This window comes from Mastacembelus armatus, chromosome 11 (assembly GCF_900324485.2).
Source record: "Mastacembelus armatus chromosome 11, fMasArm1.2, whole genome shotgun sequence".
Lineage (NCBI taxonomy): Eukaryota > Metazoa > Chordata > Actinopteri > Synbranchiformes > Mastacembelidae > Mastacembelus > Mastacembelus armatus.
Window position 1 is genome coordinate 9,575,395 of NC_046643.1, and position 130,479 is coordinate 9,705,873.

At 40.4% G+C, this 130,479-nt stretch overlaps 10 protein-coding genes and 1 long non-coding RNA gene across 17 annotated transcripts; 6 read left to right on the forward strand and 5 right to left on the reverse strand.

Annotated features, from left to right (window-relative positions):
• The first annotated feature begins 2,779 nt into the window (after window positions 1-2,779).
• Window positions 2,780-8,719, forward strand: gpnmb (glycoprotein (transmembrane) nmb). The gene is made up of 12 exons (XM_026300301.1): window positions 2,780-3,065; window positions 3,896-4,051; window positions 4,133-4,273; window positions 4,788-4,961; window positions 5,058-5,219; window positions 5,312-5,635; window positions 6,086-6,145; window positions 6,332-6,544; window positions 7,190-7,295; window positions 7,476-7,696; window positions 7,829-7,919; window positions 8,069-8,719. Exons 1-12 carry the CDS (start codon window positions 2,996-2,998, stop codon window positions 8,217-8,219), a joined length of 1,869 nt encoding a protein of 622 aa, XP_026156086.1. The 5' UTR covers window positions 2,780-2,995; the 3' UTR covers window positions 8,220-8,719.
• Window positions 8,720-12,108: 3,389 nt separating this feature from the next.
• igf2bp3 (insulin-like growth factor 2 mRNA binding protein 3) lies at window positions 12,109-29,082 on the reverse strand. Its single transcript, XM_026300239.1, has 15 exons — window positions 28,553-29,082; window positions 27,524-27,584; window positions 22,053-22,101; window positions 18,605-18,656; window positions 18,304-18,367; window positions 17,246-17,524; window positions 17,003-17,137; window positions 16,713-16,835; window positions 16,447-16,582; window positions 15,052-15,183; window positions 13,732-13,851; window positions 13,518-13,592; window positions 13,147-13,278; window positions 12,895-13,008; window positions 12,109-12,580 (listed from the first exon to the last, which is right to left on the reverse strand). Exons 1-15 carry the CDS (start codon window positions 28,725-28,727, stop codon window positions 12,473-12,475), a joined length of 1,755 nt encoding a protein of 584 aa, XP_026156024.1. The 5' UTR covers window positions 28,728-29,082; the 3' UTR covers window positions 12,109-12,472.
• Window positions 29,083-36,270: 7,188 nt separating this feature from the next.
• On the reverse strand, window positions 36,271-42,099 carry tra2a (transformer 2 alpha homolog). The gene is made up of 10 exons (XM_026299660.1): window positions 41,941-42,099; window positions 40,325-40,458; window positions 40,009-40,174; window positions 39,470-39,523; window positions 38,300-38,488; window positions 37,667-37,782; window positions 37,611-37,615; window positions 37,295-37,415; window positions 37,143-37,213; window positions 36,271-36,939 (listed from the first exon to the last, which is right to left on the reverse strand). Exons 1-10 carry the CDS (start codon window positions 41,974-41,976, stop codon window positions 36,929-36,931), a joined length of 903 nt encoding a protein of 300 aa, XP_026155445.1. The 5' UTR covers window positions 41,977-42,099; the 3' UTR covers window positions 36,271-36,928.
• A 1,096-nt stretch (window positions 42,100-43,195) lies between these two features.
• Window positions 43,196-47,775, reverse strand: ccdc126 (coiled-coil domain containing 126). Its single transcript, XM_026299657.1, has 3 exons — window positions 47,235-47,775; window positions 44,618-45,302; window positions 43,196-44,439 (listed from the first exon to the last, which is right to left on the reverse strand). The coding sequence occupies exons 2-3, from the start codon at window positions 44,853-44,855 to the stop codon at window positions 44,189-44,191; spliced, it is 489 nt and encodes a 162-aa protein (XP_026155442.1). The 5' UTR covers window positions 44,856-45,302; window positions 47,235-47,775; the 3' UTR covers window positions 43,196-44,188.
• Window positions 47,776-48,239: 464 nt separating this feature from the next.
• Window positions 48,240-52,220, forward strand: fam221a (family with sequence similarity 221 member A). 2 transcript variants are annotated; one of them, XM_026299656.1, is made up of 7 exons: window positions 48,240-48,556; window positions 48,810-48,983; window positions 49,061-49,251; window positions 49,409-49,479; window positions 49,653-49,785; window positions 50,673-50,759; window positions 51,934-52,220. In XM_026299656.1, the coding sequence occupies exons 1-7, from the start codon at window positions 48,492-48,494 to the stop codon at window positions 51,939-51,941; spliced, it is 729 nt and encodes a 242-aa protein (XP_026155441.1). In that variant the 5' UTR covers window positions 48,240-48,491; the 3' UTR covers window positions 51,942-52,220. The 2 variants fall into 2 exon arrangements, with proteins under 2 accessions (XP_026155441.1, XP_026155440.1); XM_026299655.1 differs by lacking the exon at window positions 51,934-52,220 and having other exon boundaries at window positions 50,673-51,499.
• Window positions 52,221-57,590: 5,370 nt separating this feature from the next.
• npy (neuropeptide Y) lies at window positions 57,591-59,642 on the forward strand. The gene is made up of 4 exons (XM_026299658.1): window positions 57,591-57,995; window positions 58,297-58,484; window positions 59,321-59,410; window positions 59,486-59,642. The coding sequence occupies exons 2-4, from the start codon at window positions 58,297-58,299 to the stop codon at window positions 59,505-59,507; spliced, it is 300 nt and encodes a 99-aa protein (XP_026155443.1). The 5' UTR covers window positions 57,591-57,995; the 3' UTR covers window positions 59,508-59,642.
• Window positions 59,643-61,121: 1,479 nt separating this feature from the next.
• On the forward strand, window positions 61,122-80,144 carry pals2b (protein associated with LIN7 2, MAGUK p55 family member b). 5 transcript variants are annotated; one of them, XR_003295270.1, is made up of 15 exons: window positions 61,122-61,223; window positions 67,464-67,526; window positions 70,278-70,535; window positions 73,185-73,303; window positions 73,723-73,875; window positions 75,157-75,309; window positions 75,511-75,738; window positions 76,604-76,735; window positions 76,839-76,935; window positions 77,159-77,227; window positions 77,321-77,482; window positions 77,594-77,796; window positions 77,940-78,068; window positions 78,586-78,825; window positions 79,187-80,144. XR_003295270.1 is itself a non-coding variant. In XM_026299926.1 (14 exons), the coding sequence occupies exons 3-14, from the start codon at window positions 70,415-70,417 to the stop codon at window positions 78,760-78,762; spliced, it is 1,743 nt and encodes a 580-aa protein (XP_026155711.1). In that variant the 5' UTR covers window positions 61,122-61,223; window positions 67,464-67,526; window positions 70,278-70,414; the 3' UTR covers window positions 78,763-80,144. The 5 variants fall into 5 exon arrangements, 4 of the variants coding, with proteins under 4 accessions (XP_026155711.1, XP_026155713.1, XP_026155714.1 ...); XM_026299926.1 differs by having other exon boundaries at window positions 78,586-80,144; XM_026299928.1 differs by having other exon boundaries at window positions 73,185-73,285; window positions 78,586-80,144.
• An 8,595-nt stretch (window positions 80,145-88,739) lies between these two features.
• On the reverse strand, window positions 88,740-99,769 carry ago2 (argonaute RISC catalytic component 2). 2 transcript variants are annotated; one of them, XM_026299925.2, is made up of 21 exons: window positions 99,527-99,769; window positions 98,329-98,376; window positions 96,736-96,916; window positions 96,513-96,633; window positions 96,220-96,401; window positions 95,915-96,051; window positions 95,697-95,831; window positions 95,308-95,395; window positions 94,961-95,108; window positions 94,738-94,857; window positions 93,966-94,088; window positions 93,688-93,821; window positions 93,034-93,218; window positions 92,317-92,476; window positions 92,101-92,191; window positions 91,403-91,597; window positions 91,144-91,278; window positions 90,942-91,043; window positions 90,629-90,828; window positions 90,409-90,533; window positions 88,740-90,001 (listed from the first exon to the last, which is right to left on the reverse strand). In XM_026299925.2, exons 1-20 carry the CDS (start codon window positions 99,543-99,545, stop codon window positions 90,425-90,427), a joined length of 2,613 nt encoding a protein of 870 aa, XP_026155710.1. In that variant the 5' UTR covers window positions 99,546-99,769; the 3' UTR covers window positions 88,740-90,001; window positions 90,409-90,424. The 2 variants fall into 2 exon arrangements, with proteins under 2 accessions (XP_026155710.1, XP_026155709.1); XM_026299924.2 differs by having other exon boundaries at window positions 96,736-96,931.
• Window positions 99,770-99,830: 61 nt separating this feature from the next.
• Window positions 99,831-119,555, forward strand: LOC113126105 (uncharacterized). Its single transcript, XR_003295271.2, has 3 exons — window positions 99,831-100,174; window positions 117,906-118,046; window positions 118,213-119,555. It is a non-coding gene; the product is annotated as an uncharacterized LOC113126105 (long non-coding RNA).
• On the forward strand, window positions 100,193-103,345 carry dlx5a (distal-less homeobox 5a). Its single transcript, XM_026299931.2, has 3 exons — window positions 100,193-102,125; window positions 102,487-102,671; window positions 102,854-103,345. Exons 1-3 carry the CDS (start codon window positions 101,768-101,770, stop codon window positions 103,166-103,168), a joined length of 858 nt encoding a protein of 285 aa, XP_026155716.1. The 5' UTR covers window positions 100,193-101,767; the 3' UTR covers window positions 103,169-103,345.
• On the reverse strand, window positions 107,308-109,592 carry dlx6a (distal-less homeobox 6a). Its single transcript, XM_026299932.1, has 3 exons — window positions 108,983-109,592; window positions 108,105-108,298; window positions 107,308-107,846 (listed from the first exon to the last, which is right to left on the reverse strand). The coding sequence occupies exons 1-3, from the start codon at window positions 109,287-109,289 to the stop codon at window positions 107,607-107,609; spliced, it is 741 nt and encodes a 246-aa protein (XP_026155717.1). The 5' UTR covers window positions 109,290-109,592; the 3' UTR covers window positions 107,308-107,606.
• Window positions 119,556-130,479: the final 10,924 nt, after the last annotated feature.

Below are 130,479 nucleotides of genomic sequence, written 5' to 3' on the forward strand. Positions count from 1 at the left end.
GAATATGTTTATGAGCTCCGAAGATCGAAAAGGAAGAAGGTCTCCATGTATTTCCATTGCTGCACTGTGAACACTACCATATGTTCCATCGTGCAGCCAAAACACACAGACTGGACTGAAGTTTTCCATTGCCAGCATATTTTCAGACACACACACATAGACACCGAAAGAACATGGACACACACACAGACACTCGCACACATTCTTGGGACAGTACCTACATTCCACCTTCAGACACAAAACCAGAGCTGTAAATGAGAAGGCACGACAAGTACTCACATGCGTACTCCACACACACACACAGAGACAGAACTGATTAGTAATTGGCTGCGGAATGCATTTTTTGGGTTGTTGTTCATTCATATTTCAGTTTTAGAATAGTCTGGAGCTGTCTATCTCTGGAAAAAAGAAAGAAAGCAAGAAGACACACACTTACACACACACACAAAGTCATGTTCCCATCACGTGATTACACGTGCATTAGCATTTTTATTAAAATTATAATTCTTAGATGCTCATATTTGGACGGTTCTATTTGTTCTTTGGGTTCTGTGCTTCAACACATTCAATTAGGAATCAGATCATGGATGCTGTATTAACCTGCCAGCTCTGATTTGATCTGACACATCCACATAGGAAGATGTGTGTGTGTGTGTGTGTGTGTGTGTGTGTGTGTGTGTGTGTGTGTGTGTGTGTGTGTGTGTGTGTGTGTGTGTGTGTGGCACGTGCCCAGAGCTCAGGAAGCTCAAAAGTATTTGGACAGATGCACATTAAGTGCAGCAAAATCTTTGTTCTTTGTTTACCCTGACTGTGTGTTTAGGATCATTGATTTCCTAAATGCTAAACTGTCACCCGGTGAGTTTGTTATGCACCTGACTGGATCTGAGCCCACAGAAAACTCCTGTGTTCCTCTGCATTCATTGTTTGTGTCCGCAGTAAAAAAAAACAACAACTCTGACCCATGTCTGAACTACCAAAGAAACATTTAGCAGGCAGTGTGTCCAATTACTTTTGTGCCTTTGCATTACACACATTATGTGTTAATAGAACTTTATCTTGCACACGGCCCTTACTGTTCTGTAGTTCTCAAATCAAAGGAGAGACTTGGCACTTTCAAGTCGTATCCATTACTTCAAACTGAATTTCCTAAAGCACCCAGCCTAAAGCACCCAAAAGAAAATATTTTTATTTCGTTTTCTTGCTAAAATGTATTATTAAGTAATATGTAACTGGTCTTTAGTAATAAACATCATTATCCATTATCCATGCCAGTAAAGCTCATTTGATTTGATCTGATTTGAGAACTAGTGAGAGAGAGAGAGAGAGCAGCTTTACAGACCATGTGACAAGCTGCGAAGTGGTGCTGCCCTCTACTGGACAACGAGCAGCACTGGCATTCTGTGACGTTTCTTCTCCATTTCATTTTGCTTTAACAATAAAGAAAGAAAGAAATCCCAACTTTTGGTCGAGCTCCCAGATTTTCTCTGTGTTTGAGTCACACTAAATAAAACACAACTGTCACTGACATGGAAACAACAAAGTCTATTAGACCTAAAAAATGGCGATTTGATACCTGCTGCAAATTATGACTTACATCTATTTTGTAACAGCCTGTCTTTGATTTCCAGATATCTGGGTGGATCCGACTGATTATTATTTTTTGTATTATTATCTGTAATCGTGTGGCCTACCGTAGCATGTGGTGCGTACAAATGATTACAAATAATCGTGTAGTTATTTATAATAAGGATATGTTGCAGGTGTTTTGGGGTTGTCAGGGGAATTGAGTTCCTACACTTTGAAGATGAAGTTGCTGTCTGATGTTTCAAATTCTTCTTTCACATTTTTACTGATTTTTTTCCTACACAGTTTCTTCCCGATGAAGACATTTTGACAATTGGCCAGAAGAGTACATTTGAGCAACGTGCCAGTTTACGGGTTGGTTGCCCTTTGCTGCAGTTTCCAAACTCTGCTCATGACAGAAGGATTCACGCTAAAATAACGATGTTAATCACATGTCGGATTGTGTTGAAAAATAAAAAAAGTTGCGCTGGTTATCATACGGTTTCCTTCTGCTTTTACCAAGCCAACTGTGGCGCAACCTGCCCTGATTTTAACGCAGACAGTTGGTGCGTCTCATCGTGACACAGCTCAACATCAAAGAATTCAGTCATGTGGTCAGCTGGCACAAGTGCTACTCCAATTTAACGAAACCATAGCTCTCCGTTAAAACATACATAGGCCTACGTACATCTATAAAACAACTCTGTAATTACATTATGATTTAGACACGTGACCAACCCTTATATTTACAGTTTCCTCTGATCAGGCTGATACTTGAGTCAAATTGTTTTGAGATTAACACAAAAATCGGCCAACACTTTTGTATATTTAATTTGAAAACACAATTTATAAAGTTGACAAGTTTATGATTTTAAAGCCTCTGATGGGCGATAAGAAGAAAATCGCAAAAATAAAAGTATGGAATTTTTTTTTCAAACTGTAGGCATCACGTGATAACCTAAAAAAATTGATGTGAACATTATTATAGCATTTTTTAAAATTGGCAAATGAAGTAAATAAACATACAAACATGTAAAAACGCGTGTATCGTGTGTTAATAACCTAACTTTAAATTACTGAATGAAAAAAGGTCTTTCGAAATAAAAGCTTTATTGCTTCCCTCTGAAAAAGGAGATATAGGGCGAAGGGAAAAGACATGCACATATAGCATGTTTTGTCATCTCTCATGAGTTTCCTGCGTACAGGAGACTAATAAGTGATGAGATGCGTCTTATTAGGAAACATCACATGTTTTTGCGCTCAGCTCGGCGGCCTCAGATTAAATTGCTGAACGTCGGGACGCGCAGGGAGAAGCACTGGGACAGCTGGACGAGCAGCGGGAGGGACAGGCTGCATTATTTTGCGAGTTGTCTTGTTTGAGACACATTGACCGCAGTTGGTTTTATTCGTTTTTTCGTGTTGCTTGGTGGAAATGGAAGCTTTGCAGTACACCTTTCTTCTGGCTTGTGCATGTTTTGTTTTTCAAGCGGAGGGGCGAAAAAGTAAGTGATGCTTCTTTAAGGCTGAATTTGATTACACTCAGTTATCATATTGAACAGTAGGCTTAAACAGGTATGGTATACAGACTTTTGTGTATTTACTAAATGTCCTTGTTTACATTTGAAATTTTCCATTTAAAATATGGTGCAAGTTCTTAGATTTAAAATAGACTTTTGATACTTTTCGATATTTGTCCCATAGTTTCTGCAATTCCTGCCCCATCATCAGCTCTACAGTCACAGTCCCATGAGCTTCATTAAGGTGTCTGCTCTGCCTGATGGGCTCACACTGTCGCTGATTAGCAGACGTTCACTCAGAAAATAGACCTTTTTTTTTTTTACACAACCACAAAAATAAAAGACACCTTGAGCCTCAAACGGCACATTTATAATTCAATAAGTTTGGGTCGCACAGGATTCAAAAGAGAAAAGTACATAAACAAAAACATGTTATCACAGTTTTCAGTACGACAATAACAATAACAGCATTCCTTCAAGATAATAATACTTGAATAAAGGGTCAAAGTATGTTGCCTGTTCCGCATTAATAATTAATTATATCTCTCTCTCCAAATATCCTTTTTTTTCTTCTATAAATGTGGCTTATAGGTTTAAGTAAAATGTGTTTTGTGTTTGTGAGCTGGCATTTTATGTAAATATGTAATGTAAAACTACATCTAAAGAGAAGTTTGAACTCATCACTATTAGTAGTCTCTCCATCCAAGACACCAAAGTCAGATTAATTTATTTTTCAAAGCAGGGACTTTTACTATGATCTAAACATGTAGACTTGGAATAAACAATCAGTTTTTTTTTACTTTGACTCTCTCCAGCATTTGGTGACATGTTTCCCCACAAACATGCAGTAGATAGAAAGTTTCCCTTTCCAATTCCATCAATCCCTGGCTGGGACCCTGACACCAACCCGTGGGATGATTACCTCTACCCACCATTAAACCCAAAGCCAAAGGAGATCATGCACCACAGAGGTAAGTACGGCCATTCTTTCCCTCTCAAAAATGCATCGTCCTGTTTTAAGGTGTTAACCTGGATCCTCCACCGCCCTGTAGGCAAACCCAAGGTTCATCTGACCAGTGACAGTCCAGCTCTAAATGGCTCTTGCATCTCCTTCACTGCCAAGCTGCAGTTTCCTCCATGTCAGAAAGAGGATGCTAATGGGGACGTTATCTGGGATGAGCACTGTGAGGATGGTATGGAGCTGGAGGCTTTAGGCACCAAGGCCCAAACACATTATATTATACTATACCACAAAATATCATCAGACCATATAAGACATAAGACTTCCTAAATAATCACAAAAGCATAATATAAAACGTGATCTTAAACACACAAAGTATCATTAGTAAAACTCCAAATTACCACTGAAAAATTACATGGTCAACATATTAGCAATCTGTTGCTTATTTAGCAACATCTGTATTCATTGGCTGTGACCAGGTTGCTGCTGCTGAAATGAAATTGATGAGGGCAGTAAAGCTGAAGAAAAGTACCTAAGTCCTGGGCTCTAAAACCAAAACACTGAGCTAAAAGAGGATACATTGATCCATATAGAGCTGAGGGGAACTGCAAAATTGGCAAATTCTATTTTTACATTTCTCCCTTTAACATTACATATTGTTATATAAAAGAGTTCATATAAAACAGACTAATAACTGCAGCTTTAATTTTAGCTTTTAAGTTGCTATTCCCATTTCCTCCGAGCAGGAAACGGACAGGTGCACTCTGGATACGTGTACAACTGGACTTCTTGGTTGGATGACTATGGCTTTGGAAAGTGTCCAGACACAACAAAATGCAATGTGTTCCCTGATGGGAAGCCCTTCCCTCAGAGGAGCGACTGGCGACGCAAGGGCTATGTCTATGTCTGGCACACAATGGGTGAGACAAGCGTGTTCACAAATGTGCACAGTCACACACGCAAATCAAAATAAGTAGCACTTCAGTGTCTCTGTTTGTGTCCTCTGTTTGTCCTAGGCCAATACTATGAGACATGTGATGGCTCATCCTCCAGTGTGACCATCAACACCACAAACATCCCACTGGGGGCAGAGGTCATGGAGGTCATGGTTTATAGGAAACGTGAACGGAGGAAGTACAGTCCACTCACCACTGACAGCACCGTCTTCTATGTCACAGGTGGGCACAAACCTCACATATTGACGAGGAGAAACCTAAAGAATTATTATCTAATTATTTAATTATTTACTCCCCTACACAAACTCCCTTAGATAAGATCCCACTGGCGGTCAACATTTCCCAGAAAGCTGCAGTCAACCAGTCCCAGAATATTTTCTTCAGAGGCAAAGACGTGGTCTTCAGAGTCCAGCTCCATGACCCCAGCGGCTACCTCAAAACGGCCGCTACCCTTGACTACATCTGGGACTTCAGCGATGGCAACCAGCTGGTAACCCACCACAATGTGGCCACGCACACCTACAGCACACTGGGGAACATGACTGTCAAACTGGTAGTGGAGGCTGCGTTCCCTGTAGAGTGTCCACCAGCTCCTTTAACCTCTACTCCAAGAAGTTCCACGTCACCGTCTCCTACAGGTAACACACGGAAACATTTACTGGTTTGAAAAATCTGATTTTACTTTTGAGCCATTGCATATTAAATACAATTGTACATAGTTTTTATTAGATTTATTCTGATGGCTTAAAAGTTCATTTTCCCAAAATGAACAGTACCTGACTGTATTTTATATGTAGTAGCATTAATTGAGATGGAGTCAGACAGGAACACACAGATATACAATACACAACTACGCAAAACAGTCAGTGTAAGGATGACCAATAAGTGGTCCATTACTCAAAGAGGTCACACACAACTTTAGGAGAGGAAATTGTTGTTTTTAAAGGGTCAGTTCACCCATTTTTCCTGACTTATTATTACTTAAAAGTTCAGATAAATTTTGTTTTGTTTGACCAGTTTTGCAAGTACCTGTCTCAGTTTTTTTAGGACAAATTTAGAAATTATTTCTTCTATGTTCCTTCCTCCAGACACCCCTACACCCGCATCCTCTACTCATGCTGTTACTGTCACGATGGAGACCACACAGGGTGAGGTTTAAAAGCTAACAGTGTGTCTGTTTGTTTATATGTGCCTGAGACAGGAAGGGATCATGAGAGCTGATGGAAATGCATGTGTGTGAACAGAAGCTAATTTGTTTTTAATGATTAACAACAATCAGTATCTTGATTGTAAAATATCTGAATGCATCTACATACATTTGTTTCCTGTTTCAGCACCACCCAGTACCAGCCAGTCCTTCCCCTCCACCTCCTCTGTTACCATGATCACAGAGTTGCCCGCCACAGAGACCCTTCCTCCTACTGTCGTCAGCACGACTCCAGAGTCCAACACCACCACCGCGGCCTGGGTCCGCACCAGGCGCCTCAACAGCAATGAGTGTTTCCGCTACGTCTATGGGACGTTTATGGGGAACATTACTATTATTGGTAGGTGGGAGGCTGCAGTTTTCTTTTCACTTTAACTTGATGCGTTACTGTTTTTTGTCACTCTGTGTGTCTTTTGTGATACTACCATCAGATGGCACCAAAATCAGCCATGTTTAAGTTTACACATAAAATATAATCTCCAAAAGTGGTGTGTTTTAAATAGGATGGTGCTTAATGAAAAATGATATATCAAGTTACACTTTAACCTTGCTTTTTTCTAATTACACCCTTTTCGTATTGGTACGGGGATAGCAATGTATGTCTTTCACTTGCTCCACCACTCTATGAGCAATTACATTTTTGGTGGGAAGAGGATGAATCCTGATCATTTTGGTGATCCCTGACTTTTCTTCTAGCACAATCATCAGGTTGATATTTGTGGTGGACTTTAAGTGAAATGTCATGATAAATATTAAACAGATTTCCATGAAATTTTGAACAGACATTCATGCTGTAATGACTTCCCATCTAGCACCATTACCGGGTTGAAATATTGACGTGTCCATTTGGTTTTATGAATAAATGGCAAAATAAAACAAATGACCTGTCCATCAGCTGTACTTTTTTATATATTACAATATATTTTAATGTTTTGACAAGATGATTACACATCTAAAAGCAACTGCATTAATATGTCCCTCACAGACCCCAAGCACTCACTGGACAACCAACCAACTAGTCGCATTGTGGATGTGTCAGCTGCCAGGGTGACTAACACTGACATCAGCTTCATGGTGAAATGTCTGGGCAGGTGAGTTTGCAGTTATTTTATTATTTATTTGGTATCAATGTGAAACAGACCGAGTTTGTATTACTGATTTACTGATTGCTGTTGTGTGAATTCACATCTCCAAACCATAACTTAAAGGGTTATAGTCGTGAAAGTTACAGTTCAGCTTACCACTAATAACCTTTCATTTTTCATGCTCAGCGTCCCCACTTCAGCCTGCACCATCGTGTCAGACCCCAGCTGTGCCCAAGTGCAAAACATTATGTGTGATGATGTGTCGCCATCTTCAGAGTGTGAAGTGCATCTAAGTCGAACATTTCTGGAACCTGGCACCTACTGCGTCAACATCACCCTGATGGACTCCAGCAGCATAGCTCTGGCCAGCACCACTGTCACCATCAACAAGTCCCAGGATACACCTGGTGAGTTACATATATGTAGCAGTAGGCTTTTCTACTATGTATGGTCACATATGTCTTCAATTTCTTCATATGTTGTCTTAATATAAACGCACTCTTTTTGTGTTCTGTCTGTTCTCCTCACTGTATTTGTAGAGTCCAAGACTCCTCATGTTGCAGGGGTGGTTCTGTCCACAAGTGCTGTGCTGGTAGCTGTCTTTGCCTTCATTGCTTATCTTGTCTACAAGTGAGTTTTCACCACAAGACTGGGTGTATACGCAACTTCCTATAGTACTGGTTCTCATTTTGGCCACACGCTGGCTCATTTTCTGCACTAACTATTCCCTTCATTCTAAAACAATTAGTAAATTAATTTAATTTCTCTCTCCCTCTCAGGCGTTACAAGGTGTACCGACCCATTCGTAGGTCACTTGTGGAAGACAGGTCGGGCCATAAGGTTGCAGGTCAGATGGTCCGCCTGAGGGAGGCCCTCTTCCCCTCCAGTGAGGAAAGGTGTCATCTGCTGACTGAGAGACACCCCCTGTAGGCTTTTATAGCACTACAGTGAAGCATTTCTGCCCTTTGTGACAAAAACACTAAGGAAAATCTAGGTTTTCCTTAAAAATGTATGCAAAAAAAAAATCACAAAAATCGAGTGCAAGAACTGATTTGTGACTGGATTAGTAAATGACAAGGTCTGTTTAAATCTAAATTTATTTACTTATTTGAAAGAATGGTGGCTAGGGCAAATAGCTAATGCAAGAGCAGTACGTGACTGGTAAGATTTAAAAAAAAAAAAAAAAAAAAAATACCTGACACACTGCTCCTTTTGAATGAAGTACTAACTAGAACATGGCTTCAGATCAGATCAAATCATGGCTGTTTTTTGATCAAAACATTTGCTTTTAAATAGTACATTTTATGTCATGTGCTGCTTCTCTGGAGCAATTTATGCTGTAATAAGCAGCAGCTTTATGTATACTGCAATAAGCAGTATGAAATCCTTGAGATGGTCTTTGAATATAAAGTAATCCCAATGACACACCTGCTGTTAAAAAAAAAAAAAAAAAAAAAAAAAATTAAATGCAATACTCAAGAATTCAAATGATTCACTAGAAATTTGATGCAACTAATAAAAGATAGTGATTGAACAACTGATGTGAAATCCTTCAACCATCTTCAATACAAATACAGAAACATTGAATTCTACCATGTACGTCAATTTAGAACCAAGGTTGAGCTTGGTAACATGTACACCAATTTAACTTCACTAGATCTTAACTGCAACTAGTGTTTTACAGCAGATGTAGATTTATTAAAATATTCTAACAAATCCATTGTTGACACTACAATGCACAAACGAACTGCTTCTCCAAGACTCCTTTGTGTTGGTTACACAACCTAATTTCCTGATAGTATAAAATGATTTCTTGTATATATGCAGTAGAGTGTGCTGCAAAGTAGTATGGATCTATATACAACGTACTTGCACAGCGAGTTGTCCGAGTACATTTGGCAAGACCACTGCTTGTCTCCTCAAAATATCCCATTAACTGCACCCACTCAGGGATGCGTCTACTTGGGAAAGGTGATTTTATACACAAAGAATGACATCTATCTCTGGAGTTCAAGTTTGTGTCAAAAATGATTTTTAGATGCACAATATAAATCAAGGACGGTCTAACTTAAGAATTGGCAATAAAATGCTATATACCCACACTCTACAATTAGCTGTGCATATTCTATTGCCTGTATAGACCAGCAATGAGAACAGCCTGCTAACACTGACACACCCAAATATGGTAAACATGTTAACTAAAAAGTAAAACCGACAGCAATTTTTTTTTTTTTTTTTTTTTTAATTCAGAGGCATTTGACAAGTGAAGCTGTGTGTGAGGGGGAGGTGAAGGGGCACAAACATGGTTGCAGAGAGGGGGGATGAGGGAATATCATGCTGAAGTTAGATCACTTTTCCAAATTTTCAGAGACCCAGTCCCTCAAGTCTGTCCCATATCAAGAGGATGTTTCATGTTACACAGCCAGGAAATACTAACAGGAAAAAAAAGGAGCTACCAAATCAGCGAATGAATGTAGCATCTGCGAAAGAAATGTGGGCGAAAAAAAAAAGAAAAAAAAAAAAAGAAGGAGGACTTATCTATATTGAAGTCTTAATTGGAAACAAAAAGGGCAGGTCCTTTTTTTTTAAAAAAAAAAAAAAAAATCTATTTTCTTTCTTGCTTTAACTATTGAATTCAAAATGAAACATGATTTGACCTTTTTCCACAAAAAAAAAAAAAAAAAAAAAAGCAGAAGTGCAAATACAAGTCACACCACCAAAAATAGTATGCAGAAAAAAAAAAAAAAAAAATATCATTTGAGGATTTCAATTAAGCCAAAAACAGTATATATTATATAAACACTGCCAAAATAAAATGTTTTTGATCACTTTCAATTATTCTCAATTTTATAATTATGTGATTTTAAGTTGTCATTCATATCTGGGCAAGCACTGGGGAGGCGTAAAGAGGGGTACTAAATTCTAACAAATAGGAGAATGCCTCTACTTCAAATATGTGTCTAAAGAGGTAGATCAAAACAAACTGCAGAGGAGAAGATATAGGGTGGGTGGTTTTGGCAGGAAGGAGTGGGGCATTAGGAGGTGTTGGGGATAATTTTAAGTATCACTTGTGCCCCTCAGTTAAGCGTGGTGTTAGGATGGCGCACCCATGTAGAAAGAAGTGTTCAGGGGACTGAGGTATCGGTGCGTGCTGGCGCTCAGTGGGGGCAGGGTGGGATGCTTAGTGCCACAACTCCCCACCCCCTCAGCTGAGGTAGACGGTGTTCTAACGTGGAAGCATGGATACACTTTTACCACAATCAATATATTTACATTCGGCATGAAGAGAAATGAAATAAACTATTTTTAAATTTTGGATTTGTGTCCTCTATTCTTACCCCCTGTCTAAATTCATTCAGTATTTGTTTGCCTTTTCAGGCTTGCTTTCCCTGTAAATTGAAACTAGTTACATTTGTGAGTTACAGAGAAATCATTTTTGCTTAAATCATTTTTATATAGCACAACAAAAAAAAAAAAAAGGGAAAAAAAACAAAAGTGTCTCAGTGTGACTCCCCCTACCCTCACAATGCAGTGAATGACGTTAACATTGATTTGATGGCCTGGTTACAAAGGGCCACTCCGAACTGACAAAGTTTGCTCTATGAAAATAAACCTAGTTGGGCTTGGACCTTGCTAAAACACTACTGTCAAGGTAGCAGATGGTCAGGGAACAGAGCAGACAAAAAACAGCCACTCTGCTGATTCTAAGACAGCTACAGTGAGGACTATTTCAGTCCCCCCTGTGGAGCCCTGACCACAGCCCTCATAGGAAGGCAAAAAGGAAATTAAAGTACCATTACCAATAACTGTCAATCCCAAAACTTAATGGCATTGCTGCAATTATGTACGGTTGGCATTATTTGCATGTCTAGGTTGGTTTTTTCTTTTGCTTTTTTTTTTTTTTTTTTTTTTTTAAACTTTTTTCAGAAGATGGTGGACCCTCAGGGGAAAAACTGAGGTGATTTTCCTGTCAGCCGCCAGCTGAGGGGGCCACTACAACTCTTGCTCTGGGGCTACTATGTACAAATAGACTGTATGTACAGAGTCAACTTAAATCACATAAACATGTACAATGCCACCTAAAGCACCAGAGTTGTAGGCAAGGTCAGTTGGCAGCTGACCAAATTTTAAATTTTCTTAAAAAAATAAAAATGTTCAAAGACTATCAGCTTTATAAAGTATACAAAATACCACAAAAGCAAAATAAAAAAAAGGAACATTTTTCATGTATATATATATATATATCTATATATATATATAACAATTTTCTTCTCTCTTCTGAGGTACTAGATCCTGAGGTAGTTACGTAAAATGCATATTAAATTGGTTTTCCTGGGCAGCAGCAGTTCGGCACCATTTCCCCAAGTGTCAGTGGTGGTGCTGCCCTCACCTCTACATATATATACATACATACATATATAAATATATATACACACACACATACATATATATTTATACATCTATGTATATATAAGTCTATCTATAAAATGCATCCGAATTTATAAAATGCCACTATAGTTACAAGGGCAGGAAACCCAATATAATCCACTCTTTCTTAGGTCCTGTCCTGAAACAAGAATCTTTCCCCTTAACATGGCCCACCCAATCTGAGCCAACCCTCCCCCAAAAATAAACCAGAATATAGCAATGCCTTTTTTCTTTCCACAGAAATCTCAAAAAAAAAAAAAAAAAAAAAAAAAAAAAAAACCTTCAACCAATTAAATGCTACCAAAAAAAAAAAAAAAAAAAAACTAAATCTGAGGTTAACCAAAACATCTTGTCAGGTTTGAAGTACCACACCAAGGAGGTGACAGGAGGGGGACCCTTATTTCTTTGTATTTTTTAGTGTAAAAAGAGGGGGGCGGGGGATTACAGATCCATGGCGGGGGGAGGAGAGAGGTTAAGGGGTGCGTACATGTGAGGGCCGGTGACATTGGGAGCCCTCATTAGTACATTCTCAGATGAGGTGGATGGAGGTCCAGGGGCATAGGGTCAGCCACACTTTAAAGTTCATCAAGTAAGACAAGAAGGGGTAGATGTTTGGTTGGGTTCTGATAACCTTTGACCCCTGAGATGAACATTTCAACCTCTTATGTTGTTCTTCCCCTGGATTCTACTCCATTTGGCCACGTTTAAAGTCTTTGGGCGGATGGAGTCGTCATTCCTCTAGTTCCATTGGAACTTCACTTCCTGCGGGGCAGTGGAGGTTGTGCTCCAGAGGCAGGTTTGGCTTGCTGCTGCTGCTGCCTCCTCACCTGGGCCAGGATCTCCTGAATCTTCCTCTGGGCCAGCTATAAGGAGGAATGTTGCTATGAGATGCCAGCAGACTATTCTAACCAGATTTTGTGAAGGATCCCATGACATCCTCAATGTGCTTCTCAGCATATAGTTGAGAACTGATGCTACATACAATTTGATCTTGTTAAAAATGCCTAATTAGATATTTAGCATGGCTCCTAAAAGAACCAAACACTTCCAGTGCAGACTGATGATATTTCTGAAATCATGTTTCTCTGAGACATACGATCCAGAACTCGTCTTCCTGGCCTACATGGATGTTTTCTTTATACAAAAAAAAAAGGGGGGGGGGGGAATAAAAACCCACCTGGCATGCAAAGAAATGTCCACTGATCTTGACAATAACCTGGTCATTCTCGTCAGGTGTCTGGTCTCTAGGCACCACCACTTCTGCACAAGTCAAGTTCTGCAGTTCATTCACCTGCAGTCACAAATGAGACACCAAACTAATTGAATAAGACCGCCAATACTTCCTTTTCATTTGGCTGGAACAAACTGTGTTGGAACATGTAACTCAGGGTTATTCACTAGTAACTAATGAATCTGTGTCCTCGTTTACCGTTTTCCCACCCTTCCCAATGACTCGTCCAGCAGCAAAGGAGGGAACCTTAATGTGAGCCTCCAGTTTCACCTCTTCCTTAGGTCCAAAGAAATTTTCTTCCTTCAGCTTGCCAAAGATGCGACACTGTGCCTAGAGTCAAACAGGTTAGACTATAGATTATGCAACCTACACTGGGATATTTTCTCCGTAATTAAAAGCTAATTTTATTTTGTGTCAGCTGTAAAAAGCCACCAACATTAATGAAACCATAAATAAAACACTTCCTGCTAAATAAATCCCAGACTGAACCAACAGCTGCCACCATCAAACTTAACTGTCTATTCTTTTATTTCTCCCAGCAGTGTTTCATGTTTATAAAGCTACAACACCTTAAACTGAGCCTCTGGTGGTCCAATGATGATGACCATCCTCTGCTTGGCATCCATCCCTTCTGCAGGGGCGATCTGAATGAGGAGACAGACAGCATTAAACCAGCAACCTTCACTTACACTCCCATTTTCTATCAGTCAAGTGACAACAGGACAGACAGCATCGGCACGTTATCACCGAGATTCACAACTTCACTGTCTATCCGTCACTCACTTTGATTGAGGCGCCGGCAAAGTGTGACAACTGTTTGATGTGTTGACCCTGTTTTCCGATGATGGCTCCCACTGCAAGCGCAGGGATGAACAGGTGAACCGTCTCCGACTCTGGGTGCCCCTGGTGGTTATAGACACTTAAGTAATACTGTGAGCACGAGAAGATCAGAGACCATTAACTGCAGACCACTTGCTCCAGTCCAGCAACCAGTGCGCAGACAGTGGATCTAGCAAAAGCTGCAGACTTTATTTAAAAACAAAAAAAAAAAAAAACACATGCTACACTGGATTTCATGCCACCCTCTTGAAATTACCAGTTGGGTCTAAAGTGGCCTTTCTATCCTTCAGTAATAGAGACACAGGTGCTGAATTAATGTTCCCTACTTCTTACTCTTCTGAGCACACAGTACGTTCCCATTGCTCATGTCAAAACAGTGTGAAGGCAACATTACCATTTTGAGCTACTGGACATTTTCATTCCAGGCCATTTAAAATACAATCTGAACTTGCCATGTGAATCGGATCAGTGACTCCATCTGAAAAATAAACCTGGTTGTAGCCTCTTGATATGAAGCTAATGTTTTTACTCTTTCACTCAGTAACTGAGGACTATCCTACTGCAGATGATTTACAGATGCCTTGGTGCAAGCCACTACATAACATTGCATCCCTTAGGTTATCAGGTTGTTTGACTTGAACTCTAAAAGTAGAGAGATCAGAGGAACAATTTTTTTTTTTTTTTTCAGCCTCAAATATGGAGAAGGACTTGCAGCATTGATGTTTAAGCAAGTAAAGCAAGAGTAAGGTAAGAAAAGCAACTGCAAATACTACAAATTTGGCAGAAATAAAACTGTAAAACCATGAGGGAAACTGATCTAAACCGGTCCACTAAACAAATCCCTGCTGCACTCCAGGACTTCTGTCTCCCTATACACAAGGTTAACTACCCACAGACCAGGGTTGCCCAAAGGTCAAAGAATAATGGGTGGCTGGAGAAGAACTTCAGAGGAATCAAACCCTGCCTTCGAATCCCACAGCGAGCAGCCACAAGCCGTGCAAAGCACTTTGGGACAGGTGACTTACAGCAAAGGGCTGGCTGCTCGCCAACAGCAAAGAAGCCCAAAATGGCCCCTCACCCCCATAAGGACTGCACTAAAGGAAACAAGAAACTAGGTCGCTAAAGACTAAGTGTTAACTGTAGTTTTCACTAGCCTGACTCAACATTGACACATACCGAGTTTAAAAATAAAAAAAAGTCAGTGTTTGTATTGTATGTGGGGCAAACCACTGCACAGCATGAGACATGGAGACTGTCACTTACTCCAAATGATGAGCATCCCCCATGGGCACCTGGAGGTGGGACGTTGGACATGGAGGGGCCCATGCCTGGTGCTCCACTGGGGAACAATCCTAGAGCATTTAGATTCAAGCCTGGAATCAGGTTGGACTGAAGCTGGAGAGAATGAAAATTTTCTTTTAACACATCAAGCTGTGTTGTTGAACATCGGCACCAATAATCTATTACAGTTACTAAAAGTCACACTGCAGCTCATCAGAAAGTGAGAAGAACAAATGCAAATTCAGTATCACAATGGAGCTGCTTTTTAAATAGTGCATCCAGGTGACTGTCATTGCATCCAGTATCAACACAGCAGATAAACTAGCTCACCACATGGAAACCCAATTATTCTTTAACATTAACAGGCCTTCCAATAAACACACCACAGCTGAACTACTAAGTGCATCTACATGTTAACATTTAAAAAGGGGGAAGAAATGTGTTGACATACCTCAAATTAGTGATATGTGATAATCAAAGTCTTACATCTTTCCCTCAACCTCAGCATGATGTTTTAAGGAACTGCATGAAATGCCACTTGAAGTTAACAGAAGTGGTTAGAATAGAAATCGACACATTTTCGTGGAAACCAACATTATTCACAGTTGGTATTTTGAACAACCAGGGGTGAGGAAACTCCCTAGGAGATTAAACTTTTTTTTTCCAGGACTACAGACAGAGTTAAAAGGACATAATCTAAGAACAACAGCTTCACTGTAGCTGAAGTCCCAGACAGGCAAACTATATCAAACTGAGTTTATGCTTCCAAATTTTAGACATTTATTCCACTACATATTCTGCTGAAAATTAAATTTTATTATGTGCACCTTGTAAACAGCATGCACAGTAATAAACTTCATTTTACAGGTACGGCTCTCATCTCCCTTGCGTTCAAAGAGGCCACTGTAAACCCAATCACAACAGTAAAGAAAAACCTGCAGTGCGTAACAATTGGAGTGACATTTTTACTATGAATATTTCTGTTCTTTTATTCATTCCCAGTATCTGAACGTACTACAAAAATAACACAATTTGTTTAGATTAAGGCATTTGGGGAAATCTTGCCAACACATGATAGTACTGTTGGAGAAGTTTGAATGTGTGTATTTAAAATCCTGATTTTTTCCTATAAAGTGCTGCTTTCCCAGAGCAGTGAAGTGCATATAAACAGTATTATCTAATTTCATTCCTGACAAAAAAAAAAAAAAAAAAAAAACCCCAAAAAACTATTTGTCTCATGTTTGTCTAAACTTAAATTGCAGTAATTATCTACTGATGTGGATGTCACTTTTGAAGCATTTATGTCAATGGAAACACTTTATAAGAATAGACCACTGGAGAATTCATTCATACTTCCCATCTGGAGTGAACACTTACATTCATAGCAGCCATGTCACTCTCATATGATTCCCTGATCTTCTTCATCACCTCCTCCTCAGCTCTTGAACATGCCTCGATGGAGCCCTTAACCGTGATGGTCCGCTCTGGGTTGTACAGAGTCAGGTCCTGGAGACTGGAAGAAAACAATTGTGTCAGTATCAACTATAAACTGGGACACCAAGGCAAATGCTATTACATTAAAGTGCAAGTGCCACTTCATGTATGAAGTGCAAAACAGTAATCGAACTGTGTCAAAGTCTTACGGTGAGATTGTGATCTTGGTCTCTGTGTCCTGCTCAATTTTCTTCAGGTTGCGTCCTTCCTTCCCAATTAATCTTCCTACAAAGTTGTTGTGTGCAAGGATCTTCAGTGGGATCTCTTCAGTGCTGCATGAGATAGGAAGTGAGGATAAATGTTCCTCACAGTAAATGTGACAACTTTTCATACCAATATGCCTATTTATCAGCATTATGGGTCTTCTGCATCCTAAGTCCTCGAAGTACATTTAACTAAGGCACATATTGTTTCTTGATTCATTTGGACATGAACTCACAACTTTGTATCGAGAGCCTCCTTCTGCATGATCTCCATGATGGTTCTGCAAGCATTCGAACAACCTTCAGGGGTGGAGTGAATTGTGATGGGCTTCTCTGCTGCACCTGCATTTTCTTTCCTATGGATGTCAATCCTGCAGTAAAGGAATAAAAGAATTTAGAAATGCTCCATGGGCAAGTAAAGGAAAGGACACAGATCACTTGTTATGGCCCAGTATAATTCCTGACCTCCGTGTACGTACTTTGAGTGGGTCTGTTTGGTGATGTTGCGGATAGTTGCGCCTTCCTTGCCGATAATCGCACCTACGAACTGCGTTGGAACCAGCATACGCAGTGGGATGTCTGACTGCACTTTGGGTCGGGCGCCCAGACCTGGCGAGCTGGAACGAGGGGGTCCACGGGCATTAAAGCCTCTCCTGCCCCCTGCTGAAGGACCCTCTGGTGCAGCAGTCTCATCAGGGATATAGGACACTTTCAAGGCATAGTTTTCCATCATAAATCCATTTAGCTTCTCCATTGCTCTGGAGGACATTAAGAGATGTTAGTCTTTGGGTAAAACTCAATTGCTAGTCAGTGGGGTTTAATGTAACACTGGAAGGCTTTTAAACAGCAGTCATGAGTGAATAGCTATGAGTGGCTTATCTGTCAAATTTCTGTAGAGACAATGAGTAAAGGTTTAGGTTTAATCTGCCCTACATAAATCTCCTTAAAAATGGCAAAATCCAAGGAATTAGGGCAATAAAAAATTACTGCAAAGCCTAAGGCCAAATTGAAACAGCTTCTCTCAGGTGGGCAGATGGAAATGCATGGAGACAAGAGCACCTTACAAGTGCCACAAACCACATGGCAGTGACCAAACATGGTGGCTCTCCAGCTTATTTAAAAAAAAAAAAAAAAAACAAATTCCAATCTCAAGACATTCACTTAATACTCCCATGTCAGCATGAAGGATTTAGATTTTCTGAAAAAATTATGCCTGGAGACTCATAACCACTCGTGCAGAGAATAACATTGTAGTACGATTCATGTACACCAGGGGGCACCAGATGGTTAAATTAACCCCCGCCCATTCCAATAAACACACATTCCCCTTCCTCCATCATCCTTGTATGTCAAATTAAACTGGTTTGTGGAAAGGAAATCAGGTGCCCTGTGTGCACCGGACATAGGAAGTAGAGTTTTCAAAACAGCAAATGCTGCTTAAAGTGAAAGAGTTTAACAAACCCATGTCAAAGTATAAACAGATTTGAGGTTAATGTGAAATATATATATATATGTGTGTGTGTGTGTATACACTCACAGCCTGGCCTGGTCCTTGGCTGCATATCTAACGTTGACTACTGCAGTTTCTGTCTCAGTGTTTACTGGTGAGAGAACACAAAGCAGAGGCAATTCTCGCACACACACATATTCAGTAACCATCACAATTTACCACCTTACCCTGAAATTTCTGCTGTAACATTTGTAAAATAAACACAGCAAAACCATACAGTTGTAATAAAAAAAAAAATAGCAAAGCGATCTCTGTATGCTGTGTGTTCAGACAAGGTAGTGGAATTATGTTTAAGCAGTCTTGCAACGCAGCCGGAGTCTGTATTTACCTTGTTCACAGCTCTCTACTGCACCATACTGAGCAAGCATACTATCCAAAACCTGGGAGAAAGGAGAAGAAAAAAAAAAAAAAAAAGAAAAAAGCATGATTACTCCAAGACTGAAGGCTTCGACCACATGTTAGTGAGTAGAAACTCATCTATGGGAACCAGCCCAGCTTACTGCCAGGATACACTCCATTAATTCTGGACCCCAGAGTTCAATGCTGAGTTACATGGATAAATTTGCTGCCTTCATATAAAAGTCTACCTCAAATTATGACTCTTCCATTGGGGCGCTTGTATAGATCAAATTTAACTTGTTTTAATCTTTTTAGGTTCATTTCAAAAATGCCAATGTAAACCATCTATTAAGAAAAATGCATGATTTAAAGAGACTGACTTTGTCAATCTAAGCCATAAAGCTATTATTTGTTTTTAAATATTAGCAAAGGTCATACACAAATTCAGCATGTTTAAATCATACATATAACACAGGCAACTGGTGAAAAATGGAGACCGCATCCTAAACAATCCACACCAGTCTGGCCACCTGCCCAAACGTAAAGGATTTCAATTCATAAGAGTCAGTGGGGAGTGTGGGTTCTAAGCTAAGCTAAGACCTCTGACCATGCTCAGTTGAACCCAGGGCCACACCCCCAAGAGCTCAACCCCACTTTCTAGCCAACGAGACAATATCCCTGCCACCCCCACACTCTACAACCCACCAACCAGGCAACCTCCCGCCTCCCTACCATCTCCACTCCCCATCATTGGCTGCTCCAGGACTGACAGAGTTCCCTGAAGCCAGGAGATACTGGCTGGTTGCTCTGCCTGTCCATCTGCTGAGCCTGACCAATGGGAATCCAGGCCATTCAGGAAAGGGTGGGGTACATTCCAGCAGGAAGCAGTGGCTGGGGGAGGGGTGCAAATTCATGGTACACATTCTGTGAATCAGCGCACATGGAAGGGAAGGGGAAACAGTCCAGGTCCACCCACCCACCCACTACAGCTTTCGAACACGCCACTACTCTCACCAGTATTCTCTCTTGCTGCAAGACTATAGACACCATTATCCATTGTCTTATCTACCTGTTATGATACATACAAGGCCTTTGCATTAAAAGATCTGATTGTGCTCTTCCTTCTAACCCCTCCCCCCCTCGGAGGGGTTAGAAACCTCCATGTCACCTTTTGAAAAAGCGGCTTGTTCGCTACATGCTAGGAACATGGGTGGATCTGGAGCTGCAGTTGAGGGACATGCGTAGGCAAAGCGAGCCCACCATTACAAAAACACAGCGTTTCCGTAGCCATTTGATCACAGCTCCATGAGGCTGAAATCTAAAGCCATATATTAACCTTACAACTTAGGATACTGAACAATGCTGCAACTTCATTTAAACGTTTTTCATTTGGCTCCCACATTCTTTATGGAGCAGGAAAGAAAAAAAAAAAAAAAAAAAAAAAAAGCATGTGCTATCACAGCTAAACCTCTACAGAAAGACAGGGAAAAAAATAAAAATCACCTAAAGCTGTTAGTGGCACATCAGATTCCACATAGACGCTAACAGTGGGATCTTAAGTTAAAAACAAATTACTACAAAACAAAAAAATAATCTTGAGTCTAAACTTCAAATTGTCTAATAAAAACATACATGTGCTCAGCACATTATGTAAATAAAATAAACCCCATAGCTCACACTAAATGGCCAACAGTTTTACATTAAATGCTTATCACATGCAAAGAAAAAAAAAATTTAAAAAAAGCCATCCATGCGCACACACACACACACACGACTGTTGCTCAACACGTTTTTCACTAATCAGGCAGTGGCCTTGAAATCTGACCATGTTACAGGCTCACCATTTCTATTGATATTATTCATTTTTACATGTCCTCTTCGTGCTCGTTAACCCTTTAAGGAAAGCAAAAGTACACTACATTTGAGATTTAATGCTGACCTTGACATTCAGCTCAATTTAAATCCACTGGAAAAACATGCTATAAGACCATCCAATGAACTACTGCTTACACAACAGGACAGCTTTGTATGATCAGTTCAGACGAGGTTTTCTGAAGAATGGGTCAAAATTTAGGGGTGTATTTTTGCCTAAAATACCATAGTACACTTTCTGGGCTAATCCAAGACCAGGTCAAATAATTCATGCACTTTAAAAAGTTACCTGTGTTGGAAGTGAGAGTGTAAAACTCATTTTGGCAAGTATTAGAAGCAAGTCAGGAATTTTTTAATTTTATTTTTTGGATTAGCCCAGAAAGTGTACTATGGTATTTGTCACTGCTTTTTAAGATGTTTGTGTATGAATGACAGAACATAATGGACATTAAAAAAAAAAAAAAAAAAAAAAGTATAATTTAGTGATTCAGCACTGTAAACCTCAAACTATTTTTTGTTGAGTTTACAAACATTCATTTAACTTTAGTGATTTAAGCGAACGTTTGTGGTGGCATTTATGGCTTGAGTCATATAGTAACAAATTAATAGAAATGCCTTATAATGCATTCTCCAATACCACAAACTATGTCCTGAAATTTGAGTACAGTTAAATAAACATCATGCTCAGTCTTAAAATCCTGACATCACAGGCTTCAGAAGTATAACATGTATTGCAGGGCTAATGTAATGGACTGCATTAAATTTTATTGTGGTAACCATCATGTCAATGAAACACTAATATGTGAATTAAATTTAAATTTTAGTTCCCTGGTATAAAAAAAATAAATACAGCACAAATCTGCAAAATAAGTAAGCTGACTTTTTTTTTTTAATAAGGACTTGTACACTTGAACTAGCAAGGTCACCTAACCACCTCTCCACACCAGACATATGAAAGTTTTACAACTCATAAGACAACACCTTTGGTTTTCGTATTTACTTTCATTTTCAATTGGAGTTTTCCCCTTTCAAGAAAACATGGTGTGAAAAAGGCTTTCAAACATGTCATTGTTGATGGGACATTTAAGTCACATTTGTCATTTAAGCACAAGCTTCCTGCTTTTTTTTTTTCCAAATTGCTTTAAGAACACACCCAGCAGGTACCCAATACATGCAGGACTATAATGCTACAAACATCAAGCGACTGCGTGCATGAGCTCGCCAAATCGTCGAGACACCAGCACCATATTTTAACATTTTTACTAATATCTTTTAGAAAACCTCACCACTTATCCCTGGTGATCCCAAGTGCCTGTGGAGATGCAGTGCAAAACCTGAACCAAACAATCTTTGCCATCAAATTCAGACCCTCATTAGCAACAATTTCTCTTCAACCAATTGCCATCATTTTGAACTGCAGCCTTGTCCCAACAAATAATCAAGCGCATGCTCAATTGAAACCCACTGGGAGGCAAGGTGACTCCAGAGGCCACTAAATAAGAGCCCAGTTGGGCTGTCCCATGGTGCCCCACCCTGGAAGCAGTTAGCAGCCTGTTAGCACTCACCTCCCACTGCATGTGAGGCGGGATGTTCCTGATCTGCAGCTTACAGCTCCTGGAGAGAGAACAAGGGAGGAAGAGGGTGGGGGAGGAAGAGAAGAAAATGAATTTAAGAAAGAGGGTGAGAGAAGAGGGGAAAAAAAGAATTAAAAAGGAACAATACCAAGGCACAGTGATCCAAATTGTAGTTAGTTACTTAAAAAAAAAAAAAAAAAAAAAAAAAAAAAGAAGAAGCTGGTCCTCATTCTCCTCACCATACAGAAACCAGGGTGGACAAGCTGCACATATGACTGCTTTAATTCAATTCCCAACTCAGTGGGTGTGCACAGACATCCTGGGTAAAATGTGGGAAATGAAGGACAAAAAGCAGGCATAAGGGTGATTTTGAGTCATGCCTGGGTTGCCTAAATTGAGTCGAGAGTACTCAAAATTAAAATTAAGCTAAATAATGTACCACACCCATTCTCTCAAGTCAAATGTGTCACGAGTGACAATGAGATAAGAGCAACAAGAAGGTGAAGTGGCAGAAAGGATTTCAAAGGCAAAGACACTTTCCAAATGTCTTGTCTTATACTCAGTCAAGCAAATGCCCTGTAGCATTGCATCATGAAGTTTTAGCCACCACAAGGCTGAAGCCCACTCTTTCCAACCAAAATAGACACTTATCCAGAAGCATCCAGCTGTTATCAAAAAGGGGAAAGGGGGGTTTGATGGTGGTGCTGGTGCCGAACACAAGCCAGAGGGAATCTCCACTAGCCGCGTCATACTAAACAGTAAAAATCTAAATTGCATGCTTGTTCATTGAGTGTACATAAAGCAGAAACTAGTAGAGACTAGCAGTTACAATGGTGCTGCTATGTGTTCTGTCACTAGAAAAAGAAATACCCAATTCTTCCTTTTAGAACAAAAGATTCCCAATTTAGCTACATTATGTGTACAGCAGCATCAGGGTAGTCGCTGTGTGTTGGAAGTCATGCAGACAGAACTTATGGATCAATGAATGCAAAGTTTCACAAGTATCCTCCTGCATGTGGATGTTGAATTAAACATGTGAAAAAAGTCCTAGCCACTTTAAGAGCTATCTGACACACAAACCTAAAAGGAACAAAATGTACATATGGCTGTGAGGCAGCGCATGGAGACACACACACACACACACACTGCATTCACAAACCCTGACCCCCCCAAACAAACCATTTCCACACCAGCATTACACCCACTCTGCATGATACATATGCTGCATGTGCAACTAACTCAAGTTACCTTGTGTGTAAAAACATTAGGGCAAAGAGTTACATTACACACATCTCTCGTTCTTTCCACCAGCTTCACTGAGCTGTTAAATGACGTCTAAATGCAACTCATCTACTTGTACAGACTGCTGCACTCCTAAACCTTGTATTGTAATCTGCTGTGTTGAGGATTACACCATACAACATGTAGCATTTATAAGCTTAAATAAATTTTTTTTTAAAAAGTTACAAAATAAAGAAATTTAAAATAACACTCGAGCACATAAACAGATAAATAACACACATGCAACAAGGGCCACGGTAGATGAAAACAAGGTGAAAGCAGTTCAACATATTTAATTTGACACAGACTAAATAGACATACTGTAAAGAAAATTCCCAAATAACTTCCAAGAGTAATTCCAACCCTTTCAGGCCCACACTGCCATTCCTGGTTGATCCAGCCTTCTCTTCCCACACATTCTGTATGCTCTGCATTGCGGTGGGAACGCCATGCGAAACGTGCAACGCACCAACCACTTCCAGGCGGATTAACCTATAGCTCCACAGAGTAGTAGTCAGCCAGTGGGTGGGGTGGGGGGGTGGTATACATTCACTAGTCCCAGGCTTTGATTCTGGGGTGGGGGGTGTGTGTTGTGGGGCCTAGCCCTGTTTCAGGCAAGGGTAGCAAGGGCCCTCTCTGCCTTGTGGGGGTGGGGCCCTGTTGCCATGGACACTGACAAGTCCACTGACAGGAACATGTAGAGCGGGTTAAAAGTGGGAGGGGAAGGAAAAGAGGGGAGGGAAAGGAGTGACTGGGGTCTGCTGGTCATGTGATGGCCAGGAGGAGGCCTGGCTCCTTATTTACTTTTGAAATGGCCCAGCACTCTACAGAGTCACTGCTCAGCTCAAACCTATAGATTTTGCATCATGGAGACACTACACAGGTACAACCATGCACATGCATCCATAAAAAGCACAAGGATTCATACGTCAAGCACCATGACACCACACCACACCTGTATTCATTTTCATTTCTTAGTCGCCCAACCACAATGAAGCACTCCACGTCAACATTACTGGGGACACACAAGATCTGTGCTCAACACCCATTGACTATTCAATATGCAGAGGTTCTGAATGACTGAACTCTACAGTCTGGTTTCCGCTGCCCTCTCACAGGCCTTATACGCACACTGTGCACCCAATAAGCTCCATTCAACTCTTGCGTTGGGACAGACGGGTTTGGAAATCTCTCAGAGAATTCCAGTGAGATGAATATCAACAGTTAGAAATGACTCAACTTCTGCAAAGACTGTTACACATTTGTCTTTACCTCCCCACCACACTAACAAACTCATATGGGCTGTGTATTTGAAAAAGAAAGGGGGGAAAGAAAAAAAAAAAAAAAAAAAGATACAATGTCATTATTTGACCCTATGAGGACAAGACTTGAAGGAAGCTTTTTCCTGCAGTCTGGGTAAAACAAGAGGCCATATTCATAATTCTCTGGCATCCTAAGTCTCCATCGCAAATCCCCCTTTTTGCAGGTGGGGCCCCACAGTGACCCGATGACCCAGAATTCTTGTAAAAAGAACAAGGCGCCATTTCTACAAACAACCCTGATACAATCTACGCTATTGTCTCAATTTATAGATGTTCTTTAAATTCCTGTTTGTTTTTTTAAGGCCACAATAACAAAATGAACAAGGCAGAACACATGAAACTTTACACCACTCACTGATATCAACTGATACAACACACGTCATTAAAAAAAGAAAAAAGACCAAAAAGTCAAAGTAGTACACCTTTGAGCTAGGTCTAATGTCTGCTTCCCTCTCACTCACATGCAATAGTTGGGGCCACCCCTACTATAGCCATGCCATTTCTTTTCTTCCTGTACATGTGACTAAGAGGATATGTGCATGTGGGGATGGGCAAACAACATTTATATTGAAGTTATCCAACCAGGGAAGCATAATCTGACCCAGGAAGTGCGCAGTAAAGCTACTGCTGCACCTTAGAATTAAGGGTTAAATATTGAGTACATTTTTTTTTTTTTAAATTACTCATTTAGTAACTGCTGGCAAAAATAAATGTGACCCAGTAAGACTAACAGGGAATTCAATTTTGCACACTTTTATAAAAAGCTATTTAAGAACATATTATTGCCAATTTAAAGTGTGTCAATTGTGGAAAATATAGCTACAGTTGAAATGTAAATACACACAATAGCCTGTTGAACAATTTACATGTTTTCTCAGGATAAAATAAAATAAAAGCACAAGATCAAGAATGAGTGGGTGTCATATTTATTTTAAAAAAAAATTTAAAATGCCAAGTACAAAACATTTCCATCAGCCTGGCAAACCTAAATATAAATGTCTATAAGATGAGTAAAAGGCTTAATTACTATGAAAATAAAACAACAGTGAGGAGACGTTTTCAGAGAAGTGAATTGGGTTGCGTTTTGTTGGTAATGTGCACAGTACATTTGCAGGACAGCACAGCAGACGTTTTTCCTAATGCAGTGGAGATAATTTCAGTGGGCTCATGGCCACAGCTCTGATTCACAGAAACGTACGTCAAAAATCTTCACATAATGCATTTTGGCCAATGTAAAAATGCCACACCCAACAGCACGTTACCCTATGCAGTCCGGACTTAAACCTCAAAGTGGAGCCACCTTGATCCCTGTCTGCTGTAGCACTTCCCCCCCTTCCCTGAGGGGTTCAAAGGTTAAGCCATGCTGACTGGCCCAGTCTCCAGCTGATATTTGCAAACTGGCCCCAGTATCCAAATGTGTATAGGCCACCTCAGAATACTGTTCCCATTGACTACTGCTGGGATCTACGTTGTGAAAGGAGGGCACAAGTTACTTTCTTTAAAGTGTGGTTGAAACTCGACTCTGTTGCTGCAGTAGCCCACGCAGCAGATTGCACTAAAAGACAGAGCAACGTCACCAGTTTTCCGTAACCGGGAAAATTTGGAGGAAGGTCTCAAGATTTGACGCAAAATACTTAACGCACCTCACCTGGTGTATTTATCCAAGCTGCAGTTCAGAGCCACAACCTACCAGCTGTCAGGGAACGCCTGCATGACCTTCAGGTGGAAAATACGTTTCACGTTAAGATGAGGGGGGGAAAAAAAAAAAAAACCTCCCTACTTGCTCTGTTTTCTCACCTGGGCACGAAGATTAATTTAAATTACGTATAATAGTTTTAAACCGTGTACGTTTCACCTTGACTTTCTGATTTTAACGAGGAATGTTATTTTGCGTAAAATTGCAGGCAGTTCAAGTCAATTTAAAGAAACCAAAGCCAAGCGTATTACGTGGAACCCTTAGTATCATCTTAAATCATTACGCAAATTAGCCAGCAGGCGCCATTTTATTTTAACTCAAGAAACCACTGTTATGAAGAGATTGCGTCACCGCCAGTACTGCTAATAGTGCGCATACATGCCAAAAAGCACTAATATTCCACATCCTCAACATATATATTACGCAAAACCTCTAAAATATATTCAGATTGCACTTTATTTGGAGCAGGCAGTTCAGTGTGACTACGGGGGTCCAAACTATGAAACTAAGGGTTTTTTTTTTTTCGTGACTTGGGCCCCAAACCTCCCATTCCACTCGCGTTTGGGAGTCCATCTCATGCAACAGCAGCACAATGTGCAAGAGGAGGGCGGAAGCACAGGGCAGGCAGGGAGAATGACGGGCAGATCCTTCTCAAATGGACGACTCCACAAGGCCTGTACGCCTCAAACACAGCCTGCACTCACTTTGCACATATTTCAGCCTGCACATTCAGGCTTCACTAACCTCCACGAGGTTGGAACTGAAAAAGCAAGTGCTGAACGTCTACAGAAATGCTATTATATGGGCGAGCGACAAAATACGCTCATGCTGTTGGTGAAACCCAAATGCACGACGGTTTGTTGTTTTTTTTTTTTTTTTAGCACCCCACAGTCATGGCGAGAGGAGGGAGTACACCACCATACGCCCCTTTCATTTGACCCCACAGCAGTCATGGAAGAAAATAATCACCCTATTTAAACAAAATGCAAAAATGCACTGCTGAATTAACAATGCTCAACACAAATATGCACATTTCCAGCATTGTGTCTTACATGGTTTCTTAAGGGAAATGGTTATAGTTTTGAAAAAAAAAAAAAAAAAAGACACTAAAATACTGGAGCTCCCACGACTTGAATCAAACTATATATTAAAACTCGACCTACCTTTGACGTTTGGGGACCGAGTGCTCCACTTCTAGAACTTTCCCATGGAGTTCAACTTTACCTATAAAACAAAACAACCATTTTAATTTCATTAATCCTTTGACCTACCAAAACAGGCCTCCTGCTTTGCGTTTCATGACGGTTTCTTTTTCCTTTTTTTTTTTTTTTTTGTAGTGTTAGTGCTCACTAGTTTTAGGGAGTGTGGTAAAACCTAAACAGGCATATACAGACATGGCAGCGTCCTGAATATTTTCAGCACAGTGTGATATTAGCAACACAAATTGCTGAAAGTGTGTAAGCCAGTAATAGCACGGAGGACACAAATGAGCCAGACATTAGCTCAGCTCGTAAAATTACAAAATCCAACTTTGATATAATAACAGGCCGTGACGAGGTGAAGAATATACCAAAGCGAGTGGTGGTGTGGCTTGGTTAGTTGGCCTACATTTGACCAACACAATTAAACCACCTGGTGTGTCAGTATGGACGAAATGGCTTCACAATGTAGCGAGTTGTGGCCACTGGAAAAGACGTAGAAACCGGGAAAGGAGTGCAAGTTCAAACTGAAACCGGTTAAAGCAGCGACACACTTAAGGCCTGTGCTCCGAATCGTGCCAAAAGTGGGCTGTGTGATAGAGCCCACAATAAGGTTCACTTCACGGCGTCCACAGCCCCGCTGCCTGTGCGCCCCACTGCCCTGAACGGCACATAACATACATTAGAGAAGCCTTGGCATTTCTCATCCTCATGATTGTGTTTACTCGACCATTTCATAAAGCTACACTCAGACATATTACAAAAGCACAATTTCACTCAAATCCTGGGTAGCTATTTCTCTGAGCCCATAGTGTCAAAAGGCCAAGTAAAGGTTGTGTGAGAGAAAGAAAGGCTTGGATACACCCCCCCACCCTACAAGGCTACATGCATTTCTCACAGGGGCCATGAAGTAAAAGGCAGTCTTAACACAATTGCAGCAATTTGCGCGTCTCTGTAAATACTTTTTTTTTTTTTTAGCTCAAAATTTCTCACCTGAAAGAACATCGATGGCCTTCATTGCAGCCTTCTCGTCCGGGCAATCCACAAAGGCATAGCCAGTTTTGACAAGAAATGGACCACTGTGCGGAATCTTCCACTGCTCAAAGATAGTTTCGAAGTCCTTCTCGCTCGCCTCTGCGCTCACGTTGCCAATGTATAGCTTATTCATGTTCTGCGCCGAAAAGGGACAATCTTTACGCTGAGGGAGAGTAGTAGATAGTTATTTGCTCTCACGGATGTGCAGTGTTTGGAGTAGCCTAAATCGCCTTTACTACTACGGAGTGGCTGTGGCGTGCTTCCCGGTCGTTCAAGCCACAGATAGATTTAAACTGGCAGCCTCACAGTGCGTTTGCGCTCCCTCGCCCCTCTGTCTCTATCGCGCAATAAATAAATGCTCAATTATTAATCTCGTGTCTCCAAACGATGGCGGGCTGGGTGAAAAGGAGGAGAAACTACTTTGTGTCTTCCTCCAAACCCCTTGGCAAAGACACAGAGAATGTCACACACGGTAAGGCTGGCGCCCGCCTCTAAGTCTAGAGCCTAGAATACGAAGAAGAAGGGGGGAGAAAAAAAAATCCTCTGCTATTCCGGCTTTTTTGAATGAGCCACGTGTTCAAACTACAAATCAGCCCACACGTGAGGAATCCCAATTGCTCAATTAAGTGTTTGGGATTGGGGAAAATTGCACGGGAATCTGGGGTGGGGACAGCAGAGGGGAGTGGAGAAAAAAGGAGAGGAAGAGTGGATTGGTGCTGGGGAAAAAAACTGGCGATCTATGTGCGTAAAGGGATTCCGTGAGAACCCAGTGTATCTTTACTAGAATCACATTCGTGTGCCTTTCTCTGCAAAGGCTCGATTCTCATTGGTCGGTTGAGCGGTAGTAAAACAGCAGTGTGCACACGCACACCCATAGCTGGGAGACGCTGATATTGCGGGGGCTCGTGCGCACGGCTGCGTTGTAAGTGCGCTGTGTTCTAAGCGCGCTCTATTGATGACACCGTAGGAGGAAAGGGGGTGGAGCCATTTATAAATGATGTTGCACTATATTGTTAAGTTATATTCTGAACACATTTAATCTGCGGATTATTGAATATGAACGGCCTTGTACCGGCCCTTGGACCTTCGCGCAATGTGGGAATGACACGTACTACTATCCACATTATGGCATCCATCTTCCCAAACAAGAGTGGAGCCATGCCCTCCCTGATCCACAACTCAAAGTCCAACAGCAGGCCAGATTTGCCTGTGATCACACAAAATAATATTGAGGGGGTGTCTTGAGCGAGACGAGTGCTGCCACGCCACGTCTTTCTTTTTTTTTTTTTTCAACTTTCAGACTGTTTGGCACAGCGAGCCAGCGTACGCCATGTGGACCAAATGCACATGGCGCAGCTTCTCTGCTATACCTCCGCCATGGATTTGCATGTACTGAAAGAGGGGAGGGGTCTCCTACAGCAAAACTGCCTCTAGCGTCCTATGTAGCACACAGCCCAATAGAATCACATATGGAATATGTGTATAAAATAACACACAGCTGTCCACAGGATCATTTGTAAATCGTAAGCGAAGGCCGAGTGTTTACGCGTAGGTCGCTCTGCAGAGAAGGGCCCTAGGACTAATGGGTTGTTGAAGTGATACCTGTTGATTGCACAAAATTCAATGTACTGTCAGAGCAGAACTTGTTGAAGTTATTTATTACAAAAGACCAAAAAATGGAAATACACGTGTGTGTGTATATATATATATATATACACACGTGTGCTACATATATATATATATATATATATATATATATATAAGGTCATGTCTATCATGGACCCAACCTGACTACAGCTAGCCAGGAAACATGAAATCATAGATAATGTTATTATGTAACTGTTTCTACAATTCATACTTAATTTTTTATTTACCATTCATACCTCACAAAAGATAGCTCCTACAACAAAACTGTAGGAATGAAATGATACTCATATATCCCTGCACGCAAGCTATACAAAACTGCCTGACACATTAAACTGTATGATTACAAAGATCAAAGATTAAACTGACAATGTATCTCAGATTATACTGTCACATGTGCTGTGCAGGTGAGCACAGGTAAACAGGTATGTTGCCTAATCCTCATTCTGAAAGTATTGAAGGTATTTGGGTTAAAGCTGAACTTAATGTTTACTTGATGTTGTGCACATTAATCCTAGAGAGATACACTGCTGGGTCCTGATGGACAGCATTGTCTCATGTAGAGTGGGATTTGTAGTATTTAATCTACCCTCATTAATATAAATAGGGTGTGCAAAATATTAGAAACAGCTCTCAGTAAAATGCCGCTCTGCAGCATTGTAACCACAGCTGCTGGACTCAATACTTTTCAATAGTTAAAAAAAATCTGCACATAAACTTCATTAGATGTGATTTTCATAACAGTGCTTAGCTTCTAGTCTAATACCTTCAGACTGAGGATTTATGTTACATTAGTGTTTATATAGGCTCAATTTACAGCATACATGACAATATACTTAGAGATATGTCTGCTGTACAATGTGTCAGACAGTTTTTTTCTCTGGATCATGTGCAGGGATATGTAAAAATATCTTTTAATTCCTATTATTAGGCTATAATTATAGATAGGAGTTCTATATGAGTTATGAGAGAGTGTTGCAGTGAGTAAAAAGTTACATAATTAATTAGTATACATTTAATTTTCCTGTAAATATATAGTCTATTTCTCATTGTAACCTACACAATATGTATTTGATATGTCGTTTTGAAACATGAGCTTAATTTCACAAAGAAAAAAGTGTTGTACAAAAGTGGGTTTGAGTGGGCGTAGTCTCCACTGCAGCCCTGACATAGCCCGAGCTGTGCTTTGAGCTGAAATGATAGTAGTGTGTCCCTGCAGTGTGTGCTAGTGAATAGGCCTAGGTGTGCAGGCTCATGTTAAACGGGTTACAGAAAGAGTGTTGGTTCAGTGGGCCCTTCAGCCACTGGCTCACACCAGGGCCATGGCTGTCTCAGTGGGTTTACTCCTCTGCTGCTGAACAAACACAGGCGGCTCTCTGATTGGTCGAGAGAGCCGTCCAATCAGAGAGCCGCAGACCTGCTCCGTACTACTGCTGCTGGCGCGGCCTCAACGCGCTCATTCATTGGCTCCTCTGCTCGACTATTCTATATGAATCAGCGCGCCAATTACGCATTTCTCCCTATGTTTCCTCTGCGGGGCTTCGTCATAAACCACAAAGACGTAACGAAACACGAGCTACAGGCTGAATCCCAGACGCTTTTTTTTTTTAGCGATGTCCTCAACTTTTGGGGACGTTTTAGCTTGTGTTTACATTTATGGGTCACCCATAAAAATAGGTTAAATGAAAAAAGAGTAAAAACGAGTGTTTATATATCGCCTTTAGAACACTTCCTACTAACTTTTAATCACTTTATAATTTGTTTCAACTTTCTGAACAACTTTTTACTCTTCGTTAGATACATATATTCATTCTAAATAAACAAATATAAGGACCTTATCAAACCTCAGCCCTTTCCGTTGGCCTGGTTTGGCTCATCCATTTTTTTATAACCCAGTTTATTTGGCTTTAACGATTTTCACTAGAAATGAAATAACGAAAAGATACACGCAGGAACTCGGTGTGAATGTGCTCTGTCTGCTGGATAGCGCCTTAACGGAGTGAATGTATAGACAGGAGTCTTTGGTGTACTCGTCTGGCTCTGTCGGCTTACCGATGCATGGCTGCAGCCTGTGTGAGTGTGTGAGTGTGTGTGTGTGTGTGTGTGGCTGCAGGCTCTGCAGGAGGAGTAGTGAATGTATCGCTGAGGAATGTACAGAAAGTCTCCCCGCCCCCAGCTTCAGGACTCCTCGCTATGGACAAATTCCATAGGGGCAAACTGACATAAAGTTTCAGACTAGACTGAAGACTCCCTATGTGGGAAGATTTCAAGCGGTGCATGTCAGTGCAGGACAAAATCGATCTGTTTAAACATAGTCTAGGCTATTTGAAGAGAGAGAGGGAGGGAGAGGAGAGGGGAGGATTGTTTAAGTAAAGCGCAGCTTATAGCCCAACTTTGAACTGTTGGCCTCACTCCAAGATATAGACAGTCTACGTCGCCAAGCGCAAGACTCTTTCACAAGCCCCTTTAGGCTACACTGAATCACGGGATTCTGTTTTCCGGTGAGATTGCTTTATTTCCTTTTTTTTCAAAATTTGCTATTAGGGGATTTAACTCTTTAACAATAGGTTTGTTTTCCTTTCACTTAAGTTGTAACCGTTGCATCCACTGGCTGACCGCTTTGGACAGAGTCAGGGCTCAGACACTCTGCTGAACAGCCATGTTGAAGAGACTCTAGAGCCTGAGACAATGTCCTTATCGATGATGCTGCTTCTTTTGCTCCACACATATGTTTTCTTTTCCAAGCTGTTGTTTTCATGTAGCCTCCAAGACAAAACAAAAAAAACGAGGATGTTTTTGTAACATTTTTTTTTTCCTCCACAGATTCTCCTGTGGTGTGACACCATTCATCTCATTAGAAAATGGCGGTTTGTTCTCCCCCCCACCACCATCACTACTACCCCTCTCTCATAACACATGCCAAGGGACGAGTCTTCTGAACAGTAAATAACGAGTTTATGCTTGTTGGTAACATATTAAATAGGAATAAATAATCCAGGTAATGTATTTTTTTTTTTTTTTTACCTATAGTGAAACTCCACATTTGCTTGTGTTCAAGCCACATATGCTCCCAAGCCCCCTAAAAAAGTCCAATCCTGGAAATCAGTATGAAAAGTTGGGTCAGTCTAGGTTAACGGGAATTGAAAGGATTGTTTCATCGATGAGATATTGTAAAGAAAATGATTAGTCCATGGTTTAGCTGGAAAGAAGTCCAGAGGCTATTAATGTCAGTCAAGCTGCAGGCGTATTGTGTTGTTATAGGCTACAAGATTCAAGTATTTTTGCAGTTTTTGAATGAAATACTTGTGTGATTGCAGGTCATTTGATTCAGTGCAGACTGAATTTGACAAGAAATAACTGGAGGTTCTTATTTGTTTCTATTTTTCACCAATCAACAGTAAATCTAGGGTTTGTTTTTTGTAATAAACAGCTGATGATTTATTTATTTTTTGTCATTTTTGTGATCTTAAGGTGATTGCACTTTTTACTGTTGTGGAGTATTTGACCAGATTAACACCACATGTTCATGCAGAATCTAAGTCTGACGAAAATGGCTGTGTTTCCCCAGTCACATAGATATTTTCAGACTTTGTCACACATTAGACTACATGACCATGTGTCCTCTATATGAAACTCCTGCCTGCTATTGTTTGCTGGTTTCAGCACCTTGATTCATTAGTTACTCAGTGTTTTGTGTTGAGAGAAATTACTTAATATCTCAGAAGCATAACCTGTTTCATCCTTTTCATTTTCTTCTTCAAAGAAAAGAAACACATTTAAAGTTTTGACACTTTTACATTAGATTGTGTTTACTGCAAAGTCAAGTGCATGATTTGTTTAATATGGTAAGGTGGAAAACTTTCTTCAAAATAAAGCTGTTATTTACTATTTGTTAAAATTGATCTAAAATAAAAGTGTTGGAGGTAATCACCTGTCAACTTGATGATTTTGGTAATTCATTTCTTAAAGTAATACAAATTATTAGCTATAGATTTAGCACAGTTTTTGAACCGCTAACCTTTTAAATTATGACAAACTTGTTTTTTCTGCTGTTTGTGGATTGTTGCTTGTATTAAATTCTAAGATGTATGTGTAGTCAAAACTTTAATCATTAGTTTCACACAATTTTTTAATTGATAATAAAATATTTTATTATCTTAAGACAAATGACCTACCAGCTAAAAAAGCAATAAAACATATTTGTGGCAAAATAAAAAAAACCTGTTTAATTGTTGAATTTGGGCAAATTTATTAAAGTATAAATTGATTAGCCTGTAAAAATGCAATTTTCAAAAAAAGAAAAAACATCTTAAATTCATCAGTAAGTTTACATAAACCTAAAGTGAAATGATCAAAAGGTTCAGGTGATGTTTGATTTGATCCTCTGTATTATCAACTCTGAGTGATAAAAGAGCTAACCAGCATGTTCTGATTAAAGAGCAAACAGTTGTTAATGGTTGTTATTCCAAGTGGACCCACATGTTTACTGCTCAGACACGGACAACTCTGTTGAGGAATTTAAGCCTACACCCCCCAGCAGTCATCCTGTTTTCAAACCATATAGAAGACATGCACACGCCTGTTAACTTTCAAACACCGTCCTGTAAGTTAGAGCTGTACCCTCCCAGTTTTTTCCCCCCATCCCAGATACATGCCAAAACTATAGGTTGCACATGGTGTTGACCTTGGGTGTGTTTGGTAAACTATTATAAAGCACTGATCTTTACATGAGATAAACTTTCTATATACTTGAGCCCAGGTTCTGTATGAGTTATCACTACATGGAATCCTAATATTATGAAACTACTTATTCTGTACCTTAACCATCAACCAATTGCCAGTTGACCAATGCCTTTGCACCCATGTCACTGTACAGTTTCAGAAAAATATAGTCATAGTCTCACATCTAATCATAAAATCAAGTGTATTATCTATATGTTCTTCAATCTGTGCACCTGCTCTATAAAATGAAAAGGCAGATCAGAGGACAGTTATTTTATTTTAGTGTACTTCTTCTTTGTACATATAGAGGATTGTGTAAGTGTGTATGGGTGTTAAAGATTAAACTTCACTTAATGTAAAGATCAAAGGTGAAAATGAGCACAAAAGGATGATATGTGACTATAGCTGAGTGTTGAATCTTTATTAGCAAAGACCTCATACTTTGACCCTTGTATCCTCACAGCTCCTGGTTACCTTGGAACTTTTTGAATTATCTTTGAGTCAGTGTGAATGAATGCATAGCTGAGGGGCCCCATGACATGTCAACACTGATTACTAACTCCATTTGAATGAAGTGCCTTATTGTTGGGGTTAAGGTCTACGGATAAAAGAGCCCTCCATTCATTTAGGTTTACTTTTGTGATTAACCAGTCAGTTTCAAGATCTTATTTGCCCCAGCTGTGTTCAATATCGAAACCTCTGTCTACCTCAGACAGAAAGTGATGAGACAATATGCAGAGTTAGGTTTTTGCAGGATAATCACTAGTAACAGCCTTGTTCTGTGACATTTTCATAATTGAAGGAATGTTTGCTTACAATATGAGGAAATATTCTAGTAACGTTTGTTTTTATTATGGACTGTGGAAATTTGTTTTGAATAAAGTACCTACACTTATGTATTTCATGACACTTATGTATTTCATGTAAATACAGTAGATGCTTATGAACAAACTAGTTACAATAATACTCTTAAGGTCTTTGTTTTTCTTAAAAGGGAATGCATTTTGTGCAAGGAAATCCTCCCAATAAAAACCCTGTAAAAGTCACTTTTTGCATGTTCATTGGTGTAGCGCTTATAACAGAAAACTGCACTTTGGGGGACTCTGCTATAGTTTCAAAGTGACTCCAAATCCACCAGTTTAAATATGTGTGAACATAAACTTATCATGCATAACTATTTGGCACTGGTCTTGCTCGTCTCCCAGCTTGTTTTCCCACCTCACCCACTCATCTTGCAGTATTAACTCCTACCTATACGATTAAATCTCAACCTCCAGTTTCATGAACAGTAAGTCAGAAAAACACCTGCAAACTTTTGTAGTTTTCATATATTTGTATTTCCATACAAAGAAACAACAATAAAAAATGTGATAAAACTCTCAGAAACTCAAATGATGATTTCCTTGACATAAAAAAAGTGAGTGTGAGCAGAGAATCAACCGCTGAGTATGTAGTAACAATTTAAACCCAATTTTACCTGCTACTTACCAGTAAATTCAGTGCTAGGTACCACACAAACCACATGTGCTACCTCTAAAGACCTGTAATGTTTTAGTATTACTTAATGCAGTTTGTAAAATTAAATGTCACCATTATTTGCTGAAAGCCTGTTTTCTGTTCTTATGACAAGGACAGTAAGAACAGAAATCAGTCCAATAAATCCCATTAATTGTTACTTAAAAAAAAACAACTTCCATTGCTGCAGGAAAGAATGAAAGGTTAAGGTAAGATGTATGTTTTAGACTAAAGCAACAATACTGCGGCTGAGTTCTTTGCTCACAGTCAACATGAATGCATCAAAAACATCTAGAACTTAAAGACCTCTATTGCATGTGAACAAGAACTATCTCAAATGTAATGTTATGTTGATACAGATGTGCTAGTTCAAAATGTTTACCACTGAAAAAAACCTTGACCAAACAAACACCATCACTTATTGGAGGGAAGCTGAAGGTTGAAAGAAGCAACTTAGTATCGTCCTGCAAAAACAAAACAGAAGATTGATATTGGTACAGGTGTAAATTAGTAAAACACTAATACAATTCATCTGCTTTAACCAGTGATTAAGGCACATTATGTTTAAATAGCCACCCTAACAACAGTCTGATTTCATGTCTGAAGATTATCCAATAGTTGCAGTTATCCAAGCGTTCTATTGTATGCATTTTCTCTTCACACTTACGTGGGCTGTAGGAGCGAGACCGCGAGCGAGACCTGTATCGACTGTAGTAGGGTGATGGAGAACGCCTGCGACTGTAAAGACAGAAAACTTTATATATTTCCTTTTGACGTAACAGTACAACACAGATATTGCATTCAAAAACGATTACTTACCTATATCTATAGTCATATTCATCATATCTGTCATAGCCACGGTCATAGTATGAGTCTCTCCCCCTCCTGCTGTTGCCCCCGCCACCGCCACCGCCGCCACCGCCACCCCCACCCCCCATTGCTGTTGAAATAACAAAAGCAAGGCCATTATTTCCAGGTGTCATCTCTTGTGAAACACAGCACCCTTTCAATGCTGATACAAACATATGTATAAACTCTTTGAAATCACAAATCAAAATGTGCTTCAAGAAAGTTCATGCAATTGGATACAACATCGATACGAAGTGAGCTCTGATAAAATACCACCTGAGTTCACTACTACTAATGTACATTTATGTGACATGCAAGACTTGACATCAGTGCTGATCTTACTGAGTTGGTCGCCCCATGTAGATTCCTGGTGTGGGTGTATGGGGACGTTTGGTAATAGAATAATCGACTCTGATGCGCCTGCCATCCAGTTCCATGCCATTGGCTCGCTCCATTGCCTAGGGAACGCAAGAGGGAGAACAGATGCTATTATCAGACTACTGTCAGGGCTTTGGTAAAAATTATTACATACACAAAGGCCAAAGTACATTACACACATTAACACCTTGCTATGGGATACAAAACTACAAGGTGAGGGAATCTGTGGCAAGGAAGACACCTAGTGGCACACACATGTAATTACACTTAAATCTAAAAAAAACTGGTGTTTTTATCCAAAGTGGAGGACTTAGATACTTTACATGTGAGTGTGCATGTACTGCAGCTATTAAAACAAAGTGCTCACCAATATATAGCTGGGGATGATAGGGCAACAATCAATCGTTGAAAGCTGTCTTGTCACTATATTGTATTTACTCTTGGTTGTCAAGACCCAAAGCCATGCCAAGGCTTATTCTATCCATTTAATCATGTAGTATTTTATCTTTGAGACCCCAGAAAAATACAACACATCAGAAGACGAAAATGTGTGTCAACATCATTGATCAATAAATACACCACAAATATCTCAATTACCTCTTTGGAATCTTCAAGTCTCTCAAAGTAAACGAAGGCAAAGCCACGGGAGCGACCTGTGCGCTGGTCGTACACTACATTAACCCCAGCCAGAGGACCATAGCGAGAAAACACCTCCCTCAAGTCACGCTCTGTGGTATACAGGCTCAAGCCAAACACTCCCAAACATGTACTCGGGTCAGGGTTTGCCTGGAAGGGTCAACACAAAGAGTCAGAGTTGATGGTGTGGCTCATTGCATCTACCCAACTAGTGTTTGGCACACCAAGTTCATTTTGCCAGATTTAGTTTGTACAACATGCTCCTTCATGCACATTGCAACATGTTACCTGTTTAATGCACTGAGGACATGGGCTGTAGATGTCTCTCTAGGTCTTTCCAAAACTCGAGCACAGAAAAAGTATCTAACATTTATTACTTTAAAACCTCCTTTAAACATTTGCTGGGGTAACAAACCCCCTCCCCCGTCAAGCACCTGTACCAGCCAACAGTAAGTTCTCTGTGGGTGAACTATGACAGCTTTAATAACCCCTTACAACTGCTTTCAAAAAGATGCCCCGGGGACACTTGTACATCCTGCAAAACCAGCTCATTCTCCTTCTGTGTACTTTAAAAAGCTCACTTTATTCTGTCAGCAGTCCATGTGATACAAACATTACTAAATTTGAACAAAAGTGTGGTCAAATATGGTGCTGCAAAAAATGTTTGTACATTTTGACATGTCATAAGAGGTATATATTTAGGATGTATACACATTTATCATATTATTTTGTCCATTCATATAAAACTAGTTATTGTGTTTATGAAACTGATAAAGGAGATGATATTGTATGTGAAAACTGCATACACATGATGCTATATAAATAATTCAAATACTATATTAGTGCAATATAATGAACATACATTTATTTATGTAATGGTAAGCTAATGCCATTTCGCATCAGTGTTGCAAAATAAACTTTAATTCAAAATCATGCCTACCTCATAATAGTGATATGCTGCATTATTTACAAACAGTCCTATTGTCTGAATATACAAAGTTGTATTTTATTTCCACTAGGTTACATTTACCACATTATCTATAATTAAGTACTACACTGGGAGCAGCACCTTTGACTAACAGATAAACATTACATTGCTCTTTCCCAAAATATGTCAGAAAGTCCACATACCCTAACATCAGCATCACCGCCATGACTGTATGCTTCTTTTGTGTAGTCATGGCTCTGTTGATATAATGAAAGGAGGGGAATGTTAATAAAAGGGGTTATTAAATGTCATGTCAAATGGTTTCCCACGGCATTAACCACAATCAAATTACATTCCTCATAAATAAAAAAATGACAAATTAGCTTGTACTCAGCTATGAACTATGTGTTAACAAAATCATATAATCTCTCTAAATATGTTTTTAATGATCAAAACCATCTAAAAACATTTCAAAAACTTTATTAAAAACTTTTGGATTATTAGCCAGATGATTGTGAAAGCATTTAAAAGGCCTAAAATCCAATTTTTTTCTACTTGATTGAAATCTTTTTTTTCACGTCCTCTTCCTAGAACATTTAAGCATAACTAATGCTGTACTCAACCTCTAAAGGGTATTCATACTGTATATACCTACATTTTAAATAATTACAGATTAGACATAGTATCTTTTAAATATCCTATAGCATTACTTTCCACTATATTCAGACTCCATCACACTTACCCTGCTGCCAGTGTGGCGGCGGCGGTTCGACATAGGGGAAGTGCTCTGGCTCCTCCTACGGCGGTATTCAGGGGTGTAGGAACGAGATCGGGACCTCCTCCGGTGGGAGTAGGACCGAGAGCGTGAATGGCTATAGCGGCGGTTTGAGTGCCGCCTAGAGCGAGATCTAAATGTCAGTAGAAAGAAATTCATTCAATTAAACAAATGAAAAAACATTATACATGACATTTAAATACAGAAAACATAAGAAAACGGAAACTTCACATAAAGCACGTGAGCAAAATCACAAGCTGATTACAAAATAGAAACTATATACCTGGATTTTGATCGAGACTGGGATCTGGACTCAGAGTGTTTGGAGACCCGTGATGGGCTCGGGGAGCCAGACCTGCTCTCCGACTTGACCCGAGTTGGACTTCCACGATCCGATTTAGATGGGGAGCGTGACCCCTATTGCCACAGCAGCATATTAAGAAATTTCTCATGGATAAATTCATTTATTTCTTTACACAGAAACACAATCTGGCACAGAGAAGTGAATGTAGTAGAGTATGTTGCACACATACAGTAGACGTGTCTAAAATGTACAGCTTATTTACTGTGGAGGAAAGGGTTAGTAATCTTATTTCAGTAAGTAAATCAGTGGTTTACAAGGTGGCATATTATTAAACATATATAATATATGTACATGACAGGTCTATTTCCATGTCCACCTGGGTCAACAAGGGAAAAAAATAAAACATGCATTTTTATACTACAGGATGAGAGCATGGTAAATAAAAAACATTTGTGACACAAACAATATATTTACTTAACCTAGGGACACAATCATTCTTCCAGATTCTTTACACGCTACTCCTTTCTCTCTCTTCATTCTTCTTTTTTCAGTTTTCTCATTTTCTGATTCCAGGTCTGTTTTTCCTCTCTTCACCCAAATTGATACCAGTTTCATTTTAGCCATTACATTGCAAGCGCTTCTATCTGACACCATTCTTCCGTCACATTTCCTCCCTTTCCACTTCTACGTTCTGCTCTGTACATGTTTTCATTAGCCTTCTTTTATCTTGAAAATTTTCTTCATCATTCTTGGATAAAACTCTTCAAATCCTTCACGATCAATAACCTTAATGAAAAAAGAACATTCAATAAAATTAAGATCATAGGTTTTAATAAAAATAGAAATCTTACAAAATCTGAAATAAAATGAAAAGGAAAACTGAATGCATTACAATTACACTGTTGCTGTTTTTAAATTTCAGAAATTAATGCAAATGATCATTACAAAACCCAGAGCTACAGGTAAAAAGCTTATATAAGAAACCATGTTGAAGACATATTTCAATTCGCTCATTTAAAACCTGAAAGCAGGGGAAGATACCGGCTTAGGTCTAATCCCACTAACTAATACAACGAAATACTAGAACAGGCAAAACATAAACTCGGGTGGAAATGATGGCTGCAGTGAGGTCCGCATTAAAGGTCATCATTAGGACGTCGCGGACAAACCGTGATTAATTTCACAAGCGAATAACTACGTGAGGGGCAATAAACTGAAGTGAAAGCACACAGACATTATCTGGGAACACCAATGTGTTTGTAACGTCAAGCTAGCGGCCATTAGCTTGGTAGCTAAGGTTACCGTTGGAAGCGCTGAAGCGGTCTTTGCTAACAGAGCGGTAACGTTAGCGTTACTTTGAATTACAATATCAACTCCAGGCTAATAAAGAGCACGTCACTCCCTCTGTAACGCTAGTCAACAAAGCATGTAGTTAGTTAACTTCGACGTTAAGCTGTTAATTTAGCAACAACTCAAACTGAAAGTAGCTAACGTTAGCTAACGTTTGTTAGTTGGGAACTCGCCTGGTGTTTTTTATTGGCAGCCACAAGGAGAAAAAGAAAAAAAGATGTATATAATTCGATATAACTACTTACCCGTCCATCATAGTTTCCATCCTCAATGTCACTCATTTTCAGTATATCTAATACAAACAGAAATAAGCTGCACTGTAGCTTTACACGCTTTAATTACGGCTGGTTATTAGCTGGAAGATGGCGCGGGAGGTGCGTGGTATGTTTGTGTACTGCAGAGTGTGGCGTCATTTCCGGTCTAGTCTTCCACGCCCCCTTCCACCAAAAATAAAACAAGTATAATAAAAAATAAATAAAAGTAAAATGGTTTTACAAAACATGCCGAAATCTTTCATAATGACCCGTACGTTCAGATATTTTGGCTAAACGTAGCGAATTCAGTCGTGCATTCAATATCTTCATTGTTTAAACTGCTCATCATGTAGATGTGCTCCACTGCAAAGTAACTATAACGGTCAGGTATACAGTTGTGTGCAAAAGTTTAAAATTACATATGAAAATAGACCAACAAAATCACAAATGGTTATACATTTTAATGCCGTATAGCGGTATGCATAGTATAGTAAGTCTATTCATAAAATACATTCACAACAAATGAAAACTGTTTACAAAAGCAATGATCGAGATATGTAAATTCTGTATTTTCACGGGGGTGGTCTTAAACTTTTGCACACGATTGTAGATGTCAAGTTAATGCATTAAAGTAGAAAACATATTAACAGTGGAGTCAGTACAACTGAAAATTCACCTTTATGTATTGACTACTACATCTACAGTACACCTTAAGACTCAAGCAGGTTGCCCTCTTTGAGGAACCACTGGTGGACTTTTTTGCATTGAAGCAAATAAATGTGCAGCGATTGTCTTGGGAGGCACATGCTGCAACTATGAACTTCTGAATGACTGTAAGCATATTTCTTTTTTTGTTGGATTTAGAAATAAAGTGAAAAATTTAATAATAAAATTGATTTTTAAATATTGAAATACTATTAGTAAAGCTGCAGACTGGCTTAATGACTTTTCTATTTTAGCATTATGATGCAAACTACATTTATGGTATCACTCATGCAAACTTAGCCAAACAACAGTTGAGGCATCCTGAACATACTGTTAAATTTGTAATAAGCAATATTTTGGAGAAAAGTAATCCAGCATTGTTGTGTTGATTCTCATATTTTCATATTTTATCTACAATAATTTGTCTCACACAACCTTAAAGTAATATTGAAAGTACTGCTTATCTTTGTGATAAAGTTGCCATGTTAAAGCACATCATGACAAGCAAATTAAAAACTTTTGTCCTCTGGGCAAGACAGGGTGAGGTTATTTTGGGTTTCTTGAAACCATATCATACAGGAAGAGTGGGCAAATTAATATTACAGAGCCAAAAAACATTTAACATCACAGCTTGAAGTGTCCAGTATTTTAAAGAATTTTTTATAGTCACAGTGCAACATGAACCCTGAACATGTGTAAGCAGTAGGTCAGTCATCTTAAAAGCACTACATGCCTATATACTGACCACACAGTACATTCAGTTTGTTCCACGTCTAAATTAAAACATTTGTCAACACTGGACAAGGGAAGCATTGAATTTCAATAGTACACATCCCATCATATTATACCTAAACTGCAAAAACTGCTAAAGCATTTGCAAATATATATTTATACTACCTTCAGATGAAGTGCTAATAACATTCTTTGGATCATCTCATACAGGTGAAATATAGCATTTAATTATCCTTGAAACACTATGTTATTACACTGTGTGCAAGCTAAAGGAATCTTCATCAGCTGAAAACTTAAATGAAATTATTCATAACATCATGACTGCATGTTTCATTCAACATTTCAATATGTGGAAGCAATATTGCCAATTTGTTTACAATGTAGAGGCACATTTTAAGCCATTTTTTATGATAAAGCGTATGAGATTCAGTTTCCATTTCACGAGTGCTTATACCTCTTTGTATTCGCTTAAATACTCATAGGATTCAATTACAGATTTTTTTAAAATAATGCTAAAATTTAAGCCAAATAAAATGAACATGTACAAAAATGCACTATACAGCCTTTGTAAAAAACAACAAAAAAAAAATTATAATAAATATCAGCATGTGGTAGGACAGAGCTTAAAAAAGTCCTCTGTTTTCTCTGAGTTGGCTGAACTTTTCTTTGCTGCATCCCACATTTTAATTTCCTGGATGTCCATATATCTTCCTATTGCTTTATATTTGCCAGATGTTCTTACATCATTGAGGCTGGATAAATGTGATGTGCTAAGAACCAAAATTCTATACATCTATTCAAACTATGCTCCTTGATGTGGTCGGGGCCTATTAGGGATGTGCGGATGAAGACGAGATGTCCCAATGTGACTGCCAGCTATCTCCTGCTTTGAGGCTTTCTGTAGGGCAGCCGGTGCAGAGTCAAGTACGCCCCCTGCTGTGTGGGAGGTGTTAGTGGAGGATGCATTGACCACCAATTCAATTTTCCCCTCCAGTTTGACCAGTCGTGTCAGAATGTCATCCAGCAAGACAGCTATAGTCCTCTTCAGATCAGCTGTGCATATGAGAGGGCAAGAGAAATAATATAAACAAATAAATAAAATCATAATAAATGAATACTTGAGTAGGCTTTGTCATAACTATGAAACACAGTCTAGAAGTAATTTTAGTTGCAAAAAAGACACTGGTAACCTTACATATGGCATAGCATTGTTTATTTATTAAATACTTACCATAACCAGCCATGGAGGTTCCCTGTGGCCCACCTGGTGCATTCTGGTTCTCCTCTGTAAGGACCCTGACGTATCGGCGGCTCAGTTCCAGGATCTGCTCACGTAGCTCAGCGCTGCTCTGATGGCGAGGCTGCTGCACAGTGTAGCGCAGCAACATTAGTCCCCATACCAGGCCAAATACCAGCAGCAGCACACTCAGCTTCTGGGACATGTTCCTCCGCAGGAGTACACCCAGCATGGTACTGGGCGTGATGAATAGGAGGGGAGCTAAAGGGGCCTGGCCTAACACAGATGGCCTTTGATGTGGAGATACCAATAATTTGAGTGTGTAAGAACTTCTGCAGGAAAATTCACTTTTCTGCTGTCCTTATCCACAAAGGTCAAAGTTAATACAATGAAGCATTCCTCAAGGTGATTTAGATTTATTGCCTCGCTGAAGTAAATTCCAGTAGAATATATGGTTTCCTAACACCCATGCACCCGAAGGAGTCTTTGGAACCACTACAACATCCCGTCCCTCCTAAGAAGTGACAAACTGTTGAGCAACAGCAGCTGCCAGGAAGCTGAACCAGAAGGATGCTGACACCCACAACCACCAGCAGTCAGGATTTTTTAGTTTCAAGATGTCTAACACCAAATCATCAATGTAGACTGGGCGTTCAGTCAGGTGTTCAGACATTGTTGACTATGTTAGAAAAATACAAGAGAGAAATAAAATGTACAATTAGCAACAAGAAATAAACATATTATTGTAAGTCTTTATAGATTGTTAGCAGAGATTATTTTAATTTTGTATGTTTCTATAATTTTTTATGTGCAGTAGTGCAATGTCAAAAAAAAAAAAAAAACATTCTATAATCCAAAAATAGCTTCAGGGCCATTTTTGAAGCCCTTTAACAATATTTCACATCTGGCTTTGTTTCCTGGGCATTTGGGTTTTAGTTCAGAAGGACAGAGGATTTCTGGCATGATAAATGCATAAAGATTTTCCAACACCTACACAACAAATCCCTGTATGTCCAGTTCCGACAACCCAGTTCAGATTTGGCAAGAAGCTGGTTGCTACATCAAAAGTGGACTCTTAAAATTACATTGTTATTGTTGAAGACAAATTTCTTTGGTGCTATGGCTCACGGTGAACAATAGCCCACTTATCAACAAATCAGTTTCAGCCTTCTTAGCCCAGAAACCTGATTACTGGTGTAGACCCATTTTTTCAGCTCCAAATAGGAGAGGCAACAACAGAAGTGTGAGGGGAATTTAACTCCTCCATGGTTATTGCGCACACAAACAACTTGGAAATGCACCATGGAAATGAAGGTGAAATTAGGCGATCACTTCTCAATTTTCACAAGTGTGTTCCCACGTTCATTCTCTGTGTTCTCTCTTGGGTGTGGGGGTGTTGCTTCCTAGTGAGGTCATAGAGGGGACAGTTACTAACTGAATAAATTATGAAAAGATTGGTAACAGAATCTGCTTAGTGATGGTTCCAGTCCATACAGACACTCAAAGAAGTCCTTCCTGTGACCCGGGCACCAGTATGTAACAGCATGCAAGATACAGGAAGGAAAGAGCAAGCAAGACTCCCAGACTTAAAAGAAAGTAAGTGTTTAAACTGCTCAGGACACAAAAACATCTTGACTGACAAATCATGCAAATGCAAGACACAACTGGAATGCTGCACAAGCCACCCCAGGTGTTACAATCTTCAGTCACTACAAGCTGAAAGGAGCTGAAAATTTAACATTTAACAGAAAACCAGAAGAACAAAACCAAGTACTGTATTATTTCAGGTTGGAGTAACTTGCTGTGGAAGACGCTGAGTTCATAGAGAATTTAAACACTGCCAATCCCACTACAGAAACTGATAAGCCTATGATATAGCAGTTGATAAACCACATTGATCTCATGGAATACGCCTGGTAACAATCAGCAGAGTTATTGTCTTCGCACACTGCCATGCCCGGCTATTCACCAGGCCTGGTCATTGTCCCATGGAAAGGCACAACATTTAGTCCACAGCTTCAGACAATGAATATTCTGCCTGTTTTAGAGGGCTGTTTAAATACAGTGCACCAGATGGGATGATTGACAGTGATAAGGCATACAGCATCGGACAAAATAACTAACCTAGTGGTTAAATATTTACTACAACAGATGTCACTTCAGAGTTAACAGCCAGTAGACTCAGCCACAGACTAAATAACCTGACCTGGAAAGCATCAACTGAACACTGAAATGCTTGTAACGTTACTGCTAAAGAGGAGAAGATCTATGCAGAAGATTAAAGGACATATGTTTGTTTATGGCTTAACACTGTTGCTGAACTTATGTTTAACATCAACCAATATGAAGTTAGCTAAACATTGCGGTTAGACCAAAGTATGTAAGCTAACAGTGAAAGATGACTGATTTCCTGTACTTATTGTTACAACTTTTTCACCTAATATTAATTTTAATTAACTGAAGCCACTGAAGCTCAGACGGACCCGGTTTTCTAACTCCACATTTCACGTTAGCTCGACACGTTAGCCTGATAATGCTCAAAACTGACCGTCAAAAAAGGCACAATGTTATCTACAAATGTTTCCAACCCAATTAAAAGCAGAATCTTTACCTCATTATGTTTGCCGAAGTGGTGTGGTGTGACTGAAAAGGAAAATACCGAGCTCCAGAGAAACGACTGTCAGCAGCAGCTGCTACCTCTGGCTGACACTGAATGATGCTTGTTGTTTGCCAATCATGGGCTGCTGCCGTCACTGCGGAAATATCACGAGCAAGCCGCTATCTCCGTTATAAAGTTTGCAGCGGAGCTTCACGCCAAGCTCTCATGCTCATGTCGGCTAGGTTCTCCGGGAACTTGGGAACAAGCATATCCTTGAAAGCAAAAGTCGGCAGCCCAAATTCCAAGCATGCAAAAACGCAGACTGTCATGGTTCCCCTGAACGTCTACTGCATGTGTCATTACCGTGGCATTATGGGAATGTAGTCCTACCGATTAACACCAGGAATGTGCCTGTAATTACTTTATATAATACTTTTTAGGGCTGACTGGATTTAATTACAACTACTGCGTTAAAATCAGCTCGTATATCGCTAGTGTAGTGTAGTTAGTTAGTACACTGTTCATGATATTAGCTAAGATACAAAGATGCTAACCATAATTATGGTTACTGGTAAATCTCCAGAAAACCAATTTAAGTTAAGGTAGTTAAGTCTAATATAATCTTCGACGAATCCAGTAGAGCCGAGCTCATATACCAGTCACAGCCACTTTCTGCGCCCGTAGGGGCTGGATGTGTAACTAGTGTGGCGTAACCAGAGCTATGCAAATTTGCAACCTGTTTTTTTTTTTTTTAACGCCGAACTGCAGACATTATATTGTTCATGTATTTTATCGTTTGCCTCTGTAGTAGTTGCGACTTGGCATTATTGTTGTTTTTTTCATAACATTTTTTATAAATGTTCTTTGAGCCTGAAGGTCACATAATTTACTATATCAACGAGGACATTTGCTACAGTTTGATGATGGTTTGTCGCTTCCGCCTTGGTGTAAAACTATGTTAATATTATTATAATACGGAATCTGTGTGATGTGGCGCTACAGCTAAGGTTAAAGCTAAGTTTATATGACTTAGCGAGCTACATAATGAAAATTGACGTAATAACAGCCTCAATAGAGGAACGGCGGAACCCTAACGCGTGGGAGTGTGTGTATTTATTTGCAGCTCACTTCACGACCGTTAGAGGGACGGCTACAACCGTTTCTATGGCAACCGTACTAGCTGGTGGCAAACAGCTAACTAGTTAACTAGAGCTAGTGTTAGTTTGTTGTGTAGCGATAAGACAAGTCCACAGTATTTGACAGGAGAACATGGAGAGAATATGCCTCGATAAATCATCTTTAAAAGCAGTGGATGACTACTGGACGTACAGAAGGTTTGTCGCTATATGCCTTGAAGTCCTGTTTTTAGCTAACGTTAGCTAATATTTAGCTAACCTAGAGGGTTTTCCATACTTTTAGAAGCACGTGGCACCTAAAGCTAAATACAAATGAGCTGATGTCACAGCTCAAGTTCAACACATTATTGAAATTGTCAGAATTGTCCCATTCCTATAGGTTTTTCAGCTCATTTTGTAGGTGAGGTATCATATAATCAGGCTGTACTTAATGGTGGCTTCTCTTTTGGAGGATTGTGGGTGAGGATGATAAAGGAAGACTGTTCACTCCAGAGCAATATGAGGAGTACAAGAGGAAGGTGCTCCCTCAACGAATGAAAAACAGGCTGTATGTGAGCTTTGGGGTGCCAGGAGGAATTGACTGCAAACTCATTGGCCCTGAGACACAGTGCTTCTGTACACATAGGTAGTATACAACAGATGTCACTCTCCCTCACACATCGACATACATAGACTAATGAATTCATGAATAATCTGGCCTAGGTACAAGCAGCATAAAACAGACTTTGAGGTGGTTCCCCCTGAGCGACCCCTGAACCTACCATGCCAAGTCAGAGGATGCCACTGCTCTACCTACCATTATGCGCCCCAGATTGGGACAAACCATGTCCATTGCAGGTGTAAACACTTACCCCGGGATCACAGTGAAGTTACTGGCCACTCGTGCAGGAAGTGTAAGTCTAAAATCACTAGTTTTTCAATCTAGTGCCTTCCTATTTTATTATATTATATATTATATTATAACTTAGATTTTTTTCTTGAAAAATTACATATTGTCTACTATTATTGTTCAAGATGATTTTCACAAACTGTTTGCTGCTTGTCTTACAGGCAGCTGCTCTGGGTTCCACAGCCCCTACATTTGTGGGTGTGGCCAGCCCAGTTCTGCCCATCAGACCCTGGTGAATGGAGTCCAACATCAAAATAAATACATAAATAAATAAAATGAAATCACACAGCTACTGCTAAGACATACATTTCAATTATTTCAACCATATGTCTATGAGCATTTAATTAAACACTTAGCATCTTTTGAGTTTAAATCACATTTTTATTATCCTATTTATTTTGGCAGGTTGAGACAAAACTGGAGAGGGAGGCACGTGGTCGGCCCATAGGCAGGGATGTCCCCTATGCTGCCATGGGGGGTCTCACTGGGTTCAGCTCCCTATTGGATGGCTACCTCACACTGGAGACCAGTGGCTCAGGTACCAGATATGTAGCAGATATATGATAACTTGATGCACATATAGTCATGTGGAACTTTCTGTCAATCATATACCGGATTAGTCATTTCTCATGTAGGCTGTGTTTTTCTGATCCAGCCTTTGCTAGACTTTGAAGCACAGTACAGGTGTGTGCATTTAGTGCACCAAAGGTAAAGAAAGTCCCCTCAACCAGCATGTGAGGGCAGTAAAGAGCAAGTGTTGAATAAATAGGTCTGTAGGAGTGAGGATTTGTTTGGGCAAATGTGTATCATAAATACCATGTATATGAATACATTTGTAGGGAAACAAAAATACATGTCTTTAATATTAGAGATAAAGTTATTTTAAAATATGCATGCCATGTTGTTTTATCAGACCAATAATGGCTTCCTCAACTTTTGAGAGGTAATTTTCATCTTTTCTGAAAGCCATGCAAATTTAAAAAGTGATTGAATGTGTGCCATTAATTACACATTATTTTTTATCCATTTAGGTATCGTTAATTATGTATAATTTAATATGTTGCTGACTGATTACTCCACAATTTGGCATTTACTCTGCACACGCATATGGGTACTCAGAGTTTCTTCCAAACAACAGGTAGAAGAACTGGAATATATATGTAGCCTTTACCCCTTCAGTTTTAGGGTGATCAATATTATTGTATATTTAATTTGGTGTTGGTAGTTAATATATTGTCTGACAGATGAAGGTCAGTGATAGCAGATAACCTGTTTTAACACCATCATTCATTCACATCCTGATGTACTATAAGTAGTGCACACAACATACTGTAGATTTACCAAAAATACATACTTGTGAGGTACCCAACATCCTCTGTTGGTACCCATCACATCTGATTTCCATAATCTCTGCATCTTTTTCAGAACAAGACAGAGAAGATGACTGCCAGCAGAGAAGCTCAGCATCAACAGTCATCCAAACATCTACTAAAGCAGCTAGCTCTGTTCGCTGTAAGAGACAGACCAACAACCATTAAAATGCAATGAGTCTCTCAGAGTCCATCTATTAAATGGTTGAGGAACAATGGACAGTTACCATTAACACATCAAATGAGTCATACATATCTTCTAAATCTGTAACGTTTACTTTTGTCTAAAGATAAAGAACATTCTGATTGCTACACAGTTAAATTATTTTTTGACTGAAATGTCTTGTTGGTCTTTGTCAGTGTCGTGACACTGTGGTACAATCAACTGTCAGCAAGAGTAGTCATTAAACTCGACCTCAGAGCAAAACGATTAACTGACAATATATTGATTCAGTCAGAGGTTTGAGTGTGGGGAGCCATCAGTGGCATCATTAAGCTCATCCAGATCTACAATTTTGGCACTTTTTTTGTTAACATCTATGACCTGGGACCTGAACAAATCACAGTTTAACAAAGCCTGTATACATAGTCCAGATGAAACACATTAATTAGGAAGCAAACAATGGTTAGATGTTATCTGTGTTTGTATTGTTTATGGAGGTAGGGGGTAAAATGTAGATTAGACTATGAAGGAACATAGAATTTAAACATCTTGAAATATGTTTTTTAAAACTACATTTTACTGAGACACTAGGTCATTTGCAAACCTTTTTCAATGTAAGAAAGATATGGTCAAGTTTATTATAAAATGACTCAGTCATACTTGCCAGCCTACCCATACTCTAATCCAAACTCAGTGTTTTAGTACTGCCTCATATTTACTGTTTGATACACACTCCATAAATTGATCATTTTACAAATCTGAGGTTTGTATGATTGATGTTCTTTTATGAAGTGAAAGCCACCCACATAAAATACCAAAATAACCAGAACCATAGAGCTGTGTGCTCAGTGATGAGTGCAGTTTTTAATTTGCAGATAGATGTACTGTCTCCGATTGATTAATCCCATTCCTCATGGCAGATCAGCAGTGATGAGAGCTGATTTAATTCACAATGAATGCAGATTGAAGCAGGTCATGTTTTCTCCGCTGGCAGCCCAGTTTCCAGTGTAACTGGAGAAATAAAATTAACGGGGGATCTAAATGATGATTCACTCCCACTCAGTTGTTCTCACTGTGGGGATGAATGCAAGTCATCTGGGTCATAATGTCAACATTACTGAGCAAACTTGGGGTGTGTGTATGTGTGTGTTAGTGAGTTGAACAGGTGTTGTAGAGGGAACGGAAGTCGGGCTACATCTGGATGATGGCATGGGTGCACCTGGGTCTCTGCAGCTGAGTGATGAAGAGGAAGTGAGTGGAAGGGATCCCATCTGAAAGCTGACACTTCAGGTTCAGTGTTTACCTACGATGACCAGGGTATCAGGTTGCCACAAGATAAAGTATGCACACACACACACGCATCCACAGACATACTTTAAACAAATCATGTTTCCCTGTTGCTACTCAGAAGAGCTTTGTTGGCTACTAGAAATTCGCATCCTTAAAAACAATAATGGTTTATGCTACTTATTCCTTAACATCTTTTCTCAACAAGGGGGACAAAAATAGTGGGTGGAGTGGGAAGCGGGCAAAGAGAGAAAGAAAGAAAACCCAATTAATTACAAGGTAAAGGCCTGACGCATTATTCTGGCACAATTACAGTTCAGGGTAATTGCCTCTCCACAGCAACCCTGTTAAGGAGGCTATAGGTAATTTACTTTGGTCATTGGCTGAAGGGAATGACTACTATACTTCCCTTATCCCCATGGAAACCACGCCCAGCTTGACTGACAGATCCAACACTACAGATCACGAGGTGAGCACAGAAGATTAAATTGGCAATTACTGCGCAAGGAAACACTTAATTACCTCAGTGACGTTTACTGTTAGAACACACTGACTTAACTGGAGACGAAGAACACACTCCCCTAATTTCCCCACAGGGAGACAAAGGTAACAATAGCCCAGGGCATGGAGAGACACAGCAGACTGACAGGTACTGACAAATCACTTGGAACTGTCAAGACACATTCTCAAGCAGATACTAGTGAAGGAAAATACACTGGAAAGCTAAAGTAGCTGTTTGTTACTGTATAAGGGTCTTTAGTCAAATTTGCATTCTGACCCAAACTTTGCACCATATTTTTATTAAAAAAAGACCTGTATTTTTACAGATTTTCAGGCCTCATCTTTTTAGAAACATTTTTTTTAGCAACATTATGTTGCTAAAAAGAACAAAAAAACCATCACAATCTCCTAAAATGAAGCACAATCCAATGTTTGATGCTGCCACATTTGAGTTGTGTGTGTTGTTTCTCTTTTGTGAGAGAAACCATTGGTAACTGACAATATAACAACTTTATATAGGCCCCCTCATCCCCCCGTGTCAACAGGAGAAATGGATTTTGCTTTTTCACACAGTAATGCGATAACAAACAGGAAGGGTTGTTGTATATCTGGGTTAAATCAGTAGTAATGTTTGACTAACAAAGGCATGTTTAAACACATGCAGCCATACACATCCACTCATGGATCCATTAGTAGAGTGCATATGCCTATAAACACATACAGGGCATACTGTAGGTTTAGGTTTGACAGATAGGATTTAGTACAATAGTACAGTATCAGCAAAGGCACCTGTAAGACTTAGCTTAGTGTGTCTGTCGTAGCCTTCACTTACAACTTCTGACTTATAACACTGTTAAAACTAGTCCCTATTAAAGTAATGTTCATGAAATGTAGCTGTAGTTTTCAGGTACTGCTTCAATGTGAGAGTGTGTGTGTGTGTGTGTGTGTGTGTGTGTGTGTGTGTGCGCTCTTGAGTGAATGTGTCCTTGCGTGTGACTGCATGTCCTCACAGAAATTCTGAATTATGCACACGTCTACCAGCCTTAATGACATTAAACCTAGAAATGACTTTTTCAATTTGCAGAATAAGTAGTTAAATACACTCAATGGCTGATTGACAGCCATGTGGAAAAATTTTGTAGTCATGGCACATGCTTAAGAACTGACACTTTCAAATGCTTCCTAATGCATTAGCTGGACTGCTTAAATCATACATCCCCCTTCCATTATCAGGCACCTCTTCCACAGTGCCTGCATCTAGGATAGTAATACAGTATGTTGGTTATTACATTTACTCTTCAGACCCAGTGCATTCAAATGTGTATTACATATTAAAATGTTAAACCACAACGGTGACGTGATTCAGGCATTGTACTGTCCCTCTTCTTTTGTGTTTGGGTTTAAATCCATTCATTCATTTCTCTATTAACAAGAAAACCTGTTAAAAGATTAAGGATTTTAATAGATATTGAAGGTTGTGTTTGGTTCTTTTATTTTTAATTATTTAAAATTATAACTGACATATTTAGACATGACAACCACCATAACCCTCTGCAGATTGTCAGCAATTTACCACAAATGTAGTTTGAATTGTATTCATAATACATAGCAAACAGCTATTGTGTACTGATGTGTACTAATGTGTACTGATGTGTACTGGATGTTTAAAATGTTTTAACTAATCTGATTAATTTAAAATTGCATCCTGTTTTGACAAGTATCATTAAATTAAAACAGGACTCATACAAATAAAACAAGCAATTTTATGTAAATACAGAAGGCTTAGTCAGTAACAATACTGATGAACAATGCTTACATAAAATTGATTAGCATTTAAATCCATTATTATTTTTATTTTTAAGAATATATTGAAGGATCGAAGGGTTGAACAAACATGCAGCTAACCTGATGTAACAGTGGCACATGCAGACTGGCGCAGTCTCGCCAGGGTCACATGTTAAACTAAAGTTTAGTTTAGTGCCCTTCGACGTGTTAATACCAAAAGCTCCAATACTGACCTCCACACCTGAGCCGAACCGACCTGTCACAGCTTGATGGCTTGACCTTCTGTTTATCTATCAATCACAAGATCTTATATGATGTTTCTCTTGACGTGAGGTTTGTGCTGCTTTCACCCCAGGAGCAGATGTGGCAGAGACACATCTACAAACACACATGCAGTCCAAACAAAACACCAAAGAACACCAGGAAGTGGTAACAACAGGTAAATTAAAACACTGAGACTAGATAGGATGACTCTTAAATCACTGGGGGTTTAATTAGAGCGATAGAAGAACAAATAAGAAAAGGAAAAAGGACATTCATTTCTTATTTCCTCACTGAGCAATTGTCAGCAATGTATTTACTTTGAACTGAAAGAGCAGAAAAGCATGTGTTCTCCAAGATGTTATATGGTTCAGTAATTGCTCGCAAAGGCTGTCAATTAATGTCAGAGCCAAAACAAAGAAGACAATTTGGGAACATGCTTCTTTGAAGTGTTGATAGCTAACAGCTCAGAGAAGTGAATAGCAGAAATTTCACTTCTTTGGTGTTAGATAAGTTCTGGAAAAATAATCCAATTATTGTTAAGATGTTTATGCAAATTACCCTGAACCAGCATTATAATCTAAAAAAAACAAACATACATTTACTGTTTGAATTATCACCAATGCAACATAGCTCACAAACCACAATAAATTGACTAATATTTATAAAATTTGGTAATCTCATCATATTGGTTAATTTAACCCTCCAGTATGAACCAAACATCAAAACCTCTTGACTTAAATAACTTCAGTTTGAAGTAGCAGCCCACGTAGCCAAACGAGGGGCTGCTGATGGTCTATCTAAGTAATAGTAGTGCTTGCTTACCAGAAGTAACAGATTGTCACCATAGCACAATAGTGTAGTCAAAAGCAGCAATTTAGATGTCAGAGTTGTGTGTAAAAATGGTGTAATAGCCAATAACACACCAAAGCTGTGCAAGACTTAGCTTTTTTTTCCCTGTTTGTCAGTTTGTACGCAACTGCCTGATAGAGAAGCTACAGGCAGCCTGCTTGACAGTATTTTCTTTTACTGCTGTACACACTGTAAATTTCAAAACTGTGATTCACAGCAGTAGAAAATTGCAGTTCTTTTCATCTTAACAAATCTTGGGGGAGATCTTATTGTCCAAACCAAGAGGCTGATGAGAGGAGGAGAAAACAAATTTGCATTTAAACAGCTTGCTCTCCAAAAGACTTGTTCTCCACAGAAATGATTTCTGATAATGACAAATCAAGTTCCAAAACATTCTTCTGTACAGCACTTATCTGAAGTTGCCACATTTAGATCAGCAACGTACAATAGCCTATCATTGTTACCTTCACTGTGGGTGTTTTGATTGGTCTTATTAACATAACCTGGACTGTAGTGGACATAAATGGTGTCTGTCTTTCTAATTGCACTGATGTTGATCAGAATGAATGACCTTTCTTTTCATGAACCCCATTCACCCAATCACGTTGTCTCCCCCTGAGCTGGAAGTATGGCGCCCTCTCCACCTGCCCAGAAATCCAGCAGATTTCTAGCAAAATCCGATCTGGCTGTCAGAGCCATTTTAATTATAGAACATGTTGTAAATATTTAATGAATAATGAGTACAATACTGGCTGGGACTGATACTACCCCCAGCATGGACTAACACCCTGTACGTGCAGTGGACAGCTTGGCTGAAAATAAAACTGCAAACAAACAAAGTAGATGTTTTAGAGAAAACATCTTTAACACTGGTCTTTTTTTTTCCATATTCTTAACAGCTAAAATTGCATCCCTAAAGCATGAACTTGTCTGTGTGCGTGTTTTTTTTTTTTTAGTCCACTGTCTGAAGAGCATGTTTAGTGACTGAATTGCCATGTAATTATGTACAGACATTCTTGTTCCCTAGAGGATGAATCCTGCTGACTTGGACAATCCTCTGACTTTTCCTGTAAGTGCTTTCAGCTATCACAGTTTTCACTTGCTCACTGACCCCTCAACTTTGTCCACATACTTTAGGCATCTGCTTCATTCACATCAGGCACTTACATAAGTGCAAGCTGCTTCCTTAAGAAAGGTGGGATACCTATTGAAGCGAGTCACTTACTGTGTATGTATCTCCTTAAGAGGACTAGAAGATCTAATTCCTGCCTGTCATCATCATGATTCGGTCATGACTTTGTGCTCTACATTCATTTGTGCCTCATTCCTCTGCTCCCTCTTAGCATCCTGTGTTATACAAAAAGCTCTTACCACATCCTCTGCGCAACTTAAAAAGCAGCACTGCTGAAGAATACTGATTTTGATAGATTATATGGCTGCGAGCTGGTATACAAAAGGATTATGAATGGGAGGTAAATGAAGCACTTGGTGGTACAGATTCATTTGAAGTGCTATTTGGGTTTTCTTATTAAGTGGAAATCTTGGAGATTGGGCTCTTCTTTGGCTGACGTGTCTCTATATTCACATTTAGGCCTTTTGTTCATGTTGAGTGTTACAGTCTCCCTTTCCATCTGATGGAATGAACTGCAGAACGAAATTAGTGGACTGATTCAGTCAAACAGCGTGTCGAAAAAGCTGCGAACATGTGAGTCTGTTTGAGATCCTTTTATTCCAGATAGATCGAGATGTCGTCACAGGCCGCCCATAGAAGATTCATTTGAAGTTCATCCACAGTGTTACATAGCTGCCATTCTTTTGTGGCTTCAGATGGGATTATTGATCTCATTATGCAGAAGAATCACTACTTGATTATGAAATCATTTATCACACATTTCCTCACACAGAAGCCTCATAAACACCAAAACATCACACTCAACATGCATGTATCCATGTGTTTGACAGATTGTTTCCCTGCAACAATCACTGTGGCTGACATCTGTCTGAGCTGCACATATAGTAGATATATTTCAACAACACTGTTTAATTTAGCAATATGTCAGCACAATATGTCAGCTCCTCAATAGTGACATTGTGGTGGACTCATTATACTTCCTTTAATGTCATTACTGCAGTATCTGTGTACTATTCCTATAAGGACATGGGTTGTCTTAATTGGTTAGTATCCTAAAATATAATTGTAGTAGCTGGATTGGCCTCGTTCTTTAAAAACATCACTAATCCGTCTTTGTCTTTGGTAATGTTGCCTACTATCTAACTCTATTTTTAGTATGCATCTTTAGTTTAAATTAATGGGAATATGCTTTTTTAACGCACTAATAACAGCATCAGCAGTGACGTTCACATGAAGAAAGGCTGAGACTTGCGCTAAACGGAGCGCAGCTCTGACGCGTTTTTCTGCAGCGCGTCTGCCGCACACAGATATAAAACCCAGCGCGCACCAAGCGTCCAGAAGAGCAGAAGAGACGCCACAGCACAGCGCGCAAATCTCCCACCGACCCTCTGGGAATTGTAAGTACTTCGATATTTAATTGACAAAACGCTGTCATGAAATCCTAAACTAGTTTAAAGTCTGGCTAACTGATTTTTTAATGCTGGTTAAACAGCTGGAAAAGTATTAGGGATTACTGCAGCTCTGTCATTAAAGCCACAGTTTGGATCTTTTTTCGTTCTAACATGATTTATTCTAATTTATTCTTCGAGCAATGGCTTCAAAGCGGAACAGTGATGAATTTTAGCTGACTAAATAATGAATAATTGGCATTTGAAGAGGCGCCCAGTGATGTGACAGTTTTTTCCTTTGCTCTCCCAGATGCATCCTAACTTGGTGAGCTGGCTGGGGACTCTGGGGTTCCTGCTGTGGGCGCTGCTCTGCCTGGGCGCCCTGACGGAGGGATACCCGGTGAAACCGGAGAACCCCGGGGAGGACGCCCCGGCAGAGGAACTGGCCAAGTACTACTCAGCCCTAAGACATTACATCAACCTCATCACAAGGCAGAGGTAGGCGGACTAATTACAATAGAATATAACGAAAGGAATGAATATGCACTGATGAAAACAATCATTAGGAGACAGTTGAATATCAAGTTTAAATTGACATCACGAACTGTTTTGCGGTAAATTTCCTTCTTGAATGATTTAATTAATATTGTACATTGGCCAAAAAATCAGTTCCACTCTATTTGATACTGTTATAGCAAATTCAAAATATTGAATGTTTCTGTATATAATAAGATGAAAAATAGTTCAGCACTTAGGTCTTCCAGGTTAAACCACTTCCTCCTGTACCACTTAACACTAGCAGTTCCAAGTTGTGGTAAGTAGGAGTACAGTTTTTTGTACACAAAACCTTTGGAAACCTTTGGTGTCAGAGTGGCTCTTGCAGGTCTGGCGACAGCAAGTTGTTCCCTCTCACTTGTCACAGAGCAGGGAACGCCTGCTGCCACGGCCAGCATGCCTTGTCACATCAACCCTGGATTTCAGCTTTCTTCTGAATGTCAGGGGCTTGGATGTCGCAGCAGGCGTTTAGCCACCCAGGGTTACAAGCTCGCCGGCACAGCTTATCATCCGAGGGACAGAAAAGGAAATGTGACCACCTGCGATGCAACTCCTGTCTGTGTCTGCTGGGTCTCTGTCTGACTGTGTTCAGTTTCCACTGAGTTTATAGTTGGACATATAACACAAGGACATTCAGAGTGATGGGTTCTGTTATTTACTTTAACCAATGTCTCATTTCACTTTCATTTGACAGCCAGAAGGTCTAAGTTAGTGCTAAAATGTGCCCTCAGTTTAGATAAGTCATCTCAATCTGTCAGTTGTCTCTTTGTGTGTCTCAGGTATGGGAAACGCTCCAGTCCTGAGTTTCTGGACACACTGGTCTCAGAGCTGCTGTTGAAGGAAAGCACAGACACGCTTCCACAGTCAAGGTCTGTGTTTATGTGAGAGCACTTCAGTTCATCCTCTCAGGAAGCTGGCCTTGACTTTTCCTTCTCTCTCACCAGATATGACCCATCATTGTGGTGATGTTGTCATCAGTTTTGGCTCCACCTCACCGGCGCCCCACCACTGCTGACATCCTGATCTCTACACATCTGTTACTTCATACCCTCCTACGCCAAACGACCACCCTGCCTCTATATTCGACCCTTCATCCTTAACCATCAGCTGCACTCAAAACTGCTAACAGTATGTGCCATAAAACTGTAAATAGTTTATTCAGAGTTATCATCTGTGAAACATACAAATAAAATGGGGGAGAGAAATGTTGATTGTATTGTATAATTGTCCTATTAAAGATTTGTTGTTTGAAGAAATGTACCTCTTGGCATCTTACTGATGGCTAAATATATCACAGTTGAATCGGTTTTATAAATTTGATTCACTAAACCCTGGAAAACGTTGCTAAATCATCTAATGTTTGTTTTCAACTGTTTGCTTGACGACTTCCCTCGTAAGAGCAAGTTTGCATGTTTGGACTTGATGTGCCACACCTTACCTCCCATTTGAAACCCAAGATCGTACCAGCTAATGCCATATGAGACTGGATAATGGGACAAGTGCAGGAAAAGTACATTTAAACTGGGTCTAATGAGTATGAATAGTCCAGTTGAAGCCTATAAGGTCAGATACCAGATACCAGTTCAATTGAAACTGCCAATTTGGGTAGCTAATGGCGCTCTCTTGTGGCCATAAGAATAAGTACCAATTCTGAGACATGAAGGAGACATGGCATTTTTCAGGAGCCCTGATGCAATTATGTGAGCGGTTAGCCTGCCACAACCTGACATCAACTCAGCGCACAAAGAAAGCAGCTAAGAGACCCTGGAGACACACAGTCTGCATTGGAAATGAGATACCCCAAAGTATGAAGACCATTTAGGCCTGCAGGGGGACCTGGTGCCTTCTTTGTATCAGTGTTTCAACATTTAAAGTGTGTAACCCCTTATCAGAAAATAGCAACACCTGGTTACTGCAGACACTGAACCACAAACTGAAGACTTAAGATGTTCCCTCAGCTGAAGGCTTGGACTCTCTCTGGGTATGGACACATTAGGAAACAATAGGCCCCTGGGTAAAAAAAAGGTGTAAATGGCCCCCACCTTTCCTGCACTCCTTAGAACAAGACTCACAGGTTAGACTGTTTTTTTCTAGTGATTGTTTTGTTTGTTTCATTTCAACTTTTAAATCTCTTTCAACTTATTTTACTGGTTTTATGTTTCATTTGTTCATTTTGCATATTTCTGCAGTTATTTTCCTGTCTTTGGTGTTGTTTTCTGTTTAGATTTATACTTATGTAATTGTTACTGTAGAGTAAAATTGAATGGCCCTTTGTTCTTTAGTTCTGCCTTTTTATTATGTGGTCTTGTATAGTTTTATATATGTATATATATGCTTAAAATTATAGACTATACACCATTTTGTTTGTTGAAGCGTCTGATGGACTATGAGCCTACAGCCTACATGGACATATGCCACTGTCTTTGTGTGAATGGACGAATGTATTTTGTGGTAGAAAGAAAATACTATATGCTACAATGTATTCACTTAGTGAGGGCTGAACCTCGGCTGCTATTGGACTGTGCTGCGTGGCGTCACGTGGTGAGGCGGGGCGTGTCGGCTTGATTGGCATCGTGTTCTCTGGTAGTCTGCTGCGGGACCAGGACAGACAGCTGAGGGGGGTCTGAATGTCCAACCGGGACGGTCGGTGTACTACAGCGAAGTCACACGCAGGATTCACAGGTAAGTCACGGCTCGTGATCATGGTTACGACGTGAGGGTCTTGAATTCATTCATCCCTGTGGCATTCAAATGAGAGACAAAGACACTTTGCCGTGTTTGAGGTGCAGCAGAGTTTGACAGAAGGGGAGGTTTGCCCCCTATAGATCCCGCTCCGCTTTAAGAGCAGCCTTTATTCAGAGATTATCAGTTTGCTTTGGACGCCTATTGTGGACTCGGACGCGTCCTTTCCCATTTCCTGCATATCATGAGGAAGGATACCGTGGATGGGTTGTAGTCGTAAGTGTGCGTACGCCACAATGGCTCGGATGGGTAACAAAAAATGGCCGCACGTGTGGCGAGATCTGTGTGAACCTACAGTTGTCTGGTCAGTCAAAACGGCGCAAGCGTTTGGCACGGATCTGGCGCACGGCTGAAGCGCTTGGATCGGGCGCACGGATGTGCCCGTGCGTCGGACCAGTGGCGTAGATCCATGAGATATGAGGAAAGACCTGCAGGTTATCGCGCTGACAGGACGTGGAGGTTGGAGCGTGCCACCGTCCCGAAACGATGGGCTGCAACATCCACCAGCAAAAGCTGGTGGGCTTGAGAAAAAACATAGGGAGCGCGGTTTTACCATAACACGTAGCCCAATATCTGCGTCAGGTAGATCAGTTACTCTTATTTTGTTGTTTAGAAAAACTTTAACAACAAACATGAACAAAGGTTGTTTTTTTTCACCACAGGGCTGATGATGACAGGGGACCGGTGGCTTGGCCAGACGGTCCTATTGATTTTTATTTTTTGTCCTCCACTGAGATATATGAGTGCACCCTTTAATAATAATAACACTACACTATCATCATGTCAAAAACATTTTATGTGAGCACTTAATCGAAACATAAAACCATCTAAAGACATGACCCTCAGTGAATCTTCGGACTTCCTAGCACAGAGGAACGTAGGGTCACTTGGCCCGGTTTGTAAGCTGTTTAGCCTTCCGCACGTGATGGGGGAAGCCCATGCACATACGCAACATCCTTGGGGATCCTTCCTGGGAGGGACGTTACTGGTGACCGTCCGCTCCGAGAGGGGCAGCATGGATCTTGTTTCATCTAAAGTATAATCTAAGTCTTTCTCGCATCCCTTCCATTTTATAATAAGCTCTAATCAGATTTGTTGAATGTAATGGGGGGAACAAAAGGAGGAAGGGAAGGAGACAGACAGTTCAGTGCATTAGAGTAAATCTGCAGTCCCTGGGCAGGGATATCCAGTAAGTCTTCTGAGTCAGGATCCAGGATGGCCTTTATTGTTCTGATGAAGTAGGTGGAATAAGGTACATAGTCAGACTTCTCATCCCCTCATACAAGTATTTCTTCCACGAATTTCAATATAAACACATGCTCCCAGTAAACATTTGAGAGTTTTCAGTGACTCATTCTGAGACCAAATCCAACACTGAGAAGCTTCTGCTTTTTCATTATTAATACACATCAATGGGAGGAAAAAGGAGGAAGGATAGAGCGAGAGACATAGAGAGGGAAAGGGAAATACACACACACACACAGACTGGAATGACTCAAACCTCCCAGATTTCAACAACACATGCATCACAGGGCTGTTATCTACACACCTACAATCAGCCCTCCCTGCCCTGCTGCAGGCTGCACCTCCTGACTGTTAACACATAAGTGACCCTGTAACAGTTAGCTATCCTGAGCTAATTGCATCTCTGCAAGGAAAACAACCTCGTAATCAACCCTTACAAGAGAGGAACATTATTTTGAAATAAACTTTGTGTCAGATATGTTACCCGGCAATTAAAGGGAAACATCTTTGGGAGTTTTTTTTTTCTTTTTTTTCTGTTGTCTATAATGCTGATTCACCAGATTTCATCTTCCATGAAGGCCTTAAAGGGGCAAACCACTGTAGATACACAATAAAATCATCTATGTAGCGTAAGTCGGTTTGGTTTATCATATAAACCCCTTCTTTTGTTTTAGGTGACATAATATTGAAGATTAATGCTGGATTCATCCAGAACACCCATGTTTCCTGCAGAAAATTCATCTGCACTGAGATTATATCAAGTCATCATGTAAGAGTAGTGAATGAAAGTCTTATTTATTTTTACTGGAGTAGCTCCAGCCTAAGGAATACCACACTATGGCCTTGTTTCAATGAAGGAGTGACTTGTGTTTTTAATTCTTGCCGATTCCTTTTCTCCCCCTTTCCTTTACATTGAATTATTTTGTACCATCCAACATCACACAACATTAATTTTCTTTTCTTTTCTTTTTTTTTTAATTTTGCAGCCATGTTGAGTGCTGTTGCATCACTTCTCCCTCCCGTATTTGCTCCTTTTCTTTTCCTTAATAGTAATAATCAGTGAGAGGAGGCTGGGAAGGGAGAGAGACTAAGAAGAAGGAGGCGCAGCCATGTGGCATGTTAGATTATGTCATGACCTGCTCATTATTAGGATCCCTGAGCGTTCAGTGTCAAAAGAGCTTTGATGAGCTGCGGACGACCAAGTACTCATATCAGCCTCTGCTGCGCGTTAAAGCACAGACATCCCGCCAGCTGGAACATCACCCAGAAGGAGAACAAGGTCGTTTTTGGTGATGCGGGAAGTGTGCACTGATGTGTTTGTGTTAAATGCTGGTCTTTTAGATTTCAGAGCCAGGTGGAGAGTAGATATAAGCATGAATCAGCAGAAAGGTAGAGTTAGAGCTGTAGTCTCGTTGTAGAAAATGTGCTAATTTCATAAACTTTCTACTGAATAATAAAGTGACAAGTAGCTGCTAATCTACAATTTAGCTGAAATACAGTTTTGATAGATGTGTTGCAGATATTGATTTGCTGTGATAGCCATCTTAGGGGTAGCAGTGTAATCCTCTTACTGAGCAGCTGTGTTAACACATGCAGTGACCTACATAGGGTTTGTCTGGATGGTGATGGTGGTTGACTTTACGCATGTACTGTATGTCTTTTTCCTTATGTTGTGCCGACAAGTGCTCACTAACGTACTGGTCTCATCCGGTGGCTGTGCTGTACTGCAGCGCTCAGGAAAGTTTACTAATTGCTATTTTTTAAGCGTCAGCCAATAAAGTGACATCTGGACTTATAGGCAGGACAGAGTTAACTGGTCTTCTTTGTGATTCTCAGGTCATTGAAAGGAACTGAGAGTGACGGCTGCTTTCAGAGCCCGGTGCCTCCAGCTCAGTGATGCACAAGAAGCCAAAGAGCAAGTGTGTGTTGGCAGGGAGAGCAGGGGTGGAGAGAATATATGGACATAAATTGAATGGCTTCTCTAAGATGGATGTCTTATGGGGCTGAGTGTATGTATTTTATTTGTGTTTCATTACCGCGAGGGATGTAGCATTGTACGCCATCCAAGACTATAAAGTTACAAAATGTGCTCATTGAGACAGAGCCTCAGAGGTAGATTGAGAGTGCCGGCTAGCGTGTCTAGAACTGGAGGAATTAAAACCACATAGCCTGGTGATGTTTGCTTGTGCTTTTAATAGCGTGCATATGCACACACACACACACACACACACACACACACACACACACACACACACACACACTACACACACACACACACACACACACACACATTTACATGTGTGTGACAGCAATGATGATTTGTACAAAAACAAACTCTCTGATCCTCCCTCCATAATCCCCCTTCCATGAACTGTCCATCAACATAGTGCTTGGCCACCGGGGGCACTCAGAGGGCTTTTGTTGCCTCATCCTTTTCTGCGAACCAGCCAATTGTGGCCAGGATTGCAAATGACCACTTCCTGTGTTTTTTTTCCACTGAGGAAAAAGGAGTGGACAGTGGCAACAGTGGCTAGTAGAACACCAAGGGAGTCCTGAGTCCAGCATGTGCTTAGTGTTAATACAGTGAGAGAGATCGACCTGGCCAGAGAACATTTTAATTGCATATTGCAGCCTGTTTCCTAGTACTTTGCATGACCTGGCTTTTGCATGCAAATACATGCGTGCCGAAAATCTCCACGTTTTTTTTTTTTTATGTAAAAGACATTCCCAGAAAGCAATCACAGACATTCAGATGGAAAAATATTTTTATTTCAGTGAAAATATTACTAGTGGAACTGCCATTACCTGGGTATAAGGGTAAAATAGATTATGAATGTGTTTGCATTCAGACGACCTCTCACTCCACTCTTTTCTCTCTTAAGACTCTCATCTCTTTCCTCTCCTCTTCTCATCCCCCAAGACCTAAGAGGCACTTCCCATAGCTCTACCTAATCTTTAAGGATTGTTCCCTCTTTCCCTTTTTCTCCATAACTCCTAATGTGCTTTTTATCTTGCCTTATTCTCTTGCTTTAAATCTCCTCCTCAGGTCCTCTGAAAGTGTCCCACTCCCTCTGCCCCTTTTCATACATTCTTCTAAAATCAGGTTATGACCCTTGCCATCTTCTTCTGATTAGTATTGGCTCCTCCCCTTTCATTCAGACTTTTGATTGGCTGGGCCTGGTGCCTGCTCTGTGGTGCAGATGATTCGGTGAGGAACTGCCCCGGTGGCTTTGCCTCTATTAACATTCATGCGAGGGATATCATTCACTTCCAATGAGCGTGCCAAGCCTGATTGTAATCTGTGTTGCATAATGAATCGACCTCTCGCTCTCTGTCTTCTGCTCATACAGTGAAGGAACTATAAATGCTAGCATGCTGTGTGAAAAGAGCCCAGTGCAGCAAAAATGGCTATTAGCAAATCTGTGATGAATGGATGTTCTCTATGTGTTGTAATCATCTTGTAAATGTTTTGAAAACCGATCTGACCGGGCATGTTTTTAATATGCAGACTGTGGAAGTCAAAGGTTAAGTTGACCATGTGAGCTCCTCCTCCTGAGAGCATATACTGACAAAGAAATATTCTTAATGTCAGGACATTTAGAAGATGCTTTCACATGCTGAGTGAAACTTTCCAAACACCACACTATCTTTCCACTGCTGAGGGTGAGAGAAACAGAGGAATACTGATGCTGAACAAATGAAATGTGTAATGGAGATGACCTGTTGTTCTGTGGGTGAATGTAGGCATCAGCTATTTATAATCAAACTGTGTCACTGTTTTTTGCTGGCTTGCATTTTCTAATAGCCTCTTTGACAATGGCTATTCAGAGCAGCATGAATGGGTTTAGCACTGCCAGACTTAGCCAGCACTTCTGTTCGATGATTGACGTTTTAAATGTCGTAGAGCGTGGATGGAGATGTCGCAGGGGCCGTTTCTGTCCACATATGGTCACTGAGAATAGAAACCAGAGAAAAATAAGTAGGGGAATGGCCTTTGAAACAGTGGTTTTATGGCTGATGCAGACACCAATACTAGTTACTTATACTGCAATGAGTAGTTGATTCATTGATTCAGTAATTAGTTTATCAATAACACCAATCACGTGCTGCATCCAGCTTCTCAAGTGTGAGGAGTTGATGCTTGTTGTCTATCAGGTAAATGGACATTGAGATGAGACTATTTGTCAGCTAATTCTGATTTTTTTTATCTTTCATGCATCTTTAGTAACGAGCCATTAATTTTGGTTTGTAGGTTTAATTATTTTCACTGTTACTGTCACCTTGGGTCCTGCAAAGTTTTATAAATACACTTTGTTAGACAAACAATGTAGGGAAGACTTTCTAAATTACATATGACACTGCTTTCTGTAATATATGTGGCCATATCATACCTTAATTAGTAAGTAATATTAACCGTCTCTATTGGTGAATCTCAACGTGATAAACAGAGTGATGGTGTGTATGCAAGTAGAAATGTGATGTGAGTCTTTTTGGGAATTAATGCATACTGCTTTGTCATTACTTTGAGAGAATAGTGGTCATTTACTACATGGGTGGCACTGTGCCAGCTGATGCTGCAGGCATCCTGGAATAGCTGAGGACAATGAATCATCCTGGATGACTCTGTGCATCGTTCTGAACGAACAACGGCTTCAATCTGCATACGAGGCTCCTATCGCGCAAGAGGAAGGGATGACATAGATAGATGAAACTGATAATCCACAGGGAAAGAAAGGGAGTTATTGAACGTGTGTGTGTGTGGAGGGGGGGGGGGGGGATAAGCATGAGTATGTTTCTGAATGCTCAAGTAAGTATGTGTAGGAGGAATGATGAAAACTGGTGTTCAGAAATGCAAGTACAGCTGAATATCTGAGGCTCATACGGATGAGCTTTACAAACTTTCACATATATCTCTTCCTGTCTTTCCCTCTCCAGGTCTTCACAGTTGACTGATGAGCAGACAGTAGGATTGGGGTTGGGCTACACTCACTGGCACAGGTAAACACAATTTCCTCCTAACTTATATCGCAGTACTGGAGATGTTTAGGAATGTGTTTTCTGCTGACATTCATTAGTGGGAGAACAGCCAGTCTTAGCATGAAGGGTGTGCTAATCATTCTCTGAAAAACTCATTTTAGGGAGTAATTTTATGTCCATGCAAATTATAAGGTTAATGAAACATTCTTTGTATCTGATCTGCTATAATTAACTTAAAGTTGTGAAGGATCTGTCTATATTCATTTACAGCCTATGACAAAGAAATCAGATCTGTTTCATTACTGGGCGTTTGTTGGGTGCCATTATTTTTGTCTGTGCAGGGTAAGTCTGGTGTATAATATTTGTCAGATTTCAACTTTGTTGAGTCTTCACATGCTGATAAATATTCAGGTCAGTTCTTTAGTCAATGTGTGTGTAATATGCTTATTCCCCTGCGTTATTTATGGACAGAAACCAATTTACTGTCTTATTTTTCTTATTGTGTGATCAGTTGTGTTTCTAAAATCCATATTTGTTCCTGTGATGCGTTGTTTGCATCAGCTGCCCTGCCTCAGTCAACATGTGTGGAAATAGCTGTCATTTTGGTACTTTCTAAAGAGGAACTATTATGTTAACATTTTGGAGGGCAGACTTGTGTGAGTCATTAGTGAACTGCCTTCAGTTCTGTGGAAAATATGTACTGTAACCTTGTACTGATGACATGCTGGAGAAGATGCATTGAGAAATACAGTGTGTTGATAAAGGCCATTTCAGCTATTGCCACGCTAAGCAATCACATGGATGTGATGAGTGAGGGAGCGGGAGATTCTGTAATCCTGTGCTTCTGTGGTTGGATTAAAATCCCATGTCCTGAGTTGGGGGAGGGGTCCACTGGTCTCATTAAGGATGGAGTGGCTGGAGAGGCGGGGTGGATTAAAGCCTACGGATCTGCTGCTTGCACAGCTGTGTCGCTGTGGTGAAGGGAGCCTGTTTTTAGAGGACTTTAAACCCTGGATGTATCAGCTGCCACTTTTGCTTTTCCTCAGCATTCTGACAGCTTTGATATTTCACCAAAACATTTCTGTTTAGCTTTTGAGGACCAGTTGCTTTGTGTTATATTGTAGCTAAAACACATTTTTAACATTGTTAGAAGAGGGTTAATTTATTTTGATTTAGATTTTTTTTTTTTGTTTTGTAGGCATGTTAGTCATGTGTTTCTAGTAACAGCAATGATGGTCCTTCAACCAGTTGCAGCCAGTGAGCCCATAACTTTTGGTTAAAACTGAAATAGCCCAGCAAGCGTTGGATGGATCACTATGAAATGTTGTACAGGCATATATTATCCTTGAGGATATATCCTCCAGATCCCCCTGACTTTTATCGAGCATTAGTAACAGGTCACATTTCTCACTTATCCAGTGAAATATCTCAATATCTGCTGCACCCAAATATAATACAGACGTGTAACAATTGCAGACAGATTAACTTCTGACATTGTCGAACACCATCAGGTTTCAGTTTTAGTTTCTGCAACAGTTTATGATAAAACACTTGCAAACACTTCCATATCCCCTATAGTTATCACTGTGAGCATGTTGATATACTGATAATAACATTTAGGTCCAAGGAATAACATGTCTAGGTGCATTCTCACAGAGCTGCTAACATGGTTGCAGAATATTTATTTCCAAGGCTGTGTTGACATGACATGTTTGTGCATCTGTTCTTTGTCTAGTGATTATTCATCTCCATTGAAATAAGGGGAATGGGGAAAATATTTTAAAAAAGAAAACAAAGTCTGTATTATAAAATTATTGCACCCAGGAGTTTGCCCAAAAAGCATTTAGTCTCAGGTGTAGAGAAATTGCAGCCCGGAAAGTTTGCATAATTCTCTCAGCACCTCAAGTCTGCTAAGTTAGCAAGAAGTAAGGTCATAAGGAGACATTCGTTTAAGGAGGGACAGAGATGAAAGCAAAAAACAAGAGAGAGAAAATGCTCCCATTAGGGTGACACATGCTGCTTTAAGGAGGTGTCTTACTGCTGAGGGAACAGCACAATCTGCACATACTGAGAGTTTCTTCATGTTGCTGCAGAGGGGTGTCCAAACAGTGTGAGCAGTGTGAATGAGAAAAAGAAGGAGGTAAAGAATGGGAATGTAGGGTCAGGCTCCCTTCAGTAACACTTATGTAAGATTACTTACATAATGACAAATTCAACTGGTGTGTGTGTGTGTTTGTGTGTGTGTGTGTGTGTGTGTGTGTGTGTGTGTGTGTGTGTGTGTGTGTGTGTGTGTGTGTGTGTGTGTGTGTGTGTGTGTGTGTGTGTGTGTGTGCGCGCGCGCGCCACTCTGTCTAGACAAGAGGGGCAACTTGACTTTGGGTGGGTTCAGGGAAACAAGAGAATGGGTACTCAAGCAAGTTCTCCACAGCAGGAGAGGATTGTGGGATTATGTGTGTGTTATCAACAGAGAGGGGGGTTAGGGTTGGCAAGGTATTAAAGCCAGAGTGGAGGGAGGTGGCCGACAAGCGTCGAACGCATGTCCACATCTGCGATTGCAGCTCTCTGCCTCTTTCGGTTTCCCTTCCTGCTTGACTTTCTGAACTCATCTTCACATCAGCCTCTTTCATCCTATTTAAATTCTTCTCTCTGCTCCTCTTTCTCTCCTCGTTTCTGAACATCCCCTGATTTTAACGCCAGTCTGTTGTCACTCTCTTTGTGTCTGTCATCCTCTGTCCTCAGTCCACCTTCTCTTTCTTTTTCTTGGGAGTTTAGAGGGTCAGCAGTGCCAGACAAGAGGATCGGAAGACCGAAGACATAGTTGCAGAATTACCAGTGGTTTAGTAGTGGTTAGCCTTAGTATACTTGTGGCAGCGGGGAGGAAGAAGGAGGGCTTGGCCGAGGTCACCAGTATGGAGGATGCCTTTCTTAATGGGGTATTGGAGGAGGAGGGAAAGGTGACGCCCCCGGGACAGCTTGGCGTGGAGGGGCCCCTGGCTGTGCAGTCTACCCAGGGAGCAGATACTTCTGGAGGTGAGAAAAGGAGGAGGTGGGATATTCCATATTTAGATTTAGAGAGCAGTATTGCTCACCAGGTACGTCACAGGTCTTTGGCCGAATTAATTCTGACCAGTCTCCTTGTCGCTGCTGCTGAGAAGCACCCACATAGCATGATGCTGCCACCTCAGTGCCTCACAGTAGGGATTGTAATAGTCAGGTAAGCATATGTTGTTTGCAGTTCTTCCCAAAGTTTTTATGTTTTGTCTTATCAGTGAAATGCAGTGTTATCCATTTAAAAGCTGATCTACAGCTCAGACTATGCAAAAACTGAAGTGGTCTAAGTACTTACTGAAACCACTTTATTTCATAACGGGCGATATTACTTTTATGTCAGTCTGAATTACATCTTGCAAGCTAAAAAAAAATAATAATAACATTGCATATAATACAAGATGCAGGGGCAATTCTCATGGGATTTATCTCGCATTCCTTGAGAAACAGAGTTAGAAATTCTTAAGCGGTGTGTCGGCATTGGCATTCACAGCACACTGTGCTGGGAGGTGTACACAGAGGCAGTGCTTAGATGGGGAGTCTGAGGCTGCAGACAAACTGGAGTGCCACAGAGGGAGGTAGGAAAGAGTAGAGTGATTCATTATATAGTTGAATGAACCAGCTGGAAAAAAAACACTTTACTGTGCACTGTCCAGTATTGTAATCTTAGCGTTTCTTCAGGCCAGGCTGAGCAAGAGTTTAGTAAATAGTTGCCTCTCTGCATCATATTTCAGAAGATTATAGAGATTTTAGGTAGGTAGATTATCTCCAGTCTCTCAGTCTTGTGGCCGGCTGTGGGAATGAGTAATGTACACACAAGTACACGTGGCAGGCAGGGGGTGGAGGACGAGCTGGAGTGAGTAAACATTCCTGCGGTGGAGGACGCAGTGACACAATGAGATGACCCGACGATTAAAGGTCAACAGAGACACAGGAAAAATACATAGAGACACTGCGATCCAGCTGTGTGTGTTTGTGTTAGTGTTATTTGTCAGATTGTGCTTAAAGTATGTTAGTGTAGTCCCAGTCTTTAACACAGTCCTAAACTTCCACACAGTGTTAGGTTTAAATGGGGAAATTAGAAGTATTGGAAAACACATTATTCTCCAGATTTCTCTGCAGCCAAACAGATGTTTTAATGCTTGTTTATGCCGAGCGGTTGTGTGGGTGCCTTTTACTACAGTTACACCTCTGCTCTGGAAGATTATTTGGTCACCGTAGATACTAAATATCCTGCTCATATATATTCTTTGTATTGTGTATCTGGATGGAGATTTAGGTTGTGTTTCTGTGCTGTCATGCAGCGAATATATTGCTTAGTGCGTACACAGGTTTAACAGTCTCCAGTGCAGTTTTTAACCTCACTCCTGTATTTGCCCTTCTTTAGAAGGATCATAAATATTTAAAGTTTGGTTTTGCATCTCACCTGCTGTTTATACAGTCTGTCTGTGTTCACCGAGCCACAGTGAGGCCCTCACTGCACTGTGAGAAAAATTGTGTTTTTACCCAATTTTCCTCTCTTCCCATATGACTGTATGACATTGTAAGGAGTAACTTATAAATCTTTCAAAAGTACACTATACCTATACTGTATGTTTTTTTTTTTTTTAAGGGGAAATGAATTTTAAAACTACACATATCAAATACCAGAACCTAATACAAAGAATGGCAGTTTTATTATTTGTATTTTCAATGCAGAGGTTTAGTATGTGCCACTTCTTTCTCAGTAGGACTGTGTTAGAGTGTGACTTGACTTTATGACAGAGGACATGAGTCAGGTTAGAGAATAATAATGGGCTAGTTGAGCAAAACAGAGACAAATCACACAGTGCATCCACTGTATACAAGTGCTGACTGGGTATATTTGCTACCCGCATAAGTGTATAATGATACACACACACACATACGCACACACGTTTCCACAGCTTTGTGTCTTAAACGGGCTTACCTGTGCTTTAAGACCCTGGCATTAGGGTATTAGCTGCTGATACCTATAGTCCACACCTCTGCCTCTCCCTGTCAGTGTGCACAGCCTACAGGACTCTGCATAGTTCATTTGGTAGTGTACTTTGTTACAGCTGACATGATTGAATTCTGGAAACCTGGGATTTTTGGTGTCAGCAAATTTTATATATTGTACTATTATCTCTTGTGGGAATCTGTGAACTGAACTTAAGCTCTAAACATCTGTCATCACAAAGTGTTTCTCCTGACTGACTGTCCAGATGAGGCTTTAATTAGATTTTGTAGGTGATTGACTGCATGACTCGTGTTTACAACTCCACAAACAGAGAGAATAATCTACGATCATGGCACATCAAGGTCTCAGGTTTTCTTTTATAGGAGAAACTTTTACTACCATTATAATATGTCTCAAAGTAATTAACATTTAATTCTAAGCGTTTTTGCCTAGTTTTGCAATAATAGAGGAACCTGAAATATAACAGGTGCTACTGGTGAGCTCAGTCCGATGTGTTCCTCTCTCCCTCTGCTGCAGTATCATTAACACTGTGTGTGTGTGTTTATGCTTTGTATGACTTTCACGCCTGGCTAACTCTTCTTCTCTCTCTTTCTCTCTTTCCGTGTCTGTCTGTGTCTGTATGTATCTTTCTCCTCTGTCCATGGATCCAGCCATGCAGCAGGTGTTGGATAATCTGGGTGAACCACCCACCTCCACGGGCGCCAAAGACATCGACCTGCTCTTCCTGCGTGGCATCATGGAAAGCCCCATTGTACGCTCCCTGGCTAAGGTAGCACACACACATAGTGCAGGGTGAGCAGCAGTGAGCAGACTAACCACTAGGCAGCTCCAAGCCTGCACCCTGCTTTTAGAAGTGCTTTGCTTGCGGTGGCCGAGATGCTGAAGTACAGTAAGGCTTTGACTAAGAGTGTCACTGGCGAAGTGTAGAAATGCAGAAATATTGTCAGTAACAAAATCATGCAGCTTTACACTACAGTGTGTTTCTCACTGACAGTGCATGTATTGTGAATGCATCTGCACACAAACCATTTCCTGTGGCATACACCTTCACTGCTGTGTGAAATAGAGTGTACAGTTCAACAGCACAGCAGCTATAGTTCCTGCCACACAGGACAAAGAAAAAAAAAAATAGCTTCCCTCATATCACATCTGGAAGAAAACCTCCCTGAGCTTCTCTGTCTTCCCCAGGCTCACGAACAGCTGGAGGAAGTGAAGCTGGAGGCGGTGCAGGACAACAATGTGGAGCTGGTGACGGAGATCCTGGGCGACATCAGCAACCTCAAGGTTAAAGATGACAGTGCGACGGAGCTGTCCAGGATCCTGCAGGAACCACACTTCCAGGTGACGCAATAAACACTGAAGCTCACAGACACACACACACACACACACACACACACACACACAAACAGCACTCACTTCATATACTACATGTTTAAGTCTTTGTTCTGGTGGTAATGTAAATATTGTTTCTCTACATAATTGTTCTGTTACTGAGTTGTAATTTATTTTTATTAGTGTTAGTTCAGTTTGCAAAGTAATGTACAAGTGACTAATGACACTTAAAAGGTTTTTTGAACACATATTATTGCATCGTGTTTGAATTTAATGCCACTGGGGGTCATTATAGTTAAATGCTTATTTTGTGGGACTAATGTTTCATTCTAATGTTTTTTTCAACAGTTCATTATATGGTAAATTCAGCCATAGCTGTAATGTTGTGACTAGTTGCAGTATCAGATGTTTTGGATCCTATACTTATGCATCAGTACAACACTGACCTCTATCCCCAGACCTAACAGGGGCTTTATAAATGCTGCACCAATAGGAGTTAGACTTCTGAGCCCAGTGAAGCCTCTCAACCAATCCGAGTTGTTTGTGCTGTAAGCTGGAGGATAAGACCTTGCTGACCTACTGAGAGAGTGACTGGGATGGAAGGAAAGGAAGGCTGGGCATAAATGACAGGGAGAATGAGGGAAGCACATACTACATATTACACATGGGATGTATAAGTGTATAGACCTGTTGCTTTACTGTATGTGTTTGATTGTTGGTAAGATATTTTAATAAGCAGGGCCAATAGTAGCTAAAAAAACAGGTTTTGATTAATACTGATGGAAAGATACTCAATGAACAGGAAATAATTGATTCAGTTTTGGTGGTAATCCATATTTGGGATTTGAGCCATTAGATGATTAGTTTTTCTGGACTGGTGACCTGTCCAGAGTGTACCCCTGCCTTTCACCCAAAGAGAGCTGGGATAGGCTCCAGCAGAACCCTGTGACCCTAATAGGAATAAGCGAATATAGATGGATGGATGATTAGTTTTTTGTTTTAAGTCATAGCTTGAAATAACACACATTTTGGGCTTGTAAGTTTCCTGTTTAAAGAGCTTTGTGTTCATTTTTATACTTTAATCAATTTATTTATATTATGCAAATTATATTGGTAATGGTGTTTGCTCTACTGTAAGCCCCGTAGTTAATAATATCAATATTTAAATATGGATTTTATTGTATATGGGTTCACCTTTTTTATTGTACAAGGAAGAATGTCTTTTTTCTCTTACAAATGTTCCATCCTCTAAACATCGTCACTCACTTTGTCCTCGTTTCTTTCTCTCAGTCTCTTTTGGAGGCCCATGACATGGTGGCCTCAAAGTGCTACGAAGTCCCGCCCCCGTCTGAGACAGCCAATGACACAGCAGTGAACAATGCTCTGATGCAGGCCGATGCTGTGCGCATGATTGGCATTCGAAAGAAATCTGGAGAGCCACTGGTAAGGAGAAAAGAACAGCCTGTATGTCTGCATACAGTATATATGTGTGTATGGATTTTGCTGGAGGGGCAGGGTTGAACACATGAATAACCAATTGAATTGTTAAGTGTGTGAGTAGATGTCAGGGCAGTGGGATTGCGGGTGAAGATGAGTGAATGTCAGAATGTAAAACCATCATCCTGCTCCCCTGTCTTCCCTCAGGGTGTGACATTTCGTGTGGAGAAAGACGACCTGGTCATTGCTAGAATCCTTCACGGAGGCATGATTGACAGGCAGGGCCTGCTCCATGTGGGCGACATCATAAAGGAAGTGAACGGGAAGGATGTTGGCAATAACCCCACCGAGCTGCAGGAGATGCTCAAAGACTGCAGTGGGGGAATAACACTGAAAATACTGCCAAGCTACCGAGATGCTCCTGCACCTCCACAGGTACACACACACACACACACACACACACACACACACACACACAGGAATGTGAAATGAGATGATAATGTAAACACCAGCATGCAAACTTATGTAATGAGTGACAGATGTTGGGCAGTGGTGCAGAGCTGGTGATTCGTCCTGCAGCCCTCCCACAATCCCCTGCGAAGGACCGTGAACCCTGGGAGCCCTATTAATAACACTCCACATGCTATCTAGGTCACACTAGCTGCTTCTGCCTTTTGCACACACTCCAAACACACACACACACACACACACACACACGCACACACACACACAAATGCGCTTCCTGTAATCTGATGCTTCCTCACATGGATAGTACAGTAAGTTATGATGTTTTTAGATATACAGTTATTTTTTTGGGGGGGGGCTCCTGAAGATACCGTGCATCCTGAACTGATCATAAAGTTGGGAATGCTTGCCGAGGTTAAATTGAATGAATAGCAGCAGAACTGAATGAGACATAATGCAAAATCACATCCTGCTCTGTGGCTCAGGGCGCACTGCACAGTATATTTTACTGGCTTGTTTTATTGCTTCCTCTGGCTGCGTGTTTAATCTAATACATCAGCCAGAGCACTTACCCTTCCTGGCAAAAGCTTCCACCGTTGGCACAGCGTGAACAACTGTGTTGGGTGCAGTATGAGATGAGGGATATAATGGGTGTGAATTACCGTGTCAGTGTGTGAGATAGCATGCTGAGTTCAACTCAGTTTCTGTGTGTCTGTGTCACCTTAACCAGATATTTTGTTGATTTCAAGTCTGCCAAGCTCCTCTCCGATTATAAACACCACAAATGGGTATAAATGAACTCCTTGCAAAGAAACTGTGCCTGTGTTGGTCACAGGTGTATGTACGGCCATACTTTGACTACAACCCGGCCAACGATAATCTGATCCCTTGTCGAGAGGCAGGGATGGCCTTCAAGAAAGGCGATATCCTTCAGATTGTCAACAGAGAGGATCCCAACTGGTGGCAGGTAGGCTTTCCAACGTGTATTTCCTTTATATGCCTGTCACTGAATATTACACAGACAAAAAAGATGTCGACTTAAACATGAATTGATCTGCAATGTGCACCAGGCATGCCATGTGGTCGGTGGGGCTACGGGACTGATACCCAGCCAGTTCTTGGAGGAGAAACGGAAAGCTTTTGTCCCTCGAGACTTTGATGGGTCAGGTACGTCCCTGTGTGGCGTTTTGTTTAAACACTGTACATGGTGGTTAAAACATCAAAACCCTTCCAGTTTCCCTGAAAAGATTACCTTAAATCTGTCTAGTTACTGAGAACTGATTTATGACAAAGACCTGTGTAGTGTAATAAACCATGACTGCCCCCTTCTGACCAAATACTGTAATAACAAACATATACTAGTGCATAAATGCTCACTCTTGTTTCATAGGGATCCTTTGTGGCACCATAGCTGGAAAAAAGAAGAAGAAAATGATGTACCTGACAGCCAAGAACGCAGGTCAGAAGATTCTTCATGCACAGCTCTTAGCTTACTTCATTATTTGTTTCTTTGATTGGCTGCAACAGTGTAATTGTGTCTGTGTTTAAACAGAGTTTGACAGGCATGAGCTGCAGATCTATGAGGAAGTGGCAAAAGTGCCTCCATTCCAGAGAAAGACATTGGTTCTGATTGGTGCACAAGGTGTGGGCCGACGCAGCCTAAAGAACCGACTGATGGTTCTCCATCCCGCCCGTTTTGGCACCACTATACCATGTATGTCAAGCTTGGTTTTTGTCTCTATTTCAAAATTGTTGCACCTGAACACACACACAAAAAAGTTTTACAAATGACTGAGGAACCATTTAACCAAATTTCATCTGTTAGATACTTCACGACGACCTCGTGATGAAGAGCTGGACGGCAACTCCTACCACTTCACCAGCAGGACAGAGATGGAAGTGGACGTGAAGGCCGGTCGATTCTTGGAGCACGGAGAATATGACGGTAACCTGTACGGCACCAAGATCGACTCCATCCATGAGGTGGTGGCCACGGGACGCACCTGCATTCTGGATGTCAACCCTCAGGTAAAGAGAAAGTTTGAGGAGAGCGAATGTAGACATGAACTCACAGTTGAGAACATTTAGCATTTTTTTTCAAGTGTCTTTGGATAAAGAGAGAACATTCACACACACAGCAAAACAGGATGACACTTCTCATCTGTCTCCAGGCTCTAAAGGTACTGAAAACGGCGGAGTTCATGCCTTACGTGGTGTTTATTGCAGCGCCAGATTTTGATACGCTCAAGGCCATGCACAAGGCTGTGGTGGATGCAGGCATAACAACTAAGCAGCTCACAGTAAGTTAATACCCACAAACACATTTGTGCAAGAATGTGTATATTAGATAAGTGATCACCTGATATTACATTCATGCAACCATATGCATACACTCATGGGTTGGAGTAGAACATTGTAAATACACTCTTTATAAAGAGTTTTCCCCCTTTCAGAGTATATTTTTGGCTCTTCTGAAATAGTGATGCATAATTATAAAATAACATAGTCTCATCATTGAAATACTCAAAGTACAAGTACCTCAAAAATGTATTTTAGTACAGTACTTGTCTCAATAGGATCCTGTTTATCCTAACAAGCTGTGACACATTAAAATCTTGAGGGAAAATAATGCATGGCACTTGCTGATTTAAAAAATCTCCTGCAGATGCAGCGTTTCTGTAGAAAGGAACTCTAATCACCTGCTTCATTCATTTACTCACTATTCATTTTCCCACCTGCAGCCATTGACCTGAGAATCCTGCATCTACAGTCTATATATGTTTCCACACCTTACCTTTGTCCTTTGTGTCCTGGCAGGATGTGGACCTGAGGAAGACAGTGGATGAGAGCGCCCGGATCCAGAGGGCTTACAGCCACTACTTTGACCTGACCATCGTTAACGACAACCTGGACAAGGCCTTTGAGACATTACAGGCTGCCGTGGACAAACTGTGCAGTGAACCCCAGTGGGTCCCAGTAAACTGGGTGTACTGAGGACCTGCAGGAGAGCTCCCACTGTCCACTCTGAGTGGGTCACATCGACCCACCAGCATGTCTGTGAGTTTCTGACCACAAAGGCCAAAGACAAGAGAAGAGGGCAGAGACACTTCTGCAAAATAACAAATTAAAAAAAAAGAAAAAAAGAAGCTACTTTTTGTTCTATCTCCTTTTGGGCCTGCACACTGTGCAGCTTTTTTTCTACTCAAACTCAAAGGGAAAGAGTGCTTATTTATTTTATAACTTTTTATGACAGATCTTTCTATTCAATGTGGAATTCCAGCGAGAATGAAACAAATGTCTGGTCATGTACTCTGGCCATATTTTTGCATTAATTTATTGTTGTAGTTATGTGTCTTATTTTGTAGTCATTTCCCCTGATTTCCAGTGTTTTTGTGGGTCTTTCCTCATGGACACCTAGGATTTGTGATCACCACCTAACTCTGAAATGAAGCCGAGGGGAGGCGATGGATTGGAAGCAGTCAATGCCCAAGAAACCTCTCAATATCATACACCATTGCCACATCTGAGCAACTTCTGTTTTATTTTCACATGCAACAATCCAATCCTTTAGTGTTCTTATGTAGCTGGGTCTTAACTTTTCTATCAGTGTTCACCATGGGATTGACTGGGCAGAAATAAGAGGTTGAGAAGCCCATCTGGTCGGCTCTCTGCCACGTAAAAGAAAAAAAAAAATAAAACAAACTTATAAACTTATAATGTACTTGTTTAAGATCAAACATCACATCTGCCTGTTAATTTCGTGTTGTTTTCTTTTCTTACACTAGTTTTTTTTTCATCACTGTGGTGATTTGTAGAGTGTAGTGTTTGGTCATACATGTTGTTTTAATTATGCTTTGATTGGCATGTCTGTTTGGCATATGACTGTTACAGTGTCATTGCCCATCATCTTAACTGTCCATAAGCCAATCTGTTATTGTTTTGTGTGTGTGAATGTGGCAGAAACTCGTTCTCTCCTTATGGTTAAGTGTTGACATATGCCAAAGCCCAAATAAACTCTCAAATTCACTGTACACAAATACTGTATCGACTTCAGGCTGAATGATAAATATTTTTAATCAAATTATAAAAGTACTATTGTATTAGCTTTGTCAACACAAGTACATTTTTTTGTTAAAAATGCCATTATCAGTTGTTCATTTTAAATACTGTTCTGAAACCCATCTTGAACTAAAGGCAAACAATTTAAAAAGCCAATAAAAATGACCAAAACAATCTCTGCAATACATTCTCCATTTGAAAATCAATGTGCCACATCTTAGAAAACTACCTGATGAAGTGTTTTCACACCAACCTCATGTCTGCAGATTTGTTTTTACATTTCTATCATCAAAGTTATGAATAAAGTTTATTAAACCTCACAAAACATATTCTTTCATATGTTGTGTGCATAATATAACCTGTATATTATCTTAATATGTACTTTAGAAGATTAATTACTTTGTTTACATAAAAAAAATTATGTTTTGACAGATAGTCAACTTTACTCACTTGTTTTATTTACACTTACTTGGAAAATATTTATATAAGCAGAATCCAGTGAAACTATCACATTGAAATTGGCTTAAGAAAAAAAAAAAAAAATTTATTTATTTATGAGAAGTTTAGTCTCAGCCATGAGGCAGCATGTTCCCAGTGAGATATATGGATTATCCACAGTAACTGGGGCATTATTTAGGGTGAAGATGCTTTGAGCACCTAAAATGAATTATCTTTGTTACATGGCTGCATTTTAAACCCCTGCAGGCTCCAGTTCAGTTAAACCTGCTGCCGTTTAAAGTTCGATTTCCACAACAAATTCTCAAAGAAACAAAACTACCAGAAAAGTCACAACATAGCAGGAAAAGTTTTGAAACATTTTTATTAATTAACGCAACTTACAGTCAAGCCAAAAAGTGAGCTATATTAAGTGATACGTATTCACATTATGTCCTAACAGGGTTTACAGCATATCTTGCATTCTGTAAGCATAATTGTTAACAAAATAAAAATAAGGAAATGTAAAATAGAAATCAAAAGCTTACAACTTTACAACAACAAAAACAAGGAGCTTAGAGGTGGATGTGAACAAATTAATTCAGCAACATAAAGACCCTCACCAGAACAGGAATGACAGCAAATTCAGTTTTGGCATTTTGTGGTTTAAATAATGGAGGAGAGAGAGAGATAGGACAAAAACAAAACAACTCACAACTAAGCTGAGGGAGGTTTGAATTCAGGGGCTGTGCAGGGCTGCCTTTGCCAAGAGACTTTGGTCACTTTGCTTCTCCATCATGGCTTACAATGACAAAACGTATAAAATGAAAATTGTCAATGAGGGGAAAAAAAAAAAAGAAAAAGGGAGCATCCTGGAATCTATGTATGAATAAATAGGGAAATATTCTTATTTTTCAAGAACCTACAGATGATTGTCAGTTTCCCTTATTTGAGGAAAAAAGAAAAAAGAAAAAAAAAAAAAAAGAAAATCTAAGGTTTTGCAGTCAACTACAACTCCAGGACAGCCCATACATTCATAGGAGGTAGATAATATGGCAATGATGTGACACAAACTCACCAAAATGTGTGTCTGAACAGGAATCTAGCACTCAGTCAAGTCTGTGAAATTGTAGTGCATAATTTGTTCATTTTTTTTAAGGCCAAATAAGAACCTAACATGCAGATCTAAGGCTATTTTAAAGAGAAAGGTGCAGGAGGAGTAGTTTAGGACAGGGACACAGTAGGCAGATACAGCCCTTTCACCGCTATACCTGAGTCAACAGTCGTATTACACCACAGAGCCTTGCAGGACGCTCGGTGCACGTCAACTCTTAAGTTTTTTGGCTACACAGACACAAAATATGCAAAAACAAAAAGACAGTCCAAAGAATATTATGTGGTTACAGCTACAAAGTATAATGATGAGATTACATTTGTGTACAAGTTGCGTAAATGACACATTATCATTTGGCCACAAGGGGTAACATGCTCCTTTGTTACAACAGATTAACTGGTGGTGGCATCTGCACAGCCTGCAGTGATACTCAAACCTCCCAAAAGGGAAAATTGAAAATTAAAATTTTTTTTTGGACAATATGAAGTACACAAAAGGAAAAAAAAAAACAAAACAAAAAAAAACAAGTCAATGCAGCATATATCAGGCTTATGAGGTACTTCATGAATATATATAGATATATCAACCTTTTTAGAAAAGCTCTTCAAAGTCATATTACGCCTTATAATTCCTATTGATAAAATACCTCGTCAGTTATTTCTTTTTACTTTCTGCCCAACCTTATGTGGGCATTTTTTTTTTTTTTTGAGACTGCTTTGAAAGTGCAAAACACAAATACTGATCGTTCTATGCAGCATCTACACGCAAGGAATAGAAATTGCTGTTATGTGGCGTGGCAGGTTTTTTGTCAACCCTTTATGTTGAAAGGACTCAAACCCAATGCTGGGGCTGATTCAGAAGAGAGAGGTCCGACAAAAGGCACACATAAAACCACTACAAACACACGAGATATTTCCAGACTAAATGACAATCTGCGAATTGCCAACACAGCCTCATATGTACCTTTTGTTGAAGTGCACAAATGATCCGATACATTGTGAAGTTCAAATGTGAATAATCCCTTTGTAAAATGTTGCATGCAAAACTACAACTTGGTGCTGAACTGTAGGAAAAGCAGAAATGAGCTGAGTGAGACACAGGGACATAAACCCTGATTTTATTGCAGTACTGGGTAAACATGGCAGAGAACTGTAGGCATTTGATCACGTGGAGTGGCTCTGTCCAGTTTGAAACTCTTAATATTTCAACATTCTAAAACAGAAAAGGCTGGTTCCATGTGTTTGTCGACCCTTTAGCAAAGTACTGTCCTGCTGACAAAAAGACTAAAATGTTTATTGAGTTATCTTGACCCGCGTGAGGACAAAACAGGTGTAAAGATGAAGAAACTACTTTCAGCGATCTACAGCTCACACTCCAACATTATTGCTGTACATACATCTTTTCCACGAACCTGCACTGCCACTACAAACATTCCTCATTATCACCAAAACCTCAGCTGGAATATTAAACACACTGTCGTATGTGAAGGACTTAATTACGATGGCACATCTGTCGGTATATGACCCATTCATAACTGCAGTTTATTTCACCACATGAATGAGTCTTAGGTTGTACTTGGTTGTGTTTTTAAAATCAACATCTTTTGAAAAATAAAAGGACTCATGAAACAATGAGACGCCCAATTACAAAAATTTGGTCCCCTGAAATGTAACCAACTAAAAACAACCAACCAGTCAACACGCGATTACTTGGTTTTCCATTTATTAAGGTTCAGGAAAAGAACAGTGCTCTCAGAAGATATTGGCTTATATTGGTTTGGTCACTACAATATTTGATTTTTTCCCTCCACCATTGTTATAAATTAGGGCTAATATTAGCTAGCACCTGACACTGCTCTGAGGTAGTTTTTTTTTTTTTTTCCAAGTTGGTAAATAAAAAGCCAAGTCAGTCTGAAGACCAGAAATGCTTTGAAAAAAAAAGAAAATATACAAAAATACCCACAAGTCTTGTGTGATCGTGTGCATGTACACCAGCTGAATGGCATTGGTTTGGTTTGCTGAAGCTGTGTAACAGTTCTCCCCAGTCCAAATCAGATTATCCATAACCCCCAAATGTCCACAGGATGCAGCTAACATAACATGCATACAATGGCATGGATAAAATGCTGCTGTTTTGTAGCGGTTATTTTACTATGTTCACCATCCTGGTTCAGCACGCTGGCGAGAACACGGTGCATCTGAGGCTGACGGGAATGTCATTAGTTTTGCTGGTTAAACATAAACTCCAAATGTTCAAGTGTGACCTTATGGTGACACGATAAAAAACCAGGGGGTCACCCAAATCTTCAGGACCCATTTGGGGCTTTTCCACTAACACTACTCGGCTCGACTCGACTCGACTCGACTCATTTTTTGGGGGGTTTTCCATTAGGGTATAGTACCTGGTAGCAGGTACATTTTACTGTCTGTAGAAGTGAAGCTATTTGACTGGACAAAAGAAAGTGAATTAGACACATACATATACCTACAGTATACATGCATATCAGCACATTGCAATAAGATGCTAATGAGGCTGTGTGTGGACAAGCACCAATTTGAATGCGCACACGCCTGAGCCCTCTGTATTTTCTGTAAGTCTAGAACCAGAGGCTGCATGTCGGGTGTCCATAAAATGCACAACACATCAAGGGCAAATCGATGCATCAGAAAGGTAACTCTAGGTGAAGGAACAGGAAAAGCATGCTCACTGAAGCCAACAGAGTGCCATGTACATCACCAACAATCATCTATAAATCTGGAGAAAAAACTGCTGTGCAGTCATACAGTCCCTAAAAGTAAGAAGCACAAGCAACACAACAAAAAAACAACTTAGCTTCTTTGCTTTCCAGTGACACTGCATTTAGGTGTTAAATTGGGGGTGAAGTTTATGATTTAAAAGACGACTGCAAGATCAGAACACAAAAACATGAGGCTGAGGGCTTAAGCAGAAAAAAATATATATATATATTACACCAAAGCAGCCGTCATATATATTTATACACACACACACACACACACACACACAGGTCTAATGTTGCAGCATCTCATGCAAGCATAATGCCAGAAGAGAAAAATAAGACTATTTGCACCAGTGTGAAACTGTAAAACTACAGTGGGAACTAGACTAATCTGCGTTTCCTGAAGGAAATGTGTGAGTGCTTGGAGCTACCGCTGCTGGTTCATGACCTTTGTACCTGTGCCTCGTCATTCGTAGGTATTAGCCAAAAAGTCTTGTATTTAGGGTTGCTGTGCCCTAAATATCAATAGTCAAAATAAATTCTTGGGGGGGGGGGGGGGGGAACAAAAAAAAAACCCCACCCTTGAGGGGAATATGATGCTGCAAGATGTTAGACTTAGAAGGCCCCCTGCTGGCCTCTTCCACCCACAGATAAACTGACTGCAGCAACAGTTGCACTCAGACAGAAAATGTCTGTCAATGCTGAAATGAGGCTCTTCTCACATTTTGATGCTTCTGGTGACTCCAAAATATACAAATGACTTAATCCGGTGATTATCACACTAAATGAAACAGTTAAACTGATAAGTGTAAATCTTGTCTTAACTGACCCTGCAGTCTACATGTTCACAGCTGTTATTACCTCTGGGATAAAACGACACCGCACGAGCAGGTTAAAGTGATAGGAAGACAAGATCTGACCAGTTTAGATTAACGTTGCAGTGAATGGAGAAGACGACACAACATTCCTAGGAATTAATGTTCCTGTCACAAAATCCACAACTCCTGTGGATTATATATTCTCATACTGAGACTGAAGGGACATGTGACAACAATCAAGATAAATTATGTGCTTCTAGGGCAAAAATTATAGAATGAAGAGCAGATCACAAACCTTTTCTGGGTTAAAACAAACAAACAAACAAACCCAGAGTACAACAGTAATTAGGAGTATTTAAGAGTTTGCATATATGCCAGAGCTGTAGGCTTTTGAAATCTGAAAATGGTTCAGGTAAATTAGACCCTCCCATAGACTTTAAATGACACAAAAAGTTAATACATAAAACTCAATATGAAATAAGCTATAAATACAGAAAGTAATAGCACCCTATTCCTCCAAGAGCTGCACAATTTGATGTTTAGTAGATGGTTATGCTTTTGGGAGTTAATATGCAGCAAACTTCTGTGCTACAATATTAAATAACAACAAAGACATGGTAATGGACAAGCAGGGCCAACTATAGACTAGTTAATGGTGTGTTAATGAGTTACAATGACATCAGCTCTGTTGCGGGTGATATTTAAAAATCAATGGAACATTAGCTGAAGATAACATAATACTTTCTGCAACTGTTAAAGCTCATAAATAAAAGAAAAAATACCAAAAATAAAAAAAGCTGTACACAAGAAGAACACACAAGCATAAATGTATTGGATGGATACTCTACAAAATATTACAAAGCACACATTAAGTACATTCATTGTGAGTATTTGGAGCTAGGAAGATAAATTCTACTCTACAAGAGGTTTATGTCAGCAAGTTTCTCTACAAGAGATGTGTGAGAGGCAAAAAGGAGACACGTTACTATACAGAGGGTAATGGTTTGGAATAAACTGGCATACAGGTTGTTGCTCCATCTGAAGTTGGGCTTTTTATTTATTTTATTCCAAAACCATTCAAAAACCTGATTATTACTGATATCATCTCAGCCTCTTGTAATCCTAAATTTAAAATATACCTACAAAAGCATAAAACCTGCTTTCAGGAAAATAAAATTAAATGATTAAATTAGCTTATGATATGACTCAAAGCAAGAACCTGCTTTTGTCCATGTTATGGCCACTCCTAAAGATAACGGAAAACCAGCCAAACTGAGGTGCATGTGTTTATTTTACATTATTGTGGAAAAAAAAAAAAAAAAAAAATTCTCTAACGTTATCAGGGTTTTTGCTGCAGGTATTTTAAATGCATTACTAAGCACCGCTGGCACTATGTAAACTAACAGTGCCATGTTCATCCAGGCTGGTGTATTCATTTGTTTCATACACATTCTTGATTTAGCTCATCAAGATCAAGCAGATTTCTGTAAAAAGCAGTCGCTTCTTCTGAATCTTGATATGTATAGTCTGTGGTGGTGTCACACCGAGGCCTTTTCTATGCACAATGCAGTCTTGCACAGGGACTGTGACCATAAAAACCTTCAAAAGCACAACTTCTCTTCACACAGCACTTTGGCATCATGTCTCCAAAAAGCAGTGACAACAAAAAGCCTTGCTGTCCATAGCTAATCGACTCTTTAACACTTGTCAGTTTTTTTCTTTTGCATAAAGCATCTTTCACCCCCGCCACTGTACAAAGGCAAACCACCCACGCAACTCCAAGTATCTTTCATCAACATTGAAAGGCATCAGGATACTTCTAAACAACAACACAATGAATGCTGGCTGGCCGGGTGAAGCCCTCAAGCATGGTGGCCGTGCATCTTTCATTTTGAAAAGCCAACAATGCCAAAATAAAAAAAAAAAAATAAAAAAATAAAATAACATGCCTTTCTGCCACCTGATGAATACTCTAATGCTGCAACAGCTGCAAAGTCCATTCTTATTTAGTGCAAAATTAACATTGTCAAATGTTTGAGATTTATCTCTTAGAAAAGCAATGCCATTCTAGTCTGGTATTTTAAGGTGCTGGTAAAGGTAATGTAAGACAGAAGAAACAGTAACAACATGTACAAACTCATCTTCTAAAATGGCAAACTTATGTTTTGACTGTTAGTGGGTTACTTTTTATGACACCTGTGATATTGTGGGCAACCTCTGTTGTCCAGTTCAACTTTCAACACAATATGACCGGCATCTTCTGTAGAACCTCCTGCCAAAATCTGAAATACCTTGGCACCCCTTTTTGTGCCACAGTCTGGCTGAACATTTGAATAGGTAAATAATGTGGATGCTTGCGGCAGCATTACAAATGGCCATGTCAGGTTTCACGTGCCATGCATGATTCATTTTTTCTTATGCGAAGTTCAAAACATCTACTTGCATGAATTTCAACACATATTTTTCAGGCTGATCCTTTAAAAAATAAAAATAAAAAAAAAAATAGAGCTGTTTTCCACTTATACTTCCTACTTTCTACTTATTTTTAGCTTAGCCACCTTAACAGTCAGTCCAACAGTTCTGCAAAGGTACCTTTAATTTTTTCCAAATAAAGGAGATGCAATGACCACACCTGGTGGGTCTTTTGTATTTGTTACTGAACTGCTCAGGTTTTGCAAAATATGAAGCTGTCCAAACAAAAAACCAAAAAAAAAAAAAAATTTGCGATTTTGTTGATGCATAGAATTAACAGAATTAAAGGAAAAGAAAGAAGGGAAAGCACAAATGGATTTCAAGAATTTGGTCATAAAGCTCAATGCTTAAAAAAAAAAACATTCTTCCATCAGTTTGAGTAAACCTATGAAAAATCTCACAACTACATAAACGGAAAAAATTGTCACCAAGCGTTTAAAACCTCTATTGTTAATGCAAGACTCAAAAAATGCCAATTAGAGAGAGAGAGCCGGGGTAATTATACAGAAATGGCCAACAGTGTGATGTTACCATAACACTTAAACAGGTAACAAGAGGTAGAACACACGGCCATTTCCATACAATTACACCAGTGTGACACAATATGGCCGAGCCTCCTGCTTCGATTGAGGATCACACATTTATAGAAGTATTACCAACGTTCTGCTATCAAAAGTGCATCCAAATTTACAAAGTTGTGAGACCAGCACCGATAAGAACAATATTGACATCATAACAGTAAAAATCAAGTACATGATTTTCAGAATGCCCCACAAACACAGTCAGTCGGATTTCTAGTTGCTTTACAGGTAATGAGTTTAAAGGCTAACACAGAGAGGTCGTCAAATGGAGAGGAAAGATCCTTAAAATGATGAAGTATCTTTTAGTATACAAGTAAAAAGCCTTGTGGACCAGACCAGTGAGGATTTATGGTGGTTTACAGTGAAGACTTCTAGCACCTAGAATCCAGATGTCCTTTTGTGCTTGTGTCTTTTGATTATTAGTCATGTAAAAGTCTGCAATCTTGTTTGGCTAAGAAAGACTGTGTTACAAAGGATACACCCAATTTTCAGGCTATAAAATCTACATCGTTACAAATGAGCACATAAATACTTCATCCCACTAGAAAGGCATGAAGATAAGCACTAAGAAACGCTACTAAATGCAACATGCTAAAAGAACAATTAAAAAAAAAAGTCCTGATTATCTATCTCTATACATGAACCAAATTTCTGTGAGATACCCCACTGTTAAATCTCTTTGTTAAAAATTATGCATAGTTAGAAAATATAAACTACTTGCTTCCAATCAAGAATATGAATATTCACCACTTTAAGTTAGTAATAAAACTTTAGTTTTGATGTTAGGGCATGTCTAGAAATATTAGTAAGACTAACAGTCTTAGAAGGCAAGACAATATTTGCATTTAAAATCTGTATACAAATACACTGTTAATTTAGACTGTGGGCAAGTGACTTAAAAAAAAAATCTTTGTAATATTTTCAGCAGCCACCACTGAAAGCTTATTCAAAATATACCATATTACCAACATTACTATATAGTATAAAGACTCACAAAAAATTCATTTGCATAAAACCCAAGCTTTTGTGCGACAACTGCTCCTAATTCCTGGAACAAATGCTATAATTCAAGATTTTTCTTTTTTTGAAGGGGTTTCGATCAGGTCAATTCTAACATGTTGCAGCTGTCACTCCACTGTACCGAATGCCTGGATATTGAGACGCCACACAAATATCCTGTGCTGACAAAGACATTGCAGAAAACACTATCCTGCTGCTATATACAGTAAAAATAAAAAGTAGGGTTAACATATACAGAAAGAAACAAACAATTATCACAAATGCCTAATTGTCTCAAACATGTGTCAGCTACATGCATATTTATCACATAAATGATTGAAATAAAACACACCATAAAGACAGAAGGGAACGTGAAATGATTTCATTAAGTTCCCCTCTGTTCATTTGTATGTTATGTGTCTCTTGTCATTGCGGCTCAGAGTACATCAAAAGGTATCCTTGTTGGGATCCAGTCCCAGTATACTGCCTCTTGGCATGGGAGTTGGGTTAATGGTGCAACTTTTTCAGTTCAGACTAACAAGTGAGGCAAAGGAGGACAAAAAATTGCTGTTCTTTAAATCTCTAGCACTAAAACCCCCTCATCCAGAATAAACTAAGTGTTGGTTAGAGGGCTCATAGCACATCTGATGCAGAAAATGCTTTAGTAAGATGTCATCAGATCTGGTATTAAATAGTCATCAGTGTCAATCAAGGATCAAGGAGGAATACTGAAAACCCAGCTGATGTGGGCCAAACAATTCATAGTCTTACACAGAAATGATGACAGAAAGGTGGTCTCAAATGGCACTTATCATCACATAGTGCCCTATGTGAAAATCACACACAATGCTCAATATACTAATTACTTTTGTCCTGATTGAAGTACCCATTCTGGTCAGTGCACTTGGCTTTGATTGGCTGATAAATTATGTTTGTCAGAGAAGCAAATCATTAAGCATATCAACAGTGAATGGGTTCCTCCTCTTTTTGAGATCTCCTTCTTTCAAGCACCAAGACCCTAACAAACAACAAAAACAAGAGGAGAAGACTGAAGGGCTTCTTTTAAAATATAAATCACACCAACGTAAAATATTACGGTCCAATAGTTTTAGAAATGGCAGTCTATCAGAGTACAGACTTGTCCTTCTCTCAGACTCTGCAACATATTTCCGAACAACAAATACAAACACACAAATGCACAACATGTAAATACAACCTCTACCAGCTCAATCTCCATGAAAGAGGGACTCTTTAGCATCTTACAGTCTAATAGCTGGCTTGGTTTGTGTGGGTCAAGGACTAAAGTACAAGTGTAGACATTGGGGTAACTGACATGTTTATGTAGGAAGATCACAATGTGAAACCACTGTGATGCTATCTACAGCTCACAGTGTGTTTCATCACTGGAGTCTCACCCATGCCAACCTGGGGTTGTGCGCTCTTAGGCGAAGTACATGGTGCGGAGGGTGTCCTGATGGATCTGAACGGCCTTGGCCAAGGCCTGGTGGTCACGCCCGTTGCTCTGGCCTGATGTGTGACTGCCCTCAGCACTGAAAAGGCAAAATTTTACAACATACATTTAAATGTATGCTATTTTTGGATCTATCTTCAAAACGATGCCAAAGAAATGGTTTCCAGTTCTCACCTGTCATGTTCTTTGTCTACCAAGTGATAGCGGGCACGGAAAGCCACCAAATGGGCATAGTAGGCTGGTGCTGGGATGGAAACTGAGCGGGTACAGCGCACATAAGTGTGGCACAATTGGTAGGTAAGGACCTGCAGTTCATCTGAAGAGAAGTGGTTGTCGTCCCAGAGCACATGGTAATGAGACGGCCTGCTGGTACCCTGCAAAGAGTGACAATGCATGGCTGTTTTTAAAATGAAGCCAAAGTCTATCAAATCTCTTATTCCTTTTTTAATATGTCACATGCAAATGCTGTGTTTAATACAGCTCTTACCTGAATGCCAGCATGACTGCAAAGGTAGAAGTCAAACTCTGATGGATGTGTTATTTTGGTGTCCACTGTTGTGCCTGCAGGAATGTTGCCACTCTTCCCAACCTGCAGAAATGCCCACAAATATCTATTAACTCTCTCTCTTAAAGTTAGGTTTGCTGCAAACTGACAAAATTCCAATCCAAACTAATAATATAATACTGACTCTCTCGTTTCTGTCCATGCAGAACAGTCTTGTGTGGTGTCTCTTCTGCACAACAACAAATGTGATGCCAGGCTGGTAGTCCTTCTCTAGCTTGATGCAGGCCTCACGGATGGCCAGCAGTTCATGCTGAAGAACCTAGACAAGTTAACAATATTAAAATATTAATAGGTGAAAAGCTGCAGAGATGACAAGAAAATACAACCAAATAAATTAAACACACAAATACAACAACAGAACTGTGAATGCTATAGACTTTTACCTGGTTGAACTGGCCCTCAGAAATACCATCACGGTAGTAGATGATCCTTGTTGGCTTGAAACGGGTGGACTTGTAGAACTGGATGAGCAGTTCTCTCACCATGGTTGCCAGATCCTGAATGATGTCCTGACGATGCTGCTGCACCCGGACCGTGGCGCAGTATCTGCTGGGATGTGCATCCATACTACCAACAACCTAAAGAGAAGATATCATTTACTTTATGTACCTTGACAACAACTGAAGGGAATTTATGCACATGCAATACAACCTCTGACAAGCATTTTGTCCGTACGTACACCCCCCCTTTTCTTAAGAAAACACTTATTAAATTAAAGCTGCAGTCCAAAGACTTTGGACTACAACACATCTACTATCATATCACCAGCTTATAAATTTATGGCTAATGTAAAAACGTCCCACAGACAAAGGCAACATTACATTTACCCACCAACTCTATCTTTGTGCAGCTTTGTGCTGAGTAGGTAGCACAGAGCAAGGTTTGCATGTTGCCTACAAAGGTTCATGGGAGCAGCTAAGACTTCTACAGTAAATAAACACTGAACAATGAACAGAATCTGAAAAGCTGCTGACAAATGTATGGTGATTCTCGCACTATGAATAACCCACTAAATTACACTCCAATAAAGTGTTTTTTAAGGGGTAGAATTCCATGTAGTGTTTGCTGTGATGTTACTTACGGCAGCAATGGACGGCTTTTTTCCATCTCCCGCAGGCGGATGAGTCACATCTGCACCAAGAAAGATCACTGGCTGCTGGAACACCATTGGCCTGGTACAAAAATGCAGTGCAGACACTGTTTATAATTACATTAAAACTATTCCTGTTATAAGAAATCCAGTCTTTTTTGTTTTCTTTCATGCTTTCAATCGGGGTGTGGCAGTACTTTCACTAACCTGCCCTGTGGGAGAAGGATGTTATTGACACCGCCCAGTTTGACGTTGATCTTCAGACAGAGGTTGGACAGAGTCTGAGGTGTTGTCTTTTGAACGTTCTTCACCTGCACACACTGTGTGGCCATGCCCAGCACCGTGTCCCCAACACGTTTCACCTCAGCTACAACGCACGTCAGAACAATAAGGACACATGAATGAAATAAAACATGTCACTGCTACAGCTACAAATACAACACTGTCTCTGTTCACATAAATCCTTGCTGATTGGGAGATGTGTTTTGTTTTAAGTAGGGTCTTGCCAAGGTTAAAAAAAAAAAAATGCTTGTTTTAACAACTAGAATTTCTGATGTCACTTCGGATGACGCCTCTGTTTAAACAACTGAAACTGACCAGACCTAAATTGCATGCTGTCATTCCATTATCATTTAGTCAAAGGTTATTAATGTTTGGATTGAAACACACACTGATTTCATGCAGAGAAAGTATAGCAAAAAAATCAAGTTTATCTCATCACCATCTTAAGTAATAGAAACTTTTGCAGGTGAAATACACTGGCTATGAGCGGGTATTGGTTGTTTGAATAATTGTAATCAGGATTTTACTTGAAAATGGATTATTAGTGTTTTTAAAAACAAGAGTATCCTGCCTCTTATTAAAGAAGGCAACAAAATTACCTCATGTTCTCTACTGAATAATAAAAGTACAAGGTGGACTCACCGTAGACAGGTGTCTTCCCAGGTAGGATGACCACAACCAGCTGGAGGCCTTGGTAGGTGTACTTGAGGTGCCTGAACATGGGCTCCACGCTGTCAGCTCCCTGGGCATACTTACAGAAGCAAGGCTGACCCTGAATGGGCATCCCTGCATCCCTAGAGATCTTCCTCAGCTGATCTGTGAATGCTCTGAGACAGACAAGGAACATCTTTATTCACAGTTCACAAAAGACTCAAAGAGATAGATAAAATGGAGCCCGTCAGTCTTAAATGCACCATAATTGGCCACTGACATGCCAGACGTCATAATACACTTAGCATACAGTCAAGTACATAAACGCAAATGACAAAGCCCGTCTTATGTACTGCACATGCCGGCAGCACAGCTGTTCACACTCAAGATGCGCTCTTAGACTCCTCTGAAAGCAAAAGACTCTGGGCTTTGATGACATTTGGAAAGAAGAAAGCAGAACTTAGTATAAATCAAATATGTTGCTTCATGTTGCTCTGCAGGCTACGCCTTTTCAAACTGAAGCTAATGCATCCATTTTCTTACGTTTCAGACCCTGCACTATGCTCACAACAGGCACATGTACAGGATGACATGAAATACATCTGTAATACGCTGGAGCACATGTACTTTACGCATCTCACTTACTTGAGCAGGAGTTCAGTGCACTGCCTCTGTGGTGCAAAGCAGGCAATGGCCCACACTTTGATCTCAATGCCAGTGTGGAACTGCTTGTTTCTCATGTCCCACACTCCCTGGATTGGTGTGGCTATTGCTTTGTTCTGCAAATTATATTAACAGCAGCCTCATCAGTGCGAGTCTACACAAGACGGATTTAATTCAATAAAAGTCAATACCATTAAATGAAGTGAGTTGCAGCTACATGCATGAAAAGTACAGTACATCCAAAGTGCTGATCGGCATACCCTGCCTCCATACAGAATGGAAGGTGCTTGTAGGACGCGGCCATTCACTTCTGTCATCTCATCTCTCACCATCACGCCAAATTCACAAACATAAGGGTCAGTGTTGAAATTGGCGCTTCTCATCTAAGAAAAAAAAGAAGAAAAAAAAAAGACAACGGCAGCAAATAAATACATTGATATAAAGTATATCAATTACCTGCAAAAGTTACCAGGTTATGATTTTTGTTAAGATTTTCAAGTATTTTGTAAAATACAGTTTTGACATATAAGGAAAACATAACAACTGCACATACTATATGAACACTACATGTTTCTAGTTTCTCACAAACAGTATTAATATAAAAAACATCAACAGATATCCCAAAGCCTTATTTTATATAAGGCTTTATATAAGACCTTGCTTTCTCCATGAGCTGTTGTGACACCACATTTTTATTACCAGTAATGACTGAAAACTAAGGCTGGTTGGTCAGTTATGATCAACGTCACAAACTTTCTGCTCCAGTACTCAAAACCTGGCAGCAAGCACAGAAACCTTTTCTTATGTCAGCAAACTGTTCACCAAAGGCTACATGTTACAGTATTAACATTTAAACAACAATTTCTTTTTCTGCTAGGAATTTAGTTTTTTTCCACCTCCTGACAACTGTCTGTTGTCAGTCAGGTTGCCACTAACAACCAGTGGCCTTAAGGGTGGGGATTATGACTGTTTTTAGGCCCAAACTTAGCAACTGTGCTGCACTCAGTAAACATTTATCTTAGAATGACTCACCAGTTTACTAATCTCGTCCTGACGGTCTGGTGCTGATCGGGCTGTGGCGCGGATCATGGTGGAGGTCTGATTGTCTGTGAGCTTTTTGATGCAGCGTTGTCCTGCCACTATATTACACACCTGCAGAGGATAGACAAAACCAGACAGGTTTAGAAGAAAATTAATACTTAAGCGGGTTCCTTTTCTAAAATCCAAGTAAGTTCAAGTGGCAGGTGTTGCTTACCTCTAAAGGTAGGTAGGTGTGCTTCTGCTCCTGCCCCACCTGTAAACATGGTAAGTGGGGGTATCGCAGCATGAGCTTGTACTTGTCTTTAAAGTACTGTGCTACTGTGCATTCAATTGTTTGGCCATTCTCCTGCTGCAAAGGGAACCTAAGCAAAAAAAAAAAAACATAAAACATTTAGTATGCCAGTTAAAACACTTTCCCTCTGCAGGTGCCACACCAGTTTGTTACAGTTTTAGTATCACTAAATATTATTAAGTAAAGAACAAAAAGACACATTTGTTTTGTTATGCATTATGTGTTACATATGTGCTGTTAACTTGAGGTAAAAAAAGACGCATTTTTACGTTTGGTGGCTGGCTGGTCTTCTGGTCACATTACACACTCTGTATTTTCTCTTCATCTGCCCACAGTGGGTGATCTCCACCTTCAAACCTGGGTAGAGTAACCACAATAATGGATAACAAAATTTCAAACATACCCAACAAAAAATAAATAAATAAATAAATAAAATTTAATGGCTCTTTGACAAAGGTAAAATTTAATTTGGCAGTGAACAAATTTACACAAAACTTTGGAATTAAAGTTCTTATTCGCAGGACTTTAAACTGACCGATCAGTTACATAAAGAATCAAACTGAATGTAATTAAATTGGCCCCCTTTATTATGAATACAACAAAAAAACATGCAATCTGTCAATGGCCATTACCATCTCAACTTCTCAGTTTTATTTACCTTTAATTTCCTTTGTAAATTTCACTCGTTGAGAGTCTGTTAAGGGTTTCTGTTGTTCTTCAATGCTTTTGAAATCCAAGACCTCACACATGAACTCAATTACAGGTTGTGCTTTGTAGAATGCAGTGGCTGAAACTACAAAATAAAAATGACAAAGGTAAGACTCACGGCAACAGCCTGGTTTCAAACTATTTTTGCCGAAGTAACATGAAAATTACCATCAATGTTGAGCATCATTTTCCAGAGTGAAGGTCTGACAGACTGGTGGAAGCCAAACCACACCTCTCTACCACCACCGAGGGGGTTGGAGCATCCCTCTGAGGGAGTGAAGAAAGAGCGCCCCACTGGGGTATACCTATAACAGGAAAAAGTCATGAAACCCGATTAATTCTAATTTCACTTCACTCTACAGTCCAGAACGTTCAACTGGGTTTAGGTTGTGGAAGCCAGGTCACCTGATGAAGCACTGAATCACTCTCTCATTAGCCAAATATCAAACCCTGATCAACAATCCAAAACCCACCTCATAGAGGGCAAATGTCTCATGACCACATCCAAGGCCTGGATGGTCTCAAAGGGAACACTGGGGAGCCGTCCTGATAGTGCCTCGTGGAGAGCTTGCAAGCTAACACAAGACACCCACTTGATGGACACCTTGAAGCTGCGGTCTTTGCCTTCACCAGGAATGGTCACCTCAAGCTCAACCTTTGCGGTTGATTGGCAGAAAGAGGGTACAATAGTAGAAATTACATTGATATGTTTCCTCAGGAACAAGTGGAGATTTTAAAATTAAAGCTTGTCTTGCAAAATACATACTTTGTCTCTGCCTATCGGCAAAGGCATTGCAGTGTAGAGATTCTTCCTCCCATCATACACTGGCTTTCGATCACCAAAGATCTGCGTTTTAAAGTGCTGGACCATGTGCTCCACGATTTCGCTGAGAACAAAATGAAACAAATTAACACAATGCCCAAGCTATTCCAACCACTTATCTACCACATGCCTGGGGCCTCCTGATGAAGAATACGCATGTACATACCGATTGACCCTCCTGGGGCATTTCTCAGGCTTTATGTCAATGTCATAATGATAGACTTCCAGTTTGGGGATTTCCATCTCAAAGAAATTGGCCTGGAGCTTTATTGTCCTGCCCATGGTGCCAAAGTCTGGCCGTGATGGTGGCTTGAACACATATTCCGGCACTGGGGACGATGGTGGGTCTAAAACATTGGAGTCAGTTGAAGAAAAGGGACAAAAAATAATAAGGATCACAATTTACAGACACAAGACATTTGTCAAGCCCTTAAAAAGGCCCAATAAGTATAATCTGGGCCACAAAAATAAATGGAATGTTCACATATATAACTGGACTACGTTAAAAAGGAAGAAAGAAAATGTGTGTTTTTCAACTGGTCATAACTGAAAACTACTACATTTTTTAAAACTTTTTTTTAAGTTTACACAACCTGAGAAAATATTAGAAACCATTAACAAAAACTGCATAAGTGATATTCTATTCATACATTCAACACCAAATCAGAAATGGAAGTGTCTGTTTACTACTTCTTAATGAGGAGCTTGGGTACAAATTACCCAAGACTTGTCTTATGTGACATGTCTCAACCAGTTCTGTACAACCTGCTTAGCTACATCAACTAGTAAACCTCCTACATATGAAAGACTGTCAAAACTGTGATGGTTAGACAAACTCAGATACATGATCTACTTAACTCACTATTTTAGAATACCCTAACTCATGATGTATCCCTATTGTCTTTTCAGATTTGACTGGCAGAAGTGAGTAAAACTACAAGGGAAACCATTTAGCTTTGTAAAGCATATTTAGCTAGGTGAAGGGCAATATCAGTGGACCAAATGCCTCAGCAAGCAACTGGGTCAGACTCCTAGCAGTGGTATGAGTGTTTTCCATAGACGAGCTATTATGATCTTTGTTTTCCCAATTAATAAAGAAAACAAAGACACTGGCCAAACTGCAAATGCCATCTGCTGATTTTTTTTTTTTTTTTTATCTGAATAAATCTCGAGCGAGACACAAGACATCCACAATTTTCAGAAATTGAGTGAGTCAGCTCATCATCTAACCAACACTTAGTTCACCGACTCTTTTGGCTCTGAGCTGGCAGACTCCTCTGATTCACTGAGAATATATTATGGCTTCATATCTAGCAATTAATATCTCAAACTCAATCTGTCAGATAGATATGTGGATGTTCCCACCTTCCAAACAGATTTTACCCCACAAAATGTTTTATGTCATACATTTTTATTTTCCTTATGGAGATGCACTTTCGTTATTAGACACGCTGACCCAAGAAGCTCCATATCTCCAACTTCAGATATTACAGCCAGACTGGCAGAACTATCTCTTCATTGCCCTCAGCGCCTTATCTCTGTGCTGCAGCGCTGTTCGTTCAAACAGGAACACCCATAAACCAAGCTATATAGCATAGTGGCCCTTAATGTGCAAAAGTGAACTATCATTCAGAGGAAATTGTCTAGATTTGATTAGAATTGATCAACTGGTCAACTGGCTAGAATTGATTGAGTCAACTGGCTAGAATTGCACTGTCCTCTTTAAAATCTTTAAAGCCCTCATATTAGAAAAGCTTACCAGAGCTTATTGACCCAGAGGAACGAGGTCCCTCAAGCATCTCAGCAGCTATAGAGGACAAATATTACATGTTAAGGACACTTAAAAATTCACTTAAAGAGAGGTGAAAACATAAATTTGAGTTGCTTAACACAGGACAGAAATCTGCTGTTTAAAGAGTTACAATATGTTAATGGTGCAAATGGCAATAAAAGTCAACATATAGTACATGTACATTTTTAACGCAAACACTTGTTCCGTTATCACTTTCATAACACCATCATCCACAATCAAGGGTAACTTTCTCCAAACTCTTATCAACATGTAAACAGATGGAATCCGGCAAGCTGGTAATCTTATTCTGCCGAGGCCACCCATTCTCCTGGGACAGACCTTTGCTAAACATTCATTTTAATTTGAATTCTACAATGACAAAGATGCCTCAGCAAACATAGAAAACTAACCCTAAATTTTAGAGCAATATGCGGCTGTTACTGCTGTTTTTATTGGGAATGAAGCACGATCAGGAGATGTTACGATAAGTTACTCTATCTATGCAAAAACTCATTCACACTTAGCTAACACAAAAATGTATCTTCATCCTAAACACGGTCAGTGTTAAGAGTACACGGTGACATTACAGCGACAGAGTGATTTCATCCTGTCAAATTATACCGTGAACAGAAACGCTGCAACTTGACCACAGCTAATGTATTTAAGTTGGAAAACTTAGCGGTCGCCAACCATAGTTAAGACCGCTGATGAAATTAACTCAGTTAGCGCGGTCGGCCGCTTCATATTACTTTGTGCTAAACTGCGAGTCGCTCAGAACAATGTCTGGTGTTTCAAATTGTGTGGTTAATTAGGGAAGCATTCATCAATCGACCCACTTTACGGATTTACACCGAGAAACTAACGTGAACTACCGGACAAGTTGGAGCAGCGAGGCACCGCTAAGCTAACTCGGCTAACGGCAGTTTGTTGTTGTTGCACGCTAGCTAAGCGTGTCTCTACTACTAATGCCCCCGCCTAAGACTGGGACAGGCGGTTCTTAATCAAATGGATTTGTTGTCTTTCATAATAACTAGCTAAAAGAAACAAGAGTGAGTGTGTCTCAGTAATAGTTCTCTGAAATGGAGCCGCAAACGGCTGCACCTAGTGTGTTCATTTCTGCTAGCTGCATCAATTAGCCGATGCTAATGTTAGCTGCACCACTTACCTCCAGCAGAGGAATACATTTTGTCGACTTTTTACGCGTGTGTCGTGGACGTAGATATACTCCACTTTATTTTGGCCAAATTCCACCTAGACTCATACGTGAGCGAAAAGTATCACTATATACAAGACCGAATGAAGAAGTCTAGTTGATAAATCAAGATATTTGGTTAGCCAAGTGGTAAATATTTGGAGTCTCTCATCCTCAGCACGGCCCCATCCCCCCAACACACAAAACGGGAGCTGAGAGGAAAGCTAGCACAGAAACGACCCATACACGGAAAGAGAGTTCCCTCCCATGTACTTCCGTCTTTGGTGACTTCCCTTTAGGCAACCTCGGCTCTAACATGAGGGACACCGGTTTGAGCACGAAGGGGGGGGGTGATAATCTTGGTCGTTTTAACTCTTGGGTGACGTCAGACGCACGCTGCGCGCTCTCTGGGTTGACCTGAATTCAAATCTAAAAATCGCAGCAAAGATAGTTTTCTTAATGATAAAGACTCTGGTGTTATATCGACTGACTACCGATACTGACCCAGTATAAGAAAACATAACCCCCAAAGTAGTTTGTGGAAACAAAGGACATAAATATGACACCAGCGGAAGAAATTCGTTGTCTCTGCGTGGGGAGTATTTCCGGGTTACCAAACAGGTAAGCGAACACCTGCGCCTGTTTACTGGTTTAGTTTTTGCCATATAAAAATGTGTACAGAAATAATAACAAGACACGTAACTTTGTTTATAAACTTCTTTTTGGATTCTACAGATAGTTATGTCCTCCACACGTAAAGTTTGCATTGTAGAAAAAAACGTAAGCCTAGAGAATCAACCCTCATGTGAATTGGTTGTAATGAGCCAAGCAGGGGAGGCCAAGAATAAGAAGCATTTTCTGGCGCAGTGAGTTGTTCACACAAGGCTTCATGTTCATCTGCCTATGATACTGGGTAGTGGATGTCCAAGTGTATGATAATGTGCTATGATACTGTCTATATGTGATATATGACATGAATGTAAAGCAAAATATACCGTAGCCTGTTCAGGCACAAGTGTTTCAGTCTCCACACCTGTTGCATGTTGATAGTGTTGCATGTTGTTGTAACGTACCCTACCCTGCCATGCTTTTGAATCACTGCATGTTGCCCATAATTTTTATGGAGCTGTGTATTATTTACAGTGAGATCTTATTCATCATCCCCGATTCTTACATTTCTCCAAATATTCCGTTGTGAGTTTGCTACTGGCGTGAGCTTTGGTGTGCAGCTCACCACTTTGCCCACTGGTCGGCGCTGTTCACCGCTGAATGCGTCGAACCGAGTGGATGAACATTGATTTTTGCACGCTCGGCAGCACGTTTTAAGATTACATACATCTTTAATGATCCCTGGAGGAAGCTGCTCTATATTGGCATTATAATACATTCTAGGCAAAGACCGACAGGCGTGGATTTGAAGAAGTGGTTACGTGGGATGGTAACTTTTGCTTTTGAAATATATCATTTGTATAGCACATTAAATCGATTGGGTTAAGCTGATAATACTTTAGATATATGTGGCGTTTAACACACTCTGGTATATAAGCCTATAAATTCGTAGGCTTTAATATTTCATCAGGTTTAATCTAAGTAGCTGTTCAAGTAGTAGACCTAAGTAATAAACAATAAGCTCAATGATCATCCTAAAATATAGCCTACTGACCTATAGTATTTTTCTTTAACGTTATTGTAACATTGTATTTCAGGCTGACATTTTGGGGATATTATGCATAAATAACGCAGAAAAGCTGCGTTGGGTCAGTTTTAATCAAAATAAACTAAAAATAATGAAGATAATCGTAATAGTCTTACAGCAAAAAGGCCTTTTTTGTAATAAGGTTTTGTCCCTCTAATTCATTCTTCGACACGGCCAACACTTTAATTGCTCCCATTGATTGATAGTGTAAAAACACAACAATGCAGCTACATAGCCCGGGTGGTTTCCCCCCTATAAGAAAGCTGGCTGAGTGAATTGGGTGTAGCTGTGTCTGTGTGCGCCTTGGCCAATGGAACCAGATCCTCCCTGCAGTGCGTAAGAGCGCGATTTAGGATTTAACCAAGTCTTTGCTGCGGGGCTGGCTGCAGTCTTCACCAGAGCCTGACGGCCTGAGAGCCTTGCAACAATGTCAGTGTAGTTTTCACACCACTTTGGAGTCTGGAGTGCTTGTTTTTTTCTAATTAAATAAAACAAAACGCACGGGTTTTCCCTGAAGTATGACTGGAGTATTCGACCGGAGGATCTCGAGTGTGAAACCCGCAGACTTTCAGAGCTCATTTCAACTCTCTACCATGCACCATCCGTCTCAGGAATCTCCCACTTTACCCGAGTCCACCGCCACGGATTCTGGCTACTACAGTCCCGCCGGTGGAGTCACTCACGGCTACTGTTCGCCCACTTCCACATCGTACGGGAAACCTCTCAATGCTTACCAGTACCAGTACCCGAGCGTAAACGGATCCGCTGGAAATTACTCGACAAAATCCTACACTGATTACAGCTCGTACACGACCCCCGCCTACCACCAGTATGCTGGGACTTACAGCAGAGTGCAAGCCCAGCCGAGTCCGCAAGGTATGGACCCCGCAGATCTCTTTTTCATGATTACAAAAGATTATTATTTGGTAATCGAGTTGCAATGATGTAAAAACTCAAAATCTGATTTCTGCCATTTTTTATTTTTCTGTTCTGCAGAAAAAAATCAAGGAATGTGTAATCTGAAGCTAAATGAATAAGGAATAAATCAGAATTTATATATATTTATAATCATGTCCTTTAAGGTGAATTATTATATTACACCTGTTTTCCTTTTTTGCCATTGTGGAGTTTATTTATGATATTGGACTATATAGACGCCAATTCACAAAACCATTGAAAATACGATGCCTTTTGTAACGGGCATACATACTTATTTTTGTTTTGATTGTATCGACAGAAAAGGAGATAAGCGAACCTGAGGTGAGAATGGTGAACGGGAAGCCGAAGAAAGTGAGAAAACCCCGGACAATCTACTCCAGCTTCCAGCTGGCCGCCCTGCAGAGGCGCTTTCAGAAAACACAGTACCTGGCGCTGCCGGAGAGAGCCGAGCTAGCTGCCTCGCTGGGGCTCACGCAGACACAGGTGGGATTTTAAACTTAAAAAATTATAATAACCGCGCAGTTTTAAAACATTTTTTCATTAAAATCATGACCACTTTGGCGAGCTTCGCTTTTGTGCGTCTTTACGCACGGTGCCTTTTTAAATATTTTGTTTCTGGGATTATTTGTAAGAAATTAATTGTCCAGTTTTTCCGCCTTTTCCAGGTGAAAATCTGGTTCCAGAATAGAAGATCAAAAATGAAGAAGATCATGAAAAACGGTGAGCTTCCACCGGAGCACAGCCCCAGCTCCAGCGACCCCATGGCGTGCAACTCTCCACAGTCCCCGGCTGTTTGGGACACACAGGGCCCCTCCAGGCCACACAGCCTACAGCCACAAAACATCAACACGACGGCTTCTAACTTTTTGGAAAACTCGGGGTCATGGTACACCTCAGCCGGCAGCTCCATGGCTTCCCACCTGCAGACCCCTAACTCGATACAACACTCGTTGGCTCTTGGAGCGGGGACGTTATATTGAAAAAAAAAACCCTGTTGTTTATATCAAATCTTTTTTTTTTCCTCTCCTTCTATGGGACTCGTGTTCAAATTTCAGAGGAATATGCAATGTATTTGACAGTCATAGAAGAAACGTGTAAAATGTGTAAATGTGTGCATGTAATTTATTGCATTTTGGAAGACTATTAAACGTTTAAATGGACAGTGGAACTTTGAAACGTCTGGCCTCACTGCAGTCTCCTGTTATTTTAACCCTCACTTACTTACATTGAACCTGACGACAAAGGCACACAGACATAAATAATGTTTGTGAGCCTCAGGTGGCGTTTCCACACCAGGCTATAAATCAAGGCTACTCAGCAGTAAGATTTATTATCTGGTAAATGCTGTAAATCTAATCTTATTAGTCGTTTTCATTTCATCACTTAACTCCCACAGTCAATATTTATTCTATGATTTTTTTTTTTTTTTTTTTTTTTACATTTTATATGTTTATAAATTGTAATTCATGTTTGCAGATATTATCACAGCTATAACTGTCTTGAGGTGGTACTGGAAAAGATCCTAATGTTTAGCCTCGGTTATAAAGGAGAACATATTTTTTAAAAATAGTGCAAAACTGTGATTTCAGACATTAAGGAAATTTTACCTGAGACCTACTGGCCAATGTACCACAAAAAGCCTCAACTTACCATAATAATTACACTTCACCTGCATTGAATAATGGTCTTTCTTGAGCTCGATTGATTTGTCCTATAACTATCGTCACTTCAGCAGATTATCATTTTAAAAGCCATATTTTGTATGGAGACTAATAATGGGTCAATAGATAATAGTTGTCTTTCTGCAATCTGAGTTATATTATGGTAATTCATATTTTTTAAACAAATCCAAATTGTTTTACTCATTTAAAAATATTTATCACATTATTTCCCCCGTATTAGAAATGATTATTGTTATTAGCATCTTTATTACAATTGCCTCACCATCAACATGATCACCTTTTTATCAGTCATCTTGTATACTGATGGAGAACCTGATTGAGCCTTTTAGATGGTTCCAGCTCGTCTGTAAAGCAAATGCCTGCTTCTCGGAGCAGACAGTCTGCAGTCGCTCTCGCTTTGTGTCCCCTACAATTAGCTGCTTTGAATGGCAGAGAGGAGGCGAGGGGGGCGGCACGGAGATCTGAGACAATCCGCATTCCTGTGGGGGTAGACCGGCTCCAGAGCTCTGCCACTCCCGGCCGCAGCCCACCTTCCGGGTAAAAACGAAAAAGAAAAAAAAAAACGAAAGAAAGAAAAAAGAAAAATGCTTCACAGTTTCATCATGTTATTAGCAGGCAAAAATACCAGCGCTGCCGCTGCAAAACCACTAGACAAACCTTGCCACTGTGAGAAACACATGGGAAATTGAAAATTGAACTGATTGAATTTTGCCCGGACAAATGCACAAAGATTATGGCGGCGTGTTTTTTACAAACGAACATGTTGCACAAAATCCCCACCCCCACCCTGTCTCTCACACACACTAAACACACTGAGCAGCACTGCATCTGACCCACACACTGACCCATTCATGTTACCTTTTCCACCTGACATGGAATCCTCCTCTTCTTCCTGATTGCATCCTACTGAACACACACACACACACACACACAGCAAAATATAAAATGTTGTTCTTAATCTAAAATGCCACACTGCCTGTTGTTTTCAGCCTAATTTCTGCTGTAGGCTAAACTCTAGTGCCATAATTACAATGCAGGCAGGTCACTCGAGAAATGTAGGTTTTCGCAATGCACGTGCGCGCATTCAAGATCACTCTGGCGCGCGCAACCTTGTGCACAGCTGCACACATAGGCCTGTATATTTCTATGTTACACATACACACATCACTACTGTATGTCTCCCAATATCCATCCATCTCTCTCTCTCTCACACACACACGCACACGCACGCACACACTAGTGGTGCCATTATATCGAGAGCCCCCGTTTATTTCCAACCGAACATTTTCCACTCAGCTAGTTTCCCCCCGTTTTGCAAATCGAGTCTAAATAATGACAGTTAGCTTTACTGGACAGCTTCAACTGTAACACTCCACAATAATTATTCTCCAGGATTAGGGCCTCCATTATCATAATCTGGACATTGACAATTACCTATAATTTGCAAAGATGCGCTTGGTTCTTGATTGCAGAGAGCTTTTTTTTTTTTTTTCAAGCTCGCCATCACTAAACAGTGACAGTAATAACAGCTAATTTTGCAGGCAATATATAAGAGCTTACCGGGGTGTGCAAACACTTTCCCACCTGGATTTGCTTATTCAACCACCAGCAGTAAAACCTTGCAGCGCTTTTGGTTAGTCTATGTTAGAGAAGCGGAGAAAGGTAAGGATGAGTCTTATATTTTCTGTCTTATGGCTGTTCTTGTTCTTAGAGAAGACTTTGACAACACTTACTCCTCAGTAATCTCTGAGTTATTCGTTTAGTCAGGGCTGTCGATTCATTTTCGGTTCTTCCAAGCATCGTATTTGTTTTGTCTTTGTTGGAGAAAATATTTTTAAAGGCAGTTAATGTGTTCATGTGTGAAATCTTGTCAGGTGTTGTATTCGCTTACGAGGTCTGATGTATCAGCTACTGCTAATAGAGCTCACAAAGCAAGAACTGACACATGCCTCCTCCCTGCACCCCCACCCTCATATCTCTCTGTCATTGCTGCACCTTACATCTATCTATCTATCTATCTATCTATCTATCTATCTATCTATCTATCTATCTATCTATCTATCTATCTATCTATCTATCTATCTATCTATCTATCTATCTATCTATCTATCTATCTATCTATCCATCTATCTATCTTTCTTCAGTGTCAGACTTCAATCTGTCTTCAGTCTCAGATTTAATTTGGCTCATCAAAGCCCTTTTCCATTTCCAAAACACATGGAACGTGTCACTTCTTGGAGCTGAATATGCTCAACTGTGTATTTATGATCTCTGTTGATGTTTACTCGACTGCTTCGTCGGGCTCCCTGCAGCCTGCAGATCAGGGTGCACATGGCCCAGGAGCAGATAGGCCCCAGTCTGGGGGCCCAGGTAGGCTGAATGTGCGCCAGTGGGACATCCGCGACTTGACAGCTGCATGAAGCTTTTCAGCGTTGTAATTTCAGATAATATCCCGAGCGCTCACTCTTCTCAGCAATTTGTATATGAATAACCGAATAATTTTCCCTTTTGTTCCATCTGTGCTACCTCAAATCCAAATAAAGATGCCTTTTAGTATTAAAAGTGGTTGAAAATTACAGGTAATTATCTTTGACGGTAAAAACGCTGTAATCAGCGGGCTACATCAAAAATTACCCTAATTATGCCTGCATTTATGAGAATGGAAAAAAGCCTCACTTGGATAAAAACCCACAAATTGTCCCAAATATCTCCTTCATATTGAACGCCACTGCAGCTGGCTGCTTTGTTCAACATCGATCCCGTGGAGCTTGGCATTTAACGGCCTGCATTAGGACGGAGAGAAGGGAGAAAACATTTTGTCAATACTTCTAATAATTGAGGGTGAAATGACAAGATAAGCTGGACCAGGAGCAAATGTCTTTCGAGGTGAATGTAGACAGCAGCGGTGCAGGGTAAGTTCATTTCCTCTGGTGTTGAGTGCATTTGATAAGTCTATATAGTCTACTGTAGCGTTCTTCATCAGCCACGGAGCGCTTTGCGTTTATTTAAAATGTTTACGCTGATGAAATGGGCTTTTCACTGAGCACCGTCATTAACTTATGTTCATATTCTCTGTTATAAGCTTGTACTCACCGGGGAGATGGGAATTAGGCCCGTTATCTATGTGATGTTGGCCCAATATGAAGCATTGAAAGGCCTATAGCTTAGAATTAATTTTAGATTTGGAAATCATGCACCAGAAAGCGTCTGTTTTGAGTCACGGTTTACTCAATCTGACAAAACATAAAAAGTGTATGTACAACTAAATTCGCAGATCATATTTACAGACAGACAAATTGCTTGGTTTTGCATGTTGGAGAAACAACCAAAAAAAAAAAAAAAAAAGCAGTCAGGAGTCCACCATGGCCAAAGGTTCTTGGCGCCACAGCGCATGGAGAGTGTACGCAGTCTGTGCCCAAAGTGGCTAAAATGTCACTGATAATATTTGGTATGTTGACGTTCAGATGTTGACATGAATGAAAGCATAACAGATATGCGAGCCCACTGAACAGCCATGTACGCTAAAAATGGTTAGTTCCCTTGTTTGTGTCATCACGCCGAGGTTTGGCTGATTTATGTTTTATCCTTCAGCCGAGGAGCAGCAGAGGGTTTTTTTTTTTGTCCTCCCCAGCATCCAAGTCTCTGCGCTGACACAAATTGTAGGCTACGTTGGAAACTGCATGGCGGAGGATCCGGAGGCCTCCAGACAGCTCACCGACCTTCTCGCCTCATCAGTCTATCTCTGCATTGAATCTTGATGTGGGGAGGAATACCAGTGAGAGTACCCGGGCATGTAGCTGTTGGCCGGCATATTTACTCCTTTGGAAGAGGCCGAGACGTCCCATATTGGAGGGATGGTCGGGGAGCGCGGTGAGAGGGACATGGAGCCCGGCATAGGGTCGCTTTCGTGTGGGTTGCTGCCTTGCTTCAGTAGCTTCTTGAACTTTGACCTTTTATTCTGGAACCAAATCTTAACCTGCGGGAGAGCACGAGACGGATGTGTGCAATTAGAAAAGGGGTACGTGCATAAAACCCTGCATGGAGTCGTGAGAAGGTTAGCTTTATTTATGCTATTATTAACGGGAGACAGATCAGAAAACAGAAGCATAGGAGAAAAAACAAATTTAAAAACAATAGCGCCAAATGGAATTTTGTTATAATCACCGTAATTAACAATGTGAAATTTATCACGATTCAATGTAAAAATGTAAAGCAGTGTGTGTTCTTCTCATACCTGGGTCTGTGTCAGTCCTAGAGAGGCAGCCAGCTCGGCGCGCTCCGGTAATGCGAGGTACTGTGTTTGCTGGAAACGGTGGTTGAGTGCTTGGAGCTGCAAACTGGAATAAATTGTCCGAGGTTTGCGAATCTTCTTTCCTTTCCCATTAAAACGAATTTCCCCATTTTCAATCACTGTCGTTTTCTGCTGCTCTGCAACAAAAACAAGCAATGTTATTATTCAAATCCACGACTTGAGCGTGTTCGCATTTGTGCACGGAGATCCCTGTGTTTGAAACCGCTAAAATATCTGTAAAGGTACATATATACATTCACAGGCAGTAAAATGAAACTGACTAAAAGTAAAGAGTCAAGATGATAAACGTTGTCATCTCTTATTGCCCTTACGCGCCGTGGCAGCCGCAATCCTCATACGCTGTCATATTTAGGATATTGCTGGTAATGACATGTCAATTAAATGCTAATTACAACATTCAAGGCGCGCGGGCTGCCTAATTTCCACGAGTAGTAGTGAGGATTGCGCGGTCGCGATCATCACACCCCGGGCATTAAAGCAGGTTTTGTGGGAGCTGAGGGGAGTGCTAAACGGCAAGGCAAAACAGGCTGAGAAGGAAATAGGCTGGATCTCGAATTATCCGGTGTCATTTACGCACGGTTTTCTACGATGTAATCACCCACCTACGCTTGAAAGATCATTCTCCCGAATTTGGAGTGGCCCTGCGGGCATGACATCAACACTGGCAGGGAGAAAGGTTTGATCCCCACTGTGTGCCACCCGTTCTAAAAGAAGCCATGCGCTACTTGTACTGTCAGGCGCCGGGGATGGACATGACGCTACGCATTTTCCACTTGGCTGGTGAAAAGGGGGTCTCTTACCTGTGCCGTCTAACCTTGTCTGTCCTCCCGTGTTGTTGTGATAGGATGGCAGGTACGGGCTGTGGTGCGGATGGCTCACGTAGGGGTAGGGTAACGACCTGTTGTAGGTGTTGGTCCCGGGGTACGGGGTGTTGTCGTGCTGGTGGTGAGCGTGTGAGCCGGAGTGGAGACAGTGCAGCGGGTAGTGGCCGCTGGCCATCGACGGGGAGCTCTGCTGTGAGTGCGACTGCTGCCCAAACTCCATGAACGCAGACTTGGACGAGTCCTGAGCCTCCAGACCGTCAGCCATCGTAGTCATGGTCATCATCGAATTTTCTGCCTTGAGAGCACTCACCCCCCTCTCTCTCAGGATCAAATCGGTTTTTCTCTCTCTCTCTCGCTGTGCTGTTGTCTCTCTCCCCTCTCCACCGCGAGCAGATATTGTCCTATTAACACCCGAATTTTCCACACCGTCTTTACTTCCCCCCTTGTCCTATGATATTCTCACTCAAAGTGGCGGAAGGTAGGCATAAGTTAAGGGAGAGATTTTAAGGTGGATTCTGTTAAAATTGAGCCCTTGCTTCCAGACTTGATGCAGACACTACAAGTAAAATGGTTTGTCTCCAAAGGGCAGCGCCTCCCGATTGGTCATCCAACCCAACGTCATCACTGCTCTGCGCTTCACGGAGACTTGAGCTGGAGTTAACCCACCTTACCAGCTCCCACCACAACTATGGGAGAAATAATATATGGTGGGAAAGACGCCTAATTCCTACAGACAAGTTTCACACGTATAACCGGCTCTTTTGAAATTGCTGTGTCGATTTTGTTTTTTTGCCCAAACCTCCAAATTACGCACGACGCATAACATACAGTGCGCACTTTAATTTAGCTTGATGAGCCAGCAGTCTATATGTGCTTCTTTTTAACTCCTACTTTCCTCATGAGTTACTTACACATATATATGTCTAAGATATGTCTCACATTTAGGAGGATTGATATCCTATCAACGATTCCATCCAATTTAAGACAAATATCACTCAAAACTTATCCCTACACTTCAAAATATTCATCTTCATAAGTCATCAGTCATCGTTTACAATGATTAAATAATCTTTCATCAAATACATAAACGTTTACAAATGATCGTGGAATAATCCCAACCGTTTTCAGTACACCTTTAAAGATTTTTCTGCATTTAGTGACATATTTATACAACAGGAGTCATCTGGTTTATGTCAAGGAAACTCCTGAAACAGGTGGAGCGGCTTTGGAAATAAGTGAAATTTGCCCTACAACACAACGGGCTTTTTTTAAAATTAACAAATGAGAACTTTTGCATGTATTTTACAAAGAAATAAATAACACATTGTTGCTGTGTAGTATTTGCTTTGATGTCGCCTAATGAGCAGACCCTCTTCAAGCCCCCCTCTGCTCTGAAAGTAACATATATTATAACTGTTCGTTTTTCCTGGGGCTACTGACCATATGATTAAGGATCCTCTGACAATTCAAAATACAGTACGTGTGACACATCAAATAACAATATGCCTGAGGTACAATAGGTTATTTTGCAGATAGAAGGGTGGATACCGAGATAAACTGACAGTGTCTTTTATCCCTGTTGTAATATGAGGCTTGGTAGGGTCCTCAATATATGTAAATTATACAGTTTGCCTCTGAGGGCTGCATGTTCGATTTGTAAATAGGCCTAATAAAATGCTATTTCCGCTTTTACTAATGCAATAGGTATTGAAATCCTAGTTTGCATCACTTTCAGCACATTTTTATGCTGCAACGTAGTATTCAACGTTTTCACAAAAAAAGGCGACGAAAAATAATTATGGTTGCAATCAAGTTACTACGAAAACCTATTTGATTAGCGGCCGCACTTTACTCAAATTGCAGCTATAAAATTAAGAACAATTCGCCTGTAATGATTATGGACTGGATTTATTTTGGGAGGGTGGAATAAAAGTGGATATAGCATAAATTATCCCCTAATTATACGCCAGTGTCGCCTCAATTATCCTCTTATCAAAAATGGTTGTCTAAATGCAGCGTTTAGTTTCAATTTTCTCCTTTTCTGTAACAAGAACTTGGTACCTTGCTATTATCGTCAGCTACGGTTGTTATTTACTTTGTGGGATTTAAAAGTGCACAACCCAGCCGGATAATCATTTTACAGCAGCGGACCAAGAGAGGAGCACAGAGGAAGGGATGTGAGCCGCAAGACATCCAGACGGATCTGTTCTCTTCTTCCTCTTAGATTCTTTCAATATTGAAAATCAGAGTACTTCTGTGTCTTCAGGTGGGCTGCAGGTAAGAGCTTCTTTTGAATCCCTTTGTGTCCATTGATATTCATAAATGATATTTTTTTCTTTTTTGCCCCTGATGAGTCTTTACTTTTGGCACACAGTGGCCCTACAAACCTCGCAGGAGTCGGCGCACCTTGGTCACCCCTCAGTGATCTAACATAGTAGCCAATTCCCCTGCCCGTGTTCCACTTGGACACGCAGAGGAGAAACCAGATCCTAGAACTTTTCTAATCGCCTTTGAGTGCTACTACAAAGGCATACATGCTTTGCGCTGATGTTAGTTGCTTCCCTGCGGCTCCAAACTCTCCGGGTTGGGTCAGATGAGACATCTTCGTTCTTCAGGTTTTGCAGCATCATGTGTGTGCCACCGCAGGATTATGAAATTGCTGGCTATCAGTGCGGGTAATGTCAAAGTCTTGGTGTCCCGCAGGCGCGTTGGGGAGGCTCTTTTAAGCACATTGAGATTAAGTGAAGTGGTGAAAGGACGGATTTGTTTGACTGGAGAGCAACATGACATACTCGACCTTGGTGCTTTTGAAATGTTTAAGGTGTAGCCTATTGTATGCACGCTGACAACCGTGTCTAATTACAGGGCACGTAAAGAAAACCGTGGGATGCTACCTGTGAACTGAATGTGTGCATTTTGTGAAACATAAATATATATATATCAATTTGCGTTTGTTTAACGTTTTAGAAAATGAAACATTGCGCCTTTGACGTGCGTTTTACCTGATGTATCATGGCTCCTGTTGTGCTCTGTCACATTAATCTTGGACTTCACGGGTTCATAGCCTTTGGAGGAGAGAAATTATTTTATATTTCAGTTTGTCGAAATGTCAATCACAAAATGAACGGCGTTCAGCTGCAAATTCTAGAAATCACTTTGTCCCTAAGTAGATGATTGACCTTCAGCACAATCAATGGCCGTGGTGGTTTAACAGAAGTGGTCTTTATTTCCAGCTGTCTTATAAACGCTGATGAATGACTCTCTAAAATCACTCCAATATCCAACCGCTGTGGATGTATCAGGCCTGGGATTTCCCTGACTTCCATTGTTTGGGATTGGATGCCTAAAAACTGAGACTATTTTACGCTACGGTTTTTGGTGTAATTTGGTGTTATTTTATGGTTAACACGGTTACTGTTCATGGATCCTTAAAATTAGATAGGCGCCTTAAACTAAACTGCGCATGGATAAGGCCACACACAGCGCGATAGATGATACGCACAAATTCTCAGTAGGACACCGTATAAAATATCACAAATAATAGTTCCTTCTCTCCTCTTGTCTCCTCATGTGTGTCACTGGCTGTTTTACCACTGCGCATCTTTTCTTGTTTATCTGGCCACATGTGTTAATCATCTCTAAGCGTTATCACTCACTTCCAGCAAGACATGGGTCATAATTGTAGCGAGAGGCTGGTCGTTTGCGGTACGTCCCTCTAACAGTTATTGACTGGCTCGCATGGAAAGCCACCTCCTTGGCTGCTCAGGCACCAGGGCGGCTGGGGACGCTGGGGCCTGTCACTGCAGACAGAGACCGGGAGGCAGTTAGACAACATGTCTCCCTTGTCCACAGTGCAAAGCCACTGGCGCTTCACAGACAGCCAGGCGTCGACGGCTCTCCATCTCTGCCGTGTGAAGGGCGGGAAGTGGCGAAGGGAAGCGCAGATGCATACCACACACAGCTGTCAGCATAGCACGGTTCAATGTAAATAGATTTAGAGGGAGCAGCCCCCCCCCCTCACTCACACACACACGCACATCAGCTACATCAGCCCAAAATGATCACCGATCAGGCTTTAATGCTCTAGTAGAATTCATCCATGACCAAATGGTGGCGCGCCGCCTTTACGCACATAAATTGCGCACGGCGTACTAATGCAAACCCACTTATGCAAAGCTTTGATGTGTTTTGTAAAAGCGTGCAACTACACCAAGAAAAATTAGTGTGGTTTTGTCATAAAGAAAACCATGCGCTCCCAGGCAGACGACTGTTTACAATAAGTTTTGCATCATAAATTAGGATTGTATGATCTCTCCAGTAAATTGCCAAAAAACTGGCATATGCATGGCCCCAGGTGCAGGGCCTTCAGATGGACCCAGTGTAGCGTATTGGTAGTGGAGCTAAATGACCACAAATAAGCAAAGGCCTCCGTCACTGAGTCCTCACTGCCTCTCATGGACTAATGGATTTAATTTGGCACGGCTGAAGCTGCACTGGACCCACTCAGGGCCTGTGTCTTAATTAAGGCCGCTTGTTTCTCTTTTCACCTTCCCTCGGTCCATGTTTATTTCCACGCCAGTGATCGCATTGCTCAGTTTCCTGAACCGGCCATGTGGTTTTTATATTTGTTCTTGGTGAGGAGTAAAATTATATATTTTCTGCTCAATAAAATGGTTTGGAAACGGACACGTGCTTTTGCATTTCTGGCCATGTTACCAATATTATCAACCCAATAAAGCAAAAGTAACTAAGGAGGAAGACATGAAGATTTTATTGGCAGTTTAGGGAGATAAAAATGGGCTGTTTTACCGGTGGACTCCGTGCAGTTGGTTACGCTCAGGACGTGACCAGTCTGCACGACCTGGCGAACATGATCCTGTAGACCAGGAGCTATATCCAAAAAGTTGATCTGAATTTTATGTTGGTCACAAATAAGAGAGCCGGGGGAGTGCATTGCCCACCCCCCACCCCCCTTCCCTTCTCCCCTCTCGACTTAATACGCGACATTATTAGGTCTGACAGCACAGTGGTCGTTCTTGAAGGAGAGGATTTGGTCGGTAGATGACAGACAGGAAGGCCAGCAATCATGGGCTCTTTTTTTATCAGAATGTACTGTTCGATGCCGTTTATCCCTGATGATAGAAAATTGCTCTGTTGCCAGGACGCTGCCGCCGAAATAGAGGGCAGGAGCAACATTTCCATTTTCCAGTTTGAAAGCCATTGAAATGAATTAGTAAAAATGAAAAAAAGGGGAAAAATGAGAAAGAATCCCCCGGTAAACAAAGGGGAGCAAACAAAGATACCATTTTCTTTTGCCGAGAATCCACCCTCCTCATTTCCCGTTTTTTTTTCTGCTGCAGAGTGAGGGTTTTACTTCAACAGTTGCAAATCACATGCTTGGCTTCTAATGTAGTCCAAAGCCTGGGCCTACTTCAAAGACAATCATTTATTTCCCAACCTCCTGGAATAATTAGAGTGCCTTTTCATCTGTCGTGCAGGAGGAGAGAGAGAGAGAGAGAGAAATTAAGAAAGAATATTTGACAACGAGGAGTATTTAACAAACTCCTGAAATGTTTAACCATTAGGCACAGACCAACAGTAACCTCCCAGAGTGAAGAAAAAACAGCTGAATATTGAAGGATATGGTTTTTTTTATTAGAATTTAAAAAATGTTAGACGAATTAATTGCTGCCAAGAATTGTTTTACTTTTAATAGTCAAGCATTTATTATTATTGTTATTATTGATGTTCATGTTGCTATTGTCCTCATAACCATCACATTCATCACGTCTCCATTTTGGTTAAATCTTCATTTTGATCATTTAAAGCAGATAATCATTAAAACAAACCCTGTAAAACATTAATTATAAATGTAAAATCTATAGAATACGAAAATCTGAAAAAGAAATCTGTCGATTAACGATACATTAAAAAATATATACGCATTTCATGGTGTTTTTCGTTAAGGTAATACAATTAACAGTCAGGATTATTTAGTAGTGGCACAGTCAGATCCTGTGACGAGGCCATCATCAGTACAGGAGGGGGGTTACTGATGTCGAGCAAGGTGTTTTAAAAACCTCCACAGGCTCTGAGCGCGCCTCCAGTGCGCGCCACACTCTGCATGGAGCCCAAACGGTGGGGAAAGTGACACCCGAAGCACTAAGATTATGGAGAACTGAAGAGAGGACACAGCCAATTGTGTCGTGATATTAAAAGTCCGACTAGAGCGGTGTCAGCCTTTAAGGTGTTAGACTGGCAGCAATCTTGAATATGAATTGTTGTTTGGAAGTTAATTAAAAATAGCTGGGTTCCTAATGAGTATCCTTTGAATCCACCTAATATTAATCTCGATTACAGCAACGGATAAAACTCTGAGCCGGTCTTCATATCTGTGTGTTTACAATATCCCGTCAGTTTAAACACAAATATTGCGCCCTTAATGAGCCATGCTTTATTGGCCTCTGTAGATGTGAACTCATAAGGAGTTGCTTACTGAGTTACTAACATCTCATCCACAAAACACAGATGGTGGGAATATCTTCTACTTATATCTCTCATAGGAAAATACCCCAATGCACACAACGCACAAACTAATAATAAAATTGTGTGTGCTCCAACAGGAAAGTCCTGATTCTCATAGGAATGAATGCCCCAGTGGAGGAAGTGCTGCACACAATAGCCAACACTGACTGCAAAATAAAGGAGTCTGAAATTTAAGAGCACAGTGTGAACTGAAGTGGAAGAAAAGGGAAGAGAAAGGGTGTCACACCTGGTGAAATATAGTGTGGTGGACAAGCATGTCTCATTCTCAGATGCTGCTCAGGTTCTCATGAGCTGTGGGTTGCAGGAGTTTGTCAGGTGATAGCTGTGGACCTTTGTTTGCTGCACCTTAAGACACTCCTCCCTGAAACTGCGTTTCAGATCAGGCTGGGTTTTGGTTTGGTTTTGTGCTCTGTTAAGTCATTGCCTTGCTCACAGAAAGATGGACTAACTGTGTAAATGATGCGTAGCATTTGTGCAAACCACCGTTTATACAGAGACAGCATGTTCTCTATCTTCTGGTTATCTTCAAAAGAAACTGATAAATGTCCTTAGTTTTCAAGAAATGCCTCTTTTATAAAAAAGCTTAAGTTTAATACATATTTATAGAAAAAAATGTAAATATTTATTACCAATATTAGAAAAATATTTAACATGTACTTTTTGCAAAATCAACCATATACCCAAATCTCTTCTCTAAAATAAGACAAGACAGGAAAAACTTAATTAATCCCTGAGGTGAAATTCAGGTAATCCCCACTATTAATATTATTTTTATTAGTAGTAGTAGTATTAGTAGTAGTATTAGTATTATGCTTTAGTGTCTGGATAACCATCATCATCATTACTTTCATTATACTCTAAAGCATTTATACCTTGTGTGTAGCACTGCAGGCCAATCTTTAAAACAAACCCATAAAAACATCACAATGAGAAAACTGATTGAAGTCACTATTTTTATACAGAAAAGTTATTGTATGTGGTTTAATAAAAGAGTTTAATTTCAGAAGGCACTCACTGCCGAGGACCACAGTTACAGGTAAAAGGCCTCGACTGACATCACAAGATTATTTATAAGCTTCACTATAGCAGAATGAGGGCATTATCAACCAGAGTAAGCCTTGTAGACAATATATAGGAACTGAGATCTGTTTCTTTCGGAAGTTGTGACCTGAAGCATCATTACAATCGGCTTCATTTAGAAATTGAGGTGTTACTATATTAACGTTGCTTGAGGTCCAACAATTAGCACATCAGTTTTCTAACACGATCATATAAACTGCAGTGAAACACTGCAGGGTTCTCTAAGTTAACAAATCACAGATCAGCTTAATGAATTGGCCAGGAGATCATGTCTATATCCAGCCTCATAATATCATGGTTATTAATTCGTTGGCTGGAAAGCCCTTGGAGCCTTTATTTTCATTTACTCTGAACTGTCAAATTTGAGTGGAGAGATTTTAGGACTTTGTCCATTTTGGTGAAGTGAAGGTAGCCAATTATTGTCATCATTGCCCTTGAAAATGCATTACGCCTCACCTGAGGTCTCACTCAATCAAAAAGACTGAAGGGGCGATTAACAGATGACTTCTGACCTTAATCCATCGCAGAATCACCGAAAAGGGCCAGACAGCAATCAACATTTCTCTTTCGGCTTCATGTTGCAAACTTTCTTATTGCTGACATCTAACCTTGCATCATAATGGCCATTCTGGATTTGGGACCTTGAACATTGTCTTTCATGATTAGTGTTACTGATACTGAAACACGAAACATTTGCTCTACCTTCCTTCAACCTTAAATATTTTTCAGAGCAATTTTAGCCTCTCAGTGTCTTTGCATAATATGTATGAAACCTGTGTCAGTACAACTTTCCTTAAGTCTTCCTATTTAGCATTAATTTATATATTAACATGTAATAAAAGCATAAAGCACTGTAAACAGAAATGAAAGCACTTTAAGTGTTTATTAATGTATGTTATTTGTCAACAATTTTAACCGTGTTTAACTGTCATCATTCATTATCTCTTTATATGGCAACTTCCACTTATGGGTGACCACAGGAGGCCCTATAATTACCGACAATCTCTGCATATTAATAAAGTGCTTACAAGTACCATATTTTGTGTTATAAACATTTACTACATCTTTATATACTATATATAAATGCTCAAATGAGTTTTTTTTTTAAATTAAATAAAATGAAAAGCTTGAGGGAAATTTGGCACAATATGGTGAATACAGAGTGTTTCAAATCAAGCCCTCGAAATGCTTTTTTAAAAATGACATTAATACGCCTGAAACTACTGCAGTTTTAATTTAGTTTAAACAAGCTCATTGTGTCTCATTGTATCAGACATGTTCACCGCCAGCATCAGGAGTGAGTGCAGCTTCTTCATCTGGGGAACTTAAAAGATGAATATGAGTCAAGAGTAATATCCTGGTGATAGCTTTTTCACTCTTTTTTATACTGCTGAATAATTGAAATGAGCACTGAGTGAGTCATTATCATGTGTAATTTTTTTAATTTGAACAAAGGGTGGAATACATTTTTTTTTTTTTGACAAAATGTCTATCTGAATAACCTTTCTCTCTTTTTCTCCCTGTTTTTCCTTCACCAATATCTCTTCCTGGCTTTTTCATCACGCCCACCCTCCTCTCAGGTTCTCCATCCACCCTGTGCATGTCCAGCTACTGGTCTCCATCTCTCCTCCATCCCGTCCCCTTCTCTCCTCTTCATCTCCCTCTTCATACCCACTCTACCTCTCTTTCCACTCTCCGTTCCCCTCAACCTCGCTCTCCTCTCCCTAACCCCACACCTCTTTCTCCCCCATTTCCTCCAATGCCCCCTCACCACCCCCAACCCTTCCCCCCAAACTCCCCATCCATAGGTACGCCTCCATCCCCTCTTGGCAGCTCCATCTCCTCCTCACCTCCCCCCTATCTCTCCTCCCTCTCCCTGGTTGGTTTCCACAGCTGTGGTGAGTGAGGGGCAGATGACCGGAGAATTGGCCCCTGGGAGAGCGCTGAGCCATCCTGGTGCTATTAGGCTCTTGGCTAATAATAGGTGTTTCAGACCGGGGGAAGATCAATCAGGGGGAATCATGGGGAATGTTCGGAGCAGCGCTTTTTACACATCGGCCCAGATGGATGAAATTACACTTGTCAGTTTTTAGTTGCATTACTCCCAAATTGGTTGTCTACTCTTTTTTCCCCTCCCTCCCTCCCTCGCTCGCTCTCTCTCTCTCTTCTCTCCTTTCTCTCTTTTTGCCCTCATTCATGTGTCAGTGGCTTGCTAAAAGGATTCAGTGGTGAAATCCCTGTCATTTTTGTCTTTTCTCTGTTTAGCCTTCAGCCAGCAACTCTGTTGCCTGCATATATGCACTTAGAAGAAATCAGTGTAAGATCTTGTCTTATGCCTCGGGTAATTTCCATGTTTAAGGCAAGCGTAACTGACATTCTGCATGTGTTCTGCATGTATAATAAAACAGTTTGATGGATTCTTAAACATTCAAAGTAGAGGTTAGTCCATAGACAGAAAATTAATCAGCCTATTTTTGATTTTAATTATTCTTTTTCATGCCAAAATCCTACATTTGCTGGTTTGCACACAGTTTTTTATCTGATTTCTGTAATTGTAAATTGAATATTTTTGCACTTCGGACTGTTTGTCAGACAACAAGACATATGAAGATGTCATCATTGACTCTGCAAAACCATAATGGACATATTTTCATATATTTTTGTCACTTCTTGGACTGAAGAGTTAACTTTGAACATAATCTCCCCTACCTCTAGTTTAGACAATGAAATAAAAGCGCAATAACCCAATAATAATATTTAACAGATTTACAGTAATTTGTACTGTGACCAAATTGTTAAATATGTAAAATACAATAATATTTTAAGTGCAAAAAGCATTCTTGTGTAATTGTAATGTCATGAAATCTGTCATGTGCAGATGAAAACTTCAGGCTGTGGCTTGCTGTTTCAAATCTGAATAAAATCCAACACCAAATACTGTGTCTATGCTGTTTATTTTAAACACCGATCAAATTCAAGATGACAGCCTGAACTTGTTGCAGAATTTTAAAAATATAGCACAGGAACACAGCTTTTTGGGAAGACAAGAAAACAAATACGTAATCACACAAGAGGTTTGCATCAGGTATGAATCAAGGCTGTGAGCATCAGTAAAGGGCTTCTTTACTATTTCCACCCCAACACTGGGAACCCCTCTTGCGACGGATTGATTTAGACTCACAAATTTGAGAATGTTTTACCACAGCAGCTGAAAATATAACAGAGCGAGAGCTGTATTGTTTCTGAGCTGTATTGTTTCTGAGCAATTGCAGGGAGAGGAACAAGCTCAGTAAGGTGAAACGAGGTTTAAGCCCGGCAGTGCATCCAAACCATACAGGCATATCATCTAAACCCCCTTAAGCTCCTGATGTGTTACATGATAACTAGCACAGCATGTCAGTCGGACCGGTGACTATGGAAGCTGAGAGGGATCATTTTGCGGCAGCCACACAACAGCTATTTGTGTCAGTGATTTCCACTTCTGACTAGGCCCTGACAGGCTAAAATGTTTAGTGTTTACAATGCCTTCCTTGCAACTTGTTCTCACATTAGTAATTTCCCCTTGATGTGGCTACCAGCTAAATCTCTGGCTCAAAGGGGGGTATGGTGTTGATATATTAAAGTGCTTGCTTGTGTTACTCCTGCGTAAGACAAGCGGCTACTACACCCTGCCATCAAAACACTAGCATGACAATCACAGCGGAAGATTTGCTGTGTGCTAAAGTAGCTGCTGTGAATAGCTCACTAGGGAGACATTTTCCCTCCAGTGGAAATCAACACAGCCCTCAGATGTTGGGGTCTCCCAGTCCACAGAGCAGCCTGATGTGGAGATGTTCTTCAGTGTCTGATTGCACAACGGAGAAGACTGGAAACAGAAAGGCTTCTTTGACTGAAAGCACGGTGACCATGGGGGAGGGAACCAGGGCCTCTGTGAGAGAGTCTCCTTAGCAACGGGAAGAAAATTAACATTGACATCCTGACTTCCCAGCAAAACTCGTCTCAGGGCTTCTGCTGGATATTTCCATGGGGTGAGCAAAAAAAAAAAAAAAAAAAGATGTTCAAAAGCTGAAATAAAGACACATACTCCCTGCTTGTCTTCCATTTATATTGAAATGAGTTTTTTCCTCCTCAGCTCAGTTTGTGTGTAGTGAATACAGAGAGTCCTGATGTATGTATTTTGCTCATTTTACTGTGTGTGGCGTTTCCGCGCCCCTCCTCTGTGACTCTGTGTTTGCCTCCTGCTGTGATAAACACAACATTGCTATGATAGCACATGCATTTCAGAAAGCTCAAAACACCACCGAGGAGCCGAAACATTCATTCTCTCTCTCTCTATCTCTCAATCTCTTCCCCCTCTCCCTCTGCCTCCGTCAGTCCTCTCCCTCACTTCCAGCCAAGGTATTCAGCTCCCATGATTGCAAACACGCATAATGACAGCATCTCCCGGGGGCCAGCGGAGGTACCCCACTGATGCTGAGAGACTCTATCCTGTCGTCACATTGCAGGAAATTTGTCGGCAGTGCACACTGGAGCCTGGTGAGCTTTGGCAAGGCACCGGCAGAAGCTGGGCTGGCTGTTTTTTGTTAATAAAATGAAGTGCAAATTGTGCCGGGCTCGTATGCATTGGAACAGCTCACTGCTTCCTCCCATTACAAGGCCAGGGCGAGTGCCATGGAAGCATAAGGGTGAATACATTATAAAGTAATGAGGAAACATCCAGGAGAGGGTCACGGGGGGCGTCAAGCGGCTCCAGAGGCCTCACCAAGAGCTTTCAATGTGCTCCGTGATGGATTAGTCATTCGTGTTTGAAGAGCGAGCGAGAGGTGGAGTTCAACAATGTTACACATAGCAACAGTTGCTAAGACTTGCAGTGAACGAGGCCTATTCAGTTTGTGAATATGTACAGTTGCTGCTGAACAGGAATATAGGTGAATAGAAATAGAGCTGTTTTGTGTATCAATGATGATGATGGTGACATTTCTAACAATGCCACATAATATTCATGAACATGGAAACATTGCTAGAAACCATGGGTAGTGGAGAGGATAATAATGTAAACCATTCATACCATAGCAGCGTGAGGGTGTTTAAGACAAAAATGTCACTAATATTTGGAATATGAAGCAAATTATGCTTTTTGGATGCAGAAATTACATCCCAATTTCTGTCATGGGTGCAGCTGGAGCATATCATTCTGAAGAATTGCCCTGAAAATGAAACCCATACAGCCTGGCACTTGTAAGGCCTGAGGTTGGATTTAAAAAAAAAAAAAAAAATGCATATCTCTCTGCTCACCAGTAAATCATCCGCCTAACAGGAATTATCAAAGCCTGTTTTAAACCCAACCCTCTTCGATGTGTCACACAAAACACTGAATTTCCAGTGAGACACTTAGCCATGAAAGCCAGGCTTGAGTGCCTTATATAGACGCTCTCTGTCAATCAAGCATCACACAAACAGGTCACATTCTATACATTTCCGTACAGTGGGGTGGGTGGCAGAGAGTAGTACAGGGGGAGGCTAGTTTGAGGCTGGTGCTTTAGAGCCACTTTCAGTTTCTCCATGGCATGAACGCCCTCCCATTGGCATTCAGTCACTGATGAGCCCGTCGAGCCGCAATGGAGTCGCCTGATGGAACACCATGGCAACAGCCGACACCTGGCAAGAGTTCATCCCACCTCCTCTCTCTCGCTCTCTCTCCTCCATCATCCTCCTTTCCCTCCCTCTCCTCTCCCCAGATGCTGGAACATATTTCCCTCAGACTGACTGAAAGCCCCTGTGAACAAATAATGGGCGCACGCCAGTCTAAATAAAGTGCGGTTTATGAGTTGCGGTCAGAAACGTCTCCCTCTGCCTCTTTCTCTCTAGCTCTCTTTTTAATGTTCTGCACAAAAAACAGTTGCCAACATATTTTTTTTTTCCTTTTTCAGCCCATATGGCTGGTTGGTGATTATACAAAGCCGTTTTTTCCGACATAGTCAAATAAAAGAGAGCGGCTCCATACCAGTAGTCTGCAAACCCATTTTGTAAGGGTCCCAAGCCAAAACAAACCAACGTGTCCCTTTGCCATTTTTCAGCCTAAGCTTTTCAATAATATGTTAGACCTTCGCCTTGAATAAATCTTCTGCAGCAAGCTCCAACTCGGCTGTGTTATCAATTAATCAAATTAATCAAGGCCTGAGGGAGTTTTGCAGGGCTCTTGCAATTGACTGAGATGTTGTATAATGTTCAAGTAAATCACTGTTTGATGGAAAACTCTAGCAGTATTAATCACATAAAATCACCAAACTCACTGATGATAGGAGATCTTGTAATGTTGTTTCAGTCCTGCACTGAAATCACCATGGTTTTATTATTTGACGTATCTTAAATAAGTAGTTCAGTGTCCTTGGAATCAACTTATCTTCCCAGGAGTGACCTGGGCAGACTGATATAAATTTTCCATGGAGCTGGAGTCAACACCTGGATAGAAAAAGAATTTAAAAAGCTGACTAGTTAATCTATCACTGTACATAAATAAGGATGGACAGTTTGTGGTTTGAGGCTCAAAGTTTGCTAACAAAACATTCTGTGCTGAATGGATTTTGATAACCAAACCGTCTAAGAAGTAATGTGGGGAAGCGGTGGGAATTTGACACCACCAGGGGAAATTTCACAGATACAAGTAATGCTGTTTGTTGACTATGTAAAACTCAACCACCTCATGGTAACATTAGCTTGTTACTCAAGTGAGGCTGTGGAGGCTCCGCTAATGAGTTGAAAACAGTCAGACCAGATTTCACCTGGCAAAATTTAACTTGCATGCTGAGGCGGCTCACGGACCAGGGCTGTAGGCAAACTGCAGGAGCTAGGCTAACAACACCCTTCCACAAGCTATTATGCAACACACTTTTGTCATTACCTTTGTGTTAACGTCTTACTTGATGCAGCCAAGCAGCTTTCCTCTTGCATTAAACCCAATTCAAACTTAATTTCTGAAAAACTGACAGCCCTAACAGAAACCAAAACCTATTCTCACCAAGACTATCTGGCACATCGTGTAAAAGTCAGAAATGCTCCACAGAATTAGACTGAGTAGACAGATAAACTGCTGTTCTCTGTCTAAAATACATACATAATGTAAATTCAACACTGTTTTCCCAGTGTACATAGAGACAGACTAACTGTTTCCCCTGCTTTCAGTCTTCATGCTAAGTTAGGATAAACACAATCCAGCTCCAGCCCCATATCTGGAGTTTCACACGCAGAAGGAAAACATATATTCCCAAATTCCCCTAATTAAAACTATCCCTTTGCTTTACTGTCCAAGTAAGTGAGAATACATTTCCCCGTCTTAGTTCTAGATATCAAGCAAAACCAGTGTTACATGATAAGGTACACCTGACAGTTGATATAATAAATTCCTGTGCCAGATAGTAAAAAGAGAAGCAGGGGAAGCAGACAATAACCGACTGCTTTCACTTTGTCCCCTAGTGATTTTGCACATTCAGAAATACACAACCTATCAAGACTTGGTTTAGCAACCTGTGATTAGTGGGTGGGTCAGTACTATGGTTTGGTGTAGCCTTTAGTGTCAGTTTCATAGGGCCTGGCAGCGTTTACATGCCTCAGTTTGTCCCACTAAAACCAATCTGTGGAAACCAGTTTTTGCCAGTACAAAAAATCAATATGGCTGCTCTTGTAAAATCAAGGAAAGAGCTTTGAGGTTTAAGAAAGGAGACTGGCAAAATGGATCACAATTTTGAACACACCAGAAACTTTGTCTTCCATTTCAACAACTCCCTGTTAAGAGTTGGTGACTGGCATGCACAGCTTTTTTTTTTTTTTTTCAAATTTTCTAGCATTTCTGCAGTGAAGCATGTGGCTATCGGCAAATTATAAAACGCTAAATTGCCAGAGCTACTGGAGGTAGGAAGTAAAAGTGGAATAGAGAAGCACTGAATGGTTCTTCATAAAACTGTGAGACAGAGTAATAATTTAAATTAGAGCTATGTTTAATTCTAGTAGGTGATCATGCTGCTCTCACCATAATCATATTTGTGAATGCATGCAGGGTGGAAAATATCTATTTGAAAGTTTATTGCCATAGTACTGTACTAACAATCACTGCATGAGTCAAAAACCACCCAGCAAGTTAGATATTTGCCTCTGATCCTTGTAACAACAAACTATTCTAACTTTAAGGAATGTGCAGGCCCTTTTTTAAAAACTTAAAATCTATGAAACTTGAACATAATTTAGCCAAAAATCCATATTATCAGCTCTAAGTGAATGCTCTGCTTTCAGTTTGTCTGTGACAAATTGTGCTTAATGTGTAGAGTAATGTGGGTTTATTATTTTACTAAGCGGTTTTTATAGAAGTACAAGTAGAAGCATACTAACTGCATGTTTATAGGGGCTTAAAATGCCCAAGATAATAATTGTGGTATTTACAAAAAAAGCCACTCAGCTGTGGCAGAACGATACAAACACTTATTCATGTGTCAAAACCTCTCAAAATTTCCAAGTCTGCAAAACTCCACTGAACATAACACACATTTGGAATTGATCTTTTTTTTTTTTTTATGGCTGTGTAAGTTTGATATAGTGGGTCTGCAAGAATGTAACAATGTGTTTGCTTATATTTCAGGTATAGCTTCATGTCACCTAAAGGGGACAGCATGAATTTAAACCCAGGTCTGAGAGGAGCCAGAAGTGTTAACAAGCATTAAGAAGCTCTTAAAGTATAATCATCTCCATGGACCCTCACTCTGAGGTAATGCCTATCACATGGCCTCCGTTGGCATCCTTCACTTCTAACCACAACCCCACTCTTTTCCAGACCAAGAGTCGGGAATTCTGAGCTCTTGAATCAACCAGCTCACACAACAATGTTATAGGAGCTCTGGTAGACGTGTACTATAGAAAAAGGAAGAGGATGCAGCTATTATTGTTGTATTTAGTGTAGCAATTTACTCTCGGATAAGTTTAGATGTGAGAATTCAGCTTAACATCAAAGTCATTCATTGGAAGAACACGGCTCTGTTCATGACTCTTTATCGTTGTATTATTCAGTATTCTGCAGTCTGTCTTTTGTGTAAATTGGACAATCACATATTTGTCCATTCACTGGGAAAATGACTTGAAAATGAGCAGTTCACAGAGAAAAAAACAACCCTCCCTTCACACTGCTGAATGGATAGGCAGGGATAGATGTGAATGACAGGTGTGAAGTGGCCAAAATACTCCATACACAACTGAAAACAATAGTCTTTGTGTTCTCTGGAGGAAGACAAACAGGTGACAAAGAGTTTGCGCATGACATGGCACATCAATGTCACACTGAAGGGTTTGCAAAAAGTAGCAGATGTTTGTTTTTCCTCAAACAGACTACATCTATGTGGAATTCCACTTAAGGAAGGAAGAAAATGAAAAGTGGATAGAATGGTGTTTAACATCAGCCAGAAAGAAGAAAAGAATGAGAAAAATAAATTCCATCAGAACCGTGGATGTGGACTCTTACTTATAGGAAATGTTCTGTTCAGCTGTGTTTCGAGAGCAACACCAACCAGTTGTAATTGTCTGTTTTAAAGGGAGATTTGTAGGTGCAGCATAGGCTAGTGACTAAACTGAGTGTTACTAGCAGTACTGGTTGTTAATAAAACAAGTGCTTTCTATTGAACAAAACACCATCACCATCCATCAATATACTTCAGATGCCCTTTAGACCAGCAGTGTCATCAGGGGATGTGCATGCAAGGGGAGGGTAGAAAATAAACTGGAATGACTGAGAAACGATGATTTCAATTTGAATTAGCATTTTGCAATCTGAGGGCAGCACGGTGGCTGAGTGGTTAACACTGTTGCCTCACAGCAAGAAAGTCGTGGTTTCGCAACCCGGCCTTTCTGTGTGGAGTTTGCATGTTCTCCCTGTACTTGTGTGGGTTTTCTCCAGGTACTCTGGTTTCCTCCCACAGTCCAAAAACATGTATGTCAGGTTGATTGGTGACTCTAAATTGCCCATAGGAGTGAGTGTGAGTGTGTGAGGTTGTTTGTCTCTATGTGGCCCTGTGATGGACTGGTGACCTGTCCAGGGTGTACCCCTGTCTTTCACCCAAAGAGAGCTGGGATAGACTCCAGCAGATCCCTGTGACCCTGGTTAGGAATAAGCAGGTATAGATGATGGATGGATGGATGGATGGATGTTACAATCCAGTCAGATCCCTTGTTCTTAATAAAGTGGTGGATAGTTTTGTAGAGAAACTGATAAAGAAAGGCCTAGCTCATCCTGTTACTATGTATGTACGGCTGAAAAATAAATTATGCCAATATTTTGACATACACTTAGAGTTTCAGTGTACAACCTGGTGACAGTTAACAGGTATGGTATAAAAAAGTATACATTTCCTGAGGAGAAACCTCTCTGAAGTAAGAAGTATATGTTGGATATATATATAATTTATGCACACTTTGATAATGAAGTTCTTTTCACCGATAAAGTACATCAACACCTACTGGGTATGACGGATTTTCATCACAACAACAGTTAAAGTTACACTAACTCTTGCTATGTCTGGATTTATTAGCTTTCAGTGCAAAATTAAACAAGCCGGCTTTCACATAACCACCTTAAAACGGCCATCGTAAATTACAACACATTAAGAGACACTTGTGGAGTGTAGCAGTGTTGTACCTCTGCTGTAAGAGGAGTCATGCACAGCAAGAACCGGGAGACAAACATTGCTCTGTCCACTTGATTACAATAAATAAATACTACTGGGAGAGGGATACATCTTCCGTGAGCGTGTGTGTGTATGGAGCAAAAGCACCAGGATGTGTTTATGAATTGGAGCAAAGAAACCTAAAGTGTCAGTCTCTCCATGAGCAGCAGGGTAGCAATGGTTAGTTACAGAACATTTTCTGACTCACTCATTTAAACTTTGTTTTACAGCGCTGACACGCACTCATGACAAGCAGCTAAAATGCTGCCTAATAAATATCGCCTGAGTTTTTATGACTGCTTTGAGGCAGCCCTAATTAACCAGGCACTACACACACTCCCCGGTGACATATGTCCCAGTCCACGCCAAAAATAACATTGCCCTGAGGTAGGACGAAGAAGGAGAAGGTGAGTGCTTTGTTGTATGTCTAAGTTTTATGCGTAGGTATCTGTATTTCATACTGCATGTGTCTGTGTGGTTGGGCTTATGTGGGGGGGAAAAAAAATTGTCCAAGGGCCAGAGCCACTCAGATTTTCAATTCAAGTGTGGCTGCACATTTGCATTAAGAGTGCAGGGCCTGAGTCTCTGGTGGAGTCTCCCAGAAGAGTGCTTCAGAGCAGGCTTCCATGTGAGCGAGACTGGGGTTCAGCCACCTGCGAGGAGGTGGAGGAGGAAAGAATGAAGAAGAGAAACGGATGAGAGGAAGGTATGTGGTGATAAATAAAAACAGGGACGAAAAGAGAAATAATCGAGCTTATACAGTATCTGTCAGTTCATTCATTTACATGGAGGCTGATCACTGCAGTCTGTGGGGGTGGAGATGAAGCTGTGGGGTAGACAAGGGCAGAGCAGATCCTATGAACCTGAATAACTCCAGCAAGGTGAGGAAACAAGCAATAAATTATCACTGGAGCTTCTGCAGTGTAGAGACTGCACATAAACTTCTGCTAAATCTCCATATATTTTTCACTATTTTCAGGTCTTAGTCATCTTATGTCTTGCAGGTTTTTCAATCTCAAGCTCTGTACTCTGTTGAAAATATACAGTGTGATGTTTGAAGTAAAACAAATGTAACATGTAGAAGTGTGAAAAGAACTGAACTATGTGCAGCTACTAATTCAGCAGCACAGATGGTAAAATAAGAATTTCTGGGCTCTGGGTAAATTTTGCAATAGTTAAAACTTTGTGGTTTAAAAATAAAAACGAATCAATGAAAAACTAACACTGACTCTAAACCACAAAATTTATTCAAAAGTACATTTAGATCCCAGTTACTTTTTCATTGATGCATTACTTTTTTCATAGATAATGTTCTTGAATAGTCTGACATCTCTATGCGATGTACATACAGTTGTTTCTCTTCAGTTAAAAAATGAATTTAATGAGAAAAAATTGACCTTGTGTTCTTTAAGAGGTGACCTGTGATTCATAAAGATGTTAGTTTCTGAGCCTGATTTTGTTTTTTTTATACCCAAGGTTCTTTTACAGCTTTCACCACTTCGCATATTAAAAAGAGATTTCTTTCAAGAGAATTTCCACTGAAATAAAAAGTATGGTAATGATGCTTTTTTTTTCACTATAAACCTTTAGTTTGTATTAGCAAATTGTAAATTTTAACAAATATTTGGGGCATCTTGGGGACAGTGCTACAAGCTACAATTTCTCTCTTCAGTGCCTAAAAGCTCCACTGCATTCAGCAGCTAGTCACTACCTCTGTCCATCAGCTGTGTGGTGCTGGACAGGTAGAGTACAGTGGATTCAGCAGAGCATTTTTGATGAAAACAGCTGCCTTCTTTAGGTAGAAGTGTGGTGGGTGAAGGTGAAAAGAAAAGCAATAATGCTGTGGGCTATAAAACCAAATCATAGAGCTGAAGATACCTCAAAAACATAGATTACTGCTGGTCTGACAGAGGCACTGTTAGAAATGCTGTGGCTATCATTTTTTTAGAGTTTCATTTAACTACTGTTTTCACTAAATTTGACAGTAATGACAAAAGAAATGATCAAAAAATGGTTCTGACTCCCACAACTCTTTCTAATTCAGCTCTTTCAGATTAATATGGCTCTGCACCATAGATTCCAAACCCATATATCTACCACTAACCCAAGAGTCCCAGCGCTTTTCATTTAAGAATTATTATTGGTTAGTTCAAGTCTTGGTACAAAGGTGTGTTTTCAAGAAACATCTTATACTGCACATTTCCAAGTGAAAAAAAAAAAAAAAGTTTACACCTATATGTGCTCCATAATGTTCACTTGGAGCCAGAGCTTCAAATCCAAAACATTAACTGCTTCTTCGTAGCCAAGAGCTAATTGATATTTTTCCACAGAGCAGCATCCAGTAAAGTTCTTTAATGGCCTTAAATCTTAATCATTGCAGTTGCTCTAGACTAGACATGACATCATGGCAACAGGTAGCCCGGTTTGTTCCACGGGTCTTTAATCATGAAGATTGCCATCATAATGGCTGAGTGGGCCACTGGTTCACAAAAGAAGGCCTCTCTGTGTGGAGAAGTCAGATAAGACACATCTCTGCTTCAGAGCCAGAAGAGAGGAGAACAGTGTTTCATTTATTTTCATGAACACAGATAAGATGATACCTGGAAGCTGCAATAAGCCACCAAAATGGGAATGAAGAGAAGAGGATCCCATGCAAAAATGAAGATGCTTTCTATATATGGTGCAGTGGAATGGACTAAACAACCACAGATGGCTCTTAAATTCTTGGACTCTGAAGACAATCGATGGTTATAGATTAAAAACATCACCAATAACTAGAGCCTTGCCAAAACACAATCAGCTCCCTGTCAACACATTCATTGTCCTCTTTCCTCTTTTCTCTCCTCCTCCCTTCTCTTCTTCTTAGCCCTGCATGTTGGATGCTTCGGTGTCAGCCACACCAGTTATTCCCCTAATCCTAAACAGATTGGCTTCCGCCACAGAAGAAAACCCTCAGTCTGGCCGTCTCCTCGGCTCTTGCTCCACAGAAACCCCATTAATCGGCAGCACATGGCAATGGGTTATGGAATGGATTATGGGCCTTGCAACGTATGTGGTCCACTGGCTGTTCCGATGGTTGCATGGTGACGTTCAGGGACACACTCCCTAACGAGGAGACAGAATTGATCGGAGCTGTTCTCACTTTTA

Coding starts and splice junctions, on each gene's coding strand:
- gpnmb (XM_026300301.1), top strand. CDS start 2,996: ATGGAAGCTTTGCAGTACACCTTTCTTCTGGCTTGTGCATGTTTTGTT. Junction 5,220..5,311: donor CACCGTCTTCTATGTCACAG/GTGGGCACAAAC, acceptor AAACTCCCTTAG/ATAAGATCCCACTGGCGGTC. Junction 7,296..7,475: donor ATGGTGAAATGTCTGGGCAG/GTGAGTTTGCAG, acceptor TTTCATGCTCAG/CGTCCCCACTTCAGCCTGCA.
- igf2bp3 (XM_026300239.1), bottom strand. CDS start 28,727: ATGAATAAGCTATACATTGGCAACGTGAGCGCAGAGGCGAGCGAGAAG. Junction 22,102..27,523: donor TCGGTCCCCAAACGTCAAAG/GTAGGTCGAGTT, acceptor TTCTCTCTCCAG/GAGCTGTAAGCTGCAGATCA. Junction 15,184..16,446: donor GTGACATGGCTGCTATGAAT/GTAAGTGTTCAC, acceptor CATTCTCTCCAG/CTTCAGTCCAACCTGATTCC.
- tra2a (XM_026299660.1), bottom strand. CDS start 41,976: ATGAGTGACATTGAGGATGGAAACTATGATGGACGG. Junction 38,489..39,469: donor GCGGTGATGCTGATGTTAGG/GTATGTGGACTT, acceptor TGACCCTTCCAG/GCAAACCCTGACCCGAGTAC. Junction 37,214..37,294: donor GAATATGACTATAGATATAG/GTAAGTAATCGT, acceptor CTGTCTTTACAG/TCGCAGGCGTTCTCCATCAC.
- ccdc126 (XM_026299657.1), bottom strand. CDS start 44,855: ATGCTGGGTGTACTCCTGCGGAGGAACATGTCCCAGAAGCTGAGTGTG. Junction 44,440..44,617: donor AACCTCCATGGCTGGTTATG/GTAAGTATTTAA, acceptor TCATATGCACAG/CTGATCTGAAGAGGACTATA.
- fam221a (XM_026299655.1), top strand. CDS start 48,492: ATGGAGAGAATATGCCTCGATAAATCATCTTTAAAAGCAGTGGATGAC. Junction 48,984..49,060: donor CAGTGCTTCTGTACACATAG/GTAGTATACAAC, acceptor AATCTGGCCTAG/GTACAAGCAGCATAAAACAG. Junction 49,252..49,408: donor TGGCCACTCGTGCAGGAAGT/GTAAGTCTAAAA, acceptor CTTGTCTTACAG/GCAGCTGCTCTGGGTTCCAC.
- npy (XM_026299658.1), top strand. CDS start 58,297: ATGCATCCTAACTTGGTGAGCTGGCTGGGGACTCTGGGGTTCCTGCTG. Junction 58,485..59,320: donor AACCTCATCACAAGGCAGAG/GTAGGCGGACTA, acceptor TGTGTGTCTCAG/GTATGGGAAACGCTCCAGTC. Junction 59,411..59,485: donor GACACGCTTCCACAGTCAAG/GTCTGTGTTTAT, acceptor CTCTCTCACCAG/ATATGACCCATCATTGTGGT.
- pals2b (XM_026299926.1), top strand. CDS start 70,415: ATGGAGGATGCCTTTCTTAATGGGGTATTGGAGGAGGAGGGAAAGGTG. Junction 76,736..76,838: donor AGGATCCCAACTGGTGGCAG/GTAGGCTTTCCA, acceptor AATGTGCACCAG/GCATGCCATGTGGTCGGTGG. Junction 76,936..77,158: donor TCGAGACTTTGATGGGTCAG/GTACGTCCCTGT, acceptor CTTGTTTCATAG/GGATCCTTTGTGGCACCATA.
- ago2 (XM_026299924.2), bottom strand. Junction 96,932..98,328: donor CTCTGGGTCAATAAGCTCTG/GTAAGCTTTTCT, acceptor TTTCTTCAACTG/ACTCCAATGTTTTAGACCCA. Junction 94,089..94,737: donor AGGACGAGATTAGTAAACTG/GTGAGTCATTCT, acceptor TTTTTTTCTTAG/ATGAGAAGCGCCAATTTCAA.
- dlx5a (XM_026299931.2), top strand. CDS start 101,768: ATGACTGGAGTATTCGACCGGAGGATCTCGAGTGTGAAACCCGCAGAC. Junction 102,126..102,486: donor AGCCCAGCCGAGTCCGCAAG/GTATGGACCCCG, acceptor TTGTATCGACAG/AAAAGGAGATAAGCGAACCT. Junction 102,672..102,853: donor TGGGGCTCACGCAGACACAG/GTGGGATTTTAA, acceptor CGCCTTTTCCAG/GTGAAAATCTGGTTCCAGAA.
- dlx6a (XM_026299932.1), bottom strand. CDS start 109,289: ATGATGACCATGACTACGATGGCTGACGGTCTGGAGGCTCAGGACTCG. Junction 108,299..108,982: donor GACAAGGTTAGACGGCACAG/GTAAGAGACCCC, acceptor TTTTTGTTGCAG/AGCAGCAGAAAACGACAGTG. Junction 107,847..108,104: donor TAGGACTGACACAGACCCAG/GTATGAGAAGAA, acceptor GCTCTCCCGCAG/GTTAAGATTTGGTTCCAGAA.